A 106,946-nucleotide genomic window follows, 5' to 3' on the forward strand; every position below is an offset into this window, starting at 1 on the left:
CTAAACGTCCCCTGCATAAAAGTGGATTGTAAACAGCAGGGCAACAGAAAATTTGGAAAGACCACCTTAAAATCGGAACTTACCGACATGAAACAGGATACAAACAACAGCAAATGAGAGAGTAAGGAGAGCATATTATATTTTACAAAATGTTGAAAACTCAGGTATACTTTAAAGACTCCTTTTGCAAAGTTGAAATTGAAAAGGCAGCCATGGAATTTCTTGGCCATCACTCACATGACCTCACACCTCTCCCAAACTGTGAGAGTTGAAAACTCAGTACGTTTAAAGGTCAGGACTGTGATGAGGTCATTACAAAGCACAAATCTACCTTTTCAACCACTCTTTAGTTAATTTGCTTGTGTGCTTTTGGTCACTGTCTTCTTGCATCACCCAACATCTCAGTTTGAGGTCATGGACTGCTGCCCTCTCATTCTCCTATGAAATGTTCTGATTGACCTTAGAATTTATACCTTAATTGTCAAACGGCATCTAAGTGCTAATACAGAAAAGCAGTCCCAAATCATGATGCTCCCTACACCATGCGTCACAGTTGCATAAGGTATTATTGTGCAGTGTTCCTTTTCCTCCAAACATAGCATGGTGCATTTGTCATAAAAAGCACCACTTTTTCTAACACACCTACTTGCCTATGCTCCTGTGATTTTGTGGTGTCCAGCTTGGTGAGGCTGGTGTGTTTGCTCAACAACTAGCACTCGGGAAACATGGCCATTTCAACAATCATAGACCCTGACCATTCAGCGAGTCCAGAGGTCTGCTGATCGACAACGAGACGACTAGGTCAGTAGACCAAGCAGGGAGAAAGTTAGTGTAATCAATGAGAGAGCAGGACTCACTATCTAAGCCTGCTCTGCGCTAGAACTTCTGCTGGTTATTGTAGCTTCTACAACTTGGAGTGCTCTGTTCTGATTTTTGTCTGACTGATTTGTTATCTGACTTGTTTTTACTAAAACTGTTCTGATTTGTATCTGACCTGAATCAGCATTCAACTGTATCTCTAGGAACATTTAGTGCCTTTGCTATCTTTTTTTGTATCTTTTTTGTTGCTTGTGCGAGGCAGTGATCTCTTCTCTTTATTTTTTGGACCGCTTTCTTGACCATATTTCTAGCATGCAATCAAACACCACAGTTAACAAAGCCCCTAGCAAGTCCAGGTATGTGTTTTTTTTATTTCAAGCACACCTAATGCAACTAATGAAGCCCATGATTAGTTACATCAGGTGTGATTGACACACACCTGATTTGCAAATGTGTGCTATTATGATGAATTTTATTCAGCAGCACAAAATGTACTTAGTATTAGTTTTCTCCAAGTAGGAACCAATAGTGTGCTGCTTGTAGGATGCTCCTGGTGAGAGGTGCAGTCCTTTGAATGATGGGCGATGCTTGCACAACAGGGAATCTGAGTGATGGAGAGTTTGCTTCAGATGCTATGAAAGACTGGGTATGGGAAGTACAAGCCTCTGTTTGCACATGTGCTGAAGGGATGTGTTTAGACGGAGGGAAGTTATCTTTATTTGCAGATCCAATACAAGGCAAAAATGGATACCATTCTATCCTGAAAAAAAGATGGGAAGCAACTCTGAAAGATTTGGAAATGACCCACAAAACTGTAGTAAATTGATGCAGTAAACTGTTCACCCCCTACAGATTCCCCTTCCCCGGCTGACTATTCCAACTGCCCCAGCAGACTCCATAAAGTTAATGATGTAAGCTGAGAGTGCACATCAGCCATCACCATCTAGGCTGTGGCCCACAGAACACTCGCAAGCCCACCGCCTACATTGCACCACGTTCTCAACCACCAGGCCACGGTCATTTGCTTGCTCACTGTCCACTCTACTTGGCTGTTATTTTGGGCATGCACTTAAAATGTTTGCAGTTCCCCATGTTTTGCTGCGGCAAGTGTCTTAAAAGAACTGGGTGGTGGAGACCCTTGGCTAATTTAGCCTAATTATAATCCAACCCTATGACTATACACAATACTGAGTACCACTATCACTATATTACAGTGACTGTATCTTCACTGCTTATCTCTTGTTCATCTACCCCACATGTTTTCACTCATGTACTTTATAATGAAGCATTGCTTATGGGCTTCTATGAAAAACCGCCCTTCAGGCAGTTAATGCATGAGTCAGAGAAGATTAGTTGTCCGGTATCATCATGTTTCTGAGAATCTTTAACCCTCTGACGTATTTATTAAAACGACTGAGGTTTAGGCTTTTGGTTTTTGTTAAGTTTCTTGATATTGCATTGGCATAGAATACGTAAAATGCAATTAATTGGTTGTTGTGAGATTACCATAGATTTTCGATTAGCAGACATGGGTTATGTAAGAACTTCCTACCATAATCTACCCACCTCTTTCTCACTGTTTTTCCATCCAATCAAGACAAGGTGCACAATGTGACTATGTATTGCCCTGATACCAGGACCAACAGTGTACATAGCCCAGGTTGGCTGCATCCCTTCTTTTAGCCCCTTAAAACCGTGGCCTTTTTTTCCCATTTCCATTTTCTGCCCCACTATTGAAAAATCATAACTCTTATTTATCCATCGACGTCGCTGTCTGAGGGCTTGTTTTTTGCAGGATGAGTTGTATTTTTCAATGGTACTATGTAATGTACTGAAAAACATAAAATATTCTGAGTGGAATGAAATGGAAAAAAAACCTAAATACCACCACCTGCAGCAAAAATGACACGGTAACTTTATTCTATGGGTCAGTACGATTGCTACAATACCACATTTATATAGTCTTTTTTGTTGTTGTTGTACTACTTTAAAAATAAAAAAAAAAATCTTTGGAAAAAAATAAAATTATTTTCTGCCATCATCTTGTGACAGCCGTAGCGTTTTTATTTTTCCGTCGGCATAGTTAGGTCTCACTTTTGCCGGACGTCCTGTAGCTTTTATTGGTACCATTTTGAAGTACATATGACTTTTTGAACACTTTGAATTAAATTTTTTCTTTAAGACCAGGTGACCAAAAAAGCGCAAATCTAATGTTGTGTATTTTTTTTCTGATGACATTCACCATCTGCAATGGACAATCTTTGGGGCTTTCAGAAGGCCCCTGGCTGCCTTGGCAATTGAACAGCAGCCCGTGATCTCATTGCAGGAGGCCATTCAGGACCTCCAAACTCTGATCGGGGCACTTAAATGCTGCTGTCAGGTATTTAATGGGTTAACAGCTTCATTTAGCGGGAGTGCTGATCGCAGCTGGGTGTCAGCTGTAAAAAAAACCAGCCGAAGCCAGCATTCTATCAAGCGGGATTGACCCCCAAATTCCCCTCCATACAAACTCCAAACTTCCATGATGTAACTGTATGTCATAGTGCGTTAAGGGGTTAATGGTGGTGAGCAACTATTAAAACACACACAATAATTAAGAAACATTGACTTACAGCATGCTTCCCAAACTACACAAAGCTGGCAACCCAGGGAGGCCAATTATCTCAGGTGTGGGAACCCTCACCGAAAGAATCTCAGGATGGGTATAAGGTGTCCTCAGACCACTGGTGAGGAATACAACCAGCTTCTTGCAGAACACCACGGACCTACTGAACAAACTGTCAACCATAGATCTCCTCCCTGATGGCGCCATCCTGGCCACCATGGATGTGGAATCCTTATACTCCAACATCCCACATAAAGATGGACTGACCACCTGCCAGGCACACCTTGAGGCCAATGGGGTTGCCTCTGAATCTGTGTTACAACTCACAAAATTTATCCTCACACACAATTATTTCTCCTTTGACAAAGAGCTATTCCTGTAACTCAACGGAACCACCATGGGCAGGAAAAAAGGCACCACAGTATGCCAACCTTTTCATGGCAAAACTGGAGAATGACTTTTTAGCCTCCTGCTCCAGCAAACCGTTGGCCTATTTTCACTAAATTGATGATATAATCATCTGGACCAACACCGAACAAAAACTATTAAAATTCCATGAGAGATTCAGTGCATTCCACCCGACCATAAACATGACATTAACCCGTTTAGGACCAGGCACTGTAAATTTACAGTGTTTGGTTCTGGGCTTAAAGCTTAGCCGTATGTAAAATGATGGCGGAACTTTAAGCCTTCTTCCTCTGCAATCAATCAGAGGCAGGAACGGGTTATCAGCTGTTAATAACAGCTGATAACCCGGAGGAGAAGGCAGGAGGGGTTTTTCTGCTTCCCCGAGTACACAGTACATACTAGACCCTGGCCAGCTCTGCCAGTGACTACTGTCACTACAGGGGTTGCTTTCCCCTGTAACTGGGGCTCCTATGGATGCACCAGCTACAGTGTGAAAGTGTCAAATAAAAAAATTAAAAAACATGTGAATGTCCCCAAGAGGTCTTACATGACGTCATGGGGGACATAGATAGTAAAAAACATAATTACATACATAAGTAAAACAAAATTCCAGAATAAAACAATATATACATAAGAAAGAAAATAACCCAAAACCGACGCCGACCAAAAACGTCGCTATAAGCGCCCTGTAAACCAAAACCATACATATTATATATCAAAACATCTGAAACAAAATGAGGAACCCGTTACCATACTTTATTTTAGTGTAAATATTAGAGATGAGCGAATGTACTCGTCCGAACTTGATACTCGTTCGAGTATTAGCGTGTTCGAGATGCTCGTTACTCGAGACGAGTACCACGCGATGTTCGGGTTACTTTCACTTTCATCTCTGAGACGTTAGCGCGCTTTTCTGGCCAATAGAAAGACAGGGAAGGCATTACAACTTCCCCCTGCGACGTTCAAGCCCTATACCACCCCCCTGCAGTGAGTGGCTGGCGAGATCAGGTGTCACCCGAGTATTTAAATCGGCCCCTCCCGCGGCTCGCCTCAGATGCGTTGTGAGATAGCTGAGGGACAGTGCTGCTGGTGCCGGAGCTGCTATAGGGAGAGCGTTAGGACTATTTTAGGCTTCAAGAACCCCAACGGTCCTTTTTAGGGCCACATCTAACTGTGTGCAGTAGTGTGGAGGCTGCTTTTTGCAGTGTTGCACTTTTTTTTTTTTTTTGTATATCGGCCGTGCAGAGCATTGCGCCCTGCAGTAATTATACATACTCCAGGGCCAGAAGTGGAGGTGAGGCAGGGACAGAAGACATATATTTATTGAATATAGGCAGTGGGCCTTTCCAAAAACATTTGGGAAAAAAAATCTATTTGGGCTGCCTGTGACCGTCCTCAGTGTACTGGGTCTGTGCTGGGTGTAGTTGTCCTCCTAATTCATACTCAGCCAGCTAAGTGTTACAGCAGGCTTGCACAAAATTATTTCCTGGCTCTGTGTTGGCTGTTACATCACCGCTGTATTCCTGTCCACAGTGCAACAGTCTGCAGTTATTTTACATACTCCAGGGCCAGTAGTGGTGACGCAGGGACAGAAGACATATATTTATTGAATATAGGCAGTGGGCCTTTCCAAAAACATTTGGGAAAAAAAAATCTATTTGGGCTGCCTGTGACTGTCCTCAGTGTACTGGGTCTGTGCTGGGTGTAGTTGTCCTCCTAATTTATACGCAGCCAGCTAAGTGTTACAGCAGGCTTGCGCAAAATTATTTCCTGGCGTTCCGTAAGCGAAGTCAGCCTCCAACCACAGGCCAATAAGCGGCACATTTAATTACAGCGTTCTGTTTCTGCACTACTGGTAATACACCATGCTGAGGGGTAGGGGTAGGCCTAGAGGACGTGGACGCGGGCGAGGACGCGGGGGCCCAAGTCAGGGTGTGGGCACAGGCCGAGCTCGTGATCCAGGTGTATCGCAGCCGACTGCTGCGGGATTAGGAGAGAGGCACGTTTCTGGCGTCCCCACATTCATCTCACAATTAATGGGTCCACGCGGTAGACCCTTATTAGAAAATGAGCAGTGTGAGCAGGTCCTGTCGTGGATGGCAGAAAGTGCATCCAGCAATCTATCGAACACCCAGAGTTCTGCGCCGTCCACTGCTGCAACTCTGAATCCTCTGGCTGCTGCTCCTCCTTCCTCCCAGCCTCCTCACTCCATTACAATGACACATTCTGAGGAGCAGGCAGACTCCCAGGAACTGTTCCCGGGCCCCTGCCCAGAATGGGCAGCAAGGGTTCCGAATCCTCTCCCACTGGAGGAGTTTGTCGTGACCGATGCCCAACCTTTGGAAAGTTCCCAGGGTCCGGGGGATGAGGCTGGGGACTTCCGGTAACTGTCTCAAGACCTTTCAGTGGGTGAGGAGGACAATGACGATGAGACACAGTTGTCTATCAGTGAGGTAGTAGTAAGGGCAGTAAGTCCGAGGGAGGAGCGCACAGAGGATTCGGAGGAAGAGCAGCAGGACGATGAGGTGACTGACCCCAACTGGTTTGCTATGCCTACTGAGGACAGGTCTTCAGAGGGGGAGGCAAGGGCAGCAGCAGGGCAGGTTGCAAGAGGCAGTGCGGTGTCCAGGGGTAGAGGCAGGGCCAGACCGAATAATCCACCAAGTGTTTCCCAAAGCGCCCCCTCGCGCCATGCCACCCTGCAGAGGCCGAGGTGCTCAAAGGTCTGGCAGTTTTTCACTGAGAGTGCAGACGACCGACGAACAGTGGTGTGCAACCTTTGTCGCGCCAAGATCAGCCGGGGAGCCACCACCACCAGCCTCACCACAACCAGCATGTGCAGACATATGATGGCCAAGCACCCCACAAGGTGGGACGAAGGCCGTTCACCGCCTCCGGTTTGCACCGCTGCCTCTCCCCCTGTGCCCCAACCTGCCACTGAGATCCAACCCCCCTCTCAGGACACAGGCACTACCGTCTCCTAGCCTGCACCCACACCCTCACCTCCGCTGTCCTCGGCCCCATCCACCAATGTCTCTCAGCGCACCGTCCAGCCGTCGCTAGTGCAAGTGTTGGAGCACAAGCGCAAGTACGCCGCCACGCACCCGCATGCTCAAGCGTTAAACGTGCACATTGCAAAATTGATCAGCCTAGAGATGCTGCCGTATAGGCTTGTGGAAACGGAGGCTTTCAAAAGCATGATGGCGGCGGCGGCCCCGCGCTACTCGGTTCCCAGTCGCCACTACTTTTCCCGATGTGCCGTCCCAGGCCTGCACGACCACGTCTCCCGCAACATTGTACGCGCCCTCACCAACGCGGTTACTGCCAAGGTCCACTTACCAACAGACACGTGGACAAGCACAGGCGGGCAGGGCCACTATATCTCCCTGACGGCACATTGGGTGAATTTAGTGGAGGCTGGGACAGAGTCAGAGCCTGGGACCGCTCACGTCCTACCCACCCCCAGAATTGCGGGCCCCAGCTCGGTGGTGGTATCTGCGGCGGTGTATGCTTCCTCCACTAAACCACCCTCCTCCTCCTACGCAACCTCTGTCTCGCAATCAAGATGTGTCAGCAGCAGCACGTCGCCAGCAGTCGCTGTCGCGCGGCACGGCAGCACAGCGGTGGGCAAGCGTCAGCAGGCCGTGCTGGAACTACTCAGCTTAGGAGATAAGAGGCACACGGCCCACGAACTGTTGCAGGGTCTGACAGAGCAGACCGACCGCTGGCTTGCGCCGCTGAGCCTCCAACCGGGCATGGTCGTGTGTGATAACAGCCGTAACCTGGTGGCGGCTCTGCAGCTCGGCAGCCTCACGCACGTGCCATGCCTGGCCCACGTCTTTAATTTGGTGGTTCAGCGCTTTCTGAAAAGCTACCCACGCTTGTCAGACCTGCTCGGAAAGGTGCGCCGGCTCTGCGCACATTTCCGCAAGTCCCACACGGACGCTGCCACCCTGCGCACCCTGCAACATCGGTTTCATCTGCCAGTGCACCGACTGCTGTGCGACGTGCCCACACGGTGGAACTCTACGCTCCACATGTTGGCCAGGCTCTATGAGCAGCGTAGAGCTATAGTGGAATACCAACTCCAACATGGGCGGCGCAGTGGGAGTCAGCCTCCTCAATTCTTTACAGAAGAGTGGGCCTGGTTGGCAGACATCTGCCAGGTCCTTTGAAACTTTGAGGAGTCTACCCAGATGGTGAGCGGCAATGCTGCAATCATTAGCGTCACCATTCCTCTGCTCTGCCTCTTGAGAAGTTCCCTGCAAAGCATAAAGGCAGACGCTTTGCGCTCGGAAACAGAGGCGGGGGAAGACAGTATGTCGCTGGATAGTCAGAGCGCCCTCCTGTCTATATCTCAGCGCGTTGAGGAGGAGGAGGAGGAGCATGAGGAGGATGAGGAGGAGGGGGAAGAGACAGCTTGGCCCACTGCTGAGGGTACCCATGCTGCTTGCCTGTCATCCTTTCAGCGTGTATGGCCTGAGGAGGAGGAGGAGGAGGATCCTGAAAGTGATCTTCCTAGTGAGGACAGCCATGTGTTGCGTACAGGTACCCTGGCACACATGGCTGACTTCATGTTAGGATGCCTTTCTCGTGACCCTCGCGTTACACGCATTCTGGCCACTACGGATTACTGGGTGTACACACTGCTCGACCCACGGTATAAGGAGAACCTTTCCACTCTCATACCCGAAGAGGAAAGGGGTTCGAGAGTGATGCTATACCACAGGACCCTGGCGGACAAACTGATGGTAAAATTCCCATCCGACAGCGCTAGTGGCCGAAGGCGCAGTTCCGAGGGCCAGGTAGCAGGGGAGGCGCAGAGATCAGGCAGCATGTACAGCACAGGCAGGGGAACACTCTCTAAGGCCTTTGACAGCTTTCTGGCTCCCGAGCAAGACTGTGTCACGGCTTCCTAGTCAAGGCTGAGTCGGCGGGAGCACTGTAAAAGGATGGTGAGGGAGTACGTAGCTGATCGCACGACCGTCCTCCGTGACGCCTCTGCCCCCTACAACTACTGGGTGTCGAAGCTGGAAACGTGGCCTGAACTCGCGCTGTATGCCCTGGAGGTGCTTGCTTGTCCTGCGGCTAGCGTCTTGTCAGAGAGGGTGTTTAGTGCGGCTGGGGGAATCATCACAGATAAGCGTACCCACCTGTCAACCGACAGTGCCGACAGGCTTACACTCATCAAGATGAACAAAGCCTGGATTTCCCCAGACTTCTCTTCTCCACCAGCGGACAGCAGCGATACCTAAGCAATACGTAGGCTGCACCCGCGGATGGAAGCATTGTTCTCTATCACCATCAAAAACGTGGACCTTTTAGCTTCATCCATCTGTGTATAATATTCCTCCTCCTCCTCCTGCTCCTCCTCCTGAAACCTCACGTAATCACGCTGAACGGGCAATTTTTCTTAGGCCCACAAGGCTCAGTCATATAATTTTTGTAAACAATTTTTATACGTTTCAATGCTCATTAAAGCGTTGAAACTTTAACTTGAACCAATTTTTATTTTAACTGGGCTGCCTCCAGGCCTAGTTACCAATTAAGCCACATTAACCAAAGCGATTAATGGGTTTCACCTGCCCTCTTGGTTGGGCATGGGCAATTTTTCTGACGTACATTAGTACTGTTGGTACACCAATTTTTTGGGGGCCCTCGCCTACAGTGTAATCCAATTAATTTTTTTGCCCACCTGCATAAAAGCTGACGTTACATCATCTGTGTTGGGCACTGCAATGGGATATATTTATGTACCGCCGGTGGGTTCCAGGGAGCCACCCATGCTGTGGGTCCACAGGGAGTTGTAACTGCATGTGTCTACTTCTAAAGAACCCCAGTCTGACTGGGGCATGCAGTGTGGGCCGAAGCCCACCTGCATTAAACATGACATTACCTCAGCTGTGATGGGCAATGCAATGGGATACATTTATGTACAGCCGGTGGGTTCCAGGGAGCCACCCATGCTGTGGGTGCACACGGAATTCCCATTGCGGAGTTGTACCTGCCTGTGACTATTTATAAAAAAACGCGGTCTGACTGGGGCATGCAGACACCTTGACAGAATGAATAGTGTGTGCCACATAGGTTCCCCATTGCTATGCCCACGTGTGCAGCTCCAGATGGAGGGGGCACAGGATTGGATTTCTCATTGCTTCTGTACAGCATTGTGGGCTATCGCCCCGCCCCTTTTAAAGAGGGTCGCTGCCTAGCCGTGCCAACCCTCTGCAGTATGTGCCTGCGGTTCCTCTGGCAGACGCACTTATAAATAGACATGAGTGTGGCGTGGCATGAGTGCAGCTGAAGGCTGCGCAGGGACAATTTGGTGTGCGCTGTGGACACTGCGTCGTGCGCGCGCGGGGGGGGGGGGGGTTGGGCAGCATGTAACCCAGGAGAAGTGGCAGCGGAGTGTCATGCAGGCAGTGATTGTGCTTTGTTGGAGGTAGTGTGGTGCTTAGCTAAGGTATGCATTGCTAATGAGGGCTTTTCAGAAGTAAAAGTTGTTGGGAGGGGGGGGGCACTCTTGCCGCTATTGTGGCTTAATAGTGGGACCTGTGAACTTGAGATGCAGCCCAACATGTAGCCCCTCGCCTGCCCTATCCATCACTGTGTCGTTCCCATCACTTTCTTGAATTGCCCAGATTTTCACAAATGAAAACCTTAGCGAGCATCGGCGATATACAAAAATGCTCGGTTCGCCCATTGACTTCAATGGGGTTCGTTACTCGAAACGAACCCTCGAGCATCGCGATAATTTCGTCCCGAGTAACGAGCACCCGAGCATTTTGGTGCTCGCTCATCTCTAGTAAATATACTAATTTTTAAAAAAACTAAAAATGTTAAAAAATCTGCTGTAACCCAACAGACAGAGAGGAACATTTATACCATCTTAACAGGACATTTTTATAAATCAGGGCACCATCCCATCTCAATTGATGACCAAATCACCGGAGCCACCAGGATACCCAGGAATCAACTGCTCCAATACACAGAGAAGGAAGGAAGCAATCTGGTACTTCTAGTAGTGACCTACAATCCGCAGCTAGAGGTACTAAGACAAACCTCAAGGAAACTCCATCATGCCCTACACAAGGATGATCATCTGAAAATCATATTCCCGGACCCTCCGCTTCTGTGTTACAGGCACAGAGGAGGAAGCCCCTGCGCCGACCTTATATGTAGTGGCCGGCACTTGTAACTGCAGGTACGGCTCTCATTGATTTCAATGAGAGCCGTGCCTGCAGTTACCAGCACCGGCCACTGCATGGGAGGTCAGCGCGGAGGCTTCCGCTCCAACCTCTGTTACTGCGGCTCTGACAAGCTTGCGCTTGCACAGCTGATCGGTCGGGGCCCGAGTGGCAGACCCTGGCCGATCAACTATTGATGACCTATCCTGATGATAGGTCATCAATAGTACTTTTGACCGGAAAAACCCTTTAAGCCTAAAGCAGAACCCTGCGTAGGTTCGGAACCTCGCATTAACATCATGTATTTTTGTTAGCCATTAAAAGGTATCATATCTATAAGATTACTTGGTTTGTCTTGCTGGGAACAATCACATTTTGCTCTACTGGCTAACACCGTACCAAACTTTTTTCCTTATCCACTATGTGGCACCAGAGATCCAGTTTTCTTCCTTCGGGAGAGAACGCGTTTCTATACAGAAAGTTAGCAATTTAGAAAGTAATGTATGTACTGTATTTCAAATTACAGAGGGCCATCTAGTGGAAATGAGTTAAAAGTGCATTTAGAAGGAATTTCAAAAGAAAATGCACTAAAGTTCAGTGACTGGAGCTAAAATAATAAACTTTATTTACACAGCGCCAACATATTCTACAGTACGTTATACATTAGATGGTGCATGTACAGACAAAACCAGACATTACATACAGCAGGAGTGAGGGCCCTGCTCACAAGAGCTTACAATCTATGAGGAAATAGGGGTGACACAAGTGGTAGCAGTGCTTGTTCTGTACTATGGTCGGTCTAGCCAGAGTAGTATACATAAAGCTGCATATGCCAGTTATCAGCTGGTATCTATATACTGTATGTACAAATATAAAGTGCATTAGGCTGTATGCAAACCTTCTAACTTTACAGAAAAGGTAAAAAGGGACAATTGAGGCAGCGTGTGAAGCGTCTCGAGCCTCCAAACAGTCCACCACGACCACACCAAGTCCCAACACGTGATATGGACCAAAATAGGACATGCAGAAATTTTTTCACAATTGCTAGTTACATTGACACGCTGGGGTCATGAGCGCAGGCTGCGGAGCAGGGGCGTAAGTATAGAGGATGCAGGGGATGCGGTTGCACCCGGGCCCAGGAGCTTTAGGGGGCCCATAAGGCCTCATGTCCACGGGGAAAATCGGGCCCGCTACGGATTCTACATGTAGAATCCGTAGCGGGTCCCTCCTGCCCCGCGGACATGAGCGCTGAAAATAAGAATTTATAAGAATTTACCTATCCGTAGCGGGCGGGGACGCTCTGCTCTTCCTCACGGCCGGATCTTCTTTTTCGGCCGGCGGATGAATTCCTCACGCCGGCGGCACGTCGCCGGCACGTCGTCGACGTGCCGCGCGCATGCGCCGGGCACATCCGCCGAGCCGAAGCAAGGGAGATGCGGCCGTGAGGAAGAGAAGACCTTCCCGGCCCGCTGCGGGTGAGTAAATTCTTTTAAATTCCTATTTTAGGTCTCCCGGGAGACCCGCACGAAAATGGAGCATGGTCCAGATTTTTTCATGCTCCATTTTTTTTAAAGTCCCTTTTATTGACCATCCGCGGGTATTTATCTACCCGCGGGTGGTCAATGCATCCCTATGGGGTGCGGATCCGCGGGCAGGTAATCCGCTGTGGATCCTAAATCATATTTTCCCCGTGGACATGAGGCCTAAGGCCTCTCTTCTCCATATAGGAAGCCCAGTACTATGAATAAAGCATTATAGTTGGGGGCCCTGTTACAGGTTTTGCATCGGGGCCCGGGAGCTTCAAGTTACGCCTCTGCTGCGGAGGTCTACTGATGGGCATTGTGGTGGGATTTAGTGACTCCTAAGCGGATCTCAAATAGTTCTTCATTATACACCACCTCTGGAATTTAATATGAAGCCAAATTTCTGAAAGTGTTGACTTATGATTGAACAGTTTAAAACCATATTCTTATTCTGCATTTCATGTCTGAGATGGGAAACCTGCGGGTGTTTACTGACCACCTCGCTGGTAGCCTTTTTGTAACTCACATTGAAGTGAATGGGAGTTACGGAAACAGTGTAGCACGGCACATTACGTTGTTTTAGTAAATTCTGTGTTATGGAAATAGGATAGTGCACTATGCTGCTTACGTAGCTCCCTTATACTTCAATTGGAGTTAGGCCTCATGCACACGGGGGGATTTTTGCTGCGGAATCCTGAGCGGGCATTCACCTCCAAATTCCGCAGCAATAACCCTCAATAGCATGCTATGGAAAAATGATTCTTCATGCACATGAGCGGAAACTAACTGCGGTCTACGCTCACGGATGAAAAATCGCAGCATGCTCCTTTTTACTGCAGTTTCCGCACGGACGGCTTCCATTGAAGGACGGGGCCGCGGTTTCCATGGGAAAAGCAGGAGTTGTGTATTGCGCATGTCCGACGTCGAACTTTGTGGACCATCCGTAGTACAGAAAAAGAAGAAAAGCAGGTACGCGCAGATGCCGGCCAGGCACATGGTCAGATTCCGCTGTAGGCTCCTGCATGCGGAATCCGATCCACCCGTGTGCGTGCAGCCTTAGGGTTACTAGCGTTTGCGAATTTGCTGCGGCTTTTTTCCCAGGTGTCTATGGGGCTTTCTAATGTTAAAAATGCATCGCAGCAAAATTGCAATTTACTGCGAAATCGCGATTTTGCGTGATGCGATTTTAACATTAACAAGTCCCATAGACCCCTGGAAAAAAAAAAAAAGCTGCGAATTTCGCTGTGAAAAAGAAGTGTAGTGGGTAGTAACCCTAAGGCGTAAGGCTTGATTGTTTCCATAACAACCGGCAAGGTGGTCAGGAAACACCAAGGTGTTTTTCATCTCTGCCATGAAATGCTGAAATAGGAATACCCTTTTAAGTGATATACTGCACATGTACCGATATCAAAAGTGAGCAGTAAATTGCAGTAATCGCCAGTGTTATAAAACTGTGGTTAGGCTGGATTCGCACAAGCGTATGTGTTGTTGTGCGCACATGAGCGTAACATTTTTTCGGAATGAACATTGCTTTTTTTTTTAGTGCGCATTAGCATATTTTACAGTACTTTTTGGAATGCAAGTCGTACGCAATTGTGCATGCAAAAAAATATGCACCGATGCTCCCAGCCATCACTAGTCTAATAAGTTCCAGATGTGTTCCTTTTCCTGCACAATTACTCAGTGTTCCACGCATCTTTTAGTGTATTGCGCATGCATTTGCACATCCCCATTGACTTCTATGTGGGCTTTTGGTGCGCAAAGGCGCAGGAAATTAGAGTATGCTGCGTTTTTTTGTACGACTGAAATTAACGGGTTCTATGCATACATGCAGATTATATACAGGCATAGCCCTGCTGCATATTACATTGTACAACATGATGAAGTACTAGACTTTATTACCTTCTATGGGCCCTTTAACAGGGGCTGATAAATTGTTCTGAAGGACAGATCGGTCCAGGTAAAAATACCCTTAGGGCTCTTACCCACTTGCGTTTCTTTAATGCTGCGATATTGCTGCGTTTTTTTAATGCGATTGTCAATGGGACTTTCTAATGTTAAAAACGCATCGCACAAAAATCGCAAAGCACAAACTTGCGATGCGTTTTTAACATTGGAAAGTCTCATTGTCAATTGCGTTAAAAAAAGTGCAGCGATATCGCAGCATAAACAAAAACGCAAGTGGGTAAGAGCCCTTAGCCTCATACAATGGGGACTGAAGAGTTGAGCACAAGCAGTTCCAGAATCCTTCCTGTCATGTGACCGATCACACGATTCTGACATTGGAAAGTCCTTTCCCCCACAGCAGTAGGGACTTTGGAGAACACCAAAGGCATCAGCTCAGCAATAGTGCGGCAGAGACAGAACACTCAGAGACCGGCCTGGGACTGCGGGACAGTGAATCAAAATTGGGGTACGTGCATGGGGTGTGGGGGATCCTTTGAGATGAAGAGAACAGGTTCTTTTTTTTCTTTTTTTTTTAATCATATTTTATTGGCATTTTCAATAAACAGCATACATTGTTGTAGGATTATTATCTTATAATCTTCGTATAAACAATATTAAACTGTAATTTTGCTCAGATATCTTGTGCTTTTCTCGTTGCGCTTGCATATCTTGAGCTAACTAACAGGGTACATAACACAGGGGAAGACGAGGTGGGGGGGAGGTGAGGGGGGGGTAAAGGTGGGGGGGAAGTTGGGGAGGTTTGGGGCTCTGTTGTGTGTGAAGGTCTTGGATTGTGTTCTGCCAGGCAACTCCCGCCCACCAGCCATCGATCTTATTTTGCCGGATTCTCAGGATCCTATTCGTTTGGTTGCGTCAAGAAAAAGGTGCTTTTTGTATTTTCAGAGAGTTATTTCCCTCTAAGTATTTACTATGTACATAAGTAAGCAGGTAAATAAGTAAGTAAGTAAGGCCGGAATCTCACAGCTCTCTCTGTTCTCTCTATCTTGGATCGCGTAGTGAGGTTATTTACATAGTATGTCCTCGACCCAGAGTTCACTGCATACGCTTCCACAGCTCCCATTTTTTAGTAAATTTATTGTGTGCTCCTCTCTTCCAGCTGGTTAATTCCTCCAAGATGTATAGGAGGTCTACCTTCTCCCTCCATTGGTTTATTGTAGGAGGGGTCTTTTGTAGCCACAAGGCTGGGATCAGTGTTTTGGCCACTTCGATGAAGAGGGCGATCATACCATCTCTGTGTGGATGGAAGGTAGAAGATGGCCTACTCAGGAAAATAATTTCAGCCAATAACTCAAAGTCTGGTTTTATGCTCTCAATTGAACTCTCAACACCACTCCGGAAAGTGGTTAGGGCGGTGCATTCCCACCATATGTGGCGGTACGATCCCGTTGCTGAGTCGCATCTCCAGCACCTTGAAGGGAACAGGTTCTGACAGAGAATGTACCATGGTCAAATGGAGTTGGGCTAGGTTATTGAATGTGATAGGCCTGCCTAAAGTGATGCACACCTAAAACTATGGATTTTGGTCATTTACATGAGAGAAATGGAGCAGCTCAGGGTAGAGGGTCACTTACTGTTGCACTTAGAACTGAATAATCAAGTTGCGAGCCCTTTACTTTTCCTAAGAATGGTCATACCAAATTTCAAGTTTGTACGACACTGGGAAGTTAGCGAATTAGTGGCGACTCAGCTAGTGAGTCAGTGAGTCAGTGTTACACATACAGGTCTTAGAATGTGGCAATGCAGATTGTTTTTGTTAAAAAATGTGTTTTTACTGTACAAAAGTAGTAAAAAACAAACAAACTATATATACTTGGTATGGCAGTAATTTTGCTGATCCACATAAGAAAGTTATCGTGTTATTTTTACTGGATAGTGAATGCTATAAAATCAAAACCCCAAAACAATGGTGGAATTTCCAGACAGTTTTTTCCATTTCCCTGTCCCCTGCAAAGAAATGTAATAAGAGTTATTCAACACGTTATATGTATCCCAGAGTGGTGCCATTAAAATATAAAACTCAGCCCCCCCCCCCCCCCAAAAAAAAAAGAAAAACATGTCCTTATACAGTTATGTTAACAACTTATGGCTCTTGCAATGTGACAATGAAAATCGCTTGGTCTTTTAGGCACAAAATAGGCTGGTCACGAAGGGGTTAAATTATATTCTACAGTGTATGAGCAACCAGTGCAGTGACTGGCACAGGGCAAAGGCATCAGTTGGCAAATGATACACTGGACGAGTGATCAGAGAGGTAAGAAGAAACCCGAGAGCAGTATTCTTAAGGCCAATAGAATGGAGCATACGGAGGAATCGAAGGCCAATAGAATGGAGCATATGGAGGAGTCGTCGAAGGCCAATAGAATGAAGCATACGGAGGAGGAATCGAAGGCCAATAGAATGGAGCATACGTAAGAGGAGTCGAAGGCCAATAGAATGGAGCATACGAAGGAGGAATCGAAGGCCACTAGAATGGAGCATACGGTGGAGGAGTCGGCGGTCTACCGTAAAAAAATCAGGAGATCATCTGACAGTTTAGCAAAAGAGGCATTAAGCAAATCCAGTCATTTTGCACCACTGTGTTATGGTCAATGTACCTACTATAAAAGTAGGTTTTTGCAAATATAAATGAATACAGCTGGCAGCATAGAGCAACATTTAGTTGGCCACAAGTCTCAGTAATGTAGTATTACCACAACTCCCATGTGACCTCATCGCTTCCCGACGGAAGAAACATTATGCAACAAATTCAGCACAGTTGGAGGTCTTCTGAATTTCACAAGTCAACTTTGACATTCATTGAGATTGTAGTAATGCTGAAATTCTACCACCATTCTTGGCCAACCAAAACCCATTAGCTCTAGGCTAAATAGCTATTTATGGACATGCTTTTTATGGGGCAAGGCAAGTTATACATTTTTAGTCATCATTCTGAAGAACATATAAGAGTGTTGAATTCATATGAGACTTTTTCAGAATGGCAGATTGCATACAAGAGATTTTATTTTTTACATGACTCATCTCAGGCCGCCTGTCCGCGGGCGGGACGGACCCCGCATGCGGAATCCCGCAGCGGAGTTCGTCCCAGTGCCCAGACGGTGACCCATGTGTACCTGTCCGGCGTCTTCTTCTCAATACTGCGGATGTCCCGGACTGCGCTCCAGCACGTGAATGCGCAGTACAGAGGACGCCGCACCGCAGCACGGATGGCTTCTATTGACTTCAATGGAAGCTGACCGTGCATGACCCGCACAAAATCACAGCATTCTGCGTTTTTTGTTTTTTTTTTCTCCGCGAGCAGAAAATCGCAATGGATTTCTGCTCGTGGGCAGGAAATCACATTATTACATTGTATGCAATTGACTGGATTTGCTTGCGGAGTCCGGAGGCGGAATCCCACTCCGTACTCCACAATGCAAATCCATCCGTGGACAAGAGCTCATAGATGAGATAATTTTATAAAAGCAGGAAGATACCTAATATATACAATTACAAGAAAAAGTCAGTGAACCCTTAGGCTAGGTTCACACGGGACTGAAGTCCCATGGAATGGCCGCACGGAAATACCGCAAGATTTCCACAGGAGAAATGCAGCTTCAAAACCTGCAACCTTTTACTGCCGGGGTTTTGAAGCGGCTTCGCCACCTGCATTCTGCTGTGGTCATCTCCTCCCATAGAGAGGAGAGAGGCCGCCGCGGAAACTGAGAAAGAATTGACATGCCGCGTCTTTGAATTCCGAGCGGCATATCAATTTCAGTGCGCCTTGGCCGCAGTGTCTGGATGAGATTTTTACAAATCTCATCCACTTTGCTGGCTAATCCCAGGTCGCAGGAGGAATTTCTGTGCAGAAAGTCTGACTGCGGACATGCCGCGGATCTGCGTGAAAGCAGGAAACTGTGAAGAAAAAGAACAGCACTGCGCATGCGCCGGGCGCGTTGGCAGGCGCCTGGAGGCACCTACCGTGCAGAAGAAAGAAGATCCGGCCACGACAGAGGAGACCCGCGCTGGCTCTGGAGAGATGAGATAATGTCCTATGGCCGCGGGCACGGGCGGATTCTGTGCGGGATTCCACACTCAGAATCCGTGCGTGCCGTGGACATTAGGCCAAAGTGAATGAACTATAAAATTTCATGACCTTTAGGGCTCCTTCACACGAGCGTATGCCTATATGCGTTTTCCTGTACGGAACATACATTCGCATGAATGAATTTTTAACGAGTTCGACTTCCAATCGTAATTGGCGTTTTTAAAGTCATTTACACCGGGCGCTGCAGCGCGAATGTAAAAAAACACACTGAAGCGATGGCAACCATTGGAATAAACCTTTGGAATGGCAATAAAAATGCCTAATTATGGCCAACTGTCTTCTTTTTCCAGTGCTGTATGCAGGGTAACTCCCTGCTTCTCCCTTTTTTCCAGCTGCCATAGAAGTCTATGGGAGCTTTCTGCGTAACATAGCAAGAGATAGGGCAACACCTATTTTTTCACGTGCCATATAAAAGATACAACGAGAAAGATAGAGTAGGTCCTATTTTTTTTCTTGTGCAAATATTTTTAGTCTCAATGAAGCAATTGTAATCCAAGGCATCGCTTGGTCATGCTATATGTGCGATTTTTTTAAAGTGCGTAATTGCCTGCACAAAAACGGTCGTCTGAATAAGCTCTTAGATCCCTCTTTATCAGCAATCACCTCCTCCCAACAATTCATGTAGCTGCAAATAAGATTTGCTCAATGTTGAAGATGAATTTTGGACTGTTTCTCACTGGAAATAAGTTTCAGTTCATTAGTATTTCTTGGAAGTCTTATGTGCACAGCCCTCTTCTAGTCATGCCACAGCATCTCAATAGGGTTTAGGTGAGGACTTTGACTTGGTCATTCCAAGCACACACATCTTCTTTTTCAGCCATTCTGTAGTTGATTTACTTATATGCTTTGAATAATTGTCTTGTTACATCACCGAAAGTCTCTTCAGCTTGAGGTCATGGACTGCTTGTCTATAACTGTGTGTGTGTGTGTGTGTGTGTGTGTGTGTGTATATATATATATATATATATATATATATATATATATATATTATAGTAGGTCCAGAGAAGGACTGTCCATCACAGTTGCCCTCCAGCTAGTAAGAATGCAGGCGCAGCTGCATGCTCACAATATCACACATGTACCTCCTGGTGATGGCATACAAGTATGTCATTTCAGACCAAGAGGTTAATGAAAAAATATATTATACATTATGTACCCTGAACAATTTTATTGAAATCTCTAGATATATTCTGGTTTGTTTGAAATGCTTTACAGAGAATAATACCGTGTTTCCCCTAAAATAATACCTACCCTGAAAATAAGCCCAACTTTGAATTTGGCTATTTTCAGGGAGGCTTGAAATATAAGCCTTACCCCAAAAATAAGCCCTAGCTAGACTACATTAAAAAATGGATACATTACCTAGCAGCCACAGTCTAGGTCCCTCCCGCTGGTCTGCGAAGTTCTGTACCTCCACCGCGCGTTCTGCACTCCTTGGCCGCCTACAGAACATCACTTCCTGGTCGCAGGGTTCATAAATCCTGCCTCCAGGAAGTGATGGCTCTGATTGGCTCAGTGGCGCTGCATTGATTGGCACAACGCATGGAAAAACGTTTTGTTTAGCATGTCTATGGGCAGTATTTGCTGTGGGATCCGGAGGCGAGCGCCCGCTTCGGGTCCCACAGTGCAAATACACCCGTGTGCATTGGGCCTAAGTGAGGCCAGTTTTAAACCCCAATATTAGGTGTGCACATTTCTAAGGACCAGAATAGAAGCAATGGAATGAAATTGAAAGTGAGGAGACACAGATTAGATATTAGTAAACACTTTCTGACAGTGAGGGGTCTTTCACACAACCTTAGCGATTTTGGTCAGCTATGTCACGGCCACAGCGCGACTGAAAATCGCGTGAACGGGTGCACATATCTGCTGTTTGTGCGACTGATCAGGCGGGCCGGGTCTGGCGCATATACACCGAGTCCGGATTGCCGTCACGTGGGGGGAGACAATTTATCTCTGCTAAACTGCCTTCCCCTTCTCCCACCCCACCCCCCTCCCTGGCAAGGAAAGGCAGCGGGGCGGGAGCTAGAGTGCTAAGCTCCTGCCCCCTCTCCGCCCCTTGTCGGCTGCCATCAATGGGAAGGGGCGGGAGCTTAGCAACTAGCTTCCGCTCCATCCCATTGCAAACAGCCAGCATGGGGCGGAGAGAAGGAGGGAAGCGTTGCTAAACTCCCTCCCCCTCCCTTCTCTGACAGCTACCATAGGCTCCCATAGTAGTCTATGGGAGCTGCCACCGTATTCCGGCCAGGAAGATAGTTCCTGAACGCTCTTTCCTGGCCATCGTAAAAGCACCTGGCCGAAATGCCCTCCTATGCGCTATCTTGGCTGGCCGGGCGCTTTAACGCCACGGGAATATGCCCATCTGAACTGATGGGCAGCGTATATCGGCCAGTCATGAAATGGCAGCTGATATATGCTCGTGTGAATGAAGCCTGAGGGTCGTCAATGAGTGGAACAGGTTGTCACGGGAGGTGGTGAGCTCTCCTTCAATCGAAGTCTTCAAAGAGAGGCTGGACAAATATCTGTCTGGGATGATTTAGTGATCCTGCATTGAGCAGAGGGTTGAACCTGATGACCTTGGAGGTCCCTTCCAACTGTAATGGAACTTCCGACTATTCTATGATTCTGTGAAACTATTACAAAATGACTTATTGTGATTGTGTACATTAGATTTAAAAATGTTAGTCTGTGCTCAGAATAACCCTTTAAAAGTAAAAGTTTAATTGCTTCACCCTCATTATAATTATGTTCATTTCTTTGTTCTTAAATATTGTAAACTTTGGTTACTCTGCTTCATTGTATCCTAAATTTTGCGACTCTATACCACCACCCGCAACAGTTGAACTTTGTAACATATGGTATGTATTTGCAACATGATCCCCAACAGTCAATGAGATAGTCTGCGAAGCTGATGGCATACTTGAAGTGAAGATCTGGAGTATAATTATAGACTTAATGATGACCTCTACAGATAGCTGGACCAACCAAGATGGTAAGAGCACACAGGTAAGTAATAAACGAGACTGGAAAATGAGTAAAGCAGGCATCAAAGGGTATAAAAAATGGTTCCAAATGTCTTTTTTGCATTTGGCTAATGACATGCTGATGTGAATGATGGACACAAGTGGAAGATGGTAGTGGTGGATGATGTTTGCACGCTCATAAGTATCCACCTGAGATCATGGTTGAAATGTCACATTAGTGCTAACGAGTTCTTCTCATCCAAAACGTCCAACACTAAACATTCAGCGAAATGACATCTTGTGGTCATCTGTAAATGCTGCAGGAGTCCATATGACGGCGTATTTTGACTATAGAGCACAGTATAGACATCTGTTTTTTAGCAAAATCACATAACAATCATGCAAAAAACCCCACAGAATCTTGCAGGCCGTAGCAACCACAAGCGTTTTCCCCTACTTCCCGTGTTTTGTCACACATTGCAGCTCTGTAAACAGTAAGCAGTTCACACGCCAGCACTATACCTTATAACAGCTGCCAGGAATTGCCGCAACTTGACATTCATAGAGCACAGCTGTACTCATCTATGCACTATGCATATTAGGTAGTCAGAGTTTGCTCAAAATAGCACATTTATAAGAGGTCACTAGGGCATGTCATAAAAGTCTCATCTGGTCCATCTGAGTCTGGCTTTTAGGCCTCGTGTCCACGGGGAAAATCAGGCCCGCCGCGGATTCTCCATGTAGAATCCATAGCGGGTCCCTCCTGCCCCACGGACATGAGGCCTAAAAATCAGAATAAACTCACCTGCTTCAGACGATGCGGATCTTCCTTCCTTCGCGGACGGATCTACTTTCTTCGGCCCGACGGATGTGCTCGGCACGCCGGCAGCGTGCTGCGCGCATGCGCCGGGCACATCCACCAGGCCGAAGAAAGAAGATCCGGCCACGAAGGAAGTAAGATCTGCATCGTCCGGAGCAGGTGAGTTTAATTCTGGTACGGCATGTCCATTTTTTTTCCCGCACGTGGATCCGCGCCCAATGGTAAAAATGACATCCGCAGGTATTTAACTACCTGCGGGTGTCCAATGCATTCCTATGGGGCGCGGATCCGCGTGCGGGAAAAGCACTGCGGATTTAAATTAAAAATTATCCCGTGGACATGAGGCCTTAGGGCTCATGTCCACGGGCAAAATATGATTTAAGATCCGCAGCGGATCTCCCGCATGCGGATCCGCACCCCATAGGGATGCATTGACCACCCGCGGGTAGATAAATACCCGCGGATCGTCAATAAAAGGGATTTAAAAAAAAATGGAGCATGGAAAAATCTGGACCATGCTCCATTTTCGTGCGGGTCTCCCGCGGGGTCGGCTCCCGCGGGCTTCTATTCAAGCCTATGGAAGCCGTCCGGATCCGCGGGAGACCTAAAATAGGAATTTAAAGTATTTACCATCCGTAGCGGACCGGGAAGGTCTCCTCTTCCTCACGGCCGCATCTTCCTTGCTTCGGCTCGGCGGATGTGCCCGGCGCATGCGCGCGGCACGTTGACGACGTGCCGGCGACGTGCCGCCGGCGTCAGAAATTCATCCGCCGGCCGAAAATGAAGATCCGGCCGTGAGGAACAGCTGACCTTCCCGGTCCGCTACGGATGGTAAATACTTTTAAATTGCTATTTTCGGCGCTCATGTCCGCGGGGCAGGAGGGACCCGCTGCAGATTCTCCATTGAGAATCTGCAGCGGATCTGATTTTCCCCGTGGACATGAGGCCTAGGCTTCTCAATGATCCCAGGAAATGGTCATTAACCCCTTAAGAACCAGGGTGTTTTGGTCCTAAAGGGCCAGACACTTTTAGGAGATTTTACTGCCCTATTATTTTTTTTCTTTAGCTACCGAAATTATTTTTGCTGTGTTTCTTTTTTCTGCCACATAGGGCTGTTTAATATATTTTTCACAGAATTCCCCCCCCCCCCTGTTTTTTTGTTTTATTAGGGGTGGAAAGCAAAAAAAACATTTTTTTTAATTTATAACTGTCTATTTTTAAAATTACAATTTATATGCTAAAATAAAGTCCAGGAATGGGTCCCTCATTTTGTTTAGGTATCTGATTTGTATAGTTTGGGGATACAGGGTGCATATTGTAGTGACCCAGTACATCATCCTGGTTCCCTCCATAAATGTCATACATGTATGTCCTATGTTATGTTGATGGACTGTGCAAAGCTGTCTTGTCATTTTCAGTATGTGTGTTGCACAGCTGCGGTGCTTGAGAGGTTAATGTCTTTAAAAATCTAGAGCCTGCATGTAAATGTATCAGTTATGTCAAGTCATGTGGTATGAGAGAAGATATAATAATCTTTATTTGTATCGCGCCAACATATTCCGCAGCGCTTACATAGACAGGGGAAATACAGAAAGACAAAATACAAACATTACAGAACCACGGTTACATAGTAATCAGTTGATGGAGACAGTAGGGGTGCGGGTCCTGCTCCAACGAGCTTACATACTACAGATAATGGGGTGATACAGAAGGTAAAGGGCTGGAGATGTGCACGGTATGGCGAGGTGGAGAGTGAGCGATGTTATACACATAGACAATGGTCAGACATTTAGCCGTGTGACGGAAGAAACAGTATGACTGCAGGGGCGGTTTATGATGGCTAGCAGGGATTGCAGTCAGTAAGTCAGGGAGCATGTTATCAGGCAGCGTACAGAGGGGTTTGTTTAGGGAATGCGGTATGCCTCCTTGAAGAGGTGCGTTTTTAGAGCACACCTGAAGTTCTGTGAGTCCTGGATTGCCCGGGTAGCCTTTGGTAGTGCGTTCCAGAGGACCGGTGCTGCTCTGGAGAAGTCTTGGAGGCAGGAGTGAGAAGTTCGAATTAAAGGGGCGCTCAGTCTGGTTTCGTTAGCAGAGCGGAGAGCCCAGGCTGGGTGATGGATTGAGATGAGGGAGTCAATATAGGGGGTGCGCTGCGCTGTGGAGGGCTTTGTGGATGAAGGTAGCGAGTTTAAATTGAATTCTGTATTTAACGGGCAGCTAGTGCAGTGACCGGCACAGGGCAGAGGCGTCTGAGTAGCGGCTGGACAGGAAGATGACCCTGACTGCCGCATTCAGGATGGATTGGTGAGTGTAGAGTCTGGTGCAGGGGAGGCCGATCAGCAACGAGTTGCAAAAATCGAGCCGAGAGTGGATGAGGGCAACAGTAAGCGTTTTTAGCGTGTCCACAGTGAGAAAAGAGCGGATTCTTGCAATGTATATAAATGTGATGGATATAAATGTGAGTGCTTGAAAGCGGGAAGGGGTCTTGTTCTATCTTGCCTGCCACCTGAGTTCCACCTAACACAGAGCCATATGGAGGCACCTTCAGACTTCCTGTGGTGAAGATGGAAGAGGAGGAGAGATTTCCCATGCTGCTTGTGAGCTGGATGTAAATAGAGTGAGCCTTCAAGAGCGAGAGAGTATCTGTGAGTAACTACTTTCTTTCAAGGCCAGTGCAGAGGTACTATCTAATCTTCTAATTTTCCAATGCGCCGTCTGAAGTCTGGATCACTGCATAGAGGTACACCCTTTAATTGTCACACCCACGTGTCTCCAAAGCTGGGTGGAGGTACTACAAGATAATAATCTCTGTTCACAAATGTGCGTCTTTGAGCCTGTAAGAGCCATATGGAGGTAACAAATTCCTAAGTCTATTCATTTGCCTGCACTGTGAAGTCTTCAATTGAACTGCCTTGTATTATCTGTTTTCAAGTTTCAAGTTACGTTTATGCCGGGCTCTAACCGTTCCTAGAAGCCCGTGGTACTAAGAACTGTCTGTGGCTGAGCTTCTTATCTGCCGAGGGTCATACCGGTGTGTGTAGGAACAGTGGCATCACGCGTGACAACTAATCCCCTATTGTCCTGTTTAGTAGGCATTCCCTATCCTAGGGGTGTCCTAGGTGGCCTGCAGTGCTACCCTGGCCTTGGCTGCGTGTGTCCCTCCGGGAAGGGGACTAGTAAGTGCCGCGGTGACAAGCCAACAATTTATTCTCCCAGCTCCCCACGTATGTCAGATGTTCGGGGTCTCCCTATGGGACGCTGCAATATGGCGACGGTTTTGGTTGTCATTGTCGGTGGGTCATTTTCTTTTATTTATATATATATATATATATATATATATATTTATTTTATTCTGTATTTTTTTTACTTATTTTTGTAATAATTTTTTTAACATTTATGTCCCCCATGACATCATATATGACCTCTGAGGGTCATTCACATTGTCTTTTTTTAATTTCACACTTTTTCACTGTAGCTGGGCTTCTCCACATTTAGATTGTACGCTGACGATTGGCATGTGAGGGCAGCCAAGTCGCTATATAGGACCCTGCAATCAATTCTGCACTCTGCGATGATGTTATTTATGATAGGCTCACAATGTGGGCTCATATGACTGATTAAATAAAAGGAATTGAAGTTATGCAAGGATTCTATTGTGATGCATTATAATCGCATATGTTTATTTGCAAAATGCCCTGGTAGATTGGGAACAAACGGATACCGCCTTACTCATTGCGTTTATTGAAATCAAATATATGGGATACGGTGGCGGTCCAGATATGCTAGGATAATCTGTTAAGTGCCTTTTGTAACAGGTAGTTCCAAGGTTGGAACTACTTCTCTATGTGTGGGATAAGTATGTGACCAGTATATGCTTGATAGCAATCGCTGAATGAGGATTCATCCACATATAGCATTCTATACATGTGTGGGTAAACTAATGGAGAGAGAAGCTGAAGTCTCGGGTGATCCAGGAGATCCCGCGCATGCGCAGAGAGTGTAGACAATTGCGAGTTGGTGTGATGGATACGCAAGAACTTGGTGTTCTCGCGCATGCGCACAGATTGACTGAGGACACCGGTAAGATGGAGTCCCGATGCAGTTAGGTAAAATTGAACAGCCGCCTTTCACGTGCCACCCTATAGCAAGGAAGAACAAGGTATGAAGCACATGTGGAAGAGATGTTTTAGATTAAGGGGTTGTTGGTGATTGGTTAATGTTTTATATAAATCAATGAGTATAGCAGTGTATGTTAAGTCGGCTTGAAAAAGACCCATGTGATGGGTCAAAACGGCCGTCACTGCTGTTAAATAAAAGAGATGAACTGGGAGCAAAGGCCGTGACTTGGAATTACTTCTACACCTCTGATGCTGCTTTATTTCATTGAATGCTTGTATATTTTTTACTATCAACCATGATTAAAGCCCAGAACCATGTACTGTATATTTACTGTGCTTGGTCCTTAATGGGTTAAAGGGTTTGTCCCACCTTAACAACTTATCATCTATCCAGAGGTTAGGTTATAAGTGGTTGATCGCTGGGGTCCCACCTCACCTCTGGGACCTCAACCTATCACTAGAAAGGGGGTTTCAAGTGTTTCCATATGAATGTAGTGGTCATCACATGTATGCATTACCAATCTATCAATCTCTATAGGACTGCTGTAGTCGGCTATCTCCAGAAGTCCCATAGAGATGAATATGCAGCAAGAGCTATGCGTGACTGCTACTGAATTCATATGGAGAGATTTAGGGCCCTGGTTTTGTGATGAGTCTGGGTCCCACCAATCAAATTCCTTTCACTCATCCTGTGGATAGGTGATATGTTATCATGGTGGATCAATCCATCCAGACAGGGTTGAATGGTGAGCCTAGGCTCTAACACAATAATGGGTTGCACAGGTCCGGCAAAGGACAACCCCATTTGAATCGCAGTTGGTGCAATCACTTACTACTAGTATCTATATCTTTTGGGTTGGTTTATAAACAACCTATTACATCTTATTATGATATGTCATATGTGTGCAATAATAATGATGCCATTGCTAAGATTACGATGCAATTATAAATGGGCGTACTCACGTTATGGATAGATGGATGGGAGGGGGGCTTTCGGAATCAATGGGCCCAAAGAACCCCAGTCCAACCCTGCAACTGGACAACCCCCAAGGTAACCTTGTGTGCCTAATTATTTTCTCCCAAATATGTGGGCAACCATGATCATATTTAGTCCGCCAGTGTAGGAGCCACACTCCATGACGTTCCTATGCACTAATAACATTGAAAAAATGAAGCAACTTTGCAAATAATCTTGATACCGAGACTCATGTGTTCCTGTATAGCCGGATCCTGCCAGATTAATAACACATGACTGTGGGGTCCGACTACACTGAGTTTGTTTGTAGTCAGAGACACATACATCTGCATAGGAGCTGTATGCACAAAATTATAAGAGGTTCTTACTCAAGACTATGTAAGATGTGTTCATTTTTTGTTGGATATATCAGAGCAATAAGAGCAGAAGTTGTAAAGTTTTATAAACTCATTTAGGTCTTCAGTTGCTTAACTTTTAATATATTGAACCTTTAATATACAGCTTATGCAAAATATCCCCTCAGGTAGATGTAATTAACGCTAGTTTTATACAGTAGAGTTTTCCATGAATTTAGCTTTTATGTGCCTGTTCACCCCTCCTTCATCATTTCCTCTTTTCTCTTCCTAAGAAAAATTATGCCACAAAACAAGTGAATAATAGTATAAAAAACCACAAGCCACAATGGACACCGAGAAACGGATATGATATTACGTTACCCTATTAACATATTTATACTAAGAAAATGGGTGAAAAAAAAACAAAAATAAAAAAAAATTGTCTACATCCTCGTGGATGCCTTGCCAGGACTGACCACGCTGTACAACTGGGGGCGTTCCAGTTGTAAGAAGACATGGAAGAAATCTGTCAGATAACCTTCTTAGGGCCCTTTTACACGGTAGGACCTGTCAGGCGGAGATGCCGACTGGTCGTCCCAGCGATAATCGCTCCTGTGCTTTTAAACCAAATGGTGGCGAAGCCGCCTGGGAATCATTCTGGCCCACCTCCAATCACAATAAACAAGGAGTCGTTCATAGAATGGTAGAGTTGGAAGAGACCTTCAGGGTCATCTGGTCCAACCCCCTGCTCGGTGCAGGATTCACTAAATCATCCCAGACAGATATCTGTCCAGCCTTTGTTTGAACACTTCCATTGAACGAGACACGTAAGACCAGTTCAATGACTATTTAATGTGCGCACACTAGGGACTATGACGGACTGATGTGACTGGGAGAATTACCTCCCTGAAGGGGCTGTAGATATGCGGGAATTGTGACGCAATATTTATGGTCTACCGCTTCACAAGAGGGTCTGATGTTTAGTAGTAGAATATGATATGTTATGTAAAGCATTGTGTGACGAAGTGATGTCATGTACCGATGGTATGTGCAGGTAATGTACCGGGGATGCAAGGCACTGGCTGTGGTGTAATAAATAGAGTTGAGCGAACATACTCTGCCGAGCTTGATGCTCGTTCGAGTATTACAGTATTAGATGGTGCTCGTTACTCGAACGAGCATCAAGCCGTGTTCGACCCTGCCCTGTTTTTCACTCCTCCCCGCTGTGACGTGCCTGTTTTAGCCCCTCCCCGCTGAGAGAGAGACCCGAGCATTTGGGTGCTCTCTGGCACTTACGGTGCGTGAGGCCGCGATATTTGTGTCATGCCACGGACCTTCAAAATTAGAGTACTGTGATGACTATGGAAATGGTGTGTTGTGAGTCTGTAAGCTCGAGTACTATGTCTCTCCAATTTCTGATATATATTTTGTGTTCAAGTGCGAATTTCTGGTTAAAATTTCTGTAAGGTTCAAGTATCTTGAACCCTTCAATGGAATGAAATAAAGTCACAAGTGTGTTAAATAACATAGTAACATAGTTCGTTAGGCTGAATGAAGACAATGTCCATTTAGTCCAGCCTGTTTATCCTCCTGTGTTGTTGATCCAGAGGAAGGCAAAAAACCCCAAGAGCAGAAGCCAATTAGCCCTTTTGGGGAAAAAATTCCTTCCCGACTCCCTAATGGCAATCAGATTGTTCCCTGGATCAACCCCTAATAGTTCCTACCTGCCTGTATACCCGGATTGACAATTGACCTAAGATTTATATCCTGTAATATCCTTCCTCTCCAGAAAGACATCAAGTCCCCTTTTAAACTCCTCTATGGATTTTGCCATCACCACGTCCTCAGGCAGAGAGTTCCACAGTCTAACTGCTCTTACAGTAAAGAACCCCTTTCTATGTTGGTGATGAAACCTGCTTTCCTCTAAACGTAACGGATGCCCTCTTGTTACCGTCGTAGTCCTGGGTGTAAACAGATAATTTATTTTATCATTTATTTTATTAAAAACAAAATGCTGCGTCTGTCTGTCACCGCCGCGCCATAATGTACCTCCATCCACCTGTTACAAGGGAATTTTTCGCCAGAGGTTACAAATTATCTACTCTGGTATGAACACAGCCTTAGGGCGCCCACCCACTGGCGATTTTTTTCCCCTGCGAAATTCGCAGCATTTTTTTCTCTGCAGGGGTCTATGGGACTTGTAATGTTAAAATCGCGATCGCGCAAAATCGCGATTTCGCGGTAAATCGCGATTTTAACATTACAAGTCCCATAGACCCCTGCAGAGAAAAAAATACTGCGAATTTCGCAGGGAAAAAAATCGCCAGTGGGTGGGCGCCCTAAGGGCTCAAACACACTTGCGTTTTTTAACGCGATTGTCAATGGGACTTTCTAATGTTAAAAATGCATTGCAAGTTTGTGCTTTGCGATTTTTGTGTGATGTGTTTTTAACATTAGAAAGTCCTATTGACACTTGCGTTAAAAAAAACGCAGCGTAAAAAAAACGTGAGTGTGTGAGAGCCCTCAGTTGATGTTGTAGGATAGAAATACCTGCAGCAGTTCAGCAGCTTCGCCATAATCAGTAACACACTGTGTGCTGTGGTGATGAGTGCAGCAGAAAAATATTGCTGCGCCACTTCTCCATCCAGAAATTATGAACTTGACATTGAGAAGCCTAGCAAGCCAAAAGGATACTCTGGAAATGAGGGATGATGGTGGTTGTAGTTCATGACACCAGTCCGTAGCAGGCCGGAAAGAGGGGCAGCCGGTTAGTTGCACTCCCACCCTGGTTCTAAAAACGCAGGTTAGGCTATAGTTATACGGCACAGTAAAATATTTACGCATGAGTACTGTGCGATTGTGAGACGTACAGAACTCATACATAACAGGAACCCATTATTGTCAATGGGCTAAGCTACATCAACGATACTGCGAGATCGAAAAATTGCAGTATGTCTTATTTTTTTGGCAATTTTGCTGTGAGAATCGACCATTCTATCCTATGCAAACGTGAATAAAATCACACCGCATTTTAGGTATTGAAGCATGTGATTTTTTTCACGCAGGTAAAGAAAAGAATAGTATAGCATTGTGAATTGCGCATGTTTAACATGGAAATGCATGGCAGGAGCCTGAATGTCCAGGTTTAGGCCAGCTTCATATGGACGAGAAAATCACGTGAGATTTGTGCGTTGCGAGAGGCAAAAATATGAACCCCATTCTTTTGAATAGGGTCATACACATGAGTGATTTTTTTTTCCTGCATGGCACCGCGATGTGATGCAATCGCAGCCCCATTGTTTTCATTGAAAGCAATGGGAGAACTCCGCGATCCTCTGTCACAGCCGTGGAAGAGGATCCCTGCATCCCCGACGTCATGCGAGGCTGTTTCACCATGAAAATGCCTCGCATCCCCCGGGGATTTTACATGGTGGGGAGCGCAATATAGGGTCGGGATTCACAGCGTGCGTGAGAAAATAGAACATGCTCTGTTTAGTCTCAAGACTATGAGGGAGTGCGCAATGCGGGTGCAAAACACAACAGTATGTGCGAAACACTGCGCGAAACCGCTGGGAAAAATATACATCTGGACCTCATTACGCTAAATAGCCTTTTAAAACGGGGCGTGGGGTGTCCCGCGCCATTTTGAGCAGGCCCTACATGCACAAAAAAGTACAGTAAGGCTGGGGTCAGACAGGACAGAATTCCAGCAGAATTGTCACGGAATGGCCGCACCGAATAACCGCGAGAATTCCGCTAGAAAAGTGCAGCTTCAAAACCCACAGCCTTTAGCCGCGGGTTTCGCTGTCAGCATTCCGCTGCGGCTTTCTCTCCCCATAGAGAGGGAGAGGCCACTGTGGAAAAGAGAAAATAATTGATATACTGCGGAAATGAATTAGTGCGGCTTGGCTGCAACGGATTGGCCACAGCGTGTGGACAAGATTTTTGCAAAATCTCTCCCACGTTAGTGGCTAATCCCGGGATTAGGAGCCGCGGGCGGAATTGCTGCGCTGACTTTCTGCACGGAAATTCCGCGGCAACTCTGCCCTGTGTGAACCCAGCCTAAAATGCGCAAAGGCATCTCCTTCATAGTACAAATTTGTTGTGCCGAAGCATGCACAGTTGTGCATACGCATGTGGGACAAGCTCTTTGGCCGGCTTCACACGGGCATATGTGAGCGCAATACGCAGACAATAGAATTTCAATGGGTTGGATCACATTTCCTGATTTTGCGCGTGCATTTTAATTGCGCAAAAAAAAGGAAAAAAATAATATGTTGTATTTTTCTGCATATGTACGCACCAAGGGTCCCCATAGAAGTTGATGGGCGGTGCACAAATGCACGTGCAATACGCAAGGAAATGCGTGAAGAACTGCGTAACCGCTCAGGAAAAAGAACACATCTGGAACGCTTTCAGACTAATTAGCCATTTCAATAAGTGCGTCTTTATTCGCTGCGCGCAAAAGAATATGCCCTCCGTGCGTAAAAAGCAAAGTTCGTTCTGCAAAAACGCTAAGGTGCATGCGAATCAGCTTACGCTCTTAAGATAGAGCCCTTACTTAAGGTCTCTTTCACACTGGCATTAAAATTGTGTGACACTTGTGCGTTGCGAGATGCACAAATCTCGCAGATATGAACCCCATTCTTCTGAATGGGGTCATACACATTAGCGGTTTTCCTGAATGGCGATGCGATGCTATGCAGGGAAACAAATCGCAGCTTGTCCTATATAGCGGCGATATCGCCCACTGCTTTCAAAGCAATGCAGCGGGGGGTTCCCTGCACCCCGCAGTGACATGAAAATGCCTTGCATCCACGGGGCCGTCACATGGTGGCTAGTGCAATATCAAGCTGTGATTGACGCCTGATATCACGCTCGCAGTGTGAAGCAACCTTAATGTGCCGCATAAAAAAAAAGAACCAGGAAGTGCAGAAGAGAGAAAAAAACGTGTTTTTCATGTGCATGAAAATTGCAATAAGACTGGTTTCACATGAGAAACTCGGGCCAATATGGCGTTCGTTAACGAGCATCGCACCCGCGGACGTGAGGAGTTTTGCATCGCTTTTGCGAAACTCCGATCCTCTTGCGCATTTCACATGCAATAGCGGATCGGAAGTGTTTCCTATCGATTTCACGCGGCATGCGAGCGCCGTGCGATGTATTTAAGCTCTCATTGAAGTCAACGGGCGATGGGTTCTGAGGAGTGCGAAAAAACAGGACGTGCCGCGATTTTTTACCTCACAAAATGGTTGCGAGAGAAACCCTCGCTCGTGTGTAGGCCGCCATTCAAAAGAATGGAGTTCATATTTGTGTTTTCTGCGTCTTGCAGCGCCTGCGTGAAAGTAGCGCAAAAGAGTACAAAACACGCACGTAAAACGACCGCTGACAAGTCGCACTCCCGCCCTGAATACAGCCCAGGTCTCCGAATGACAAAGACACTGGGGGCTCATGAGATCCAGTCAGAGACCAGAGTCCAATTATTTACAAGGCCACCCCTCCAGTCAGGAGCCCGGGAAAGCTGGGTGATAGGCCCAGGTCATGCCCACCATATGGCTCGTCACCCAGACAGAAAAAGGACACCTCAAGGACTCGAAGACACAGACATGTTTATTGTATTTCTGTCAGAAGCGCCTTGTCAGCGCACGGTGTGAGGGGAGGAGCTGGAAGGCGCCCTTTTATCCTCTGTCCTCGCTGACAGGACAAGGTGAGCCGCCCGCTCCATCCCCGCACAACCTCACTGCAAAATGGAGGAAACAAACAAGGAAACGAAGACGCTTTTTCTGTGAATGAGGAGGAGGAGGAGGCGGAGAAGGGCGTGGCCAGCGTGTGGTAATAAGCGTCCACGTCAGCCAATCACCGGCGGATATAGATCAGCCTCAGCCAATCCGGAGAAGCATCTTAGCGATACGCGCCTCCCTTCACCACCACGAACATTGTTGTGGAGTGACGTCAGCTCCAGACGATGCGGGCGGCCATTACTGTTGGCTGCTGTGTGATTCTTAAAGCCATCTGAGGAGAGGGGGAGAAGGCCATGGCCAGGACCACTAGCCAAGTGGTGAGATGCCAGTCTTGTCTTAGGGGTTCGGGCGGGCACCGGCGGGGCTGGGGAGGGCATAAGGGGCTTTGGTGAGGGGCGGTGGGGAGAGAGAGAGGTGTGCGCAGTGGCGGCAGCAGGCCTCTCCCCTCCATACATGTAAGGATGGGCATCTGCCCCTGTGCCCACAGCCTGTCAGCTGCCCTCACATGGAGAGGAGGTGCTGCCAGCTGGCAGTATGGCCACACCTGTATCTAGCACACCGTATGTGCATGGGCAGACCGTGTAGTAACCTATAGATTGTAGCCTCGCCCCTGGTGACCCCACAGCTACTGCATAGACTGATAAACGAGACGCAATATGTCTACAAAAACCGTTTCTTGACGTTACGATGCAAATAATGCCGAACGCGCGATGTCACGGGCCGGACGTGCGCCGCGGGGTGACCTTTAGCTATTTATTGTAATCCGTCGCACGTGACCCCAGCTTGTAGTTTACGTCCTGTTGTGGGACCTTTTCATACGAGCGGAATTTGGCTGCGGGAAGCACCGCAAAGCGTAAAAAAATTACGCTCCTAAGTCCGCGCGGAATCGGAAATGGCTTAATACTGCATGAAAATCCGCAGGAGGCAGTGTGGGTGTCAGTGCGGCTTTCCACAATGGCGGCTTCAGTTACGTGTTGCGCGGTGTCGTAGGCTGAAATGCCGCCGGTGGGACCGTTCTTTAGGCTACTCTGACACCGCGGGAGGATTCCTTATGGAAACCGCAGACATATTTGACCTCTGTTGCTCCTAGGCTGCCATGTTTGGGAAAAAAAAGATATTTCCACTCTGGGAAACCGTATTTGGTACAAATATTCAGCAAATTTCAAGTTTTCATTGCAAGCAGTTGACAGGCTGCAGATTTAAAGGGGGGTTTCTGGCAAAATAATTATGTCTGAGCAATCCTTGGGATAGGCCATCAGTAGGTCATCGCCAGGGACCCGCTACTCGGGATCTCTGGTGATGAGCTGCTCTTCCTGCCCGCTGGCATAGGGAAAGGCAGCGGAAGTGCCATAGCTGGCGTCACTCCCATTGAAATGAATGGGAGCTGAAGCTGGATATAGTACTTCCGCCTCCCACACCGGTGTCACTCCCGTTGATCTCAGCCAGCTATGGCACTTCTGTTGTTGTTGGCCTATGACGACATCCAGCCCCACTGCAGTGACGGTGGGCTGAGGGATTGGCTCATCATGGGAGATCCTGAGTGGTGGGTCTCCAGCTATTAACTGAAGATAGGTCATCATCTAGTGTTTGCCAAAAAAACTGCCTTTACACCCCATACACATTGGAGTTCAGTCTTTTGAACCAACCGATAAGTGGGCTTGGACGACTCTCTAAGGTAAATGAGGTTGCTCAACTTTCCCCACATGTCCGAGGAAAGAAGGAGCATTGATGATAAATTTCAATTCATAATAAATATATTTTTTTTTTTTTTTTTGAGAGAGAGATTGGCTGAAGCCAAAGCTGCCTAAAGGTTTTTTTTTTTTTTTTTCAGGCATTTACTATTGATTATCCTCATAATAGGTCATCAACAGTTGATAAGCGGGAGTCCAATGCTCTGGATGTCCGTTGGTCAGCTGATCCTCTGTCAGTGCAGTGGAGACAGATAGTCGTGTTGGTAGTTGGAGCCAGAAGTGTAATAGAAGGCATTGATTTCAATGGGAGCGAAGCCTTTCTATTACATTTCCTGCTCTGATCACCGATGTGGATGGTTGGTTCGGCCGCACAGACAACAGCTGGAAGATCAGTTGATTTTCAGGGACCTTGGGTGGTGGATCTCTGACGATCGATTACTGATGACCTATCCTGAGGATGGCTTATCAGTAGTAAATGCCTGGAAAACTGCTTTAAATGGTCAGGGTTAAAAAAAAAAATAAAATACGGCACCACCCTTGTCCATAGTATTTGTTTTATAGTATTGCAGCTTCGCTCCCATTCAGTTCAATGGATATGAGCTGCAATACCACACACAAGCCTATGGACAAGGGTGGTGCTGTGTTTGGAAGAAAGAAACCATGTTTTTCTAACCCTGGACAACCCATTTAACTGTCTAAAGACAAATCTTCAGCTGAGCTGACGGTTCATGTGTATGGGTAGCCGGGGCAAACAGCTGTTGGACAATTGGTTGTTGGAGGTATATGGCCACCTCTTACAATCTGCCGCATATGTCCGTCCGCTCCAGTCTCTGCGTGCATTTTTTCCACACCTTGTGAATGAGATTTGTTCAATCCCCCTACATGGCTTCTACTGTAAATGCTGCAGTTTATGTGCTGAAAATACTATTAACCCTACTGTGCCAGCGTGAGGTCTTCCAATGTAAGTGTCAACATGGGGGGCCAGCATATCCTCTCTGCAAAATGCCAATTTGAAGGAAGTAAATATTGGAGAATACGATAATGTTGTTGCTGCTGACTGTAGATATAACAGGTTTATTGAGCAAAAGCATGGTAGAAGACAAACAAAGGTAGAGAGGAAAAAAAATGTAAAAAAAAAAACCTAAAACTCCTGGGGTTTCCATATATATTTTTTTGGCTCTGGAATTAAAAGGCTTTTTTAGTTTGCATAAATAAAGCTTAAAGGGGTTGTCTCTCGCCGAAACGTGTTTTTTTTTGTTTTTGTTTTTTTTTTGCATAGGCCCCCCTGTTCGGCGCAGGACAAACGCAAGGGATGTGTTGAAATTAAAAAAATGAAATTTTACTTACCCGAATCCTCTCTCTGCGACTTCTTCCTACTTCTTCCTACTTCTTCCTTCTCCAAGATGGCCGCCGGGATCTTCACCCACGATGCACCGCGGGTCTTCTCCCATGGTGCACCGTGGGCTCTGTGCGGTCCATTGCCGATTCCAGCCTCCTGATTGGCTGGAATCAGCACACATGACGGGGGCGGAGCTACGCGATGATGCGTAGAAGGGGGCAGAGCCAGAACGCCGCTCGTGCCCAGACCGACCAGAAGGGAGAAGACCCTTCTGCGCAAGTGCGTCTAATTGGGCGATTAGACGCTGAAATTAGACGGCACCATGGAGACGGGGACGCCAGCAACGGAGCGGGTAAGTGAATAACTTCTGTATGGCTCATCATTAATGCACGATGTATATTACAAAGTGCAATAATATGGCCATACAGAAGTGCTGAACCCCACTTGATTTCGCGAGACAACCCCTTTAATCATTATAAAAGAAAAATTTCTAGCGCTTTCTCATATACTTAGTTTCAGTTTGTCATAATTTGCAAGAGCTCTGCTTGCTGTCAGTTAATTGGAACATTCCTAAAAACTGAATACCTGTCCAGATACTTCTCACAGCTTGGAGTCTGCTTTGCTCCTATCCAATCCAGGCTAGTTCTTTGTGAGCTAAATCCATCAGCGGAACAAATCTATCTCCTGTTCTGATAGTTTGTTACAGTGTAACAGCCCAGGCTGTTTAGATTGTTGTGTAGACTGGATAGAAGTGTAGCAAACTCTCAGCTGTAAGAAGTATTAGGTCTGGTGGATGTAAACGGGAAGGATGGTAGAGATCTCATACATTGTATGGGGTTGAAAAAAAATTATACTAAAAGGGTTATCCAATTAAAAAAATCTATATAAATATATAATCAGCTGCGATTAGTATAGAAGACAGTAATTGCCTGTTCTTTCTCGGGCGAGTTATCAGTCATGCAGTCCTCCTGGTCTTTGATTACAAGCAGTGAACATGTGAGTGTTACAGCCAGTCGGTGGCCACCTACTGTACTACTGACCTCACCGCTCAACCATAGGAGGCATGATACCAGGTGTATGCCACGTGACCACTATCGCCATTGATTGGCTGCTGCAATCTCATGCTGGCCAACTGTAAACAGATCGCAGCTCCTGTGACCAACGCCCTCCTTTCTTGTGGTAGGTGACAGTCCCAGAGGTGCGAACACCTCTCTACCCCCAGCAGACATTACTTATGCCATATCCTGGGGATATGTTTCCATAAGGCTCTGTTCAGATAACGTTAGCCTCTCCCTCGTGGGGTTCCTTCCAAATCCCTGAAAATGGAATTCCGATGGAACCCTGGGGCGGTCTTACAGGCCTTCATTATTCAAGCAGAGCCCGATAAGGTCCCTGAGTACACTTCTGTTCTCATCTGGCACCTATTAAGCGCTGTGGAATAAGTTGGCGCTATACAAATAAAGATTATTATTATATTATTCTTTAATGAAGGGGTGTTTTCACACATGACACATTTTCTGCCATGAAAAAAAAATCTGCAGCAAATCAATAGATCCTGAGGATTGGTCGTCAATATCAGTTTGGTAGGGGGCTTGTCACTCAGGTCTCCTGCCAATCAGCTGATTGAAGAGTCCGTCTGCAGCTTTTCCCAGGTCTGTGATGTCATGTTTGTTGGTCACATGGTCTAAGTGCAGCTTGGTTTCATTTAAGTAAGGCTGCCTGTCCACAGGCGAATTTTCATTGCGTTCCCTGCGGTGATAATCTGGCCGCGGGGAACGCAATAAACGCTTTCCGTGGCAATGCTATGGAAAGCGCAGCCCCCCTGTCCACGAGCGGAGAATCATTGTGATTCTCCGCTCGCGGGCGGCAAATTGATTTTTGCCACAATTCTCCACAGTAAGCCTGTCAGATAGGCTCAGTGCGGAGATCTGTCAGCTCTCCTCTACTCCTGTGGACAGGCAGCCTTAGGGTGCGTTCACACGAACGTATATCGGCTCGGTTTTCACGCCGAGCCGATATACATTGTCCTCATGTGCAGGGGGGGAGGCTGGAAGAGCCCAGGAGCAGAAACTCAGCTCCTGCCCCCTCCCTGCCTCCTCTCCACCCCTCTGCACTATTTGCAATGGGGAGAGGCGGGACGGGGGCGGGGCTAATTCCCGGACCTTAGCCCCACCCCCGTCCTGCCTCCTCTCATTGCAAATAGTGCAGAGGGGCGGAGAGGAGGCAGAGAGGGGGCGGGAGCACAGTTCCTGGCCCTGGCTCTTCCATCCTCCCCCCTCTGCACACGAGGACAACGTATATCGGCTCGGCGTGAAAACCGAGCCGATATACGTTCGTGTGAATGCACCCTTAATGTGATTGAGCTGCTATACCAGGCATAGCCTCCGTTAAATGTACAGCGCTTGTCCAAGTGTTGTGGGCACTGCAGACAGCTGATTAGTGGGGCTTTTGAGTAGTGGACCCCCACTGATGGGATATTGATGACGTATCTTGGTCCTGGAAAACCGCTTTGATGCCTGATGAGTATACATGCCATTTTAAAAAATAAATAAATTAAAAAAATATATATATAGCAGATGTTGGGAGGCCATAATGCATCTATAGACAGTATGTGGGAGCTCTGTACGCGTACCCCTTCCTTCCCAATTGCCCCCTCCTGACAGCTGTGATTTCCTAGGCCTGCTACCAGAAAATAGTTTACCGAATATGTGCCTGGTATGACGTTGTGCACGCATACGTCATGTTCATTTCACTTAACTTTATTTATATAAGTGCAAGGAACCCTTGTTAAAGGTGACCGGGTGTAACTTGACTCGTTAGCTTTGTGCACATTCTTATTTGTTTTACTCTCGAGCTCGTAAACGTCGTCCAAGTTCCCTTTCTGGGGAGTGAAAATGGGAAGCGAGTCAGCGTGGTAAACAAGCCGTTTTACTGAATGGTGCGTGGAGTACTGCTGTGGTTTATACAAGTCATTCACAAGTGCATTGTCATTTACGGCGAAGGCTGCATTAATTGGATACTAGGAGACAAGTAATTTGCTAATCTGTGTGCTGTTGGCATCTGCCAAGTTGCCTCCTAGTTTCTCTCCCACGTTTATGGCAGGCGTTGGATTGGATAATTATGGCAACATGTAAATACTTGTGGATGTATACCGGGTTCTAGAATGTACATTGTGACATTTGCTTCACTTTGCCAGATCACTTTTTTTTTTTTTAAAGTTATTTATTTATATTAAAGGGATCGTCCAAATTTTGAAAATTTTGAAATGGCTACAAAGGTATTAATAAAAGAAGCAGAGTACTCGGCTGTCCTCTCTGCAGTTGCTGAAATCCTCCTGGTCTTGGTTTGCGAACAGTTACCACTTGTCCGCAGCCAATCAGAGGCCGCAGCGATTATGTGCTGTTCACCTGGCATCATGACTCCCAGTATTAAAGCCGGAGAACAGACCGTGTCTGACTGGCTGCAGCGGTCAGGTGGTAGAAAAAGACTGCGGAGCGTGGCAAGGTGGAGTCCTGTGTGTGGGTTTTTTTTATTATTTTTTATTTATTTATTTATTTTTCCCCCTAATTTTCATACTTGGATGACCTTTTTAATAAAAGAGTAGATATAAAAAACCCAATCCCAGCCTTGTGATCTCTGTTTCCTCACCTCTCAAAGCCTCTCTTCGACTTCCCCCTTTTTAGAAAGTTGTTTCTCCACGTCATGGCACCTCTGCAGTATTATTACAAGTGGGACTCTGCATATGAGATGCTTCTTTTTTTTTTTTTTTTTTCTTCTCAATTCCTGTTTGGGTCATTCCAGTAGAGGAACACATTTGTTTTGCATTGCCGAGTAGCATACAGAATAGGCCCACACTTACTCATGCAAATTGTATGCTGAAAGGACAGGGCTTGCACATCTACCATAGAAACGTTACTTATTTGTTTTGTATACAAATATGGGCAATAAATGCCATGTGATGTAATAAAGGAAGGTTATCTCAGTGGACTCCCAAGTGGTCCATTACTTTAGTTAGGAAAAGTGGTTCTATAGTTGAAGAAACAAATACAGCTGTATGGATAGATGACCTAACAGATGTATTCCATGTCTATTGGCTAGCGTGTGTAAGCAACCCATAGACTTATAGGCAGAATTTTTAAAGGGGTTGTCAGTTCATCAGTTGAAAAGAGGCCAATTTTCTGGATAGGCAATCAGTAGTTGATGGATGGGGGTCCGCCACTTGGGACCCTGTTTTGATCAGCTGGTCGACAGTGGAGAAAGTAGGAGCTCTGGTTTTACCCCCATTAAAATTAATGGGAGCGTCGTACTTCTATTCCGCATCCTGTCAGCAGGAAGTGGATTAGCAGAGCAGGGCTCACATTGATTATTTTAATCAATAGAAGAATTCCTGTCACTCTCTTATGACGTCACAGACAGTGGAGGCTGAAATACCACGTGACCTCCTGTCGGATGTGATGGGTCCAACTTTTCACGTTCCGGTAAGAAATTTAAATTGCCAGATAACTGCTTTAAACTATCCTCCCAGCAAGGAAAACTGGTATAACCTCAGCTAATGGTATGCTGATGTGTCATGGAATAGATTGAAAATGGAAGTAAAAAAATCTCAGACTCAGGATGGTGCCTGATGAGCATCAGACAGGGGCTGCACTGCAGGGAAGGGGCTGCAATACACATAGGAGACCTCTAGAGCATGACAATCAAGTAAAGGGGGTCTGAAGCGCCCACAATAAATGCAACCGCGGTTGCACGTTCATTGTGGGAGATACCGGAACACATTTTCTGGATTGGTTGGGGTCCCAGCGGTTGGATTCCCACCAATCTTGTTAGTTTTCCTCTATTCTGTGAAGGGAGAATAACATAATTTTACTGGGTAACCCCATTAATTCCTCCCTAAGGGATTGTCTCGCTATAGCAGTCCCACTTTGTAACACCCTATTAGAGCATATGAGTGTCATAGATTAATGTCCACCACTTGGGGGTCTCCCTTCATTGAATGCTGCCGCTCTGAAGGATTTATCCGAGTGCATTGCATCTTTTCCTAGCTATATCTGCTATTCACAGACGTGTATACGAAGGTTGGAGGAGCCCAAGAGCCTGGTAATCAATGCGGGTAAAATCTGCTGCTAGCAAATCATTCTAGTTATGTCTATATAAGTTCCCATAAAATCACACAGACTTCTTGGAGGATCTAACTGACTCACAAAATATTTACCACTTCTGCTTCCGACTCGGTTATTGTCCCTAAATCAGCTCTTATCAAATATATTTTTTTTACTTGGATTATCTAACATGAGGGTATCATATATTATGATTGTATTGCTAAAAGTGAAGTTTCCCTTTAAGGGGATTGTCTTACAACAGCCCATACCTGAAACACAGCCCTGGCAGATCTGTAGCCCTGCTTGAGTCATTTCAGTGGGACCACCAGAGATGGCTGACTATCTCCAGCAGTCTCATCAAAGTGAATCGAGTGGAGGTAGGCAGGCACGTCCCGCGCTGCTCTACACTTCAGGATGTGCTGGGGCTATGTTCCAGGCATCGGATGTCTGGATGCAATGCTTTTCAAAGTGGTTCACCCACCCAAACTCGTATTAAAGTCATCTACGAAAACACATTATAAAAGTCCAATGAGATGCCACCAAGACCAGCAATTCGGGACACCGTTCATGGACTAGAATGGTATTGTTTAGGAGAAATCTAAGATTTTTTTTCTCTTGTTGCATCATAGAACCACTTTAATAACGCTTGCATTTTATACCAGCTCCCTACTAGTAGCTGTTACCATTAGGTACACAATTTTAAAGTTTGTTTGCTCTCAGGGCATTACATTTTATGATTTTTTTTTGTTTGTTTTGTTTTTTTTTGTTTTATTTGCCCCTTGTTTAGTTACAAGCAAAGTCACTGTAACTAAAAAAAATTTTTTGTAGTCGCTTGATTCCTTATTTCAGTAACATCCTTCTGTGTTTTTCTTTGTGTAAAGCATCAGTTATAGGTTGTCTGCTGTTCTTGAAAAATCGAAGCTGAATAGAAATATAATACATTTAATTAAAATAATACATATTTAAAACCAATTTGTTCTTTTGTATTTTTGACATCTGTCTTGTTATATTTTTGTAGTTGAAATGTGTGTTCTAAAAAGTATTAAGGTCCATTTACACGGAGCGATGGTCCCTCAAAGATCGCTCAAACGACAGTTTGAGTGACAGCTCTGAGCGATCATTTTGCAAAAACTATTAAGTAGCTACTTAATAGCTTATTAGCGTGCAAATGAAGCCTTTAGCTGAAAGCAGTTAATAGCCGGAGGGCTCTTATCTGCGTTCGGCTCCTTTGTTTTCCGACGGGTTAAATAGCTGAAACAATGCTATCAGCACTACCCGCGGAGAACTCAGTGTGCTGATAGACCGCACAATGACTTTTAGGCTGGCTTGAATTTAGCGATCAGCAACCAGTGCACGATGGCCACACATTTAGACGCAGCGATTATCGTTTAAAAGATCGCTTTTGAGTTTTTTTTAAATTTTTTTATTTATTTATTTATTTATTTTTTGCTCCGTGTAAATTGGCCTTTACAGCTGATGTTAGGGGTTTGCAGTTTTGATAAAATTTTTGGAAAATGCAGTTTTTGTGTATCGGCTGAATGTGTGTCTGGAGTTGCCAGTCTTTTCCCTGTTTTAAATTTCATTGAAACTTTAATTTATTATTTTAATTATTTAATGGAACCTTTTTTGTTTCTACTATATTAAGAGTTCTGCTGTTAATTTCTCAAATAATGACTTATTTGATAGGTTGGAGAATATTTATTTACAAAATGTAGAGAATTAGTGAATAAAGCAAATTAAATAACTAAGAAAATAACAATTAGCTACTGTTAGTAATTGTAATCTGTGACTGATCACCAGTCTTAGGAGTGATATATAACTATCCGGCAAATCATGTGAAATCGGATGTAGACTATAAATAAAACTGTCAGGTGTCTTATTTTCTGCACACCACAAATTATGACTCTTCTTTTTTAAGAAACATTGAATTGTGAGAGATCACAAAGGGCCTTTCATTACAAATAACCACGTGCTGGAGATTGATCAAATCTCCATTATCTGGAGGAAAGGGGGAAAATCAAAGGATGTTAATTCATGAGCTTTGTTTACTGAAATATTTCCATAATGAAATGTCGTAGACATCCCAAAGTCTATATTTTAGTTTTTATGTACATAGTATTACTAATGGTTAAAAATGTTACTCTGCATCAGACATTAAAATTGTAAGTTCAAGAAATAGACCTTATTATTCACCTCCGAATAGTTACCTAGAGCAGAGTTCTTGATATGTTATGAAACTGGAGGTGCGACTGCATCAGTCTCTTCTGTTTTCTTTTTTTTTTTTACAATTTTTGTGTTTTTGTTGAATACATGCTTTATTAGGTCAATATGAATAGGCAGAATGGTATTCTCAGCACTTTGTTGGATATGGACATCTTATCATTTTTGCTAATAGACTAATAAGGTATTGAAATCTAGGTGGTTTAAACTTTTCCAAGAATTTTACTTGATGAAAGAATGTCAGCAGAAAACGAAGGAATGAGTAGTAAACTCCATTATGTTACAAAAAAAAAGCCTTTTAGAAGAACATTTGAAAATTGCAAATGAAAAAGGCATTTCTATAACACCTTTTGTGGGTATTTTCTATACTACTTGAATAGAAAAAAATGCATCAATCTAAAATAATGGAAAAAAAAAACTTGTGGACTTTTTACTTGTAATTGCAGTATTTGTTTTTAAACCTTTAGCTGATAGGTTTGCTTTAAGAATACATTTTACTATACCTGTGTTGTCTGCACAATGATAGTTTGTTTTTTTTCTCTAAACTTATAAATGTAAATAAAATGCTAGCCTGACAAACTTTACACTGACATCTAAAACTTTGTCAGATGCTCCCTAGTAACCGTCAATAAGTGGACACTGTCAGCTGTGCTGTTAGGGCTCATGTCCACGGGCAAAAGAAGAATTAAAATCCGCAGCAGATTTTAACTCTTCTCCTGCCCACGGATCCGCACCCCATAGGGATGCATTGATCACCCGCGGGGTAGATAAATACCCGCGGATGGTCAATAAAAGTGATTTTAAAAAAAAATGGAGCATGAAAAAATCTGGACCATGCTCCAATTTTCGTGCGGGTCTCCCGCGGGGACGGCTCCCGCGGGCTTCTATTGAAGCCTATGGAAGCCGTCCGGATCCGCGGGAGACCTAAAATAGGAATTTAAAAGAATTTACTCATCCGGAGCGGGCGGGGAAGGTCTTCTCTTCCTCACGGCCGGATCTTTCTTGCTTCGGCTCGGCGGATGTGCCCAGCGCATGCACGTCGGCGACGTGCCGCCGGCGTGACGAGTTCATCCGCCGGCCGAAAAAAGATCCGGCCGTGAGGAAGAGAAGACTTTCCCCGCCCGCTCCGGATGAGTAAATTCTTTTAAATTCCTATTTTCAGCGCTCATGTCCGCGGGGCGGGAGGGACCCGCTGCAGATTCTCCATGTAGAATCCGTAGCGGGCCTGATTTTCCCAGTGGACATGAGGCCTTACAGCGCTCATCAAAAGACTACTAAGTAACAGGAAAGATGAAGTTCAGACGGGGTTTTACCAGAGATGGTCCACAGCACTTCAGGTCTCTAGTTCAGGAATTCTCAAAATGAGAATATTTTGTAGTAAATTTGGAACAGCAGTGTACCCACAATCAGCCAGCTGCGTTCCCTAAAATCACTTTCAATGTTTTTGATTTGAGACTGGTGACCTAAGTAACGAGGTACTCTTCTGGAGAGCTCCAGCAAGCTTTGTTATGTAACCCCTTAGCAGTGTTCTTGAGGTATAGAGTAGTTTTTGGAGGATGTTAATGATCATGAAGAGTATTTCAGGATGTATATTTGTGTAATGATGTTATGAACCGTTGTGGCGGTGGTCCTTAACGCCATCATTTGGATAATGCGAGATCTTATTGATGCTATTGGTTCATAAGGATTCAGCAGACTCCTATTTTCCTGAATATCCCTTTGGTCAATTAAAACTACTTTCCTTTTGTGTAAGCAAGTCAAGAATGAACAAAATGCTGCAGATTCTAAGAATCCTCCCTTTTTTTTTACCCTTGTGGCTAGATAATTAGAACTTTCATAGCCACCAATAGAAAAGAATTGTAGAGTTAAGCCCCATTTAGATGGGACGAATGTTGGGCAAACGATGCCTGACACTCATCCCCCGCACCTGCACGGGAGCTTGTACCCCTAGCTCACAGCGGGGCGGCAGGTGGAGATTTCTATTCTCGCTCCCCCGCCCCTCTCTATTCAGTTAACATAATGGCCGTTCAATACTGAACGGCTGCTATTTACACTGCACTGTCATGGTTAAACTCATCGCTTATCATTTATGCAGACCTGTTCATTCATTTGAATGGTTTTTGTACGTTTTCTTTCCAACAGACATGTCTTCCCCCTCCTGGTAGCAGCTGATCACTGGGGTTATAGAAGCAAGACCTGTGACAATCAGCTGATCACTGCATAGGATTGCATTTGAAAAGGGATCGCCTTAACCCCTTAGTACCCACCGATGTTTATTTACATCCCAGGCGCATGGCGTTAATAGGCGCAGGCTCGGAGGCTGAGCCCACTTCATACAATTGATCGTGTCGGCTGTATTTGAGTGTTGACACCAGGCGCAATCAGAGTTCATGCTGACCACAGTTGTTAACCCTTTAAATGCCCCTGTAAATTCTGGCAATGGCATTTGGGGGTCAGAACACCACACCCTCCTTTCAACCACATTGAGATTGTGAAGTACAGCCCAGCTGCAATGGTAACTGAGGGCTTTGTTAAGGTAACCCCCCTCTCCCTCCCAGGGCTGCCATGTATTTCTGCCTGTAATGACTAGCCTGTGGTTTGTCTTAGTAGAATGTCTGCTGAAAAACCATATACTGCGATACTTTAGTATTGCAGTATATGATATAAGCGATCAAACAATTGCAAGTTCAATCCTCCTTAAGATATATTTACATACATTTACAAACTCGGACCAATATCGCACTCGGAAACATGAGATTTTACCTGTGATTCTGATGGGTTTTGCAAGAAAAATGTGGTGCTTAACATGTGGTTTTTTTTTTTTTCTCTCTACCCAGTACGTGAAAATCGCTTGTTTCAATTTGCAAAATAATAAATCGCACCTGTTTTTTTGTTTTGGCTCCCACGAAAAATAATGGATGATATCACCGAAAAACCAGTACTGCAATTTTTCTATCTTGGAGTCTCGGTCCGACCGAAAAATTGCCCATGTAAATAAATGCACAGAAATTAAGGGGTCATTTTTTTCCGTCTGAGTTCCATCTATGTTGCAGTTGGAAGGAACTTGTGTGATCTAGTTCTGCAGCCCACTGCCCACTCTCCTAGTATTAGCGCTCACATCCGGGCACCATAATGCTAGGGGTTCAGAATGGTGATGCTACTTCCTCTGTTCTTGCTTCTCAGAAGGTGACACCTGAGCGAAGGGTCTGCCAGCAATGAAACCTCGTATCCCTCAGCGGCTCAATCTGCGATCACAAAAACCCTTTAGGGCGTTAAAGCTTATGGGTTTAATGGTGTAGAGAGAATATTCTATTAGGACATATGTTTTCTCTGTAGGCGCCTTGTAATGTACATGTCGAGGTACTCCTTGGTAGCAATAATATGTAGCGTGTGTATATATAATTAAGGCGTCTTACGAAAGCCTATCAAGTAGATTACCATCATTTGTTCTTTCTTGCATAAGGATAAACAAGATGAAGTCATTACTGAGGTTAATGAAACGCGTTTCTTGTAGCAGTCAAAAGAAACCATTACAAAGCCAACAGTTGTTTTCTCCCATAATTGTCGTCCAGCAGTAAAACCCTCACCCTTGACTGACACGTAATAAAAGTTCCTGTTGGCCTTTGTATCAGAAATTTGATAGGTGTGTGAGTAGTATCTGGTATGCGACCTAGAATTCTTGCGCTTTTTTTTTTTTTTTTTTTTTTCTCCCCCTCAGGAATTTACTGAATCAGTGGATGCTACTTTCCACATCACAAGAAATGCCAAAGATAATTTACCCAATTTTTCTACTTTCTTTGTCAAAGTATTTCACTGTTCGAGTTCATTGCATAAGGAACAGCAGCCGTGTTTATGTAGTATCGCCTTGCTGGTTACACATACAGATATCACTTGTCCTGCCAGTATCTGCTACCTAGGGCATGTCGATATATAGGAAAATAGTTATGCAATATGCAAATTGTGCCATGTGTCACCCAGTAAAAAAATCAGGGGTGGCCAGAACATGGCACAGACATTCACCCTAGGCTTACTGCACTAGGGCATACTTTTCAGTCCTACCAGGGTGCAGGATTTTTCACCCAGCATTAGGTTTCCTCCCAGTTTCCTATCTCTCACACACGCACTATGGACAGTTGGAGAGCAAGAGGAACCCCACAAAAAAACAGGTAGAGGGATAGAAACCTAATTAAAGGGATATTCTCTACCCTCTAGATAGGCCATCAGTTATTGATTGGATAGGTGTTCGCAGATGAGGACCCCCATCCATCAGCTGTTCTTTCGGCCTGCTGTCAAGTGGAGCAGGCTGGACGTTGTCATCGGTGGTCACGGCAGGAGTGGGAATGCAGACTTAACCCCCATTGAAATCAATGGGCAGCGCCACGCTTCTCTTATGTTCAGAGGATAGGTCATCAGTTCAAAAAGCCTAGAATACCCCTTTTTAAGATGGTTTTTTTCCTCTAGGCTGATTTTTGAAGCCAGGTACCCAGTGTTGGAAAGCAACATTGCCAACCCCTGAGCCTTCTCTAATAGGAGAGTGTTCATAAATCAAAACGCTAAGGGCTCCTTCATACTAGCAATCGTGATATCGCTGTGCATTTTAAACACAAATGTCAATAGCACTTTCTAATGTTAAAAACGCATCACACATTTGTATTTTTCGATTTTTGTTCGCTTCGTTTTTAACAGTAGAAAGTCCTATTGACATTGGCGTAAAAAGGAAAAACAAAAAAACAAAACAGCAATATCGCCATCGCAAGTGTGTAGGAGCCCTAATATTAAAAGGGGTTTTCCAGCAGTATTCTACTAATTGCCTGTCCTGAGGATAGGTCATCAGTAGTTATTGGTGGGAATATGCTGCATACATTGTATAGTGGCTGTGCCTGGTATTGCGGTTCAGTCTCATTCACTTTAATGGGTCAGAGCTGCTCTCGGGCCATGTGACCAATGTATGTGACATCACAGGCCTGAGAAGAAGCAGAGGTGCTCCTTAAGGTACATTTATACGCAACGATTGTCATTTGAACAAATGAACGACTCAACGACTTTTTTTGCTTTTAATAGGTTGAGCGTTTACGCATAAAGATAATTGGTTGGCATCCTCGCCGTTTCTCTCGTTGTGTAAACACTGTATATGTTAGCTCGTGTGTGTATGTATATGCGAAGAATCTCTGGCTAGGAGGTTTTTAATTAGTGCAAAGAAAAAGCCATTGTCTACTGCAGCATGAGTTAATTTGTTTAACTGGGCAAACAATCACCCCTCCCCATAAGTCGTTTGAAAGACTGAATAGCTGCTATTTGAACCTAACGACTATTTTTATGCAGGATGAAACTCGTCGGTAAGCGACAAGTGAACGAATGGTGCACGATGGCTTGGCGTTTACATGTAACGATTATTGCTCACTTTCACTTGCTTGATCGAATTTTTGAACGATAATTGTTGCATGTAAATGGGACTTGAGTCAGCTGAATGGCGGAAGCCCACTGAGAATCTATTGACCTATCCTGATGATAGTGCATCAGTGTAGTCCCAGAAAGCCCCTCTAAGGGGCCACTCCGGTGACTTGTTTTAGTTTGTTATGCAGCTATCCCGCAGTGTATGTATAAGTGAACTAGTGTTATCTTGGTTAGTTATTCTTTTCCATCTGAAACTCCTGGCCTCTTCTCCGCAGTCGTGTGACCATAGTTCTGACCAGCTCAGATCTACTGCGCGATGCCTCCCTCACACAGGCGTTTGCAGAAATGCAGCGTTTACTGCTGTTTCAGCAGCGCTGTCATGCATTTTTGTTTTACATTTTGGCTGCATTTTCAGCAGTCAAAGGATGCTGAGGCAAAAAAAAAAAATCAATCGTCCCCTAGCTGGCGCTCTTGAACCAATCAGAACAATCTCGCTGCCAGGTGGGGATTTCAATCCCAGTCACTGACAATAGATGCTTTGGCGACTTGACAAGTGCCCGGCTGCCTGCCAGGAGCTCTGTTGTGGTTGTGTGGCTTTTTTTTTTTTGTGGTAGTGCAGCTAGCGCTTGCGTTTAGCGCTGCCAAAAAAATGTGGTACCAAGTTGTGCCACGTTTTCAGCAGTGCTGAAACCGCTGCCCATTCATTTCTGTAAGCGACGCAGGGCTGAAAACGGCAAAAGATAGAACATGCATCGCTGTCAAAGTGCAGCATTAAAGATGCTGCGTTTTGATGCTTGTGTGAGCAGCCCCATTGAAATGAATGGGAGCGTTGTATAGCATTTAGCGCTAAACGCTGTACAACTACGTGTGTATGGGGGAGGCATTAGGGCTCATGTCCACGGGCAAAATAAGAATTAAAATCCGCAGCAGATTTTAACTCTTCTCCTGCCCGCGGATCCGCACCCCATAGGGATGCATTGACCACCCGCGGGGTAGATAAATACCCGCGGATGGTCAATAAAAGGGATTTTTAAAAAAAATGGAGCATGAAAAAATCTGGACCATGCTCCATTTTCATGCGGGTCTCCCGCGGGGACGGCTCCCGCGGGCTTCTATTGAAGCCTATGGAAGCCGTCCGGATCCGCGGGAGACCTAAAATAGGAATTTAAAAGAATTTACCCATCCGGAGCGGACCGGAAGGTCTTCTCTTCCTCACGGCCGCATCTCCCTTGCTTCGGCTCGGCGGATGTGCCCGGCGCATGCGCGCGGCACGTCGGCGACGTGCCGCATCCGTGACGAGTTCATCCGCCGGCCGAAAAAGAAGATCCGGCCGTGAGGAAGAGAAGACTTTCCCGAACCGCTCCGGATGGGTAAATTCTTTTAAATTCCTATTTTCAGCGCTCATGTCCGCGGGGCAGGAGGGACCTGCTGCAGATTCTCCATGTAGAATCCGTAGCGGGCCTGATTTTCCCCGTGGACATGAGGCCTTAGGCCTCATGTCCACAGCACGCGTAGATATTTCATGCGGCTTTCCGCAGCAGATGCACTGCGGGTCATCTTAAAATGTGGTTTTGTTTTTATCTTGCGGGAGATCATGAATTGCAGATTTGTCTGTGCGATTGTATGTTGATGCACTGCGGATTATCCGTGCAGAAAAAAATTCTCAACCCCACCTCCGTAATTGCTTCTAACCTTCAAATCCGCAGCGGATCTGCAAATGCATTTAAATGTATTTGCGAAAGCACGTGTGGATCCTAAGCTCCCATAGAGATGAATGGAGCCAGATCCGCGGTAAAATGGAGCATTCTGTGATTTATTATCCTATCCGCACGTGCCAACTGCAAATCATTTAAAATCAAATCCGCAGGACTTAAATGAAGGTTGGATGTTCAACGTTTCTCTATGGCGGGCTAGACCTGCGGGAGTCCTGTGCGGATTCAATTAATAATCCGCCTGTGGACATTGGGCCTAGGGTCAGTTCAGGGTTTCCAGCCCTCTGCTCTGGTTTTAGTGGAGAGAAACTAGAAGAAAAAAAAAAATTTTCTTTCTTCCCCATTGATTTCAATGGGATTTAAAAAAAAAAAAAAATAATTAAAACAACAAAAACATCAGTGTGTTTTTGTTGTTTTGACAGAAAAATAATGCTGTAGTATTTTTCCCCATCCAAAAAATGGAAATTTAACAGAATGCAAGCAAACGGAAGCAAATGCGACCATGTGAAGCCGGCCTAAGGCCTCATGCACACGGGCGGATTTGCATTGTGCAATCTAGAGCGGGCGTCCGCCGGATTCTGCAGCAAAAACTCCCATAGCCTGCTATGGAAAAGTGATTCTTCACGCACACGAGCGGAAACCAATGACAAACAGATGAATAATCATCGCAGCATGCTCCATTTTTGCATGTATTATGCGCGGACAGCTTCCATTGAAACAGGACTTTAAAAATCTGTTCTTCGCATGTCCATGAGGAAAATGTACAGCGCAAATTAAAGAAAAGCGGGTACTCGTGAATGCTGCATGCGGAATCCAACCTGCCCATGGGCAGCCTTTAGGCTTGGTCCACACTGGGGCTGAATGCAGCAGAATGTTCAAAGTGGGCATTCTGCTTCCGATCCGCAGTGGAATGCCCGCCTCCAAACCGCATTTGTATCATGTTTTATCCCACATCTTTGTGCACAATTCATCCCCTCATTGAGAAGAGGTGAAGTGCACAGCGGTACAATTAATATACCGCGGAATTGAATCCTGCACCTTTTATTGATTTCCGCACGGGTTTTATGCAGATTATTTCCACAGCTTGTAGATGAGATTTCCAAACTCTTATCCACTTTGTTGCTATTGTAAATGTCATGGAATTTCTGTGCTGAGGATCTGCACGTAAATTCCATGGCAAATCTGTCTCCTTCCCTACCCCACTGTTGGGGTGCGCAGGTGACTTTCCCCAGGCTTTTCAAGATGCATGAGAAAACGGACTATTGCTTTAATTGGTGCGTTTGTTTGTTTGTTTTCCCCTTCCATTTGCAGTCCAATACTGCACTCGCCTACATAAATGACCCCTGAGGCCACTCTCACACAGGTGCTTATTACCGCAGCGTTTTGAATACCGCGGTAATAGTGGTGTAACGCTCCCATTGATTTCAATGTCTTTGATTTTGGAGCGCTGTCTCCTCTATTTTTCAGGATTTAGTGCACCTCCTCATCCATCACGCTGTTGGATGCAGGGAGCTGCGGAGGAAAACAAATGTGAAATTGCACTGCTTTTGCTAAGACCGTGTGTGAGCGCGGCCTCAGGTGTACGGCCTCCTTTACAGGGGGAGCTCTGCTGCTTGTTCATTTTAACTGAGGAAATGTTAAACGTACCTTTTTAAATGGTATGGCATAAACGTCCGACAGCCGTCCCACAGACTACCGCCTGACTCTCGGTACTCAAGTGAATGGAGGTGGAGCAGCTGGGATCGTTCTGGCCGTCCGCCTACATTCACCGTAAACAGGAGTCGCTAAAAACCAAGCAACTCCGACAGGTGAACAATTTTCTCGCTCAGTGCCCTGTTGGTGGCCACGTGGGGCGATTATTGCCCAAATTCGCTGCTTCTAGCGAGCGCTCAAATGATGATCGCTGAATGTGAACAAATCTTTCAATAGTTTCAACTTTTGTTTTCACAACTGATGAGCACATATACCCCAATTAGGGGGATCCGTGTAACTCATTTGTATTCTCTCCAGCCTCCATTAGCTGGCCATATACAGACTGTGTTTATGTGAGGATTTGCTCAGACCTGCGTGTGTTTTGGAGTGGAGGTTCACGTTGTACCTTACGGAGATGCCGCTTTCTCTGGTACAGGTGTATCACAAAGAGCTTGTTTACTTCAACTATTGCAGAGGCATTGCATCATTCTGCGGCTCTGTGATGCCCATTTATTGTGGTGAGCTGTAATCCTATGTCTGCATATTATAACCCGTGCAATGGCATATGTTCTGGGGAATACTTCACTAGCTGACACTACAGAGACGACTTGCAGTAGGGTATTCCCAGTGTATGTGGGGGGTACACGCTCTCCTGGGACTTACAAGTATACATAGCAGATTTAATACTGTGTCTTTCCCCAAAGCCTTTATATCATCTATACATAGTTGACCGCCTTTGGGTATCACATGATCCATCTTTTTATCCGGTGTGCAGAACTAATAAAGTTATGTAACTTCCTAATGTACTTTGCGGTTTGATTCCTCACTGTTTCCATAATTCAATAACCTGTTCTGACTTGCTTCAATGTCTTGGTGTAGTTATCAGCCTGGAGTTCAGAGCGCAGATAGCTGAGCAGTGCAAACCTTATAGAGGATTGCTTAGGCTCTATTTACACGATATTCTTGTGCGCTGTTTGCATCGCACCGCACACTGCGCATTACATGTCCTAGACTCGCACAAGAATAGGGTATAAAGCAATTTTGTCAAATGAATGACTGACTGAATTGGATGGACCTTTCACAAGAATAGCAACAAAACAAAACTCCTATGGAAATATCGCCCATGTAAATACACCCTTAGCGTACGTTTACACGTAGCGGAAAAGCTGCAGTATTTCCACAGCAATTCCACATCCAAAACTGCATCAAGATAAATGGTTGCATACCCTCAGCTGATTTCAGAAGGTGCAACACTCCCCCCTCATCTCTGAAAGCTACACCCCGCCACCTGGCAACCTCTATTGAGCACCGCTAACCAGGTGATGTGGCTAATTCTGCATCACCTGAGCAGCGGCGCTGCACTCACTAGAGGCCGCCAGGTATCGTGTGAAGAAAGCACGGAGACTAATGGAGGTGAACTGAGCATAACATTTTCTGACATCGGCTGTGGAAATACAGCTAATTTCTAGTCAAATTTCGCACCAATGATGTGTATCTTGACACTTGTCTTTTGCTGAAATGCTGTGGATTTTGTGTGGAATTTTCCATTCCAGAAAATCTGCAGTTCTCTTGCTACATGTAAACCTACAACTACAGCCGTATTCACATGGGTGATTGCAATTTTTGATTTTTGCATCCTTAAAAAAAAAAAAAAAAAACACAAACCTAAATGTACAGGCTGTGTACTTTTTGGTTTTCTTTATAATTTATTTTATTATTGTCCCCATGGTTACTCGCGTTAAAAATGGATCAGAACACATTATTTTTGTAACTCATTAATTGGCTAGCTTGAGCGACTTTTTTTTTTTGCCATAAAAGCGAACAAAAATATGACATGATGCGGTATTTTAATTTGCACTTGAGCAATTGTCGTCCAAGTGAACGAAGTGTCATTCCAGCCACCTGCCTTCATGCACTGTAAACAGGCAGTCATATATTCAGCAACTGCTGCGTACACGGAGCGAGAAGCCACTCAGGCGTTCTATCTCAGTGATATTTGAGTGCTGCCTGCTCTAGTTTTGCACGTGTTAATGCATCTCATCACCCATCACATTGATGGGGTGCGTTAAAAAAACACTAACATGCGTTCAAATGCAGCGTGAAATTGCAGTAAAATGCATTTTCTGAACGCATATGCAAGAGCAGCCTAAGGTTGCCCATACACATGGAATAACTGCCTCTGTCGCATCTTTATTTTTATGCCATCTTTATTGTCCCCCATGCATATTTGGCTTCGCCGAGCGTGCATTTGTTGTGTATGTAGTCGGGGAGCAAGCCGAAGCAGGACACCTCCGGCAGCAGCTTAACTCCCGACAATAAAGCCAACCTCTACCGTTGGGGAAAGATTTTGAAGCCCCTCATACACATTGGATGAGCAGCTGACATTGTTGGGTTCGGCCTATCTATCTCATGAATAGGCATCCCAATTCCTTGAGAGGACAATTCAATGACCTCTAAGTAGTGGTGTACTAAGAATATATACAAGAAAAGAAAATGCTATTCGGTCATATTCACATCTGCATCAGCGTTTCTGGCATGAAATCCCGGTGTAAAGGCCCATTTACACGCAAATATGATCACTCAAAATTCGTTCAAAGATAGGGTGAATGACTTTTTGAGCAATCATTTTGCATACGCTGCTAATGGGCACTAATGCCTATTAGCACCGTATTTTAAACTTAACTTAAGCCCCATTTACACAGGACGAATGGCGGGCAAACGATGCCTGACACTTGTCCCTTTGTGTTCTCGCTCCCGTGCTGCTGCACAAAAGCGAATATCACTGGCTCTCTGACAGAGCGGCTAGCAGGGGGCTGGGACGGCTGGAGGAAATTTCTCTCCTCGCTGTCCCCCACCCCTCTCCATTCACTTAACACAGCGGCCGTTCAGTACTGAACGGCTGCTGTCTACACTCACAGTTCCGGATTTTATGCAGCCTGAACGATGAGCATTTAGTACTGAACAGCCGCTGTGTTAAGTGAATGGAGAGGGGTGGGGGGAGAGCGAGGACGAGAAGTGCAATCTTCTCTAGCCGCCCCATTGCGAGCCAACGATCCTCGCTTATGTGCAACCTCACGGGAGCGAGTACATGCAGGGACGAGTGTCGGTGATCGTTTGCCGAACAGTTGTCCTGTGTAAAAGGGGTCTAAAAATCCTCATTCGGACGAAAAGCAAACAATGGTAGCATTTACATGTAACAATTATGGCTCAAAAGACATTGTTTGAGCGATAATCATTGCGTGTAAATGGGGCTTAAGTGGAGCACCATACTGTAAGTTTTGTCTGGGAATATGCCGGGTGGCATGCCGGTACACGCACGGACTCCACTATGCTCATTGGGATCCTTCCTGTGCAGTTTGTATCTGGCGCTTTCAGTGTTTGGCTCTTAGGGGAACAACTGAAATAAAAATGCCGATGAGAAAGGCCGATGGTGGAAAATCCCTTTTAAGGGTAACCTGGAATTCTGTGAAAACATCTTGTGTGCCAGACATCTTATTTCTCTGTGTACATATCAGGATTAATAAGAATGGAAACTATGATACAGCCCGCTCATCTCGTATAACTGTCTTTGTCTTAAAGGGACCCTATCAGGTAGTTCATGGTGCCCTTGAGTAGGATAATGACTGCAGCTGTCTGTCATTAATTGGGTATGGTTTAGTAGATTTGGTGCATTTACATGGAGAAGCCACTGCACCCAGTGAGAGACTATTCCCAATTATTCATGGGGTGCTGCTCATAGTCCCCTTACCATATCGCTGTAGTTTAGTGGTAACTAGCATCTGCACACACTGAGATATACAGATTAGGCTGGGGTCATGAGACGTATTCCCAGCGAAAAACTGAGATTTCCGCGGGATAAGCGCAGTGAAAAACCCGCCGGCACTCAGCCGCAGGTTTTGAAGAGGCTTCGCCACATGCTTTTCTGCAGCGCCCGACTCTCCCATAAAGAGGAGCGAGGCCGCAACGGGGGAAAAAAAATATTGACCTGCTGTGTCCCGGGAATCCGCGCCGCAGCGCCGACTTTACCGCGACGTATTGTCCGCCCCTTGTGGACAAGATTTTTGACAAATCTCGTCCACATGGCTGGCTAATTCCAGGATTAGCGGCCACAGGCTGATGTGCCACAGCGAAATTCCGCACGGAATTTCCGTGGCAAACCCGCCCTGTGTGAACCCAGCATTAGGGATGCAATCACTTTTGGTTATGCAGATATCTTCAGGGATGTTTAGTATAGTGCAAACCTTGTCTGCAAATTTTAGTCTACACATGTTAGGTGGCCTGAAGTAAAGGTAGATGCTATGGGGTAATATCGGGCTCATGGGCCTTCTGGGCTGTGTTATACTGGTGATGATTGGAGAGCCGGACTCCCATGAGGGCAGCATATGAATTTCTCCTTGATGGTTTCTTTATTCCATGGATTCATACGATTACGTGGACACCAAATTTATAGTTTGTATGTCTAATTTTTTGTGACTTTTTACAAATCACAATTTTGTCTATTACATATATTCTGTATACTTCGCTATGGTCCCTACGGTTTGAGTTATGTTGTTGACTTTTTATCGGTTCATACAGTTTTGTATGTCTTGATATAAAGACAATCCAAACTTCATGTAACCAAATTCATATAGTGTTTTTTATTTACTGTAACTTAAAAAGAATAAAATGCCTTAAAAAAAAAAAAAAAGTGCTTTCTGTCGCCATCTTTTGATTTCTGTCAATCAACTATTAATGACCTATCCTTAGGAGGTACTATTGTATCTTATCACCACTGGAAGTAGTGGTAGAGACAAGATTGACAGGCCGGTGACTCCCCCTGTTCCTGATTGGCTGCCGAGCTGGCTCCTGTTCAGGTCCTTGCAGCCCACTAACCTTCCCCCGGGTTTCCGTGCTTTGTCACTCGGCGCTGCGCTGGTTCTCGGCTCCCGACCTTGATTTCACCTTCTCGCTGCTGCTGTCACTCTCCCTGCCTCCCTGCTGTCCATGTGGTCCCTGGCCCTTATGTAACATCCTCGCTGCTGCTGTCACTGTCCCTTGTCGCTGTCCGTCTCCCTTTTCCCAGCCCTCAGCTCGCCTCCCCACTGCTTTGCTTGTTGCCTGCGCTACATCTGCAAGCCTGTTGCTTTCACTTGTCGGCCAGTCTGCCTTCTCCACTCTCTGCTCCGCTGCTGTGCAGTTCCCCAGCACTGACCTCACATCAGTGCTGACAGATGATATATGTATACACTACCGTTCAAAAGTTTGGGGTCACCCAAACAATTTTGTGTTTTCCATGAAAAGTCACACTTATTCACCACCATGCGTTGTGAAATGAATAGAAAATAGAGTCAAGACATTGACAAGGTTAGAAATAATGATTTGTATTTGAAATAACATTGTTTTTACATCAAACTTTGCTTTCGTCAAAGAATCCTCCTTTTGCAGCAATTACAGCATTGCACACCTTTGACATTCTAGCTGTTAATTTGTTGAGGTAAGCTTGTGAAATTGCACCCCACGCTTCTAGAAGCATCTCCCACAAGTTGGATTGGTTGGATGGGCACTTCTGGCGTACCGTACGGTCAAGCTGCTCCCACAACAGCTCAATGGGGTTCAGATCTGGTGACTGCGCTGGCCACTCCATTACCGATAGAATACCAGCTGCCTGCTTCTGCTGTAAATAGTTCTTGCACAATTTGGAGGTGTGTTTAGGGTCATTGTCCTGTTGTAGGATGAAATTGGTTCCAATCAAGCGCTGTCCACTGGGTATGGCATGGCGTTGCAAAATGGAGTGATAGCCTTCCTTATTCAGAATCCCTTTTACCCTGTACAAATCTCCCACCTTACCAGCACCAAAGCAACCCCAGACCATCACATTACCTCCACCATGCTTAACAGATGGCGTCAGGCATTCTTCCAGCATCTTTTCATTTGTTCTGCGTCTCACAAACGTTCTTCTTTGTGATCCAAACACCTCAAACTTGGATTCATCCGTCCACAACACTTTTTTCCAGTCTTCCTCTGTCCAATGTCTGTGTTCTTTTGCCCATCTTAATCTTTTTCTTTTATTGGCCAGTCTCAGATATGGCTTTTTCTTTGCCACTCTGCCCTGAAGCCCAAAATCCTGCAGCCGCCTCTTCACTGTAGATGTTGACACTGGTGTTTTGCGGGTACTATTTAATGAAGATGCCAGTTGGGTACCTGTGAGGCGTCTGTTTCTCAAACTAGAGACTCTAATGTGCTTATCTTCTTGCTTAGTTGTGCAACGCGGCCTCCCACTTCTTTTTCTACTCTGGTTAGAGCCTGTTTGTGCTGTCCTCTGAAGGGAGTAGTACACACCGTTGAGGGAAATCTTCAATTTCTTAGCAATTTCTCGCATGGAATAGCCTTCATTTCTAAGAACAAGAATCGACTGTCGAGTTTCAGATGAAAGTTCTCTTTTTCTGGCCATTTTGAGCGTTTAATTGACCCCACAAATGTGATGCTCCAGAAACTCAATCTGCTCACAGGAAGGTCAGTTTTGTAGCTTCTGTAACGAGCTAGACTGTTTTCAGATGTGTGAACATGCTTGCACAAGGGTTTTCTAATCATCAATTAGCCTTCTGAGCCAATGAGCAAACACATTGTACCATTAGAACACTGGAGTGATAGTTGCTGGAAATGGGCCTCTATTCACCTTTGTAGATATTGCACAAAAAACCAGACATTTGCAGCTAGAATAGTCATTTACCACATTAGCAATGTATAGAGTGCATTTGTTTAAAGTTAGGACTAGTTTACAGTTATCTTCATTGAAAAGTACAGTGCTTTTCCTTCAAAAATAAGGACATTTCAATGTGACCCCAAACTTTTGAACGGTAGTGTATATTTTTTTTCTTTTTCCAGCAGCACTCCTGGGAGGCTGCCGGTGGGGACACTCCGTGCTGGAGGCTGAGAGCAGCAGAGCGGGTAGCCGCCACATTACAAGTCCTAGCAGCATGGGGACTTAACTTTGGCTTGGATGGAGGTTTAGGATGAGAATTTGTTTAAAGGAGATGTCCCGCGCCGAAACGGGGTTTTTTTTTTTTTCAACCCCCCCCCCCCCCGTTCGGCGCGAGACAACCCCGATGCAGGGGTTAAAAAAACCACCCGCACAGCGCTTACCTGAATCCCGGCGGTCCGGCGTCTTCATACTCACCTGCTGAAGATGGCCGCCGGGATCCTCTGTCTTCGTGGACCGCAGCTCTTCTGTGCGGTCCACTGCCGATTCCAGCCTCCTGATTGGCTGGAATCGGCACGTGACGGGGCGGAGCTACACGGAGCCGCTCTCTGGCACGAGCGGCTCCATAGAAGACTGCTGAAGACCCGGACTGCGCAAGCGCGGCTAATTTGGCCATCGGAGGCCAAAAATTAGTCGGCACCATGGAGACGAGGACGCTAGCAACGGAGCAGGTAAGTAAAAAACTTTTTATAACTTCTGTATGGCTCATAATTAATGCACAATGTACATTACAAAGTGCATTATTATGGCCATACAGAAGTGTATAGACCCACTTGCTGCCTCGGGACATCTCCTTTAAGTGTTATGGTTAAATTATTAGTTGTAAATGCTTCCATTTTGGACCATTTACAGCTAATAACGTAAGCCTAACACTTAAATAAACCCTCACCTTAACCCTCCATCCAAGGCAAAACTCACTCCCCACGCTGCTAAGAACTCTCTGCAGGCAGCCAATCAGGACCTTTTTGGGGCGTACCCTAGCCCTAAGCTATCACTTTTCACCTCCACTAGAGATGAGCGAGCATGCTCTGATAAGTCAGTTACTCGAGTAACTGCATTCTTGTCCGAGCGTGCTCGGGAAGGGTAGGGGGGCTTGGGGGGGGGGGGGGGGGGGAGAGATCTCTCACTCTCTCTGCCGCCCCTCGAGCACGCTCGGACAAGAATGCAGTTACTCAAGAACAGCGAGGCTCGCTCGAGTAACTGACTTATCTGAGCGTGCTTGCTCATCTCTAGTCTCCACCCATTATTCTGGTGGTGACAAGGTACAATAATACCTCCTTAGGATAGGTCATCAATAGTAAATGTCTGGAATACTCCTTTTGAGTCTCCTATCCTACACATTTTCCAATTCACTTCATCAGTTTCTATTAGTACATATGGTTGCAATAGATAGGGGGGGCCTATTTACTGTCCATAGTGGAGAGTCTGTACAAAGAGTATCTCCCACTTTAGAGGACTCTGCACGGCTATGCATTACATGACCGTCCATTCATCTGCATGGCTGCCATATAATACCTGCTTGGCTTCTCTGGTGACAACAGCCAGTCGCTTAGCGTTTCAGCGTAACGTGTTTGTATTCTGCAAGGAAGTCATTTAGTAAGCATTTGTAATAAATGTTATTTTAATAAGCTTTAATACTTCAGCAGAACCTTATAAGGAACCTGAAATGGAGTAAGATGTGCACATAATAAACTGAATCACCTTGTCTTGTTTATATGTACATACTCCCTGGTAATGCCATGTCATTGTGAAGGTGCCACCTATAATTCATGGCCCTAGTAATTATTATCTTCTGTTCTTCACCATCAACTTTATGTCTCTTTAACCGATCCAGACATCTTGGAAGATTCAGTTGTGGACTTAGTTTGGGGCTTCAGTTTGATTCGAGATGGTGCTGGTGCTAGCCTCCCCTACTGGAGATGGTGAGGTTGTGCTGCTGTTTTACCACTAATTGCTGTAGTTCTGCAGCTAGCATGGGGAAAACTCTAAAATCGTGTTTGTTTTTTTTTTTTTCTGTTTTGCAGTTCTCAGCTGCAAGGATACACTGCAGCACAACCGTACCTTATAAATATATATGCTTGAAGCAAACCTCCTTTCCTCAGGGCAAAATTTGTCCCAGGATGGTGAGGGGGTGCTGTTACTGGCTCTTCTACCTTTGCAGATTTCGCCTAGGGATCCATCGGTTCTGGCCCTCTTGGTCTTTTAAGATGGTGGCACCACTCCTCTCGCTGTCCAGTGCATGTTGTGCATCAGTAGTCTGAGGTACTACTTGCTGATTTGGCAAATACTGCTTACGTGAGAAGTATTTGCCAATCAAAACAGCATGTAGTGCTGTAGACTACTGATGAACCACCAGTAGACAATCTGCATCAGATAGTCTGGGAATTGGTGCAGCCATCTTGGAAGAATTGAGGAGCCCAGAAAGCAGCATATCCGGAGCAAAATGCAAAAAAAGGGAGTGCTACACATAATATTGCCCCCTCTGGGACAGATTTTGGCCTTGGATCGGAAGGTTGCTTTTAAACAATAGCTTTTATATCGGGAGGAATCCTAAAGCGTATTATACTCCTGGCGTTATATGTAATTACAGTATTGGGCCACTTTCACACATACTGTCGGCAAAACGCAGTGATTTCAATCAACGGTTTGCCATGATTTTTACCGCCATTTTCGGATGCAGGTTACTGCCTCCAACAGTGGGTTTTAATGCACCCCATCATTCTGATGGGTGATGAGGTGCATTAATTGCGGTAAAATAGAGCAGACAGTACTCAAACGCCATGGTCGAGCGCAGGTCTGCGAGACTCCCTTGAAATCAATGCAGCGTTTGATGAACCAATCACAGTCATTCAATGTGATGTCTGTGATTGGTTCATCGGGTGCTGCATTAATTGGCTGAGCCATGGCACTCGAGAACCAATCAGAACCAACGCTTCCTGGAGGCGGGATTTATGAACCCCATGATTTCCATATGGATTTTGACATGGATCTGCAGTGGATTTTACACTGCAGCAAATCCATAAAGTGTGAACGTGGCCTAAAGGGTATTCCTGATTCAGATATACCATAGGCCAAATGCACACGCCCGTGCACGCTGCCATAGGATTGCATTACATAATGCAATGCTATGCAAACAGCCGCGACTTGACCGCATGAAAACTCACGTGGTAAACAAAAATGTCCTATTTCTTTGCGTGCACAGAAATGTCACTGGTGGCGCGCCAGCGCTGGTCTGCAACACATTGGCGTACAGTGAGACACCGGGAGGAGGTGAGCGTCGGGTCACTGCATGAGGCAGTCTAATAGATGTCGGTCCCACCTCTGGAGCTGCCCCCTGTGATGGAGACCTCTGACCTCGGCATCCAGGCAGGGAATGAATGCAGTGGTGACTGTACATGTCCCTTCAGCTCTCTCCGTACACTACTAAGGAAACTGTTAGACAAGCATTTTCCACATAAGTTCCCACACCTATCTGACATTTATGGTATATCCTGTTTATATGCCATGAATGTCTGAGTTGGGGATAAACCGACACTCCAGGCCTGGAGAAACAAAGCTGGCCAAACAGCTTCCGTGACTACTAGTATGCAGTGGTAGTCTAAGACACTACAAGCTGAGCTGACTGCTTAATCCCTTAAGGACATGGCCTATTTTGGGCTTAAAGGAAACCTGTCAACTAAGTTATGGTGCTGTTAGGGCAGGTGACAGGGAGTCGGTCAGGTATTTTTCATACACTCCCGGTTTCCGTGCGCCAGCTGAAACCCCAATTTTTTAAATTTTTTTTTTAAGAGTTCTGTACGTGCGCTCTCCTAATAAAAGGCTATACTGTAATGTATTATCACGTGACAGGTCTGAACACCATTGGCCCTTTTGTAATGACATCGCAAACCCTTTACATGCCACGATCAACATTAATCGTGGCATTTAAAGGGATCGGTGTTCTCACTGTAAACTTTTTTTTCCTGTGGTGTTAAGGGGTTAATCAAAGCAGGTGTAGTGTATTATACTAATGATGTGTATGCATGCTATTACACAGTGTGCGTCAGGTAGTAAGAGAAGCTGCTGTAGTCATCTTTGTGTCTCTAGGCCCAGAGGGTCGCTTTAAGGCCACTGCACCCCCACCAATCTGATGACGGGTAATCTATATTCTATAAACCCTGTTAGGATGGTCAGGCGCAGCGTGTGATGGGCAAACCCCTGTGGGTTCCATCTGATAGCAGGTACAGAAATAGCTGCAGCAGCCAGGTGCGTGGAAAGTACCGCTACTGTTTATCTGCTTCTTACATGAAGCTTTCACATTTGTACCATTTCCTATATGTAGGAGTTTCCTGTAGTGCAGCCAATAATTTAATGACTTTGAATATACTGCCAGGAATTCTTCTTTCGTTCCCCTTTTTTATTTGCGCTTGGCTGATAAGTGTGGAGGCCTGTGAGGTAGAGGAGAATGAGGGGATACCCAGAAGAAACAGGGCTCTTCTTCTGGTGGGTGGGGTATTACTAGTACAGGCTTCTATTGTGAATGTCTGCGGAACCCTTCTGAGGCGGGACGCGGTGAATGCAGACAATGAAAATACATTGATTTTGGAATGTAAGAGACCTGCATACCTGGGGGAAAGACCATGAAACGTGAGAACATGCAGATGTCGCCTGTTGGTTACATGTCACGTGTGTTTTCTGCAGGTGTCACTATGCACGGTGCACATTTATTGAACTATCATCCCACCATCAGATGGAAGACCGATTTTCCCTCATCCAAGAACACACAGAAACCTATACAAGCGTTCACAGAAAGATGCAACGCTGAAAAATCCCTTTGTTACTCTTTTAAACATTTTTTTCCAGTCAAAAATACTATTGATGACCTGTCATCAGGATAGGTCATCAATAGTTGATCAGCCGGGGTCCCCCACTTGGCACCACGACCGATCAGCTGTGCGGGCACTAGCTGTCAGTGCTACAATTACAGAGGTTTGAGCGAAAGCCTACACGCCGACCTCCCATGTAGTGGCCAGCGCTGGTAACTGCAGGCTCGGCTCTTTGATTTCATTGATAGTATTTTTGACTGGAAAACCCCCTTTAAGTTGCAAACTAGGCTGGACTCCTCAGCCTTGAGGGTTTTGCCCGGGCCTCCAGTGCAGACCCATCCAAAAAATGCCAGATGAAATAAGGCTGCATGCATGCTGCCCTATGTCATCCAGGAAAATGCTGGACAGATCCCATTCTAGTCAGTGGGGTCCTTTTTGGTTCCTCCATAGAATAGCTCCATTTGGACGGGGATTCAGTTGTTGTGCTCCGATAATCTGTCCGTGTGCATTGGGCCTAATGCTGGTGTGAACCCATCCTCAGAGCAGAATAGGTCAACAGCCGTAAGATCCAACATGGCAGATGATTTATGTTTTTCTTAATATATGGTCTTCCTGTGCTCAGTATGTTGGATGACCGGTTGCATCCAGTTAGAGGCGTAAAACTTGGGAGATCAATTGCAATGGCCATCAGTTATCTCACATCAAAGGCCAGATTATGGGTCATCCTAGGCTGCGACTTCTGCCTAGACAGGCTGACCTTCTAGGAAGAGGGGCGTCCTGTCACTATGTGCGAGGGCTGTTCACACTCCACAATGTGTATAAAAGTGAAATAAGAGTTGTAGCATACTTATTTCATTCCACACTTCTACCACTGGGTTTCCGGGGCCATGTCTGGTCACCACATCACGACCCCTCACAATTATGTGGTGGTAATAGTAACTCTCTCCTTTCTGCGTGTCCATGTTGGCATCCGCTGCCTGCGGACTAAACTTCAGCTCGCCAGCAGAAATATGATGGTACAAAATTAATTAAACAGAAAACAAAAAAAAGTTCATTTATTTTCGTTCTCCTTTGTTTGTATTTATAATTGTGCATCGTTTGGCACCATATGTTAAGTGGTTAAAAAACCCCTCTCAGGATGCTTTTGATACGTGAGCGCATATTGGGGTTTTTGTAGAAAACAAACACAGGGATTACATAGAAATACCATAAACCCAAAACTGAAAGGCAGTTTTACTAAAAGCTGAGTCCTTTCTGTAGAGAACTGTCACAAAAAGCAGCTGTCATTTAAGGCTCCCATATACATAACAGACAGGGTGACTGAACTCATTGATTTAGTTGAAACTGATGTTCTATCTTATATATATATATATGCAGCGGAAGAAAGGATCGGGCATGTTGAATGTAACCTGCCTGATCATTTTGTTCTCCCAATTGCAAGCACATGCACTTCTCAGCCTCAGTGTGTGCATGGGGGGAATCTGGAGCAATAGTTGTCCGCCAAACAATTGAAGGCATACGGGATCTTTCGAAAGTCCACAGGATAAGTGCTAAGTTATGACCACTGGGATCATGACAGAAGTGGTTGGTTATTTCCCTGAAACCCATAGAGGTGAATGAAGCAGTGATCATGCATGCGTACTGTTACTCCATTGGGGACCACCTTTCTCATGATTCCTGGGGGTCCCTGCAGTCGGATCCTGAGGAATCATACATTTATCGCCTCGCCTTTTGGAAAGGTGATGAATGTTTTTGGTTATAGAAAACCGCTGGGAGTTTTCCCATTACTTAAAATTCCTTCACAACCACTCTGCCCTTCCTGGTCGCTGCTGACCACATGACATGTGACTGCTGCAGCCAATTACTGGTTATAGAAGGTCACTGCTGTGATTAGTGATTGGCTGCAGCAGTCACATGTCCTTGTCAGCAGCACCCAGGAACGGCAGAGTAGTTGTGAAGCAGTTTAAAATAATGGGAAATCCCCTCTAAGCAAGTAACTCATTTTCATGACCAACTGAGTTTTTGATATGTACAGTACTTTAATCTGTTCTCCTTTTTCCTTTTCTTCTCTCTTTAGTATGATACTATGCCTATTCAGTCCAACGTGGTTATGTGCCCCTGCCCATCTCCTTCTCTCGTGATCAATTCAGATTCCGGGTCCTCGCCTAGCCTTGCAAACTGCAGCTCCCGCACCGGCTCCACCAGTGAAACTATCACAACAGAGTCCGATCAGAAAACCGTACAACAACCAACACAACAGCCTCGAAAGAAACGTCCCCAGGACTTCAAGCTTGGCAAGATCCTCGGTGAAGGTTCCTTTTCAACAGTGAGTTCACTTTTCTTGCATCTCTTAGAGCTGTCCTGCTGTATGATTTGGTAGTTTCATCTTCTGCTCTGTTGAATTGGGCCACTCCGGCGTGCTTGCGCCGGAGAGCTGGTCTGCGCATGCGCAGAAGACGTGCGGCGCGAGCACGCCGGAGCGACCCCATTCAACAGAGCAGAAGGACCGGACAGCGCAAGCGCGTCTAATGGAAGGAGAAGGCAGCTTTAGTCAGCACCATGGAGATGGGGACGCCAGCAACGGAGGAGGTAAGTGTATAACTTCTGAAAGGCTCATATTTAATGCACGATGTATATTACAAAGTGCATTAATATGGCCATACAGAAGTGTATAGACCCACTTGATTTCACGGGACAACCCCTTTAAGGCATTGTTACCCCTTCATTTTTGAAATGGTCAGGGTCCATACTCGTTAATCACCAGCCATGTAATCTAAGCACATAGTAACTGGAAATCTCTTGTCCCAATAGTTTAATCATTAGTGCTTTTCTTAGATTGATGTCACAGGAAATGTCACGTGTGTTAGAACTGTCTCTGAGGGGGTTTTGTCAATCTAGAGACTTTTTCAAAACGATTGGACAATTATCTTTTGACGTGTTGGATGGGTTTCCCCATTACATGATTGTCATATAGAATGTATCGATCAGTCTTGTGATCAACAGAATCTGTCTTTTGCATCAAGAGCTGTAATCGTCACAATATTACTATTCATTAGCTGTGAGTCGGTATCCATTTAATGTTCCCTGCTCATTACCTTCATGTAAAGCCTCTACAAAGTACATATTTTGTTCTGGGGGACTCGGCAATTCCCTGTGGTGGCACTGTAGGGTAATTGAACGCTTACTGCTGAATTCTCCCATAATTTAAAGACCACCTATGATTAGCTTATCAAGAGGACCTTCTAATAAAACGGCATTGTACAAACCAGACGACCTATTTAAATGTCCACATGTTAGCTTTCTCTTTAGAGTTATGCTAGAAAAAAAATTGTTATTTTTCTATATTGGAGTTAATATGTTTGTTTTTATGTACTGAATATACCTTTTGTACTATTTTATAGGTTGTTTTGGCCAAAGAAATAACAACAGGAAGAGAGTATGCCAGTAAGTATATTTTATGTGGGGATTTTACACTTGTTTGCTGCAGAAAAAAAGCAGACACTCTTCTGTTCTTCCCCTAACTGCTGTTACATTGTTGGGGGGGGTGGGGGGGGAGTAAATCTGACACATGAAACCATTGTTGGGGGGGGTGGGGGGGGAGTAAATCTGACACATGAAACCAGACGTTGAATGTGTGATGTCATGCTCCTCTCCATAGATTAAAGGGATATTTCCAACTTAGACATTTATGTCATACCCACTGGATATGCCTTAAATGTCTGGTATTTGCACCTATGCCTTGCCAAGCAGTTCAATGGATCCATCTTCTCAATGTAGGTCAGTGTTCCACAAAATTCAGTCCTTGCAACCCCCTAAAAGGTCAGGTTTTCAGGATATCCAATGGAGAGAGCACATACGGCAATGTCTAAGGCACTGACAATAAATACATCATCTGTGCAATACTATGTGAATCCTGAAAACCTTACTTGTTGTGGAGTCGTGAGGACTGCAGTTTGGGAAATGGTGACATGCGTATTGTCTCCAGAGGTAGGACCTCCATCTATGAGACCGTTTTTTTTTTTCCTGATCATACGCCATAAATGTCCAAGTTGAAAATATTATTTTATCATTAGTAGCAATAACACAACATATAACACTGGTAAAGTATGATAATTGTGTGTAAAATCACAGCGGAGCTTTGTCCTAAGGAGCATGACTAGCATGGCCCTGGAACATACCTATGACAACAAGTTTTTATTTTTTGTATACCTTCACAACCAAATCTATAGTGTGTTTTTTGTTAATTTATTTATTTTTTTTTTGGTCTGTTACATGGAGACACAAAAGTCTACATAGAAGGTATAGCCAAAAGATTTTAAAGGGGTTGTCCTACCATTGCAACGTATCGGCTATCCACAGGATGTGTCTGATCGCTTTAGGTCCCACTTCTGAGACTCCAACCAATCATGGCAATGGGGATTTTAAAGCCTCCCCGTGTGAATGGAGCATCAGTGATGCATGTGCTCTACCTCTCCATCCATGTCTATAGGATTTCCAAAGATATCTGGGTGGTGTTCTCTTTCTTAGTTGCTATGGTGGGACAATCCCTTTTGGGAAGTTACTTGATTCTTCATTTTAGTTGCATTGGAACAATAAAATGGTTGCAAAAGTGTATATAACCGTGAATATTAATTCTTCAGACATATTAAAGCATGCTTATTAATTTATATTCTTTTTCACGTCTAGTTAAAATTCTACAGAAACGGCACATTGTAAAGGAGAATAAGGTACCATATGTGACCCGGGAAAGAGATGTAATGTCACGATTGGACCACCCATTCTTCGTCAAACTATACTTCACATTTCAAGATGTTGAAAAACTATGTATCCTTTTGAGATGAGCCCTCTGAATGAGGTCTGCCATTTGTTAAATATAAAGCAAGTCAGATATTGCAATTTTTCTTTAACCCTGTCTTGCCAAATTATAATACCATTATGTCCTAACTGGGAACTTCTGATTGCAGCAGGATGTAATGGTATGTCTGCTGGATGGCACAGGCCAAGAAGCTGTGCCTAACCCATCAGCAGCAGGTGCTGGCTGTGATGTAAAGCCAACATCTCAATTAGAGGCCTCTCTGGCAAAATTGCCCCCCCCCTCCCCCAATTGAATAATGCCCCAAAATGGTGTGAATAAAAACTACAAGACCACTTTTTGTAACTTTCTCACTTAGTCTTTCTGCATATGATTTATCCATCCAAAAGGACGTCCGATCCGGAAGAAAGTAAACACCAAGTTTCTTAATAATATTTCTTAACAATGGCTGCAGACTTTGGCCTCAGTTATGCCAAAAATGGTGAACTACTGAAGTACATAAGGAAGATTGGCTCATTTGATGAGACATGCACCAGGTTTTACTCCGCTGAAATTGTGTGTGCTTTAGAATACCTACATGAGAAGGGAATTATTCACAGGTAAGGTGATGGAAAGATTTTTTTAAAATGTGCTTGATTTTGGTAGATTTTATTCTTGCACTTCAAATTCCTGTCTGCAGATGTCATATGGAGATTGGGCTCATAGATGAACGACGGCCTGTTTATGCGGGTCAATCGTCATTGGATTTTTATGTCTGCGGAAACTAAACGATGAATGAATTATTATTCTTCGTTCAGTCCCTGCAGGCATTTACATTGAATGATTCCCATTCCTGCTATGAAGCAAGAATCTGAACGATGATCCGGCCATGTAAAAGGGCCCTTAGGGTGGCTTTAGATAGGATGACTGTTGTTCGAATAATCACTGAAGAGTGATTGCAAATGATGGTCGTTCCAGGTAAAATGGCCACCAACATGGTGATGGGTGATAAATCACTCGCTTGTTTCTGGTCACCTAAAATAATAGCCATTCATTGAGGAAAAGTCTGGTGTAAAGTCAGTCGCTCATATTTAATCGACTTGTGAAAGAATTTGCATGGAGATCCCCTCTATGAACGACATTTCAGTGAACCTCTAATGAACAATCATCGCTGTGTGTTAAAGCTTTCAAACAACTGTCACTTGTATGCTGAAGTGACTTTGCTCAGCGTAAAGATAACCTAAGTCCTCCTTCAGCATTCTAAATCCCACAAGCCTTTGACTGCTCTGTTGCGGATTGGAGGAGACTGTGTAATGTGGTGACCCTTTCTCCAAGGAGCTTGAACTTTACCATTTCAGCAACAGTAAGAAGATTTGTCTTGTGAGGACATAATCCATGTCAGCCTTATCTCTGTGACCTAACTTCCAGTGAGTTCAGATAAACCATTAGTTAATGGGGTATTCCGGATACAGGCTAAATCTAATCTACATCGTCACTATAAGTCATTTTGCAATAGGTTAACTGTACCCGCTGTAGCTACTTTCCTCATTTTCTGTGTCACGTGACCCTCTGCCTGAAGAATATCTCCACTTCCTCTGACATCCTGTCTGCATTTGCTACTTCCTTCCCTGTCCATAGCCTCAAACATCCTGTGAGCAGTGCATGATGGGTGGACAGGGGAGGAAGTATTGCACTGTATTGCTCATGTGCCGTTCAGAGTGCCGGAAGGTCCGGTCTGTCTGCTTCAGAAGCGTTCTCTGGCCTCTGAGTGAGAGCGAGGTTAGTGCAGGTAAGTTGTAGGACCTGTGAGCTGGGGGCGGAGCTATAGTGCTGGCCAGTAAACAAGCTCTATGCCTGCTGGGGCGAAGAAGAGGGTCCAGAGCAGCAGATAACAGTTACAGGTTGGCGCTACTTAGCTGTCCTTCCTAGATTTCAGCATTTTCAGAATTTCCATTTTGTGCCCGGGAAACCCCTTTAGGCTGACAATACATATAAGTCAGCCGAACTTGCTGATTTCACTGGAATATGCAAACCATTTCATATGTTTAGGGATCTCTTGATTATCCCCTCCCTTCCATGGCAGATGTCTGAGGAGGGCAATAATTGGTTGGGAATGTTGGATTTTCATACGCCTGTTCCCTTTTGCAGTGACTTATCTCCTTGAGGAGCTGATGGCAGCTAATTCTGCAGTAGGGCTCCAATAATACAAGTTCCTTTGAGCTGTAGTAACTTTGTTTTGCTCTGCAATTCCATAGTAACTTCGTTTTAGATCATCACACCTACAGCAGTCTTTCTTCTTCAGTCTTTCGATGATCAGTACCAAACTGTAAAGAGCCACAAATCAGAAGTGGAACACGTCACACAAAGCCGACCACTGTACTGTAAACCACTATCATAATGCTAATATTTTCTTAATTGCGGATTGATATTATTTGTTTCAGAGACCTGAAGCCAGAAAATATTCTGCTTAGTGAAGACATGCATATTCAAATTACAGACTTCGGGACAGCGAAGGTGTTGTCATCTGATAGCCGGCAAGGTACGCAATATATCCATAGTGCAGCATTATTGGGCCGTTAGCCTTTCCATAGACCATTGTCCTGAATAATAGGGATACAATCATGCATTTCAACATAAAAATGGCTAAAATTCATTTTTGCCTCTTACTTTCTCACATTTGTTGAGTTCCTTATTGATAGTTTCATAACATAGATCATTATTTTTTTTGCCCTGATGTTGACTTACAGCCTGTATTCAATCCCAGAGCTGTATTTACAATTTTATGGGCTTCAGAGTTGAAATCCCCCAGTATTCCTTGCTGGTCGATGTCTGCACAGAGTTTGTTTAGATGTTGTGGATTCTAGAACAATGCAGTAATTTAATGTAGGAAAATCTAACTGTACTCATGCATTCTAGGAGCTTGGGTAAAGCAAGTGTGTCACCTGATTCTAGTAGTACTTTCACACGGGCTGGTAGTTGCCTGAATGATCGCTCAAAAGGGAAATTATGGGTGATTGTCAACCTGCATAAACACAGGAACTGACGAGACAAGGGAGTGAGAATCGCTCATTTGTCAGATTTGCGCGTTTTTTGTTTTTTTTTTGTGCGTTTTTTTGGGGTTTTTTTTATTTTTTTTTTAGCTCCCCTAATAACCAAGCAACTGTCGATCTCTGTAAACGGGCAGTCACTCAGCTTTGCACCGCTGCCTATTTACTCTGAATGTAGTCGGCCGGCTAGAAGAGGTCTTGACTCGCTCTGCCTTCATTCAGTGAGTGATTATTGCTCCTGTGTGAAAGCACAAGAACGATAATCGCTGGAGTGGCTTACCTTATTGTTTAATAAGATCTGGGGCAGATTGATGAAGATGGCCTTACAGCTATAATAAAGGTAACGTTATGTTCACACGGGACTGATCTACTGCGGAATATAAACTACCCAGAATTCCACAACACACAAAGTTGTTGTTTGTCACGGATGTTGTGCCATTTTTCTTGGCTAATAGCACGTATTTTCGGGGCAGATTTAAGGCTTTTTTTTTTTTTGTTTTTTTCATTTTTCTTCGGATTTTCTTCTGTTACTATGTTTCTCTATATTACCTGTGTTACATTCTGCTGCGGAAATGTATAGAAAAGGCCACTTATACGGTGCTTTTCCGCAATATTAAAATCCGCTTCACAAACACAACTACACAGTCGATATTTTCTACTGTGTAGATCAAAAATTATTAAAACTCATGCATTTAGTTGGCCCTGCGGTTGTACGCCAGAAATCTTGCAGCGTATCCGTCCCGTGTGAACATAGTCTAATGTTGAAATATATCGTGGTCCCAACGCTTTTCACACGATATGCAACGACTTGCAAATTGTCGAATGGTCGGTTCACCTCCAGCATCGCTCTTTTCCCTTGCTTTCAGCTAAATATGCCCATCATAGCCCTGATTGATGTCTCCAGTTCAGGCAACTGGAGACACTGTGTGTTTTCAGGTGTTCTCTTAAGCAGGCTTGATACATACGAGCATAATGCTGGGTTTACATGGGACGAATGTTGGGCAAACTAGGCCCAACACTCCTCCCCGTTGGCTCTCAGTGGGGTGGCAGCAGGCGATTTCTCTTGTCTCACTCCTCTGCCCCTCTCCATTGACATAACACAGTGGCCGTTCAGTACTGAATAAGGAGCGATCAGCTGATCGCTCCTCGTTCAATGTAACTAGCAACCGTTCAGTACTAAACGGACGCTGTGTAATGTCAATGGAGAGGGCCGGGGGAGCGAGAAGAGAGAAATCTCCTGCAGCAGCCCCGCCACCCTGCTGCCCACTCTGTGAGCGCGTCAACAATACTAGCCCCCGTATAGGAGCACAGGAGCGAGGACCCACAGGGACAAGTGTCGGGCATCATTTGCCCAAAATTCGTCCCGTGTAAACCTAGCCTAATTTGCTGTTTGCCGCTGGCATGTGAGCGTTGCAGGCACGCAGCAAGTATGCAGTGTCATTGCGTACTTTCTGGGTGCCGACGATTGCCATGACTATTTTGGTGTGTAATACCGTACATGCTGCAATTTTTATTGTGCACGTAATATGTGTGATCTGCAGCATTGGGGGCCTATGGCAGATTGGTACAGCGTATTCCGCATTTGGAGTATGCTGTAACACTGCCGTGTGCAGGAGCCCTCACCCTGTCCCAGGTGTGATCATTCCTTTAGGTTAAACTTCTATAATCTGGTGCCAACTTCCTTTTTATATAATGTTTTTATGTATATTTTTACGAATTATTTTAAAAATACACTTTCCACATCACAATCTATAGAAAAGAAAATCCTTAATTCTTGCATTTTCTAGTGCCCAACATGCATCACAATAGTCTGACGGTTCCTGTTTTGTGGAGATCACAGGCAGGATTACTATGAAGGATATCCTCTTTATATGGATGACCCAAAATCCACCCTTTAAAAATAGGTGGTCACAGCTCACCACCTCCTCCTCCTCCCTGCACACAACATGCCCACAACATTTTCCCATAGAAGTCAAAGAACACCTCTAGTCTGTAGGCTCGTAATCACTCAGCTGCGCTAATCCTGGGTGCACACTCTGACCGCAGTGTGTGCACCCGGGATCCTCCTCCCCTGACCTCTCCTCCTTTTATTCCACAGGAGGAGAGGAGAAGGGAGGAGGCATCCGGGCACACACACTTCCGTCTGCAGCAGCGCCGAGCAGAGAAGCATCAGGGTTTCGACGAAAAGGAGGAGGTAAGTATAAGGGTTTTAGGGGGGGGGGGGGGGGTTGCTATTACTTCTGGGGCCGATATAGGGGACGCTATTAGTAATAGTGTCCCCTATATCAGTCCCGGTAGTAATAGTATTACCACTAAGGCCACTGTGGGGTTATTATTATTACTGGGTCTGATATAGGGGACGCTATTAGTAATAGTCTCCTGTATATCGGCCGCAGTAATAATAGTATTACTACTGGGGGCAATCTGGGGGACACTATTACTACGGAGGTCACTGTGGGATTTATATTACTGGGGCGAATATAGAGGATACTGTTAGTAATGGTGTCCCCTATATCGGCCCCAGTAATAGTAGTAGTACTACTGAGGTCACTGTGGGGTACACTATTACTACTGGGACTGATATAGGGGACACTATTACTATTGAGGCCACTCAGCACACCACAAGCTGACTTGGGCTGCCTTCACACGAGCGAGAAAATCGCACGAGATTTGTGCGTTGCAAGTATGAACCCCATTCATACATATGAGTGATGTTTCCCTGCATGTGCAGCAAACAAATCGCGTCATGTTCTATCTTTCAGTGTGCTCTCGCACCGCAGTGCCTATTGTTTTCAATGGGGCAGGCAGCAGCATCGCACCATGTGCAAGGTACACGCGATGCAAGGTCTCCCATTAAAAAAAAAAATCCTAGAAGTGATGTGAGGCGGGTTTTTGACATAACGCCTCGCATTCATGAGGAATTCACATGGTGGCAAGTACAATATGGGGCCGTAATTCAATGCCCGATATCGCACTTGCCCGTGTGAAGTTAGCCTTGAGGTATGTTTACACATGGCGGAAATGCTGCGGAATGTCTGCGGCAAATTACACAGCATTTATACCCCTAAAAAACAGTCAATCTGTACTAACGGTGCGGATTTTGACTGGAAAGTAGCGACGTATCTGCAGCTGATCTCATTCTATGCGGTACTCCGCCTCAACCCCTCCGTAGGCTTCCCGCTGTCAGCGCTCCCTGGTTTCTGGTCCCAGCAGCCTGCTCGGGTGCAGTGCCGCTGGTCAGGTGATGCTGGTCTCGCGAGGCCACAAAAGTCCTCTGGGAATCGGAAGATTGGGTACACTGACAGTGGGAAGCCTATGGAGGAGGTGAGGGGGAGTGCCGCATAGTATAAAACCAGCCGCGTATCCAGTCAAAATCTGCACCAATGGTTCCACAGTGCTCCAGCTAGGAAAAAATACACAGGACATTCCTCCCTGTTTATTTTGAAACGGTCCTGTCTCTCTTATAATGACCTGAGGTAAAATCATATGGCGTGATAAGCCCCGCCCCCTGACGTGTTGGCACTCTGCCATAAATGAGTGCGTTTGCAGTTTGGGCACTCTGTCTCTAAGAGGTTCGCCATCACTGCTGTAGGCCATACAGTCCATATGGCTGCTGCCAAGCCTATCTCTAAATGTTAACAGTTTAAGCAAAATGATTGCCTTCCTCCCATAGTCATGTTCAGAAAATACTATAGAAATGTAACACAGAATATCTAGCAGTATCTGGGTTTAGTTAGTAAAGCTGTTAAGGGGGTGTTGATGCCAAGCTTATTGACTGCTGGCACTGACCGCTCCCATAACTGTGACTGGTAACATGGATTTATTACAGTTTGATTCAGAAAAAAAATTATATACTAGTGGAAACTGAAAGTGTTACAACCAGGAGGAACCGGTGGAGCTTCATGATACATGGGTCATATATGTACAGTCATAACCAGAATAAATGAGGGCAAACTGGAAGGAATGAGACCAAGTTTGTTACTGTTGGGTACAGGTGTCAGTAAGAAGTGTGGCCACCATGAGCATCTATACACTCTTAGATCCTTGCAGGCATTGAATCAATAAGTATTCGGATATCTTGTTGGGGTTTCTCTGTGCCTGCATGATTTGTACAGTTTGTGGTGGGTGGCCATATGACGTAATGCATCTACGTATGGCACCCAGACAAGTTCTATTGGGGATAAATCTGGGAACATGTTGGCCAATCCATGGTTGTGATGCCTTGCAAGGCGTGTCTTGTGATGGCTGCAGTATGTCTTAAGTACTGGAGCCCTCCTATGTCCACTGAGTAATCGCTCCATGCTGACCTTGCACTACAGCCAGTCCTTCGGGAGATTTTACGATACGATGCCCCTGTTTTGATTATACACATTGTCCAGCCTCTCTGACGTTTGAGTTCACTCTCTACCATTTGACATAGCTGGTCACCGACAATCTGTGGACAAAATAGTACTGCCTTACATAACCCACTTTATGACTCATAACTAAAACATTGTAGCATTTTGCACAGCAGAGGACCCCATAATTTCGTTACTAATACACAATATACATCCAATTTTTTATTATTAATTATCCTTCATATGGAGATACTTTAATCCATGTTTCGTACATTTTTCTGCAACTTTGTCTGGGTGTAACACTTTCAGTTTCCACTAGTGTGTGCGATATAGGTATATATAATAATGCATGTGTATAGTTTATAAAACATTACAATTGTTTTCCATAGCAAGGGCAAACTCATTTGTTGGAACTGCACAATACGTGTCTCCTGAGCTCCTCACAGAAAAGTCAGCATGTAAAAGGTGAGTTCTGTATAACAGGTTTTCACAGCTTACTTCCTGTCATGATCATGTGAAACGTTCATTAGTCTCAGGCAGTCGGTATTCGTGTGAAGATTAATTTGCACTAAAGATTAAGAATGGGAACTGAGCGCAGCACAATAAAAATATTAGACGTGTTTCCCTTCTCTTTTGTATTCGGACCCAATCGCTGCTTCAATTAGAAGATGACTGAATGAAGTGTAGCTTAGGGCCAATTTAGACACAACAATTCTCGCTCCAAATTCGTCCAAATGATGGCTTTTGAGCGATAATCATTGTGTCTAAATCCTACAATCGTTTACTTTTCTGCTGATTGATGGATTTCACATGACCATGAAATCCATTGTTCGTGATAGCAAGGACCACAGGCTGAGTTCTCTGTGGGCAGTGCTGACTACATTGTTATCAGCTGGCAGCCCATGTCAGAACAAAGGACATGTATTTACAGAACAGACCACCTGCTGTTCTCTAAATACATCTCTGGTGGCTCATTACCATGCAAATGTTAATTAGCTGCTAATGGACATTAGTACCCATTTGTAGCTAAGCAAAATGATCACTCAAAACTGTCACGCACACTGCCTTTTGAGCGATCATCTTTGCATGTAAATGGGGCTTAAGGCTGGTTGCAATAATATGGCCGCTTAGCAGGTTCCATATTATGAACAGACCCTACTCAGTACTACTGAAGTAATCTTGGATTACCATAGAGTTGTTCTGGAGTGTGCATGCTGGGACTGAATAATGAGTCATACTGATAGAACACCAACTTCCCAGACTGACAGCATGGGAACGGGGAGCCCAACAAGTATACAAATTACACCCCTTGACTCAGCGGGACCTCTGCTATAAGCACCATAACTGGTTTATGGGGCTGTAGGAAGGTGACGGGTTCCCTTTGATAGAGACCCTTATATGACCTTCAACGATGTGCTGAGAGAAAATTGGGTATTTGCAATGACAAAACTGGAGGAAACAAGTCAGGAGGATAGTGTGGGCAAGAAGCTTAAGTTGTCCTGGTCAGTGATGTGGATTGGAGGCCCAATGCTGCGCCTCTCCAGAGGAAATGAGTGTACAGCGCCAGATCCCCCAACAAGAAATAGAGATGGGGGTTATCTCAGCTGTAGGACCTACGAAGGAAAATGCTCCTCTAAAGGATAGGGGCCCCAATATCTAATACAGTGCTGTCACTTTATGATAGCCGGTACTAATTGCACACGTATTCCCACCACACTTGGCCATCTAGACTGTCTCCGGTTTAATTCTACTGGAGAGACATAAATGCATATTTTAAATCCTGTTACATTTCATGTTAACGCTTCCTGTCCTCGGGACTACTGGGGATGTGAAGCTTTGAAGTTGTAACCACAGGGCGATGCGCCTCCTGTACTGAAATAACCTACAGCTGACTATAGAGAGTGCGACCTCTAGTGGTCACTGTTATGTGTGCACCAGGATAATTGTGGGTTATCCTTCTACAAGTTCTAACACTCTGTTCTTACTTGTTTCCTGATTAAATAGTGTTTGATGTTCAAAAATGCCTAATCTATTCAAGGGATTACATTTAAAGATGTGCGTTTCCAGTGGACCATAATAAAGTGTGGTTTCAAGAGCAAATAAAATGTCTCATAACTAAAGGTGTTTCCAGATATCCGACACTAATGTCCTATCTTTAGTATAAGCCATCAGTGTTTGACTCTAGAAAAACCTCTTTACTGTAACTGTTTGTGCCTCACTATTTTTGCTTTTCCTCCTCCAGTTCGGACCTTTGGGCGTTGGGTTGCATTATCTATCAATTAGTAGCCGGATTGCCACCTTTCAGAGCTGGGTAAGATCGCCTCTAATCGTACAGTAGATTCTCACTTTCGTTTTCGTTAGTTATTTATAATTTGTGCTTAATTCCAGTTTCTGATTCGCTGTGTTGTTATCTATTGCAGCAATGAATACCTTATATTTCAGAAGATAATAAAGCTGGAATATGACTTTCCAGAAAAGTTCTTCCCCAGGGCTAAAGACCTCGTAGAAAAACTTCTGGTATGTTCTTTAATTTTTATTTAAAAAACAATAAAATAAAAAAAATTTCAGAGTTTTACGACACGCTCGTGTGAGCTTGGCCAAAGGTTAACCGTCTTTTTTTTTTTTTCTGCTTGCCCTCTGCTTTTTATTACTCTATTTCCACTAGTTATATTTTGAATAGTGCCCATTTTTATAGGCTTGTCTCTTCCAAAGAATCAAATTTTTGCAGCAGTTGGATTGTACACACCTGTAATATTTATGTCCAGCCTGGACCCCGCTCCTAGATGTCGAGACCATCTTGTGCCAAGTCTATTATACTTGGAGTCTTCTGGGTTGCCTTGGTCCTGAACTGTGGATTGGGGATCCTTGTATCCCTTGCTATAGATGTATTACCCCACTGTGTTGTTTGTTTCTGTGGTTTTATTGTATTATAAAATGTAATAAACTTACGAATTGGATAATAAAGGTAATCCAATTAGGTGTTAGCCTCCATGGGAATACAACCCCTCCTCAGAATAGTCCGGCTACACGCTACATTTCAATTATAGCAGATTGTTTAGTTACCTTATTTGGAAACATATAGGGGAATAATTATAGTTTTAGGAAATTGTAAAATTTACATAAGCGTGTTTTCACGTGGGCGATGTTGTTCTGCGAGTTGCATCCAGTTGAGAAATGGACAGAACTTACATGGCAAAACAACCCATTCATTTGATTGTTCGATAGTCCAAGTTTGAAATATTGTTGCATATCCTATTTTTAGTCGATTCTTGAACAAGAATTGTCCATTATTTTCCATGGGAGTGTTTAAAAGGAAAAAAATGCATTGCCTGCCTATATCATGCACTTTGCATGTGAGTGATCCATTTATTAACCACAAGCAAAAAAACTTTTCCCACACATGAAAAAAATCATGTATTTCAAGATAGAAGCTGGACTATTCTGAAAAGGGGTAAGAGAGTAACTGTGTAAGGCTGACACATCATGGGGTTCATGTGAAACTGAAAGTAAAAAATGAGAATCAGACAAGGGGCTGCACTTCATGGAAGTGACTGAAATACACAAAGGAGTCCTCCAGAGTGTGAGAGGCATCTAAAAATGTGTTTTCACCGGAGTGGCCCTTTAAAATAACGAACTGATACTCTCCCTATTGATGCCTTAGGTCAGTGATGGCGAACCTTTTAGAGACAGAGTGCCCAAACTGCAACCCAAAACCTACTTATTTATCACAATGTGCCAACGTGTCAGGGGGCGGGGCTTATCACGACGTATGATTTTTACCCCCCGTCGTTTTAAAAAGGACAGGGCTGCTTCAACATAGACCGCGTGCAGATTTTGACTGCTTGTTTTTTGGATGCGGAAATGCCCATTTCCGCCACATGTAAACATACCCCAGCGATAATAGTGCCCCCCTCCAGCGGCCCCAGTGGTAATAGTGACATCCCACAGCGCCCCCCCCTTCCACCCCAGAGACGCACATACTTGCTCCCTCCTCCTCGTGGAAGCACCGCTCCTCCTCTGCTCAGCGTTGCTGCTCAACGATGATCCTGGTGCACACTGTGATGTCAGTGTGCTGCCGGACACCTGCTCTCGGTGAATCTAAGAGGAGACATAAATGGGGGGAGTAGGACCCCGGCTGCACACTGACGTCAGTGTGTTCCGGGATCAGTGCCGCTAGCAGCTCAGTGAGTGAATACTGGCAAGGGAGCCGCAGCCCCTGCCAGTATTCACTAACGTGGTGAGCGGCCGACTGCGACGCGTGCCAGCAGAGAGGGCTCTGCGTACCGCAGGTTCACCATCAATGTCCTAGGTGCTCTGGTCCCCTTTGGCCTTCATTTGCTTCTAGAAAGCATGGTTATATGCCATATAGGCGCATGGCCGCTGTTTGCAATCTCTGATATATCTATGGGATTTACAGAAATGGCTCAGTTCAGCCAAGTTCAACTGGCTGCAGCAGAGCGACTGGTATCTCCTTCTCAGCCAAGTCTGAGTGGCGTAGGAATATCCCTTTAAAGGACAAATTCAGCCCTGCGACATCTGTGTTTGCAACAGTTTGCTGACAAGCATATCCTGAGTTAATACTGAATTTCTTCACTTACTAAATCTTTGTGTTACTGTTTGACCTCCTTCTGTATTCATCTAAACGCTGATGGCTGTATACATTTTTAAATCCGGACCATATGTTGTAGCTCCATGCACACGTACTTGTTACCTTTTTAAATGAAGTTTATTAGTTTCCGTTGAGAAGAAATCTGAGATCCTTCTTTTTAATAGGTCCTAGAGCCTACTAAACGATTAGGCTGTGAGGAAATGGGAGGATACGGTCCCCTTAAGGCTCATTCATTCTTTGATGGCATCACGTGGCAAGACGTACACCTTCAGACTCCTCCAAAACTCACCGCATATTTACCAGCAATGGCCGAAGATGATGAAGAGTTTTATGGAAATGTAAGTTCATGTTTTTTAGGGGGGGGAAATTGCCTCTTACACCTGGGGAAGTATACGAAGTAACCGTTGGGTCGCAGTGAATGGAACACCAGAAATTGTCATTTCACATGTATTTCTGTGGAGAGTAGCTTTGCATGTATAGCCAACTCTGCGAATGGAGACTTGCAGCCTCTTGTTCCTATTGACAATGGGGTCCCAGAGGTTGGACCCCCATCAGCTTTTCTGACCTGTCCAATTTAACGGACCATAAAAGTAAAAAAATAAATAAAGATTGTAGTTGAACCTCTTCAGTGATTGCTTCATACCCAATCTCTAATATATGCTAATTAGATAGGGCTATCTAAAGTTTATTCATATATATTGCTAGTAGCTAAATCTGCTGCTCATTAGCCTGATTACATATTTGCATAATTAATAGAAAAAGGGTTATTTCAAGTTCAAAACTGTAGAACTCTAGATGAAAAGAAATTCTTCACCTACTGTGTAGAACAGCAGTAACCTACACATAGTAAGGCCATAGAGATAATCTAATGCATGATTTATGATAACTGCTTCCACCTGAGCAGTCACCTTCTAATGGACCGTTAAACGGTTTGTCTGCTTTTTACAACTCCTACTTATTAGAGGGGTTTCTTAGCAATCGGCTCATCAAAAAGTGTCCCCCTGCCCTACTGGGATCCCCAGTGATCAAGAGTAAAGGCCCATTTACACGGAGGGATGATCGCTCAAAAGACAGTTTGAGTGACAACTTTGAATGATCATTTTGCATAAACTATTAAGTAACTACTCAGCTACTTAATAGCTTATTAGAGTGCAAATGAAGCCTTTAGCTGAAAGCAGTCAATAGCCGTAGGGCTCTTATCTGCATTCAGCTCCATTGTTCTCCAGTGGATTAAATAGCTGAAACAATGCTATCAGCATTACCTGCGGAGAACTCCGCGTGCGTCCTGATAAGACCGCACAACAATTTTAAGGCTGGCTTGAATTTAACGATTCAACGTTTGGACACAAGGATTATCGCTCAAAAGATTGCTTTTGAGAGATTTTTGAGCAATCATCGCTCCATGTAAATGGGCCTTAATCTGTGGGCAAACCTGGTAGTAATTGTTCAATTTCTCTGCGGAGCCTCCAGAGGGGAAATGAAGCATTGCAAAATGTGCATTCATATCAATGAGTTGGTTGCCTGTGTTCCCCAACTCCAGTCCTCAGGGACTGGCAACAGGTTGTTTTTTTTTTTTTGTTTTTTTTTTTCAGGATTTCCTCAGAATTGCACAGGTGATGTAATTATTGTTGGTGCCTCAGACATTGCCACAGCTGTTGTTACTATAGGATATCCTGAAAACATGACCTGTTGGTGGTCCCTGAGGACTGGAGTTGGGGACCCCTGGTCTAGGCAATGCAGGACAGGGCGGGTCTTCCGGAGCAAGAGACACTCTTTGTAGCCATTCTCTGGAGAAGAGATCAGGAATCTGAACAGAGTACCTCTTCTATTGACTCAGAATCCCCCAATGGTGTATATAATGGTGGCTTCTTTAAACTGGACAATCCCTTAATATAGTAGATTGTTTAATTAGAAACAAAAATGTTTAATTAGAAACAAAAATGTTTTAAACTGGTTGTATTTCATTGTTGGACTACTCGGAGAGGCTGCGGTGGTGTGCTGGAGCAAACCTAGGAGCCAGGTAGTCGAACGAGATACTGATCAACTGCTGATTATGCAGTTGTGTAATGTTTTTGTTACTTAATGTTATAATGTTTATATCACTTTACATGACGTTCACGTGTTTGCTGTATGTGTAACAACACAACAATATAAAAGCACTTGTTCCCCTCTGTTTATTTCCAGTATGATGACCTGTTAAGCCAGTTCGGAGGAATGCAGGTAGCCTCATCGGTATCTTCCCAAACACTGCCCTCACCAGAACCCGTTCAGCCACAGAAATTCGGTAGTAACATTGAACAGTACATTCACGACCTCGATAACAACTCTTTTGAGCTTGATCTACAGTTCTCAGAAGAGGAAAAGCGGCTACTCTTAGAGAAACAGGCTGGCGGAAACCAATGGTAAGTGGTGTGGAAAGAAGTATGCTAGGTTTATGGTCAATGAAGGCTCAATCTATTGCTGATATCTGATCTATGTCAGATCCTAGGAGGATTTCCATTATTACTGTGATTCATCATCTCTGGCACTGTATGGTTCTGTATTCTGACCTGCAGCATTTTATTATTTACCTAATGCTTCTTTCAAATGGGCGACAGCGATATCACTGCAAGAAAATCACAGCGATATCACATTGGTGTTCTGTGTGATATCGCTGCGTTTTCTTTGTAGCGCTTTTTTGCTGGGAAACCTAAGCCCTACCCCAAAATAAGCCCTAGCTGCCTGAAAAAACAAAACCATATATCACCTGAGACGCGCTGTCCGGCTCGGTCACGCATCTCCCCTGCATCTCCGGCACTTGTTTGAAGTCCTCCAACAGAGCTTCCTGGTCAGGAGTTTGAAAAACACCGACTCCAGGAAGCGCTTGCTGTGATTGGCTGAGCCGCGGCGTTTGAGAACCAATCAGAGCCAGCACTCGATGAACTAATCACAGCCATTCAATGAATGAATGTAATTTGTTCACCAAGTGCTGGCTCTTATTGGCTTAGCTGCGGCGGTTGAGAGCCAATCACAGCAAGCGCTTCCTGGGAGCTGGGTTTTTCAAAGCCCTGACCAGGAGGCTCTGCTAAAGGACTTCAAACAAGTGCCGAAGATGCAGAGTAGGCTTGCAGTGGAGCCGGACAGCGCATCTTAGGTGATTTGTTTTTGTTTTTTCTTTCATGCAGCTAGGGCTTATTTTAAGGGAAACGGTAGGATTTCCTATTGTAAAAGTTGCATTGCACCGCACGAAAACCGCATTTTCGTGCAATGCAACTCAAAGGAAGGGTTAATAGGGAAACATGGGCTACAAAACCTTGCAAATCGCGGCAATATTCAGCAACCCACGTTTTTTTTGTTTGTTTGGGGGTTTTTTTCAATTGCAGTGTAGCAGGCTACAAAACATTGCTAATTGTGAAGGAACCCATTGGAAAGCGTGGGCTTCACATACATGCGATTTGTAGAGCTGTGGCATTGAGAGAAAATTGTGCGATTTTTGTTGCCCGTGTGAAACCGGTCTAAGGGGATCCTGCCATGACAGAGTTTGCTGATTCTAGGGATGTGGCTTTCATAAGGAAAGCGAACAGAAATCCAGCTCACCGGTCACTCCTAAGTCAAATCGGCAGAACGCAGAGGCGTTCTACCAAAATGTTTGCATTAAAAGTCCACCTCACCAAGACATTTGGAAACATGCGCACTTAAAAATATATATTTTTTGTTAGATTTTTATTTTTTTAAAAGTTTTTTTTATCTGAATATTGTAAAGATGACCATATTACAAAAAATGGATTAAGCTTGTTGACGCAATTCTGGCGCCATCCAGCATCCTTAGTTGTAGGGAAATTATGAATTTCATACTCTCCTGCCTCCCTGTTCCCTCGCTGTCCACCCCCAATCTTGCTGTTTGGTCCATTGAGTGGACTCCATCTCTTCATTGCAAGCCTGAGCGCATACATTGTCCATAATGAGAGGACATTGTGTAGACACATACGCACAATGAGGAAAGGAAGTATGCCTAATGGACCAAGCACCGGGTTATGGACCAAGTATGAAAGTCCCATCCTTGGACTCGGTATTCCCTGTTCTATGAGCCCATAACCTTTAGTATGTGGAACTTATAAGATCTGCAGGTTCCCTCTAAATTTTAGAATTTGAAGGAGTTGCATGATTTTGATAATTTATTTTTGATTTTACACAGGAGCGAGGATCACTTGGTGAATGGAGGTGGCGTGCGTCAGAGATAGTTCTGGCCGCACACCTCTGTTCGCAGTAAACGGGTTGTCTTTCAATGACTGCCTGTTTACACAGGCTGATTGTCGTTTAATTTTTATGCCTATAGAAATTGAATGCCGAAAGAATTATCATTCTTCATTCAGTTACTGCCGGCATTTACACTGAATGGTATTGTTCAAATTTCCACAATCCAACGAGAATCTAAACTATTATCGTTTAGAGTGAAAGGGCCCCGAGGGTGGCCAAACACAATAGATGTAGGTTGATGGCACTGGTCAATCATCTAATGTGTATAGGGGTCTCCTGACTTTCTCCTGGCGGCAGTTGTCGGGGGAGTTAATGAAGGAGCTTTTGGAATCCAAATGTCCAGTCCTTTTGTTTACAGTAGATCAGCTACTAACTTTCTCACCAATTCAGAACACACATGCTTGGCATAGCCAAGTGTCTATGTGAAGAGCAGGAGTGATAGCTGTCAGACGGCTATCTAGAATGTGTGAACATTGGGCAGAGATGTTCCTTTGACAATCCGGGTGTGTAAAAAGATCAACCAACAAATGAGCAAACACTTGTTCGTCAGCAGATCGTTTTTCAACAAGCATAAAAATGCTCATTATTTGGCTAGTAGAGATGAGCGAGCATACTCGCTAAGGGCAATTACTCGCTCAAGCATTGCCCTTAGCGAGTACCTGCCTGCTCAGAAGAAAAGATTCGTCTGCCAGCGGGGAGCGGCTGGAGGGGAGATCTCTCTCTCCCTCTCTCCCCCCTGCTCACTGCTGCAACTCACCTCTCACCCGTGCCGGCAGCCGAACCTTTTCTTCCGAGCGGGGAGATACTCGCTAAGGACAATGCTTGATCAAGCAATTGTCCTTAGCGAGTATGCTCGCTCATCTCTATTGGCGAGTACATCTCCCCATGTGAACAGGGAGATGTACAGCCGGCCTATAAGGATGATTTTTGGCCCTTGGACAAAAAATAAACGCCAATCAACATTCATGCCGCTTATTCCATCGGGCCAAGAATTCAACCTATGTAATAGGACTGTAAGGCTTTACTGTCTAATGTCATTTGTCCAGTATACAGTACTTATCTTTTTGATAAGGCCATTGAGAATAATATATTTATCATCCTTACAGGCACCAGTTTGTGGAGAACAATTTAATACTGAAAATGGGTCCAGTTGATAAAAGAAAGGTGAGTAGTATTCATCTCCTTCATTTCCAGGTAGCTAGGATTTCCTATGTCGGCCTGAGAGACGTACCCTACTGGCTATAGTAGCATGTTTGGAAGTCCATCCATCAGATTGTTCTTTTCAAAAAGAAGCAATTTTGATGCTGGCATTGACATTTCCTCATTAAAGCGGTTGAAAAATAACAGACTCCAGCACCGCCTCCCTGTTCACACCACTGGCGTCTGTGATTTGATGCACTCTTTGACGTCCTTCTTACAAACTAAATGCCCTTTTACACGGGAAGATTATCGTTGGTAGTTCAAAGCTCCGTGCTCCTGCAAGGGTTTGAACGATCGTCATCTCGTGTAAATGCATTTAGAGACTGGACGACTGGATGAGAATCGTCCAGTCATTCAGTTTCAGCATGCTTGAAAACAAAACGACCGTCGTTCAGTGTAAACAGCAGCCGTTCAGTACTGATCGGCCGCTGATTACAGTAAATGGAGAGGGATGAGGAGGGAACAGGGAGAGAACTTGCATCCAGCCGCCTCACTTCCCTGCTGGCCAAGCTGTCAGCGATCCGGCGATACTTGCTCCTGTGTAACAGCATAGGAGCAAGTATATACGAGGACGAGCATCGTTTGTCCAACACTCGTCCCGTGTAAATGGGCCTTCAGACTCTGTAGCTTGCAAACAGACCAGACTGGGTGATCAGAGAGGCAATACTGGAACTGAAGCCATGACAGGTACAGGTATCTATAGTCCGTTTAATTATTTCTGCTCTGGCCGGTGTTAAAAAAAAAAAACAAAAAAAAACTCTACAAACCTTTTTAAAATAACTTTTCGTCTGTAAAATTATCATATTTATGAGAGAGAGATATATAGTTCTTGGTCAAACTGACTATTTTGTTTTTTCTTTCTTTTTTTTTTCCCCACAGGGGTTGTTTGCTCGTCGGCGTCAGCTTCTTCTTACAGAAGGTCCACACCTATATTATGTGGATCCAGTAAATAAAGTCCTGAAAGGAGAAATTCCATGGTCACAGGAGCTACGCCCAGAGGCAAAGAATTTCAAAACTTTTTTTGTTCATACTGTGAGTATAAATATGGGAGTGAATATAATGTGTTTGTGTAAAAAAAACGGTTTCTTTCAGATTCATTTTATGCTAAAATGTATTCTTCTTGAATACTCCTCTAAGTGATGCCTATTGTCGGTACTTCCTTGAGTCCGAGGAGTTTGCGATTCTCGAGTCTAAAGCTGGCCACATAAATTAGATGCATATTGGACTAATGTGCTGATTTCGGTGGAACTGACCTACTATCTGCATTGTATGGGACCTCTGGACTCTCCCTCTATCAGAAGAAGATAGGGCAGTTGGGAGTTCAAATTTCTTGACCCTTTTTGTTCTTGTGGATCTAAGCCTCCATCAGAAATGGCAGGCAGCTACGTGCTTCCAGCTAGCCATTTAGAGCACATGCACTCTTTATTCGGCCTAGTGTGTATGCGGGATCAGGAGACAGATGTCCGCTAAACGAGTGTTTGGCCAACAGCTTTTTAACATGTATGGTAAGACTAGGGCTACATGGTGACATTTGGTCCCACGTAAAGGCCCATTTACACAGGACGAGTGTCGGTCAAAAGATGCCCGACACTCGTCCCTGTGTCTCCCCACTCTCGTGCTCCTGCACACGAGCTAGCAGAGCTGGCTCGCACACGGAGCGGCCAGCAGGGGGGCGGGGCAGTGCAGGAGATTTCTCTCCTCTCGCTTCCCCGCCCCCCTCCATTGAGATAACACAGCGTCCGTTCGTTACTGAACGGCCGCTGTTTAAACTGCACGATGGGTGATCAGCTTCATCTCTCATCTTTTATGCTGCATAAAAGATGAGCGATGCTTAGAGTCCTATCTAAGGGAGCAAGTGATCGATCAGCGACTTCGAACCTCTGTCCTTTAGTTATAGAACTGACTCGCACTACAGAATCTCCAGTGTGTTCTAGATGTGTTGCTGCTCTCCTTGCCTCTAGTGATGCCTTTGGGTCATATTCGACTCTGATCTATCATTTACCCCCTACATCTAATCTCTCACCCGAACATGTCAGCTGCACCTCAAGAACGTCGCAGGAATCCGTGCTTTTCTCACTGTGGACACGCTAAAAACGCTTATTGTTGACCTCATCCACTCACGGCTCGATTATTGTAACTCGTTGCTGATTGGCCTTCCCTGCTCCAGAATCTCCCCTCTCCAATCCATCCTGAATGCGGCAGCCAGGCTCCTCTTCCTGTCCAGCCACTACTCGGACGCCTCTGCCCTGTGCCGGTCACTGCACTGGCTGCCCATTAAATACAGAATTCAATTTAAGCTTGCTACCTTCATCCACAAAGCCCTCCATAGCGCAGCACCCCCCCTATATTGCCCCTCTCATCTCAATCCATCGCCCAGCCCAGGCTCGCCGCTCTGCTAACGAAACTAGACTGCGCACCCCACTAATTTGAACTTCTCATTCCCGCCTCCAAGACTTCTCCAGAGCAGCACCGATCCTCTGGAACGCATTACCAATGGCTACCCGGGCAATCCAGGACTCGAAAAACTTTAGGCGTGCTCTAAAAACTCAGGGAGGCATACCGCATTCCCTAAACAAAGCCCTCTGTACTCCGCCTGATAACATGCTCCCTGACCTACTGACTGCAATCCCTGCTAGCCATCATAAACCGCTCCTGCAGTCATACCGTTTCTGCCGTCACACGGCTAAAGGTCTGACCATTGTCTGTGTGTATAGCATCCCTCACTCTCCAGCTCGCCATACCGTGCACACCTCCAGCCCGTTACCTTCTGCATCACCCCATTACTTGTAGTATGTAAGCTCTGTGGAGCAGGACCCTCACCCCTATTGTTTCCATCAACTGATTACTATGTAACCGTGGTTTTGTAATGTTTTGTACTTTTGTCTTTCTGTATTCCCCCTGTCTATGTAAGCGCTGCGGAATATGTTGGCGCTATACAAATAAAGATTATTATTAGTGAAGGGTTTCTCCCTGACGGCTCTTACAAGCAGAAGACAGGGAGAGCAGTGTGCGGCTTCCTAGACCTAATATAGGCTGCTGTAAATGGCGGCCTGTATTTTTCTTTAAAGATTTGTATGGCGATAGCTGTCCATGGTTCACCCTAAGTTCTAAGTGTAGCATTCATGGAAGTCCTTCCAGGGTAGCATATTTTTCTTTTAGATCACAAAGCCATTTTTGTGGGGAGTCTACCTGCTGACTTCTCTTCAATCCTGAGAAGCAGTGGGTATGGACCCCCACATCATCAGTAGTTTTTAGCTCCCATTCTTTCCTAAAGGGTTTTATCATTTGTTACCATTGATGACCTATCCTCAGCAGATTGGCGGGGGTTCCACCACTCAGGATATGTCAAGAATAGCAGCTCGGCGGGGGTTGGTCATTTTAAAATATGTGATAAAATCCCTAGAGTAGAGGGGCAATGTGTGAACCAAAACCCCTCTCACTAATAACTCCCTTATGCTAGTTTGAAAGTCCAACACTTTCTGGTTTGTCTCAGTGGCAAGTTGCAGAAGTGAATAATGTCCTGTTATGGGGTGACCCTGTTAATGGCAGGAGTACGGTGTATATCTATGGAGCCAATATGATTTTTGACCAACTTCCTCGCCTTGTAAAGTATTTGGATAAAATTTGGTCTGATTAATCTCCCACATTCCCGTTTCTAACTTGTCCACGTTACCTCTACAGCCTAACCGAACATATTACCTGATGGACCCTAGTGGAAACGCCCACAAGTGGTGCAAAAAAATCCAGGAAGTTTGGCGGCACAGATACCAGAATCACCAAAACAGCAGCATATAGCATCGTCTCTTCCACGTCTTGCAAGCTTCCCTCGTGCTGCTAGAGTCCCTGATTCAACAGATGAGCTTTAAATAGCAGAACAGAAGAGAAACCCTTCTCCACTCACCAGGCCACCATCTCTCCATAGAAAAGCATACGTCAGAAATATATACATTTTGAAGAAAGAAAAAAAAACGTACTGAAGACAAAACGTGGACATTAATGGAATCCAGGGTTTACCTTGCTTCTTCTCTGTGCTTCTGTTGAGTTCCGACATGCATATCGTTGCTGTGGTGATTTTTGCTTTCGTGCACACCAGCTCTATATCTTCTGCAACCTAGTGGGTAGGCCTTGCTATGCCAGCTTAACGTACAGTTGGTAGAAAACACAGATCATTGTACTTGTGCACATGTTGAGATACTCATATACAGTAGTCTGTGGGACCTTCATCTTGCTTATTTTTTTTCGTTTCTTGGTTTGGCAATGAGCTAGTCTGATCAGGGAGCTTTAAAACCTGTACAATAAGGAAAGAAACATGCAGTCTTGACTCGACAGCCAATAAGCGTCGGCGCAAGGATCGTCTTACTTCCGTTCGTAGTGCATTCGATAAGGTCATAAACACATGCTTCCAAACCTTCTCGTCTTAGGTGGTACTTCTACTTAGTACATGAACTGTGCACCTATCACACAGACTTAGAAATAATGAGAAGCAAGGCCGCAGGGTGGAAAAACAAGTATGTTGACCGTAGCACTGAATATATCATCGTACATTTTTATTTATACATATATATATAGATAGATATAAAATTGTAAAGAAGAAAAATCCTATATCCCAGATTTTATCCTCACAGTCTGAAAGTACAGTAAAGCGTCATAGCTGTAGAACTCCTACCTGCTTCAGGGTCAATGTAAAGGAGCTCTTCTTGGTCACCACGATGGAATATATTACAAGCACTTTGTGGATTTTAATAGGCCAACCTTTTTTTTTGGGGGGGGGGGGGGGGGGGGGGGTATAGGAATTCTAAAGACTGTTCTACTGACTACAGTTACAATTACCCACAGAAAGTTGTTTTACCATAGAGCTGTGTCTGTTCATTGGCTTTATGTAATATCTGCCTGCTGCTATTTCAACACACATGTATATTTTTTTTTGTTGTGTTTTTTGTTTTTTTTTTCTTTATGCCACAGTTTTTTTTTTTTTAATAGGGCCACAAAGATAACAGACCAGTCAGACTTAATTCTCAGAAAGGTTTTACGGTACTTGTCACATCCTAAATATCAGTTTCTGAATAACGTCTATTTAGGGGGTCAAAAACATTTCTGTAAATAAGCAAAAAACACAAAAAGTTACGGATAGAGAAGACCACTCACTTGTATACAGTTTAGGCAGATGTGTTATATACTAGAAAAGGGCAGATAGCGTGACTTGACTATTCGAGGCTGCGTTGTCTCCTGCTGAGAACAGTTGGAATTATTCTTCAGTCCTGACATTGTCTTCAAAGGGAACTTGTTGCCTCGGAACAGCACTATCCACTAAGTTATGGTGCTATTCCAGGAGGTGACTGAGCAGAGGGATGTATTTTTATACTTGCCGATTCGCTGCCAGTGAAGATTGCATGTGGGCTTAAAATCTGACTCTTCAGACCAATTTGCACACGCACCCCCATAGATTTCTAAGGGAGATGTGCACATGGCCATCTGAAAAGAGTCCGATTTAAAGACCGCATGTAACCTTCACCGGTGGGAGCAGTGAAGTTGAAAAGATACCCCGCCTCCCCATCACCTTGCGGTACAGCGCCATAACTTATTTTATGGTTCTGTTTGGGGAGGTGACAGGTTCTCTTAAATCGTAAATGGGTTTATTCACAGAGTGAAATACCCAGTCCAGTGCCAGTGGTGCCTGCATCTTCACTCCCAGCCCAGTTCCATCACCTGGTCATATGGCATGGAGCACTCATTGTCAGTGACAGCACTGCATGGGGCTTACTCTTTGGCTCATTTGAATAACTAAACCAGCACCCTTCTCTATCACGGTCGACACACAGACAGAGAAGGGGGCTAATTTAGTTATTCAAATGAGCCAGTCAGCAAACCCTCTAGGACAATGTCGCCCACAATAGGAGAGCCATACCGTATGACCCAGTGTTAAGATCAGGCTAAAAGTGGAGGTGCTAGCACCACTGGACCTGGATTGGATCTGGTATTTCCCTCACTGTTTAACCCCCACAAAAGGGTTGTATAGCACTAGAAAACACTTGTTTTTTTTTCAGAAACAGCACCACTGTTGTCTATGGGCCGTGTCTGGTATTGCAGCTCATCTCCTTTCAAATAAACAAAGCCGAATTGCTTACCAGACACAGAGCATGGATCATAATGATGCCTTTTGTTTTGTAATACAATCCACTGGTACAGATGACCATTGAGGGACGAGAAGTAACCATACACCAGTTTTATTTGATCTGTATGATGGATCAACAGCACAGCCGGCTGCGCTGCCTTTTCATCCTATAAGTCAATGAAAACCTAAGGCTTCTTCTATCTATATGTCCCCCCTTTTCGGCCTTATCCCTGCCTAATAATAATAGTGATGGTTCCTAAGCAATGATTCCTACAACACGGCTGCCCTCTAACTAGTCTTTGGGTAGATAGACTTCTGTCACATCATTCGGTAGCACTTAACAATAAGGGCCGAATCTTCTAACAATAACGCACCGGTGTCTCTCCAGTTCTCAGAAAGATATTTGGCACAACAGCAGGAAGCCTGATGAAGTCCTGATGACCCGATCCGAACGCTGGTTAATGTTGACATTATCCACAGCTGGATGCGTAGCTATTAGACTACTTTTAGGATCTAACCGGAGCGCCCTGCTCTGTAATACTACGTCTGGTAACATTGACGCCTATGCTGCTCAAAGGAACGCACATGCAACTTGCACAGTGACCTTAAAAAGATAGATAACTATTATAATATTTTTTTTATATATATATTCTGTGACGCAGCTAGTATACAAGCCCGGTGGGGGGGGGGTGCTCACAACGACCACAGTCTAGGTTTAACATGATGTCTGCTAATACACCTTGATTGGTGGCAGAGTTTATAGTACTGCTGAAATTAGTTACAGGAGTTATGAAAAGTTAAAAAAAAAAAAAAAATCCTCAATAGTACGTTGGCTTTCATTTCTGGTTGGTGGCAGTTCTGTTTTTTTTTTTCTCTCCTTTTTCTGGTTTGTAGCTGACTGTAACTGTGATGTACAGGCTAAGCTTAAAAAACTGAAAAAAATGATGAAAACAAATAATGCAATGATAGGATATTCACTTTTTGTATTTTTATTCTTGTATAAGGTTATTTGCTGGCTAAATGTTGGCCTCTAGTTCAGTCTGTGTTATTTAAATTCTAATATATGAATTATTTGGATTGAATTCATGTTCCGGGCCACGTTGTTGTATGTATTGATGTACAGCCATGAATGTGAATAATTATTGTAAACTATATTTTACAACACTTTTTTTTTTTTTTTTCTGGCTTTATTATATAAATTTTCTATTTGGTCAATGATTTAATCATATTTCTCATAATTTAATGATTTTTTTTTTCTTTTCTTCTTTCCAAATATTTGTGCCCCTAGATGTAGTAACTGAATGAGGAATTTTTCACATATGCTCGATTTAGTCTTGTAATAAAAAGCATGTAGGGTTATAGGTGTACAAGGTGTCTGTTTCTTTATTTCCAGATGTAAGGTTTTGGATTTTTGGAGAGGTGACGTTCATTGTATTAAAGGGAAGCTGTCACTAATTATAAGCACTATAAACTATGGCATGCTTTCTACTAACATCTGGTACACTTAAGTTGGTGTTTCCCTCCATTCATCTTGCAAATGTCTGGCGAGTTCACACAGAGGTCAGTCCAGTCATGGAAGATCCATATATCCTCAAACCAACGTGAAAAGTGTTGGACGGGTGATGAGGCGCATTGTCTTGTTGGAAGTATTCATGACCATTCCCAGACTATTACCACATTGTCAACAGCACATTATTGTCTAGGATGTCAGGGTACACCTCTGTGTTCATACTTCTTGCTACTACAACAAACAGATTAGGACACTAATGGGACCTCCGCCATACTTAGCTGTTTGCACAAGGGCATCTTCCAGACACCCAAGTACCTCCTTCTGATTTGAAGATGGAGTAGTGTGATTCGTCACTCCTTATAATGTTCTACTATTGCTCAACTGTCCAATGACAATGCTTCTTGCTCCATTGTCGATGGGCTAATGCATCTTCTCCACACACTTTTGCAGGATGAATGAAGGGAAATACCAGCTGAACTGCATAGATGTTAGTAGAAAGTATGCCATGTAGAATCCAATGTCATTAGGGTCAAAGGAGCCCCACTAAGGATTAACCTGTAAATAAATACTACTTTTGATTCTTGCTCAGGCGTCCAATTACTTTTGGTCAGATAATGTATTAGGCTGGCCTCACACGACCGTATTGGAATTGCGAATTATGTAGGCTCTGGATGCCCATGTGATGCACAGTAGTGCGCAGGCAATCAATTACATTGCTTTACGCAGTTTTGCTCGCATTAGCGTGTCGGAATTGCGTAATCAGAGAGCGGAGTGTAGAATGCAGTTACAAAATAAATGATAGACTGTCTAACCAAGAAGAGCGTCCCACTGGGAATCTGCCCATGTAATATTCTATCATTTGTTCTGTCTGACTCCTGGCACACCTGTTTGAAAGGGCCATGCTGCTAAAGCAAGTGCTGCAGCCTCTTCATCACAGACCGGGCACAGTGCCGTATGTTTTGTAGCGTCTTTGTCTGGTATTGAAGCTCAAGCCCATTCACTTGCATAGGACTGAGACACAGAAAGGCCAAGTGAACAAAAATAAATGTTTTTGTTATAGTTTTAGAGCATTTTTATAAACGTGGGAGTGTTTTTATTTCCTATACACAGGTTTTGGTTTATTATGCAGGGTTACTATAAAAGAAATAGACCCGATCCCTGTTTTATAAAAACTAAAGTATTACTGATAGAGCCATGTTGACCTGTTTTAGTGTATGTCTGTAGGTTTGTATGACTAACTTACAAATGGGCTTCGGCTACAGGGGCCCTCCACAACTTGTCCTTTTGCGTAAACCATCAAATGTTCTGAAATTTCTTGCCGCACAAGTGCTCACATGATGCTGCGCTTACGAAAAAACTTTCATCCCAACTCTTTGGTACTGCGCATATTGGGTGTCTACTAGAGATGAGCGAGCGTACTCGGATAAGCTCTACTCGCTCGAGTAATTTGCTTTATCCGAGTATCGCTGTGCTCGTCCCTGAAGATTCGGGTGCCGCTGCGGCTGACAGGTGAGTCGCAGGGGAGAGCGGGCGGGAGAGAGGGAGAGAAAGATCTTACCTCCATTCCTCCCCGCTCTTCCCTGCAGCTCCCCGCTCCGTGCCGGCACCCGAATCTTCAGGGACGAGCACAGCGATACTCGGATAAAGCAAATTACTCGAGCGAGTAGTGCTTTTCCGAGTACGCTCGCTCATCTCTAGTGTCTACATGTTTAACGCGTTGGTTCTATAAAAGTGGCTATTTCTTTTATAGTAACCCTGTATAATCTAAAAAAAAAAAGGGGGGGGGGGGAACAAACAAAACCGTGAAACCTCATGGAGACCTAGAAGAACAAAGATGCATCTATGAGGGGGAGTTATGGCTGTGGCCAGCAGTTGCCCCCACTTTTCCTCCCACCAGTCATTGGTTACCTCTGCTTCTTAAGTGCAGCAGATGCCACGCCAGCTGTCCGTGTTGCCTTTGGGAGTGCATATGCTCAGCCTGCCTTTTAACCCCTTAGTGACCACTCCATTGCCTTTTTACATCCTGTTTTAGTAGGCTTTAATCCCCCAAGGACGCAAAAACATGCATCCTCTGGGATTAAAGCCACGTGGGCTGAGGACGTGACAGCTCCATACCGCTGATTGCCGGGGGTAGCCAACAACCTGGAGCTGCCATGAGGGGCCGTGGGGAGACATTACCGGCGATCACAATAAAGTAAACAAAGTTTTAAAAGTTGATGATTCAGCTGCCTTCATGGATCGGATCCATGAGAGCAGCTGGGCGTATTCACCCCTGCCATGTCCTGTGGCGATCTCGTCCTCCAGGAACTGACGCCGATCTGTGCATGCACGCTAGACGTCATTACGTCAGCCACATGCGCAGAAGCCGGGAGGCCCAGGAAATTTGAAATCTTCCTGCTGTTGAAGGTAACTGGGAGGCAGGAGGTATCATCGGGGACCACAGAAAAAAAAAAAAATGGCATGAGGGCAGCTGAAAATGCTCACCTCTGTCCTGCGGCAATCTGGACCTGCCGTGGGCTTCTGCGCATGCACCGAAGACCAGAGAGCCCGGCCAATTTAAAATCCCTGCACTCAGCTGTGAAAGATAGCCGAGTACAGGGAGATGTCACCGGGGACCGCTGGATGCGGTTCCCGGTCACATGATCACTGCTATCCATTGGATAATGCTTATCATGTATAGAAAATTTTTTTAAAAAGTTAAAGTTTCATCTTACCTAACGAATTGTATCCATGAGGGTAAAAGAAATTACATACCAAAGGTCCCCGAATTTGTTCCCCGATTGGACCTTTCTCACCCTCGAGGCATGCGCCTGTCAGCAAAATGGTGGACTCATTCGCAAAAGTCAAGAATTGTACAGTAAATTTAAAATCTCTCTGCTCCTGGCTACCAAAGCTGGCTGAGAGCCTGGAGATGGCACAGTGGGCCACGGTATGCTGGTCATGTGATCGCCGTTATCCAATGGATAATTGCGATCACGTAAAAGTTTTTTTAAAAAGTTGAGGTTTCATCTCCCCTCACCGATACAATCGGTGAGGGGAGATGAAACTTTTTACCAGAGGCCTCCGTATTTGAACCCCGATGCGATCATCCTCCATGGACCTTCCCCAGCTTCTGTGCATGCGCCAACTGGCAAGACGCCGGACACATTCACAGGAGCCGAGGAGGGCTCGGGAAATTTAATATCTCCTTGTTCACGGCTACCAAAGGTCGCCGAGAGCCTGGAGCAGTGACCGGTGGCCTTGTTGAGCGGTCCCCGGTCACGTCTTAAAAAGGTAACGATCTACCTTAGGCTGGTCTCACATGACCAGATAGAAATTGTGGATTCTGTATGCGTTTGATCAGCGGTAGCACGCAGATCAATCAAATGCATTTGATTACATAATTCGCTCAAATTAGCGGGTCGAAATTACATAATCGACTCGCAGAAAACAGAATGTAGCATGTTCTATTTTACAGTGGATATCTGCAACTTACAGCCCATTTTGCTCCATGGTCACGGATATACCCACAGTCCATACACAACTGCAACGTGTACGGGCTGCGGGTACCCACGACATCGCTAAGCAACGGCGCAGGAGATACAAACTAAAAAAGATGTACTGCGCATGACTGCCTGTGTGAGTAAGCAGTTATGCGCAGTACATTACGTGGCCGCACGCAGGGTCACAGCCGGGCTCACAGCAAGCGGATTCCACATGTGGCCGTGTGAGCCCAGCCCTATTCAGATCGCTACCTGTAATACGTAATTTACAAGAAGCCCCAGGAACGCTCAAGGAGCAGCTTGTTGAACACCTTCTGTGTGAGACCACTGCAGCTCAGCAAGATTACAGAGCCTCACGGAGTGCCACTTTCTACCCTCATCACCTGCCACTGAGGTGAAGAAATACCCCCCAAAAAGCATGGGAGGAGGAGGGATACCTGGTTTTATTGCCCAATGTGCCCATCCCAACTGGGACCCTGTAATTGGGCCCCCGTAATTACCCCTGTCTTCGGACATACCACACATTTTGCATTATTACTTTTATCTAAGATTTAGGGAATGCCAAAAGGGATGGGAGGGGGAGGGGGGATTATTTTCAGAGAGTCCATTTTTTTTCCGCACAAGTGAGCAATGGGGCCTGGAATTTATTCAGTTGTGCCCTGAAAGCCAATGAGTGTTCCCTCCATTATAGGCCTGGCCATGTATCCTGTTAGTAGATTGGGCTTACAATGTTTCTGAACATGGGACACAGGGGTATCCATTTTGGGGTGCAAGTCTTCATTTATATGTGTGTTGTACGAAAAAAAAAAGAGAATTTTTAAAATGACACAATTGTCAAAAAAATGAAAATCGTTATTTTTTTTCCTTCTGCTTTGCTTATATTTATTCAAAAACGGTGGGGTCAAAATATGCAGTACACCCCTAGATGAATTTGTTAAGGCGTGTAGTTTTCAAAATGGGGTCATTTGTGAGGGTTCTATATTGTTTTAGCCGCTCAAGGTCTCTACAAGTGGGCAATGGGGCCTGAAATGCCTTCAAGCAAATTATCTGTTCTGAAAACCACCGGCTGCTCCTTTCATTTTGGGCCCCGTTGTGCATATGGACACAATATGAGGGCCACAATGGGTATGTTTCTGAACACAGGACAAACATGGGATCCATTTCGGGGTGTAAATCCTCATTTTCCTGTGCACTATAGAAAAAAAACTGCCTTTAAAATTACGATTGCAAAAAAAAAATTATTTTTTCTCCTATAAATTGCATTAACTCATGAAAAAAACTGTGAGGTCAAAATACTCCTGACCCCCTCAGTGAATACACTTAGGGGTGTAATTTTTAAATGGGGTCATTTGTGGGGGTATCTATCATTCTGACACCTATGAGCCTTTGCAATCTTGACTTGGTGCAGGAAAACAAAGTGTTCCTCCAAAATGTCTCCTAAATGGTTAAAAAAAAAGTTTTTCAAAAGTGCGTCCAGAATAAAGTAAACAGATAGAAATATATCTTAGCGAAAATATGTACAGTGTGTTTGCACATATTTGAGATATTGCAATTGAAAATATGACCATTTTTTCAAAATGTTCGCAATTTTGGCACTTTTAATAAATATACCCAAATTCTTATTGGACTATTCTTACCACCTAAATGATGTATAATATGTCGCAAAAAAACAATGTCAGAATCACTTGCATATGCAAAACCTTTACAGAGTTATTCTATGTTAGAGTGATGCATGTCAGATTTCCAAAATTTGACCTGGTCATTAAGGCACAAACAGGCTTGGCCACTAAGGGGTAAAAGAGTCAGCATGCGCACCTAGCTTTTCCAAGCCCAACTAATCCGGACACTTAGTTGGTTATTTAAGGCCCCCTCCCACTGGAGGATGCCCAGGCAATAGGTTATGTTGGTTGTTTAGAGGTGATACTAGTTTCTGCTTTAGACCAGTGCCTGTTCAGGCAGCTTTCTTGGCTTCTGCCTATCTTGATCTGACCTTGGCTTGGTCTTTGACTACAATTTATCAGATTGATGCTTGCCCTGACCCTCTGTCTGTCTCCTACTTTTTCAATAACTACATCTGTCCTGACCACAGCGTATAATATTGATTACAACCGTGCCTGTCCCTTCTTAACTTTCTAAGGTGCTACTCGTTTGTCTGTCAGCTGACCATTATATTAAGACTAGTAATTATTAGGAAATTATAGTACAAGTGTTTCTGCTGGTGCAGCAGCTGTGCTACATGCACACCACATACACAGCACTGCTACATACATTGTTCATCCCATACAACAGGGTCAGAAGCAGCACAGCACTGTAGATGAAGGACCTGTGATGACGTCACCATCATGCTCCGTCCCTGATCACTTGATGGTGACGTCATCAAAGATCCTCAATCGCCATAGACAGTGTTACATGCTCAGCTGCTTATCACATGATAATGACATCATCAAAGGTCCTGCATCCTTCTGTAAATTATGGGTGGACTACAAACCCTCTGCAGCCTTGGTTGCTATGGAATACTAACGAACACTTAGCTGGACAGCAGCCCTGTGCATACAGGACCTGTGATGATGTCACCGTCATGTAATCAGTGGCGGAGAATGTAACTCCCTCACTGGGGATGAAGGACCTTTGATGACATCACTATCATGTGATCAGGGGCCCAGAGCATGTAAGTCACTCACAAACCCAGTTGTGCATTGACGGACAGGTCGTCGTTAGTAGTTTGACTATTCTTTGAGTAATGGCCTAGGAGCTCCTACAGCTAAGACCAAATTTCTCAGAAAATTGTGAAAGTGTGAAACCAGGGAACCCCTAGGTGCAGCCCTTAGGAGCAGCCCAAAATCAAATTGGTCAATGGCACTGTGGGTCCACACCTGCAGAATGACTGATGAACAACATCATTTCAATTCCCTAATCTTTGTTATCTTGTAGCAGGAGAAGTTGAGCTGCTTGGGATACCATTTATAGAGAAACTAACTCCTAACCAAGAGGGAAAAATACAAAAAGAAAACATGAAAGAAGTGGAAGGCAGAAACATTTAGAGCTAGAAAAGTAATACCGTACACATATGAACGGGTAACAAAACTGAGCCACACATAACTCTAGAATTGAAATATCTTTATTGAAGTTAGGTTCTTCTCGAAAGGTTGGGGACCTTCATTCTTCACACTTGTCCCAGCAAACACTTCTGACTGGACCCTCATTCGTTTGATATTCTAGGGTTAAATTGGTATTTATATAGTTACATAAAAGGCTTATCCAGCCGTTAATAATTGAAAGCCTATCCTCAGGATAGGCCATCAATATTTCATCGGTGAGGATCCGTTGCTCAGATTCCTTGCCGAACCAGCTGACTGAAGGGGCTGCCCCTCTCCTACAAGAACCGCAGCCTCTTCAATGTTTACATCCGAGCATGATCTTGTTCATATTTGGAAAACACAGTAATACATTCTTTGTAAAAAAAAAAAAGCTGTCATTTTGCAGCAAAACTCATCCTGTAGTTACATCTCAAGCAGATATACAAATGATTAGAGTTGTGGTGATTAGATGAACGGTCTTGGCACCCGAAGCCATATAACTGGTTCCCTCATGGCCTATAAAAGACTCTTGGAGGCTCCTTGTGTGTAGTGACCTCTTCTTCCGTTTGTGTAGAGCTTGTTGACCACTAGATGCCTCTATGATGCAATCAAAGAGATTTCACCCAATTAATAGAGTCTGAGAGGGGCACATTATTGGGACGTGCAACCACCCCAATATCCGGTATGTGTGAATGTTCCCTAAGGCTGCATTCACACAAACGTATATCGGCTCGGTTTTCATGCTGAGCCGATATACGTGTCCTCATCTGCAGGGGGGGGGGAGGATGGAAGAGCCAGGAGCAGGAACTGAGCTTCCGCCCCCTCTGCACTATTTGCAATGAAAGGAGGCGGGACAGGGGCGGGGCTAATTCTCCCCATTGCAAATAGTGCAGAGGGGGGGAAAGGAGGCAGAGAGGGGGCGGGAGCTCGGTTCCTGCTCCTGGCTCCTCCATCCTCCCCCCCCCCCCCCCTGCAGATGAGGACGACGTATATCGGCTCGGCGTGAAAACCGAGCCGATATACGTTCGTGGGAATGCACACTAAGACAGCTTTTTTTAACAAGCTGAACAGGTCCAACATTTTAAGACTCTCATTATAGGACCTCTCACCATATTTACTAATCTAGTCATCTAACGTTGCACCTTCTCTAGTTCTCCTATATCCTTTTTACAATGTTACAAAAGCAAATCGTATATTTCAGATGTGGTCATGCAGAATATATCCAGTGGGGAAATATCACTTTTAGATCAGGAATGTTGTTTTTTGCATTGAAGTTAGGAACAGGGTTGCCAACCTGAATTTTTCTTTTGTCGGAATTTATCCAAAAATCACGGACGGCCACCATTCTTTTTTACAGACAAATTGGAAGACTGTAATAAATGATAAAAATGATAAGTGATGTATGTTTATAGGTCAGATAATGACAACTCATAAACAGTATTTACTGTGAGCTATAAAGTGATAGTTACAGTCGGAATATCCTGCTCAAGTACCATCGGTCTCAAAATAAAAATGATAGCCGCATATATATTTTTTTCACGGACATTGGACAAAATTGCCCTATTTTTTACAGACTATCCAAAGAAATTCCTGGATATTTGGCAACCCTGGTTAGGAACACTTCTCAAGAGGTTGGGGGGAGGGGAGCAAACCTTCTGAAAAAGAAAAAAACGCTTCTGAATGGACCTTCATATCTGCTGGATAATACAAATTCTGGCCACTGTTTAACTGCCCCCAAGAAGCTGCACAGAACGTGACAGTAGTAGTCTATGCCCTCAAAGGCTTGCCTGTATTTGCCACTGGGCACTGGAGAGCGCATGGAGTGGAGTGAGGATGTTAGCGTTTCCACCTCTGCGCTGTAACACTGCCTCTATCATCCGATTGGTCCTTCACCCAGCTCCCACCTAGAAGAGAGGATGGAAAAAGAGAGAAGGCCAAAAACATACATCCACAGTGATGCCATGTGTATTGTCAAACCAGCGATGGACAGCAGCAGCAAGCCTCGGAGCGTGAGACTGATGAGGGGAAGTCTGTTCAATATGGGGCAGATAAGGGAAGGTCTGTGCGATATTCGGTAGAACAATGAGGTGCAGTATGTGTGATTGGGGGGAACAATGAGGTGCAGTCCGTGTGATTGGGGGGAACAATGAGGTGCAGTCTATGTGATTGGGGGGAACAATGAGGTGCAGTCTGTGTGATTGGGGGGAACAATGAGGTGCAGTCTGTGTGATTGGGGGGAACAATGAGGTGCAGTCTGTGTGATTGGGGGGAACAATGAGGTGCAGTCTATGTGATTGGGGGGAACAATGAGGTACAGTCTATGTGATTGGGGGGAACAATGAGGTGCAGTCTGTGTGATTGGGGGGAACAATGAGGTGCAGTCTGTGTGATTGGGGGGAACAATGAGGTGCAGTCTGTGTGATTGGGGGGAACAATGAGGTGCAGTGTGTGTGATTGGATGGGGAGTAACAAGGGGCAGTCTGTGTGATTGGGGGAACAATGAGGTGCAGTCTGTGTGATTGGGGGGAACAATGAGGTGCAGTCTGTGTGATTGGGGGAACAATGAGGTGCAGCCTCTGTGATTGGGTGGAACAATGAGGTGCAGTCTCTGTGATTGGGGGGAACAATGAGGTGCAGTCTCTGTGATTGGGGGGAACAATGAGGTGCAGTCTCTGTGATTGGGGGGAACAATGAGGTGCAGTCTCTGTGATTGGATGGGGAGTAACAAGGGGCAGTCTGTGTGATTGGGGGAACAATGAGGTGCAGTCTGTGTGATTGGGGGGAACAATGAGGTGCAGTCTGTGTGATTGGGGGGAACAATGAGGTGCAGTCTGTGTGATTGGGGGGAACAATTAGGTGCAGTCTGTGTGATTGGGGGGAACAATGAGGTGCAGTGTGTGTGATTGGATGGGGAGTAACAACGGGCAGTCTGTGTGATTGGGGGAACAATGAGGTGCAGTCTGTGTGATTGGGGGGAACAATGAGGTGCAGTCTGTGTGATTGGGGGAACAATGAGGTGCAGCCTCTGTGATTGGGTGGAACAATGAGGTGCAGTCTCTGTGATTGGGGGGAACAATGAGGTGCAGTCTCTGTGATTGGGGGGAACAATGAGGTGCAGTCTCTGTGATTGGGGGGAACAATGAGGTGCAGTCTCTGTGATTGGATGGGGAGTAACAAGGGGCAGTCTGTGTGATTGGGGGAACAATGAGGTGCAGTCTGTGTGATTGGGGGGAACAATGAGGTGCAGTCTGTGTGATTGGGGGAACAATGAGATGCAGCCTCTGTGATTGGGTGGAACAATGAGGTGCAGTCTCTGTGATTGGGGGGGAACAATGAGGTGCAGTCTCTGTGATTGGATGGGGAGTAACAAGGGGCAGTCTGTGTGATGAGGGAGAACATTTATCAGTCGTATCACCAATAAGTATTTGTACCGTGTAACAATTGATGAATATTGTTTCTCTCTTCCTATGTTAACACTGGTGTAATAGTGCTAATTTCCAGGCCGCAGGTTTAGACCATCGATTATTGTGACCATGTGAGTGCTAACACTCATGCAATAGGACCCTCACCCTGCCTACTTATCATTACAGTTGCTCATACAAGAGTAAATCATGGTGATAATTGACAACTGTAACTGATGACTGTTGCTCCTGCGCTTTCACACAAGAATGATAGTCATTAAGTAAGTGGAGGTGGAGCACGCTGGACATCTCTTCTGGCCACCCATTCTTTGTGAACATGCAGTCGTTCAAAGATGAACTGCCTGTTCATACTGAGCGAAAACTTGCTCACTGGCTGCTAAGTTTCAGTGAGTTGAAATGAAGCAACTAACAACTACTGAGCAATATCTCGCTCAGTTCTCCATCTGTCCCGTGTTTACATGTGACAACTATTGCTGATAAGGGAGATGTAATAACACCTCCACAGTCCCACCTATCGAAAGGCAGCATTCCTTCAAACCAAAGTTAGACTCTTTATACAAGCCTTATATCAATGACTGGGAATTAAAAGCAAAGCCAGACTCCATGTACAGACAGCTGTTTCAGGGTATTTGCCCTTCATCAGTGTGAAGCAGGAGTCTGGCTTTGCTAATGAGAGGCCTGGGACTCTACTAAGACTCCTACTGTACATTGATAAAGGGCACCTTGAAACGGCTGTTTGTACATGGAGTCTGGCTTTGCTTTTAATTCCCATTTTAATTCCCAGTCATTGTTACAAGGCTTGTATAAACAGTCTAACTTTAGCTTGAAGGAATGCTGCCTTCCAATAAGTGGCACTGTGGAGGTATTATTCCATCTCCCTTATTTGCATATTACCCAGAGGAGCATGAATTGCCTGAGTCTCCTCACTCCCCGTCTAGGTGCTCTCCCTAAGGAGAAAAGATAGCATTTCTAACTATTGCTGAAAATTGCTAATTTCAGCGATTTTTAAGAGTTGGTAGTTGACCCATATAAAGCATCTAAGGCAGCGTGAGCTGTAAATACGTCGCTGCTCACAGACACCATGAAAGAGAGCTCATCACCGCACAGAGACTACAGATATAGCACACAATAACTTGACATCAAGCACATTATGATTACAAATAGGGGCCAATGCCTACCCGTTATCTTTTACACGTGCAATAAAGAGAGCAAGCACAGCCAAATGATGTACTCGATGGTGCTCGTTACTCGAATAAGCATCAAGCCGTGTTCGACCCCGTCCCAGTTTTTGGCTCCTCCCCGCCGCAGCGTGTGTCATTGGCAAATTTTGGGGGGAGAGAGAGAGGAGAAAGAGAGACACCTAGGAAAGAAAAAAAAAAAACTCGGCACCCGGCGTCCCACATACAAGAATGCTCGAGTCTCCCATTGTAGTCAATGGGGTTCGTTACTCGAGTAGAGCTCTCGAATTTTACGAAAAGCTCGACTCGAATAACAGGGACTCGAGCATTTGGGTGCTCGCTCGTCTCTAATCCCGCGCCATCCGACAGAGGGAGACAGCTGTTACCAATACCCGGTCTCCTGCTGCAACAGCGGGGGTGCATCAGGACGGCGACCCCTGCTGTTAACCCCTTACACACCATGATCTATGTAGATCACGGCAAGTACAGATGTCCTGCAATGCTTTATCATAGCTACTATGGATTCGGTCCCCTTCAGGAACATAAACAGTGTAGAAAACAAAAAAAATAATTAAAAACCTTTTTTTGGCCAATTTTCCCCTAGTTGAATAAAAAAAATTAAAAATTTAAGAAAAACCTCACATCTGTGGTATCTAACATAATTGGAGCACACTAATTATTCTGCGAAGCGAAAATCGTTAAAAAAAAAAAAAAAAAACAGAAGCAAAATGCTTATTTTACTCATTTTACCTCCCAAAAAGCGCATCTAAAAAAAACGTATATACTTCAAAATGGGAAAAATAAAAACTACAGCTCCTGACGCAAAAATCAAGCCCTCACAGAGCTCCGTCCATGGAAAAATAAAGAGGTTGTGTGACTTTGAATGCAACGATTCAAAAATAATTATATATATTTTTTTTTTTTTAAAAGGGGGTTTATTATGCAAAAGTGGACAACCCCCCAAAAATATGGCTTTGTTATCGTAATCGTACCGACTCGCAGAAAAAGATGTATCGCGTCATTTGTTTTTTTGATTGACGCTGCAAAAAAAATAAATTAAATTAAAAACAATGGCAGAATGTGTTTCTCTCCCTGCTCTCCAAAAAAAGAATAAAAGTTTTACAATACGTTATATGCAACCAAAAATGGTACCAATAAAAACTATAGTTCACCACGCAAAAAACAAGCCCTCATACGGCCACGTCAACGGAAAAATAATAAAGTTATGGCTCTTGAAAAGTGGAAATGAAAATCGCTAAAATTCGTTGTGTCCCTAAGCCCACAACAGGCCTCGTCCATGAGGGGTGAGGTGACCCGACTACACGGCTCACAAGCCTCGTCTATGAGGGGTGAGGTGACGTGAGCAGCGGCCATGAGGCTGGACGTGCTCCCCTGACTACACGGCTCACTAGCCTCGTCCATGAGGGGTGAGGTGACCTGAGCAGCGGCCATGAGGCTGGACGTGCTCCCCTGACTACACGGCTCACTAGCCTCGTCCATGAGGGGTGAGGTGACCTGAGCAGCGGCCATGAGGCTGGACGTGCTCCCCTGACTACACGGCTCACTAGCCTCGTCCATGAGGGGTGAGGTGACCTGAGCAGCGGCCATGAGGCTGGACGAGCACCCCTGACTACACGGCTCACTAGCCTCGTCCATGAGGGGTGAGGTGACCTGAGCAGCGGCCATGAGGCTGGACGAGCTCCCCT

The 106,946-nt window shown here is 44.9% G+C and overlaps 1 protein-coding gene across 2 annotated transcripts; it reads left to right on the forward strand.

Moving 5' to 3' along the window:
* The first annotated feature begins 33,734 nt into the window (after positions 1-33,734).
* On the forward strand, positions 33,735-91,230 carry PDPK1 (3-phosphoinositide dependent protein kinase 1). 2 transcript variants are annotated; one of them, XM_066576329.1, is made up of 15 exons: positions 33,735-33,864; positions 66,316-66,564; positions 67,640-67,682; positions 68,925-69,062; positions 69,506-69,650; positions 71,472-71,569; positions 74,176-74,271; positions 76,804-76,879; positions 78,657-78,725; positions 78,835-78,931; positions 81,188-81,361; positions 83,208-83,425; positions 86,366-86,423; positions 87,339-87,491; positions 90,141-91,230. In XM_066576329.1, the coding sequence occupies exons 1-15, from the start codon at positions 33,841-33,843 to the stop codon at positions 90,252-90,254; spliced, it is 1,752 nt and encodes a 583-aa protein (XP_066432426.1). In that variant the 5' UTR covers positions 33,735-33,840; the 3' UTR covers positions 90,255-91,230. The 2 variants fall into 2 exon arrangements, with proteins under 2 accessions (XP_066432426.1, XP_066432427.1); XM_066576330.1 differs by lacking the exon at positions 74,176-74,271.
* The last annotated feature ends 15,716 nt before the right edge of the window (positions 91,231-106,946 follow it).

This window comes from Eleutherodactylus coqui, chromosome 8 (assembly GCF_035609145.1).
Source record: "Eleutherodactylus coqui strain aEleCoq1 chromosome 8, aEleCoq1.hap1, whole genome shotgun sequence".
NCBI lineage: Eukaryota > Metazoa > Chordata > Amphibia > Anura > Eleutherodactylidae > Eleutherodactylus > Eleutherodactylus coqui.

What these genes read in the sequence shown, in the direction of transcription:
- PDPK1 (XM_066576329.1), top strand. Translation starts at nt 33,841, where the DNA reads ATGGCCAGGACCACTAGCCAAGTG. An exon ending in CCAGGACCACTAGCCAAGTG is followed by an intron (nt 33,865 to 66,315) that starts GTGAGATGCCAG and finishes TTCTCTCTTTAG; the next exon opens with TATGATACTATGCCTATTCA. An exon ending in TCAAGATGTTGAAAAACTAT is followed by an intron (nt 69,063 to 69,505) that starts GTATCCTTTTGA and finishes CAATGGCTGCAG; the next exon opens with ACTTTGGCCTCAGTTATGCC.